Source organism: Eumetopias jubatus, unplaced genomic scaffold (genome assembly GCF_037043125.1).
Source record: "Eumetopias jubatus isolate StellerSeaLion01/CBP00866 unplaced genomic scaffold, mEumJub1_p1.0 scaffold_7, whole genome shotgun sequence".
NCBI classification, from domain to species: Eukaryota; Metazoa; Chordata; class Mammalia; order Carnivora; family Otariidae; genus Eumetopias; species Eumetopias jubatus.
The window spans coordinates 97,614,073-97,734,201 of record NW_028274813.1 but is presented as its reverse complement, the minus strand read 5'-3'; the positions used below and the strand labels follow the sequence as shown (position 1 = coordinate 97,734,201).

General features: G+C 38.0%; 1 long non-coding RNA gene across 1 annotated transcript; it reads left to right on the top strand.

Moving 5' to 3' along the window:
- The first annotated feature begins 10,668 nt into the window (after positions 1-10,668).
- Positions 10,669-106,844, top strand: LOC114206495 (uncharacterized). Its single transcript, XR_003608630.2, has 5 exons — positions 10,669-11,295; positions 69,500-69,618; positions 82,198-82,321; positions 90,091-90,277; positions 106,054-106,844. It is a non-coding gene; the product is annotated as an uncharacterized LOC114206495 (long non-coding RNA).
- Positions 106,845-120,129: the final 13,285 nt, after the last annotated feature.

Here is a 120,129-nt window from a genome sequence, read left to right as displayed (position 1 = left end):
CTTCCAGTTGACACTTGAATAATGTGGAGTTTAGGGGTGCCAACTCCCACACAGTTAAAAATCCACCTATTACTTTTGACTCCCCCAAACCTTAACTACTAGGAGGCTACTGTTGACTGGAAGCCTCAATGATAACATAAACAGTAGATTAACACATATTTTGTACATTATAGGTATTATATACTGTACACTATAATAAAACAAACTAAAGAAAAGAAAATGCTTTTAAGAAAATTACAAGAGGGGCATCTGGGTGGCCCAGTCGTTAAGCGTCTGCCTTCGGCTCATGTCATGATCCCCGGGTCCTGGGATCGAGCCCCGCATCGGGCTCCCTGCTCAGCGGGAGGCCTGCTTCTCCCTCTCCAACTCCCCCTGCTTGTGTTCCCTCTCTCGCTGTGTCTCTCTCTGTCAAATAAATAAATAAAATCTTAAAAAAAAGAAAATTATAAGAGAAAATATGTACACAGTATTTATCCAAAAAAATCCACTTATAAGTGGACACCCACAGTTCAAACCCATGTTGTTCAAGGGTCAACTGTAGTGGATCTGTTTAAATTGAGATCCAAATTGGTGCACCTGAGTGGCTTAGTTGGTTAAGCGTCCAACTCTTGATTTTGGCTTGGGTAATGATCGCAGGGTAATGATCTCACGATCTTGGTATCAAGCCCTGCCTTGGGCTCTGCACTCAGTGGGGAGTCTGCTTGAGATTCTGTCCCCCTCTGGCCCTTGCCCCATTCTCTCTCTCTCTCAAATAAATAAATCTTTGTTAAAAATGGGATCCAAATAAGATCCACACAGTGAATTGTTTAATATTGTTAAATCTCTTAATTTATGACTTTCCCCTCCTTCTCCTTCAATTGATTTGTTAAAACAAAACCATGTGCTTTGTCCTGTAAGATTTTACATAGCCTGGATTTTCTGATTTTGATCATGTCATTTAATATATTCCTTTATCACCTGTATTTTCTGTAACTTATTATTTAGATATGTAGGCTTGATCAAATTCTAGTTTTATCTTTGGCAAGAATATTTCATACAGGATGATGTGTGTGTGTGTGTGTGTGTGTGTGTGTGTGTGTGTGTGTGTGTATGCAGGAGGTAAGTAGTATCTGCTTGTCTCACTTGTCTTTTTGTGAAGTTAGCCATCATTAATGGGCATCTCCTAATTGCATTATTTCATTAGGGATTACAATATGATGTGTTATTTTTTTAAAGATTTTATTTATTTATTTCACAGAAAGAGACACAGAGAGAGAGGGAACACAAGCAGGAGGAGTGGCAGGCAGAGGGAGAAGCAGACTTCCCGCTGAGCAGGGATCCGGATGTGGGGCTCGATCCCAGGACCCTGGGATCATGACCTGAGCCAAAGGCAGACGCTTCAAGACTGAGCCGCCCTGGATATTCCACTTCTTGGAACTCAATCCCTCTCACAGTCCCTGGACATTTTATCACTAGCCAAGAGGATAAGATAAGACTTGGTGAGAGTATGATAAATGGAAGATTTTTCTTGTTAAACTCTATTGGTGGCTCACTGATAACTATGCAAAAGGTTATAAAAGGAAAGTCACCATATCCCAATTACCCCAAATTCCCTACTTGGCTGATTGGAAATATTTGGACTGGCTAAAATGTTCAAGTGACTTAAAACATCTTCCAAATAAATGCAATTGGTATACATTTTGGAATACTAAAAGTTTTCTTTAATTTTTGAATGTAATGCTTCTAATTCCAATTGATATATATCATATGATCTGCCTCTTTCCCAGACAGAATGTTTGAAAGCTCTTTCCTTTAGGAAGAAAATAAAATTATAATAGCAGTTTCCAGAGGGAATCCAATGGTGATGTCATTACTCATCTCCTTTATTTACTCAGTTCATGTGGTCAGGTTCTGTGGGATGAAGGTGCTATTGGTCAAAACTCAATAAATGAAGTTAGTTGCAATTCATGGGTGTATTAAAAAATTAACTCATCCTACAGAACAGTTAATATTCAGGGTTAACAGAACATTCACCTTCATATTATAGGGGATCTCAAGCATTAAATGCTTATAAGCAGAATTCAAAGTGGGTTTGAAACTGTACAGAATTTCCATGTTATGATCTCAGGATACTTAAAGCCTACCATGGCAAAATAGAAAACTGATGTAAATGCTTTCCTGTAGGCAGTTATGTTAATGTCCTTTCTTTTTGTTAATTTCTGTTCATTGTGGTAAGTTTTGTGATGATTACGATTGCCAAATAAAATACCGCATACCAGTTATATTTGAATCTCAGATATACAAGGAATAATTTTTAGCATAAGTATGTCCCAAATATTTCATGGAACATATTTATTCTAAAAATGATTTGTTCTTGATCTAAAATTCAGATTTAATTGGGCATCCTGCATTAAATCTGGCAACCCTGTGGATAAATAGAGCCTAATGGTGACTGATCTTTGAAAATTAAAAAGAAATATATGTTGTATGACGTACAGCAACACTTCTAAAACTTTAATGTGCATACAAATTACCTCAGCTACCTGTCAGAAAGCAGATCTCGATTCTGCAGATCTGGAATAGAACCTGAGATTCTGCATTTCTAACAACCTTCTGCTTTGTGTTGATGCTGCTATTTCATGAACCATCATTTGTGCAAGGCTATAATGAACATCTTTTTTTGTTGGTTGTTTTTGTTTTGTTGGCCCAGCATCTGAACTCTCTTACCTTAGAGAATTCAGTGATATGTGAACCTTGGAAGAAAGTGTAAAGTGAAGCCCCATTCTCACGATCTAGAAACTGACAGAAGTTGTCAAATACTTTATTACCCGCCTTTGCAGCCTAGATTCAGGTACATAACCTGCCCTTGGCCAATCAGAAGCACCTGCATAGCCTTGAGTAGAGAACTGGAAACACAGATAGCAGTTAGTTCCCTTGCAACAGTGCAGTTGTGGCCAAATTAAGTTCCCAGGGCAGCGGTGGTGGTGGAAGAAAGGGGCAGAGTCCCGTATGTTTAGCAGCATCCGTGATAGCAGTCTTCTCACTATGTTTGTTTCTGCAGCATGATTTTGGGTACTGTTCTTGGCTGCACAGCTCTGAACTTGGTTCTAAACCCTCATAATGATTCTGTGAGTTGGCCACTTTCTTTGCTACTAAATCAGTCAGAATTGATTTTCATTGCTTGAATCTAAGAACCCTGAGGAAGCCAAAGGGTCTGCCAGAAGATAGCTGGCTTGCACAGCCCATCAACTGCAGTATGTGTATGATATTCCACTTAGGTCACCACTCAGGATGATCTCTGCTGCACAGGGTGAAGACAATTCTGCAAGAGGTACAACCTCCATTTGGTGGAAGGGTGTCTATTTCCTGGCATCATCTCTATGCCTCCTCCGGTGATGAGGTTTCTGACAATGACTAGTCTTGCCTTAGTAGAACTAGATTTATATGCTAACCCTGTCATTAACTAGTTATGTGACTTTGAGCAAATCTTTTAGCCTCTGTGAGCTCATTTTCTTGGCTGTTGAAGGGAGTTACAAAAAATGAGTTAAGACTACATGTTTATTATTGCATTTTTTCACATTATAATTGGTTTTTTACAACTTTATGGAGGTATACTTTATATATTAGCAAATGCATCCCTTTTTGAGTGTGTACAATTCAATGATTTTTAGTAAATTTATTGAGTTGTGTAGTCATTACTGTATCCAGTTTTTAAAGCATTTTCATAACCCCAGTAAGATCCTTCATGATGATTTACAATTAATCCCCATTCCCACCACCAAGCTATCTTCTGTCTTTATAGATTTGCCTTTCCTGGATATTTCATATAAATAGAATCACACATTCATAATTATTTGTTACACTAGTTTTTTTCCTTCTATATGGTGAGTTTCCAAAAGGCCTTTGTGCAGTGGGACTATTTATCTTTATTGAAGTGTTAATAGCACAGTGCTTTGTACATAGTACAAGTACTCAAGATAAAATAAAAAAAACACTGATAATTTCTTACGAAGTTGTTGTGAGAATTAAAGAGCTTCTTAGGTTCTTGCTACTCAAAATGTTGTCCTCAGACCAGGAACAGCAGCATCACCCAGAAGCTAGTTAGCAATGTGATCTTGGGTCTCATCTCAGACTTTGAACCTGCATTTTCATAAGATCCTCAGGTGATTTATATTCTCATTGAGGTTTGAGAAACAATGCTCTGCACTGTAAGTTCTACGAGGGCAGAGATTATGTGTGGCACACAGTAGGTACTCAGTACTATTTGTTGTATGAATAAATGGTGATTCACATGAAAACATTTTGTAAACTGTTCAAGGCCTATATACACAAGATTGCCAAAGAATCAAAGTGTGGAATTTTGGCTTAACTAAAATCTGTTAGAGAAACAGTTTGGACTGATATTTTATAATGCCAGTTTATATACTGAAGCAAATATATTTATTTTTCTTACATTTAAATGACAATTCCATGAGGAGACCCAATTTTAGGTTAAAAAAAATAATAGTTCCTTAACTGAAATGGACTTTATAGTGAGTGTATTAGCATGACAGTTAATTATAAAACTTCTTACTTCTAAAGGTTGACGAAGAAAATTTATTGCAGTTCCATTTTCTATGAGATAAAACCTTGATCAACAGCTAAGAAGCCAATGTCAGACTTTAAGAGACAGGATTGGTAGATGTTATATAGTTAGCATCAACCTTTAACAAGGAAAACCTATCTAGTTTCCCACTTAGAGTCTGGCTCTAAATGCTTTAATTTATTCATTTAATCATTCTTCAAATCATCAAACATTTATCAAATTTGTCACTATTTGACAAGTTCTGTGCCAGGGCTTTCTGATGGATTACCAGGTACAATATTCTTGAGGAGTTCCATACCAATACAATGATGAGAGCATTTTAACTACATAAGCTAACAAAAGATTTTTCATGCTTTATGAATTCATGAATGTTAAAGTCTTAAAATGCTATAAAAATTAAGCCACATTAGTTATATATTTAACAAATGTATTGGAAAAGATAAAATTATATTTTCTTGGGAAATCAGGCTATATGGTTAACACTTACAAAACAGGAGTGGTTTTTATTGAGGGTTGCTCTAAGGAATATAACAAGGATGTCCTGGTTATTTTCCATTTGCTCCTCCAGACTCATTTTTCATCCTATTTGCCTTGCTCTATACTGAAGGCTGACCTCTACAGACTTTATCTGTCATCCAAGCCCTATAGCTTCTGGTTGAGTTTGGCCAATGGGAGGTACCAACAGAAGTTTGGAGATTGGGGGAAAAGAGGACAAGTGTTTATTTCCCAGTCCCCTCCTGGGCCACATTGGCAGTGGCTGCATTTCTCTATTTATAGTCACAGTGTTTGTCAGACATCCCCTTCTAAACTATAGCACTTAAAAGTTCCTTTCCCCTGCTCCTTCAGGCTTAAGTCTTCTCACTGTTACCAGTTAGGTGTTTTACCATTGTTAGTGGGTTCCCTTAACCCTTCCCACATCTCTGTTAATCATCCTTTTATTAAGCTCTTTTTACCCTCTTCGGTGTGCCACGAAGAGGCAATCAATCAGCCAGTATCTAAGGACTGCCTGCTGGGCTGGCACTGTTAAGACATATAATACATGATCCTGCTCCAGAGAGACTTACAGTCCAGTGAAGGAGATAAAACCAACACATGTGAAGCAATTAGGAATCGCTACACATTGGTATCTAATGAGAGACATTTGGTTTTTTGCCACTCAGCATTCACTCTTTTGATAACCATACCCTGTTTTCCTCTATTACTCTCAGTCAACATCTTTTAGGGAGACTGGACTCCACTCTTAACAACATGAGTAATCATTCTTCTGGTCACATGTCCTAATCAAAGCCAATAAAATATAAGGAGATTATTGCTAGCACTTCTGGGAAAAAGGCATGTACTCTTCCACTGAGATTCCTAACAGTAAGGATTATGTGAACTGGAGCTGCCAGGAGCCACCATATGGAGCCTGAAAATGAAGCCAACACAGAAGACAGAGCCAAGAGATGAAATGAAATAGAATTCTAATGACATTGCTTAAGCCCTTGGATCAAGCTATGCCTTAAGCTAAATATATCACTAGTTCCTTAGCTATGTGAGCCGATAGCCAATATATTTTTTTGTATAAGTCTTTTTTGTGTTTTTTATTTTGTCACCTGCAACTAAAATAGCTCTAACAATTCACAAATTGGTATCAGAACTGGGGATTAGTAAGTGAAAGATCTTAAAATATTGAATCAGTTGATTCAGATGAGGCCTCATCTATATTGGGTTGGGAATTCAATAGCAAAGTAGTACATTAAAGTGGCACCTGTTGTATATTAGAATCCAAAACATGTGCCTATCAAGTATGAAATGTAAAAAATGTCACTAAAAGGTAAGATACTAGAGTACACCAACTATTACATGTTGGCCTGTTGGCTTTCAGTTAGGTCCTATAAGAAAGACTCAAGTTTAGGATTGAACTTGATTTATCTAAGCCTGAGAGGGAAAAATACTTTGTTATAAGTGACCATTTTTGCTAAAGGCTCAATCAAATATGACAGAAATTTCAATAATCTGGAGCCATTAGTGTGGGAAAAGCCCCAGGAGAATTTTAATGCCAATGAAGGCAAGAAAGGGAAAAGACTGGCACTTGGGAGAGGTCTGAACACACCCAGGCTTCTCTCTAGCAATTCCTGCCTGCTTAGAAAGGTAATAATTATCCCATTCTACTCCCTCCAGCACCAGTATGCCCATGTCCCCCCTTGCAAAACTAGTAGCTATTATTTCTTTTTTTTTTCATTTTATTTTTTCAGTAGCTATTGTTTCAAATCATTCTCAGGCAGAAACCAAAATGGAGGCCACTAAGTAAGGAGTATAACAAGGCGTATTATGGAAAGATAAAAATACCCGTATTGGAATCTAGATGCAAAGACTGCAGCTTAACATAACATCTAGCTTTGGAGGTTTTCTTCCCCATGAAATTGGCCAAATGCAAATAGACTGGAAGCTTGGTAAGAAGTAACGAAATTGTGGCACCTGGCGGGTCCCTCTGCAGAGCATGGGACTCTTGGTCTCAGGGTCATGAGTTCAAGACCCACATTGGGCGTAGAGCCTACTTAAAAAAAAAAAAAAGTAAAGTAAATTGTATGGTGAGAAAAATCCTAAGTCTGGAGAATAAAGGCTAGTTATTAGGGTTAGCACTAAGTGTTGTAACACATAGTGCAGAAGTTTGATTGGCTTAACACTACCGATGTTTATTTTTCACTTTTGCAAAGTCCAATATTGGTATTCCTGATTAGAAAGTGGCCTTCTACAAGGTCATTCAGCTACCCAGACTCCTTCTATCTCATGGTTCTCTTAGAACTATTCTCTAGGGTCTTAGAGTCCTCTCAGTGCAGCTAGAGGAAGAAAAAGAAACCATAGAAGACATACCTAGTTCTTAACCACATTGGCAAGAAGGGATTCATGTCACTTCCACTCATATTCCAAAGGAGATAATTAATTGTACGACTTTGTAAAGATTAAAAGGAGAAGCTAGAAAATGTAGTCCCTGCCTATGCAGCTACTTCCTAGCAACAATTCTACATAACAGAAGAGGATCACAGCTATTTGGTAGTAAAAGCTAATTATCTCTGTAATAGCAAGTTTGTTTGTTTTTTTTTTTTTTCAATTGCCACTATATCAGGAAAGAGAATGTTGAAGAGGTGTGGTCCCTAGAAGGATTATACTCCCCACTGTCCATTAAAGATATGGCATGGGGGAACAATGGATGAGAGATTCTCCAATAGTTGAACATATGGCAGCCAGATGTGTTGATCAAAGAACTTTCTCCTCTCTCATGGTAGGAAGGCCTTGGTGTTTCTGTCTAGCATGATATATGCTATGAATTAAAGACCACTATGTGTTTGCCATTAGTCATTTTTCCAAATACGAGTTTTTGTTGCAGTTCTTCTTTTCTTTTTCTGTCATTATGTATTAAGTATTTTGTAGCTAATTTTTTTTTTTTGGTAGCTAATTTTATCTTGTAGCCTTAGGTTACTAGACCTTGAGGAACTACATTGTTGTATAATAGAGAAACATGCTTATTACCCTGCTGTCCTGGACTTGGGAGTTATCTTCAGTAACTACATGAGAATTTGGATCATCTCTCTTTGGGGAGGAAGTGAGCATATTTTTTGTGGTAAATAATATTACTGCATTGAATAGGAATAAACATTTTGAAGGCATATGTAGTGGAAGAATGTTTGAGAAGAATCAACAGAAGAACAGGGGTGTGTGGTATGTCTGCTGTTCTCATTCATTACCCAGGACATATCTACCCTTCCTCTGTTAACCATACTCCTATTTTCCTAAAATCACTTTCTTGTGCCATTCATGTGTTACTGATAGACTCAACTTTTGAGATGGGCTTGTCAATCAGTGCAAGCCAATCTGAGCATCTCTTTCTCTGGCAACAGTGATTGGTTTAGGAATAGGTTCTTCACCTTTGCTGGTAGTGAGGATAGTATGAGCTTAGACTTGCTGGTTGTTCCTTTGTGGGGCTTGAGAATGAAGCCAACAGCAGAGGAAAGAGCTAACGTGTCAGGGAGAATCCAAATCTTGACGACATAATTTGAACTCTTCAGCCAAGCCACGTCTAACAAAACTATCTTGAACTATTCAGTTATGTGAGCCAATAAATTCCCTTTTCTATTTAAGCCAGTTTGAGTTGGATTTTATGTCACTTGCAACCATACATCCTTACTGAATCAATACTAAGTTGTGTGAGGGTAGATCCATAAACAAATATACATAAGAATAAGTGAACATGAATATACTTGAAAGACAGACCTAACTAGAACTAAAGTAGACTGAAACATGGTTCACAGGTTAAGAGGGAACTAGATTGGGGCAAGACCTTGACAATCAGTCAAAAGAATTTAAATTTAATGGAATAGAAAATATAGCCATGAAACTATCAAAGCATGAAGAGATATACAAAAAGTGAAGATTTAGAATGATTATTCTGACAGGTTAGACCTGAGCAGAGGAATAAGGAAGTCAGAAGACCATCTCTGTTTTCCTGCTCATTGCATAGCACTCATGTTAGCCTCCTTTCTTCCCACTAATTCAAGCTCCCCAAACACTCTGGCCTGAGAGCCTTTGTACTTGTTCTTTTCTCTGCCTGGAAAGTTCCTTCCCCCAGACATTTGCTTGGCTTTCTCCCTCATTTCATTCAGACCGCTGTTTTGAACATAGCTTCATCAAAGAGGACTTTCTAGATCAATTTACCTAAAGTAGTAAAAAAAACCACACTGCTCTCACCTGTATCTTTGTCCTTCTACTCTGTTTTGTCCTCATGGCATTCATCACTACATGACATTATATTGTATATCTGTTTGTGCATGTATTGTCTGAACTATAATGAGATTCCATGAGTGCAGGGACTTCTTTTATTCACTGATGTATCTCTGGGAAGTACAACAGAGAATGGCACATAGAAAGCCCCCAATTAAAGCTTGTTTGAAGATGAATGAATGAGTGAAATACAGTAAATAAGGCGAAAAAACAAAAAAACAATCACAAGAGGGATGAGTTAGTCACTTAAATTCCTAGCACATTCCTATCATTTCGGCCATAAACTCTGCTTAAGGCTCCCACTTCTGCTCCGTCTCCCCAAAGGAAAAACAATTTAGGGAAGTTCGCTACTGCTAAAGCAAGGACCTGAGATACTTTCCTGGATGATTCTGGTGAGAATGTTATTTTCTCCCGCGGTACCCCCGTTAACAAGAGTTATCTCCGATCCCAGATTTGGCAGGGCTTTCTCCATCTTAGCTCCAAGTAGAGCTCTGAGAGAAAAACGAGGTGGTGGTGGCTGAAAGACTCAAATGTTCCAAATTCTCTCTCTTCCCGGAGATCAGCAGCCAGGTGAATTTCAGAATGATGACAACTTGGAGGGGCAAAAGTCACGTGCCAGGTGGTTGGGGCACCAGGGGTAATCTCCGTTGATCCTTCCTTACCACCCAGCTTTCTACCGGGGCCTGTACAGAAACAAGCACGCCAACACGTCAGGGCGGAGTGGTGCTTTCACCAAGTTTCCTTCCCATGCGGCTGCTCCCCGACCTCTCTTCTCCCCACCCACCCCCCGCAACCTGCAGGCTCAGCCTCCGATTTCCGCCCATCCCGGCTGGAGGGAGCCGGGAATCCAATTACTTTTCCCAAGGGAGCTCAATCCACTCATCAGGCCGCGAAGAGGGGAGCGGGGATCGAGCAGCCGCAGAGGCCGCCCCTCCCCCTGCCTGCCCGGGCCTCCGGGCCCCGGCAGCCCCGGGCGGGGCGAGGCGAGCCGTGGAGGGGCGCGCGGTGCCGCCGCGGGGACTATTTGTCCTTCCGCGCGCCGCGCTACGGCCCCGGCGCCGACGTCGACCGGGCTGAATGGCAGGAGATTAGCCAAGGGCTTCCCCCGCCGCGCGCCCCCGGCCCAATCGGCGCCGCGCGGGCGGTGCTCGAGGGCCGCGCACACGCACATTCCAGGATCCACGCCTCACGCGAACAGACCCCGCGCACGCTCCCTGTCCCACCCCGCCCTGTCGGCCGCACGCGCGCCTCTCCTCGGGGCCTTCTCCAGGGCCAAGCCTGGACCCTGTCTCCTGGGCCACAGATGCGGCTCTCTAAAGTGAAAGTGAAATGAGGAAAGAAGGCCAAGTGGTCTGTAGGGGAAGGGCAATTAGCATCCGCGTCAAGGTTTACACTCCTGCTCCACCGTCCAGGCTTGTCTAACAGATGGAGTGAAGCGACTGAGACTCGCTGAGGAGGAAGAAAGAGGACATCCCTCCTGATTCGTTAGAGAGTGGGTGGAGAACTCTTGCAGTATCCTTGAGTGTTCTCTAGTAAAAGGATCTTAAACTGGTGGATTTCTCTCTGGGTTTTCTGCTGTGGTCAGAGCACTGGACACATCCTTTCTCCATCGGGAAGGAAAAAAAAAAACCCTCGCTCCTACACACACTGTCAGACTTACGAGGCCACAACTGACATACGTGCTTGAAGGAGAAAGTGCGCTATTGTGTCTTGTTTTTCCTTTTGAATTCCGTCCTCCTGAGACACTGGCTGACCCTTAGGCCCATGGCCGTCCTGAATGTGATTGACATGCGTGATTAGGCTAGTGAGAGAGAACCAGGGAAATTGCTATCAAAACAATTACATACAGGGACATCAGAACAATGGCTTGAGAGACCCCAGGGACTTAGAGACCATCCTAGCTCTGCCACGGATGCCCTCTGGGACTGTGGCCAAGTCAGATCATCTCTTTGTGTCTTCGTTTCCTCCTGGTAAGTTGAAACTATTCTTACTGCTGCCTGTCTCAAAGTTATGTTATAAAAAATAAACTTAGATAACAGGTGAAAACACTGAAGGTTTTGTTTTGCGGGGAAGGTGGTGGTGGTGGTGGTTGAAAGGCATTCTCTGGACAGAAGATTCTGTAAAAGGAAGCCATTTGACCTTCAGCCTACAAAGTGGTCATTTCAATTAAATTTAATACACATGTGTGGAGACTAACTCGGTGGCTGCAGAGTTCTATGCTGGGTGCTCAGTGGTCTTCATAAGATTTATAATCTAGTAAAGCCATGCTAATTCCTGCATTCTCAGACCTTCTCCCATGTCTGTGCCAGTTCCCATCCCTAAGTCTTGGCCATTTTCATTCTCCACTTGTGTTCAAGGGCCACAAACCATTGCTAGCTATAGGTACAGAATGATGCTGCAGTTGGGGCTCCCCATTTGAGTCTAAGCTGTGGCTTGGGGGTTCACACGTATCTGGGTATGTCTGTTGAACTGATGGGGCAAGGCCCCAAAAGCCTGTTTCCTGGAGTGACTGAAGAGCTTCCTGGGACAGAATATGTCCTCAGTGAAGAAGGAGCCAAACACAGTGAGCCGTAGCTGGAAAAGACTGAATCTTGAAAAAATGGAGAAGTCCTTCTGCATCCAGTCTGGTGTCTCCTGGCCCTCATCTGCGTCCAGTAGATGTGGGGAAGGGATGGGAGAGGGGGAAGAAGATGGAGGGCGGCTATAGGGGAAAGCTAAAATATGTTTCAAACTTTCAAATCCCACTCTTCACATTCGAACACATGCTCTCACCTTTATAAGAAAAGATCAAGCTATCGACAAAAGTGCAAGCAACAGAAAACTTGACTTGTGGTGGCTTTTGAAAGAGAAGGAATTTATTATCTCATAAAATAAGAAGTTTGAAGGAAAGTCGTTCCTATATTGGTTAATTGAGTAACTCAAGGATGTTGTTGAGGACCCAAGGGGAGTTCTTCTTTCTGCTCTGCCATCCTCAGATGACACTCTCTCCTGCCATCTCCCTTCAAGGCTGCACCCTAGCTTCTGCATTTTTGGTGTCGGATGCAGTAAGGGCATTGTCCAAAGAAGAAGGATATTGTCTCCCACCTCTTCCTGTCTTTCTCTGTCTCACAGTAAAGGAAGGATAATCCTAGTTTCTAGAGGCCTCTGGCAGAACTGAGTCACATACACATCCTAAACTAACTGCTTGTAGAAAGTGTGATGCCAAACATAATTTACCCCTCATGCTGGGGAGAGAGAGAAGTCACTTTCTGTGAGCACGTGGGAGGATATAATTGGAGCAACATCAAATTTTGCCGTGGAAAAAAATAAGGAAAAGTGGCTGTGGTTTAGGTCTCAGCAGGTTCCCTCAACTTTCCTTTTCTCTACTTCAAAATGTTTCTGTATCTACTCTCCTCCATAACGTCTAAATTTTTCTGTCTTTCTTCATATTCTTTTTTTACTATCTCAATGGAGAAGTAACCCAGCTCCATTTCAGGATCTGGTGCTCCATCTGTTTACCTCCCTAAAACCTTGCTCTTGTCCTAGCCCCTCACAGTGGTCCCTAAGCCACATGCAGTTACCTGCAGGCTGTTCCATCCAGCATTCTACTAGTGAGAATTAGAGATCCGAAGCTCCTTTTGTTGTGCCAGGAGGATCCAGATTGAAAGATGCAAGAATTTGTTCAGATCCTATCCAGTGGGGCTGGGGCAGGGGTGAGAGGTAGGGACCAAGGACAACCTTCATCCTTTTCTATACCTAGGGCTTCTCTGCCTCAGCAATATGGGAGTGCCACATGGTATCCTCAGCAACTTGATTTCACAGACTGCTTCCATTTTACCCTCTCCCTCTCCACGAATACCAGTCTCCTGAAGTTTGGATCCCACTCTATTTTTCTGAGTTACAACCTGGTGGAACACTGATACTGGCTTGGCTTGAATCTGAAACTTGTTCCATTTCTTCCCTATACTCATATTCATTCATTTTTTTTTCTTTACTTAACAAATGTTAAATGCTGACTCTTTCAAGGACTGCACTCTGTGCTAGGGAGACATTGACAAATAAATTGGAATTCTCTGCCTTCAATGAGTTTACATTCTGGTGGAGGATCTTTGTTTCACCACAAGGTATGGCATGAAATTCAAGGCCTTCTCACAGGAACCGTAAAAGCAAGGCCCAGTTGTTAACTCTCTGCAACATAATGTTTTAATTCTTCACAAACAACTACCACTATTAGTGGAAATTATTTTGATCTTTACACAGCTCATAACGTATCTTTTCACAGAGGCTATTGTTTCAGATAATTACACTTTCCAACAAGATAAACACCATGTAGGGCAATGCACTTGTGGTACAGTACATTTTATTAATAACATGTCTTGTCAGCTCAGCGGGCCAGGCTATGGATGGATGGTTACAGCAAAAAATGGAGCCTGTATCTGATACAAGTTTATGTATCGTCAGAGTTGTTACCCTATCTCTGCTCACAGTCAGGAGCCTGCCAGATCTTATTCAACAGAATGGTTTGTAAATGCATTGGTGGCAGATAAAAATATTTACTATTAATCTGCCTTCCTTTGGCTATACCCACCTGAGGATATATAGTAAAATAAAATTTTAATTTTTTAACATTTTCAAAATTCACCTAGGTTGATTATTCCCACTTTCATTTTTAGTAGAAAGCAGGTTCTCCAAAGGATTGCTATACTATATTGAAATAGAAAACTGCTTGTGTATTTTCAACTAATAGCACTTATACTTCACATGGTGTCATGGACCCTCAGTGTCTAATATATCTTGACAGAGTCTGAAGTAGAAGTAAACCAATTCAGACTGCAGGTCCTAAAATACAAGTCAGAGAAGGTAGATGTAGCAGAAGTGAAATGAGAGCATTTAAATGAAATATGAACTCTAGTCAATTTGAATGAATTCCCTTAGCACCTCAGTCCAGAAAAGAACGTGTAAGGGTTTTAATCTTTACTTGACTCATGATGAAGTGCATGACCCTAAGTGAGTCAGTTAATTAATCTCAGTGTCTTGGTGTTCCCATTTTTACAACAGGGTTAATAAGACAGGTAGTGCACCTGTACTTGGAATTTGAGAGAAAAGAGAATTACACTCTTTCTGAAATGTAGCTGATAATTATCAGTCAGTTATCAATGGGAATTTATTGCGCCCTGCACTTAGCCATCATTATAGGCAGAGAGCCTAGCAAGCCTTAAACATAAATAAAATGCTGAAGATATTTTCGTTGCATGAATGAATGAGAAAATCAATCAGTGAGCCACCTACAAAGTGTCAGGTCCTTGGCTATGGAAGATCCAAGATGCATCCCTACCTTTAAGAAAATTTCTCGTGAAATAAGCCATATATAGAATGAATTAAGGTATGAAATGCCAAATAAATGTCCATCATCCTCAAACTAGAATTCTCAGATTCTCAGCTTCATTATGGCTTCTGCCCTAAAATTGACTGGCTTGAGAATATGCCTATGCTTTTTTTGTGTAAAGGTAGTAGAATATGTTTAATAAAAACTTAAATATAGAAGTATGTTTCATTAGAATATTCTGCAGGTAAGTGGAATTGAAATATAAATTCAAGGGGGAAAATATATAAAACTGTTAAAGATTAAGAACTTATTCATAAAATTCTTTTTATATTTTTATTGAGGTATAACATCCATACAGTAAAATGCACAAACCATCACTTAAATCGAGATATAGGTGATCCTACTTCCCACTATGACCTTTCTTAATCTCCTTCCCCATCCCAGAGATAACCAGTATTCTGACTTCTTATGTCATAGAATACTTTAACCTGTTCTGAAAGTTGTATAAATTGAATTATTCAGTATGCTTTCCTTTGTGCCAGGCTTCTTTTGTTCAACATTATGTCTATATGATGCATCCGTTGTTGCATACACCAGAGTCCATTCTTTTTAATTATTGCAAAATAGCTATTCTCAAAGTGTGATCTGAGAATCCTTGGGGGGTGGTGCCTGAGAATTTTTCAGGGAGGTCCATGAGTCAAATTATTTTCATAATAATTTAGGATTTTATTTATTTGCCTTTTTCAGTGCATTGATGCTTTAATTCATGATGCAAAAGCAATGATGGTTAAAACTGCTGGCACCTTAGTATGTGTTTTTTTTCCTTGGATCCATACTTTTTGTGTCCTTTCTGAAATATCTTTGTCTACCTTGAGGGCACAAATATTTTCTGATGTTCTTTTCCAAAAGTTTTATAATTTTAGGTTTTACATGTAGGACTATGACCCAATTCAAGTTAATTTATGCATATGGTGTGACTTTAGGATCAATAGTCCTTTTCTTTTTTCTCAATACAGATGTCCAGTGTCTAATTGCTACAGCAGTACTTATCACAAAAATGACTCTTTCTTCATTGATCACATTGGCACTTTTGTCAAGTTGACTGTTTATGGGTCTGCTTCTAGACTTTGTATTCAATTTCAATGATCTATATATATATCCTTTAATAATACCACAGTTTGAGGAGATTTGTTACATTAATATTGAATCCTCTGATCCATGAACATGGTATATTTCTCTATTTAGGAATTCTTTAATTTCTTTCAACTATCTTTTATAGTTTCTAATGTAAAGATCTTTTGTTAGATTTATTCATAATTATTTTTTTTGTGCTGTTGTAAACAGAGTGGATTTTTGAATTGCATTTACAATAGTTTGCTGTTAGTATAAAAAGATATATGTTTAATGCTTGCTTTAAACAGGTTCTTATATATGAACCCTGTATCCTGTGACCTTGCTAAGTTTACTTATAGTAATTGTTTTCTAGATTCATTAGGATTTTTACATTAATACTCAAGTAATTTGCATATAGGGACAATATTACTTCTTCCTTTTTGATCTTAATGACATTTATTTTCTTTTTCCTCTTACAGTGACTGGACTTTTGTACAATGTTGAATATACATAGTAATAATGGCATGTTTGCTTTGTTGCCATTGTAGGGGAAAACAATTCAGTCTTTTATTGCTAATTATGCTATAAGTGTTTTGTAGCTGCCTTTATTCATTTGAGGAAGTTCCCTACTATTTCTGGTTTGCTAAAAGTTTTTATCAGGAATGAATGTTGAATTGTGTCAAATGCATTTTCTGTATCTATTGAAATCATATTGGTTTTCTTTTTTAGTGAATTACATTGTTATAGTGGATTACATTGATTGGTTTTAAATTCTTAAACTAATCTTGCATTTCTGGATAAATCCTACTGAGTCCTGAAGTGTTATTCTTTTTATGTATGGTCCATTTGATTTGCTAGTGTTTTATTACGGATTTTGCCTCTATCTCCATGAAGGATATTGGTCTGTAATTTTTTTTTATATCATCTTTGTTAGGTTTTGATATTCAGCTTATGTTGGTGTTTTAGTTTCCTAAGGCTGCTGTGACAAAATACCATGGACTGGGCTTAAACAACAGAATTTATTTTCTCACAGTTCTGGAGGCTTGAATTTCAAGATAAAGTAATTGACAGGTTTGATTTCTCCTGAGGCCTCTCTCCTTGGCTTGTAGATGGCAGTCTTCTCACTATGTCTTCACATGGCCTTTCTCTGTGCAACCACATGCCCCTGGTGTCTCCTCCTCCTCTTATAGGGATGCTAGTCATATTAGATTAAGACCCTACACTAACAGTATTGTTCTAATTTAATCACCATAATAAAGACCTTACTTCCAAATGTGGTTAACATATGAGTTTTTTTGGGGGGAGGGGGGGGACACAATTCAACCCATAACTGTTGACCTTATAAAATGAGTTGGATAGTGTTCTTTTCTCCACTCTTTTCTGAAAATCATTTGTGTAACTTCAGTGTTTTCACCAGTGAAACTATCTGACCCTGGAGTTTTCTTTGGGGGAAGGTTTTTTTTAATAAGAGTTCAATTTGTTTATTGGATGTAGGTCTATTTAGATTTTTTGCTTTTCCTTATGCCTACTTTAGTACATGGTACATTTCAAGAAATTAGTCTTTTTCATCTATGTTGTTGAATTTGTTGTCATAATACTGTTTATAATGTTGTGTTATTATTCTTCTAATGTCTGTAGGATCTGTGTTGACAGCCAGTTTGTTTTAAGCCCTTGTTTTAAACAGTCATACCCATTTTAAAGAACTCAAGAGGAAGAGAATTCAAAAGTTGTTTGGTTATTCTGGATGCTTGGCTTTACCATGTAAAGCTTAAAATTAGCTTGTCAATTTCTACAAAAAGACTGGGGTTTTGATTTGTTTGGGGAAAATTGCCACTAAGAAAATTAAATCTCTAGACCCATGAACATGGTATATTTCTCTTATCTCTCTGTTTATTTACATCTTTTTAAATTTCTCTCATGAATATATCACGGTTTTCAGGATACAAATCTTGCACAAATTTTGTTGGATTTGTTCCTAAGTATTTTCTATTTTTTGAAAGTTTATTATTTACATTTCAATTTCCAGTTGTTAATTGCAGATATTTTTATATTGATATTATATCCTGTGATTTTGTTAAATCCACTTTTTAATTCTAGCAACTTTTTTTGTATTTATTTCTCATATATATAGTTATGTCATCTGTGAATAAAGACAGTTTTATTTCTTTCTGTTCAATCTATGTGCTTTTTATATCCTTTTCTTGTCTTATTGCATTGGCTAGATTCTTGAGTACAATGTTGAGTAGAAGCAATAAAAGCAAACATTCTTGCCTTGTTTTCAGTCTTGGAAGGGAAAACATTCAGTTTCTTATATTTAGTTATGATATTAGAAATAGGTGTTTCATAGTCTTTTATTAGATTGGAGAAGCTTCCTTCCATTCATAGGTTGCTGAGACTAGTACATGTCTTCTTAATATTATAAGTGATGAAATGGGAAGTACACATGAAGTACTTCTGCTGCATATAGGAGTATGATGATTGTCTCAAGAAAAAGTACCTGTTCAACTGAATTGTGAACTAACCTGGTTGGTCAGTAAAAACATCATTTTTACTTGAAAAAAACAAGGACAAACTATGATTACTCAGACTAAAGTATTTGGCAGATATTTTGTTAAAAAAAAAATGGAGTGAGCCTGTTACTTCAAGGCAAACAACTGACTATATTTGTTGACATTGATAAAATTTGCATTTTCGAGCAAAAATAGAATTTTGGAAAATTTATATTCACTATCCTGGGCTTAACATCTTCCCAGTACTTCACAACTTTTCTGTTGAGATTGGTGGTGAAATTAACAAATGTGATTTTTCTGACATACAATGAAGTGTCAGTATTTGGAAGATCTGCATATATTAGTGAACCAGTATTTCAAGAAACTACCACTTATCAATTTTGATATAGTGTTAAAGAAGACAATTCAGAATTTTCCAAGAGGACTATTAAAATAATCTTTCTCTTTTCCATTATATATTTTTATAAGGCCAGATTTTCTTCAGACTTTAACAAAAGAACACATTGTGACAGATTGAAATAGAAGCAGATATTAAAATTCAGTTGTCTTCTATTAAGCCTGATAAAATATTTGGAATAATTAAAAATAAGGCTACTACTTCTTACTAATATTTTTATTTGGAAGATATAGTCATACATAAAAATATGTACCTTAACATGTAATGGATTTATTACTGTTATTTTTTAATTTGGTAAGATATACATAACACAATTTACCATTTTAACTATTTTTAGGTGTATAGGCAAGTGACCTTAAGTACATTCACATTGTTATGCAGTTGTCACCACCAGTCTTCTCTAGAACATTTTCTGTTTCCAAACCGTAACTCTTTATGCATTAAACAATAACTCTCTGTTTGCCTTTCTTCCTAGCCCTTGGCAATCACCATTTTCTTTTCTGTCACTATGAATTTAATTACTCTAGGTAACTCCTATAAGTGAAATCATACAATAGTTTTGTGTATGTGTGTCTGGCTGCTTTCACTTGACATAACTTCTTCAAGGTTTATCCATGTCATTGTTATTTTAAAAATAGTTTAATAAACATTTAAAAAATGTCTCAGTCTTAATTTTTAATATGACACGTGTTGATAGAAATGCCCAAATAGATTTTAAAAAGTCATTGGTGTCCTCAATAAGTTTTAGGAGTATAAGGGGGTCCTGAGACCAAAGAGTTGGAGAATCATTGTTACATAATATCCCAGTGTATGTATGTAGGTATGTACCATAATTTGCTTAGCCTTTCTACTGCTGAGGAACAGTTGGTTTTTCTTGTTTTTGGTTATTATGGATAAAGTTGCTATGAGTACTTTTGTATATGTCTTTTAGGGGACCTCTATAGTACTTTCCATCTGATGTCTAGGAGTGTTATGGCTGAATGTTTGTGCCTTTTAAAAATGAATAGTGGTGGATATCAAATCTTTATTGTATTTATGTCCATTGGATACATTTCAAAGAATATTGTGTAATAGATTTATTTTAAATGCTACAATTTATAATATACAGGATATTTATTGTTTGCATTTACTTAAACTTATGATGAAAAATTATAGATATCAACTTAAACATGTGAGGCATGTATCACTTAAATACATTATTTTAGGAGGTATACAAGGAAAGAGTTTTGAAGATTAATAGAGAGTAGACCCTTCAAGAGTTCAGAAAAGTAAGATGATTGAGGATTGTGCAGGTCTCTTTTTCTCTCCATCTCTCCTCCCCTCTTTTGGGGAGGAGAGATGGAGAGAAACTTAACCAATTTATTACTTAACCAATCATTTGACAAATATTTACTGAACAAGTATTACATGCCAGATACTCTGCTATACATTGGGAATATAGCTATGAACATGACAGACAAGATTTGACTCACAGTTTAGTGAAGAAAACAGTAAACCTAAAAACAAGGAATTGAAATAACTATAAATGATGTTAAATCTCACAAAGGAAACAAGTGTTATGATAGGGTATAGTGGTAGCACTGGCTGTTATGTAGGATGGTTATCGTGGCTTCATGTTGGAGAAGCTGACTGTGTCTAAGAGCCAAGAGGAGAGCATTCCAGGCAGAGAGGCTCATACTGAGAGCATTAACAAGGCTTTGAAGAAGGAGAAGCTTGGACTATTCCAAAACTGAAACCAGGCCACTGCAAGAGGATTATAGTCAGACTTTGAATCTTTTTGAAAAAGAAGTTACATAGTCAACCATTGAAGGTATCTGTACACAAAATCTATAGTCAATGCAAACTCTATAATAAGGTGATAATAAAATTTAGAAAACATGCTAATGTTCATGAGAAGTAGTAGAAGTGAACAAGCCTCTACTTTCCCCTGAAACCAGGAGCCAGGGAGGGAAGGCTCAGGAAAGAAAACCATAGGAACACAATTTGTATCAGCACTAGTACTGCTGTCATCCTGGCAGGAGTATCAGCCCATTGAAGGAAAGATTGTGTCTTATTAATTTTTGTATCTCCAGTTCCTAGCCCTGTGCTTGGTCTGAAGAAGATGCTTAATCTATGTATGTCTTTTTTTTTTTTTAAGATTTTATTTATTTATTTTAGAGAGGGGAGAGGGGCAGAGGGAGAGAGAGAATCTCAAACAGGCTCCATGCCCAGTACAGAGCCTGATGCTGGGCTGAACCTCATGACCCGAGACCATGACCAGAACCAAAATCAAGACCCAGAAGCTTGACTGACTGAGCCACCCAGATGCCCCTTAATCTATGCGTGTTTTAAGAGAGGGAGAAACAGGAACTAACATTTATGCAGTACCAATCTCTGTGCTGGAGCCAATTAAACAAAGTCAAAAGACAGAATACTGGGGCAGGGGGTGGGGAAGGCAACATGCACAATAGACAATAGGTTGATAGGCTTAATAGACTTTATTTTTTTTTAAAGATTTTATTTATTTATTTGACAGAGAGAGAGACAGCGAGAGAGGGAACACAAGCAGGGGGAGTGAGAGAGGGAGAAGCAGGCTTTCCACTGAGGAGGGAGCCCAACGCGGGGCTCTATCCCAGGACCCTGGGGTCATGACCTGAGCCGAAGGCAGATGCTTAACCAACTGAACCACCCAGGTGCCCCAGGCTTAATAGACTTTAAAAATTAGCATATTGTTTAAGGTCATCTGTTCTGGAGAAAGGAGAAAGATACAGAATGAATGAATGAATGAATGAGTGAATGAATGAATGATGGATCTGAGATGTCTGTATAGCTCATTCCTAACTTGGTACCCCTAAAGCTGACCTTCAGATGTTCCCCCACCATGTTTTTTCTTTCGCTGGTCTCACACTGAGGGTGCAGATATAAAGAGAGGAAGAGACATATCCCTTTCACACTGTCCAGCTTCAGAGGGAATGACAAAAGCCTGAGTAACCTGTTAACTGAATGAAGGCTCCCTGATGTGCATACTATCTTTTTAAAAAAACTTTGTCAGAACTTGTACTAACATATGTGTACTGTGTGTATTTATTACCAATAACCATAGTTTTATTCATTACATAATATACCCCTTTTAATTTTGAGGAGGAAACAAGCTAATTTTTGCACTACATGATTTTTTCTATTTTAACCAAGCTAATTTCTGAAAAATTCATTTGTTCAACAAATATCAGGGACCTATTATGTGACACTAGTCCAAGGACAGCATATAGAGCAGGAATGAATAAAACAAAGTCTGTGACTTCATGGAGTTTTTGTTCTACATGAGAGTGAGGGTAGGACAGAGAGTAAACAGATAAAGAAATAAGTTACATAACATGATGTCAGGTAGTGATAAATAGTATGAAGAAACTAGAGCAAGGAAAAGAGTTCAATTAATGTATGCTTAATGTTGAGAGAAGCAAGCTAGGGCAAATGATGTTAGATAGAGCTCAGATCGAGCCAAGAACATCACAACCATGAGGACCCCAACCCAATCTATTCTCACAGTTCCCAGGTGGATTTTCCTTTACTTAATGTTCAGATGAAATTGAGTTTGTCAGAGCAAGACCTGGAATTCAAATGGTAACAAAGATGGTATAAATATCTGAAAATAAAAATATTTCAAATGTCATCAGTTCCCACCTGTGCTGTCCAATTTGCTAACAAACCAATAGCTGAAGTAAAAGGCAGAAAGTACAGTTCCAAGTGGTTTAGTATAACAATGTGATGGTTGGTTTGAAGGAATAGAAGATATTAGTGCAATCAATAAGATTTGAAAAAAGCAGCCCTTAGAGGTCTAGAGCTGGTATTACTGTTAAACTGGTTTTGTTTATACTGATACCCTTAAAAAATTTCTAGCCAAGATCACCCATGACAAACTAATACCACAGCCAATGGTTCAGTCTCTCTCCTAAGCTTACTGTGTATTTATTCCAAAATTCTTTCTCTTCCTCTCCCCTCTGTTCCCCTCTTTCTTTTTCCTTCTTTCTATTCTTTCTAGACTTCACGTAATCCTATCCAGAGCCATGGCTTAGTAAACCATCTAGATGCTGATGACTCTAATTTATATGTTCAACTTTGTTTTCTCTCCTGAGTTTTAGGCTAGTATATTGAACTGCTTACTCAGTATCTTTACTTGTATGTCTAATAGTTATTTCAAATTAAATCTGGTTAAAATAGAAAACTTGATTTCCATCTGCCTTCCCCACTTCCCAAATATGGACCTCCCTAAATCTTTTCCATATCAATAAATTATGCCTCTATCTTTATCCTATTGCTTGATACAAGTATCTAGATTTGTCTGATGTTTCATCATGATTGGATTAAGTCACACTTATCCAACCAGAAAATCACATAGTGATATTATGCCCGTTTTAGGGCATCCTATCTAAAGTACATGATGTCAGGGGTGCTTGAGTAGCTCAGTTGGGTAACCATCTGACTCTTGATTTTGGCTCAGGTCATGATCTCTGGGTTGTGACATCGAGTCCCGCATCAGGCTCTGTGCTGGGCATGGAACCTGCTTAAGATTCTCTCTCTCCCTCTCTCACGGCCCCTCCCCCCTTTCTCTCCCTCTCTAAGTAAAATAAAAAAAGAAAGTACATGATGTCCATAATATCACTTTATTAGTGATATTAATTTTGATCACTTGGCCAAAGTTGTTAATCCTTTTTAAAAAAATGTATACTTGAATATCTGTGTCTTTCTTATTTATAATATCATCATGGCCTGACAAAATGGTAGCACCACAGCAGGCTTCATTATTGCTGCCTCATGTTCCAGCCCCTCACAACTACCAGCTAAAATGTAAGCACCACAGGGGCAAGGATTATTGCCTGTTTTATTCACTGATACAAAATATTCGAAGCACATGGTACAGTGCCTAGCACATATTTACTGAATGAATGAATAAAAAGATAATTCTGATTGGTAGGATGTTGAGCAACACAGAATTTATTATAATAAAGTCCTTTATGACAGAACATTATTACAGCAATGTTAATTCAGCATACCATGGTTATAGGATATGAGAACAGGACAGAAAATAAATGAGGATAATTTTAACCCCCCATTTTAGGTCAGATATTTAACCAAAATTATCAGTAGCAAAATTGACTGATTTAGGATGCCTTGCAAATTATCCTTATCACTCTCTAGAGGTGATACTAATAGAATTGAAATGGCTAAAAAGTGGGGAAAAGAAGAGGTATGAAAGGAAGAGAATGAATGTTGCATGGATACATCTAGATTTTCCTCACCAACCCTCAGCTGGATTATACACAGGTTTCACTTTGCATGGTTCTGACATGCATGATATCCAGTTACCATGGTTTAAATAATCCAGTCCTATAACATCACAGTTCACATTTCAGTTACCTGATTCAGTTCAGTTCAGTAATTGCATAAAGTATAAACTTTGTTGCTGGGTCTTTAGTCCATAAATCACCACACAAATAACACATGCACATTGTGATCAGTGACCAATTGAATCCCTTCTTTCAAAGTCTATCAGTGATTGATCACTCTGCATCTGTTACTCATTTTATACACACACAGCAAAAGTGTGTAGTTGTGTTGCAATCTTGTCTCTCAGTGATAAATTCACATGACATTTTATAAAAGTGGATAATCAAAAGAGGGAATTGGCCAACAGTACAGCAAATAACCCCAAAATGACACTGTTGGAAGTGAAATTCACATTGAACATAAATAGAATTATAGACAAAATAGCTGATGGTGGGAATGTTGGCACTGCCACCATTTGAAAGACTCTGGATGTACAGCCAGAAGAACTTCGTGAAGGAGAAATTACCAACATAAAGAAAGAAAGTGGTTGTGACAAAAAGGGTGAAGATATCCCAGAAGTAACACAGGCAAAAAAACCACACACACACACACACACACACACACACACACACGCACACACAAAAACCCTCCACATTAACAGAATTTTTGGAGATATTTCACAACACAAATGTCAAAGGATAAAATGTTGGAAGCGAATCCAAACTTAGGAAAGAGTATAACAATTCACTAGGGCAAACAGAAGAACCTTATCCCCTATTTTAACTTATACAGTGAGAAGAAAGCAAGCAGTGTTTAGGTTACTCTTGATGCATTTAAAACAGAGAAATAAAACACTTCAGGTCTCAATATTTCTGATGCCTTAAATTTCAATATACTAAGTAAATAATAGCTTTATTCTTTTTTTTCAGTCCTCTATATATGTGATAAGAGATTTTACTATTTTGACAAAAATTTTAAAGTTCATGAAACAATCATAAGTTTTTCATTTATTATTAAGATCACTTTGCACACTTTCATCTTGCATGCTCATTTTTAAAAATGATTTTATTTATTTATTTGAGAGGAAGAGTGAGCAAGATAGAGAGCAGGGAGCAGGGGGAGAGGGAGAGGGAGAGGAAGAAGCAGGCTAAGCAGGGAGGCTTAGGTTCGATCCCAGAACCCTGTGATCATGACCTGAGCTGAGGGCAGATACTTAACTGACTGAGCCACCCAGGTGCCCCTTGCATGCTCATTTTTGAGCTTCTGATGAACATTGCCTTTTTTCGCATTCAAGGTAAAGTGCAAGTTAAATGCTCAGAAATGAAAAACAGAAAGTCCTTACCATAGTTGATCTGAAGAAAATAAAGAACCACTGGCTGGAAATGATAAGCTGTAGATGTTAGCCTCCTCCTTGGATCACTCCCAAGTCTGTATCTCTACCTTGTGTTTCCAAGTGATGTCTGGGCATTCTACCAGCAAGCACCTCACATACAACACACCCAAAACTGAACTTCCTCCTAATCCTGCCACCTCCCAAAAAGCCCTAAGCACCTTGATTTTTATACCAGAGTATCAATTGGGATTAGTGGCTAGTAACAGAGACCTGAAATAAACTTAAACAAGGTGAACATTTATTTTTCTGTCAAAATAAAACTCCAGAATTAGGCAACCCAGGGCTAACATGGTCACTCACTGATTTCAGGAATCCATCTTTTTGTTCTACAATCCTTAGCATGAAGTGTCTGTCTTCAAGTTACCTCATGGTCACAAACTAGCTGCTCATGTCTCAACCATCATATTCCAGGAAGAGAGAAGGAAGGTAAAGAAAAAAATTTGGTCACCCTGCTGAGTCAATGTACTTTAGACATATTGGATATTCCACCCAAAGATGTCTGGTTATGTCTTATGTCATTTTGTCTTATTAGACATAGTAGAGACAGGAAAATATAGTTTTCATGTGGTTTTTAGCTGGTTATGTTGCCATCTTTAATACTGTATAGGTCAATTACATAAGAAAATGGGTAGAGTGGATATTAGGTAAGCAAGTGGTAGTCTTTATCAGACATCATTAATGATTCTACCATTCACCTATTCATCAAGCCAGAGAACTAGGGATTATCTGAGACTCTTGTCTCCCTCACTGCCCATATCCAAGTTAGTTTATTATACTTCCTAAATTTCTTTCAAATTTGAAACTCTGCTTTTTTAACTCCATTGCCTAGGGGCACCTGGGTGGCTCAGTCGGTTAAGCATTTGCCTTCAGCTCAGGTCATGATCTCAGGGTCCTGGGATTGAGCCCCACATCAGGCTCCCTGCTCAGTGGGGAGCCTGCTTCTCCCTCTCCCCCTGCTCATGTGCTCTCTCTCTCTCACTCACTCACTCTTTCTCTCAAATAAAATCTTAAAAGTAAGAAGACCTCCATTGCCTAAAATAGTGCATGATGCATTCTATTTATATTATATTTTCTGGAATGCTGATTTAATAGTTGCTTTTCAGACAATGGGGGAAGTTATTGCAGTGAACTTTAAATTGGGGTCTTCAAATAATATTCAAAGAGTATTCGTATTGTATTATAAAGTAAAATTCCTGGAATTCTTTAAGTCACAAAGTGATTTTTTTTCCCAAAGGACAGTTTGGTTGTTTATTTATTTATCTATTTTTAAGATTTTATGTATTTGAGAGAGACAGAGTGAGCAAGAGAGAGAGCATGAGCAGGGGGGAGGAGCAGAAGGAGAAGGAGAAGCAGACTCCCTGCTGAGCAGGGAGCCCGACAATATAGGTCTCCATCCCAGCCCCCTGGGAATCATGACCTGAGCTGAAGGCAGACAGACGCTTAACCGACTGAGCCACCCAGGCGCCCCACAAAGTAATTCCTTATTCTCTAACACAGTGGGATTTGAATTCATTATTCAACTTCAGTAGTATGAAATGCACACAAATGCACTCCCTTTTCTAGTATTTAGCTTTTCTCAATTGTATAACTTTGTTAGTTGCTTCTGTCTCTTGCACTCTGTCCTCTGAGAGACCCTCTGTGAGATGTTCCTCAGCATGCCCATGAGCATGCATCCCCCCACACCCCCCCAACACCCAGTAATGGCCTCAAAAATCTTACTCCCTTAGCAAGTCAAAATGTCAAATATCTCAGTGGCAGGTATGAAAAACAGTAAGCCTGTCCCTGCTGAGCCACCTGCTGAATATTCCATATGCTCGGTACTAATTTTAGGAGAAAGAAAGGAAAGTTTAAAAATGTATTCTCTTCTCACTGCTCCACAGGAACTACCTTTCCTTTTCTTCTCAAGCAGCTGCCGCAGAAGCTTACATGAATGCCAATAAAATGCAAGTGGTACTAGAAACAAGGCTTAATTTAAAAGAATTCACCAGATGACTTAAACAAATAAACCTATTGGTTAAGCTTATTGTTCTGGAAAGAATAAACAGTGGGACTGGCCTTGAATTGATGGAATTCACTAGAATAGAGCAGGGCTGACAAATTGGGATAAAATATTTGGCAGTTGTTTTTATCCTGGGACAGATGACCAACTTACTTTAAATTCATTTCCTGCAGCTGGTGAGTGGGTGGCCAGGTCTGTATCCTACTTGTAGCCAAGTAACATTTCTTGACTTTGACACGTTTCCCCCACTTGATTAGACATTTGACAAAACAATGTACATCACAGATCATTTTCAAAATATTATTGCTTCTTCAAATCCTGACATTCTGGTATAAATGAAGAGCTCTGCAGGCTCTAAACATGCTCAGAAAATGGGTGGTTTTTGACAAGCTGTAAAATTGACTCTTTGCCTATAGTCTCCAGGATGGAGCTTTATTAGTGGTCATTTTACAAATGCTATTTTGTCTTTATCTTTACATTTTTCCTTTGTAGCTCTAAATATTCCATTTGCTCAAATAATTTAACATAGCAGCATGGGGATGGGACAGTTGGAACAAATAATTTACAGAGATAATTATTGTGATTTCTTCTTACATTTGAAGTCATAATTTCATTAAGTTGGTTTTTCAAATTGAAATTTCATACAGAGTTGAAGTCATTTCAACGTGAATATGATTCTATGTAGTAAATTGGATCTGCAGAAATTCAAATATTCAGAAGTTATGAAACAAGGAATCAATTAGATATACAAAGGCTAATGACTCACTTGAGAAATATTTCAGGCCTCTGGTGCTATGTATTAGTAACTGCCCCCACCCCCAACTCCCATTTCCTTTTGCTGTGGAGGCCCTTGTGACTGCTGTGTTTATTTACTGCTCCCTTTTCTTTTTTTTTTATCTGTGCCTCTGTGATGTTTCCTCATCCTCTCCTAACATTTCTATTTATTCATTCTAAAAGTCAGAAGTTTCCACAGCGAGCTAACAGATCAGTTAAGAATTTTTATCCTTCAGCCTTTGTGCTAAATATAAATGTAACCCTTGGCATTTTATATTTCAATTTTGGGGCTTATTTTGGAGAATTTTCATTTTGTCAGAATTTTATTTGGAACTTAATTTTTTCTCTAGTCTTAAATCTGATTTTCTGATTGCAGACAGAGGGCCGCCTTTTTTTTTTTTTTTTTAGATTTTATTTGTTCATTTGAGAGAGAGAGAGAGGGCATGAGCAGGGGAGAAGGGCAAAGGGAGAGGGATGGGGGCAGAGGGGGAGGGAGAAGCAGTCTCCTTGCTTCCATGCTGAGCAGGGAGCCCAGTGAGAGTCTGGATCCCAGGACTCTGAGACACTGACCTGAGCTGAAGGCGGATGATTAACCATTAACCAACTGAGCCATCCAGGCACCCCTGACAGAGGGTCTTCTTAAGGGACTGCTTTTCCCCATAAAGTATTTATTTTAGCAAGAGCAAATAAAGATTTAAATGAGGGGAACCTCTAATTGACTTTCAACTGAGAGTCACAATTCTGTAAAGCAGAGGAGTCAGCTCACTCTGCTACTTTTACCTCACTTATTGTTACGTGGTCTTGGGCAGGTTATTTAACATCTCTCGACCTCAATTCTCTTATCTGTGAAATGTGGATAATAATAGTGCCTGCTTCTATGATGGTTGTAGGGATTAAAAGAGTTAGTATATACAAAGTGCTATGACCCATACCTGGCACATAGCAAATGTTCAAAACATTTTTGGCTAGTGTTATTTTATCCTTGTTCCCTCTATATCCTTTCTACTTTTTTTCTATCCTTTCTACTTTTCTTTCTCCTTCCCCTATCCCCTTGAGTAAATAAGCTACTTCCAAGCATGCGGGAGATTAAGAAGTATGATCTGGAGCTGTAGTTACAGTCTAGTCCTTATTATAAAGCAAAATGTTTAAATCCCAGAGAAAAGAAACTCCCACCAAGACGACTATGTTGCACAACTCCAGGGGGCGCCATCCACCTTTGTAGTCAGAGTGACTATAAGCTATCCTTGAGATTGTGCAGTGGACAATCCATGCAGCCATACGTGGTAGCTCTGAAGCCTACCATTCAGTCACTTTAACTTTTTTCTTTTCCTTACTCCTTTCATGTTTTTTCTTCATATTTATGTAAATATGTATACTCACCAGATAACATACACACATTAAAGCTTTACACATTGCTTCCCCTATACAAGTCTCTTTTTTTCCTTTCTGAAGGTGTTGGCATTCAACCGGGAGTTCTGTGTTTGTGAGCATGTAAGCTTATATTCATACCTATGTGTTAATAGTGATAGAAAAATATAAGTAGGAAAATAAAGAATAAATTACATTTACCAGGTTTTAAAATGCTCATAATTTATAAACAGGGTTGCTTTTTCTTACTTTTATGAGTTGATTACAACTGGATCAAAGCAAAGTTTTTGAATAGAACCAAAACCTGAAATTAATTGAGCACTAAGTGATAGGGACTGATAGATTTCCTGCCACTAAATAAAAAGCATCAACAAGCTGGGCTAAGCCTGACTGACCAACTCTTTCAGTGATGTTGACATCCACTTTCCACTGTGTGTCTGTAGACACTGCCAGTGATTTGAATCAATATAACATTTTTTATTATTGTAAATAAAATGCCTCATTTAGTTAGTTCTTTGGTTGATATGAGGAAAAAATGTTCTCTGATGAACTACTTCAAGAAATATCCTTTGAATTTTGAATACTCTGACAGCTTTTTTTCAATACAATTTATGACCAGTCATAGAGCTGCATACAGGTGGTATTGGATTTCTGTGCATTCCTTCCCGCCATTGAAGCATCACAGATGTTTCTTTATTCATAAAGAGTGAATCCCACTGCCATTCATGCACAAAGACCGAAGGCGCCCAAAGGACTGTGTAGCTCGAGGGAGTAGAAAAAGCAAAAAGCCTTGTTAATCTACAAATCTGATAATTCACCCTCAAATAATTGAAAGTTGGAGGTATTTGCATTAGAAAGGTGTGAATCAGGAATGCTGAAGTTCAACACATTCTGTGCTAAAAATTGAAACAGGACTCAGATGGACTGCCGCATGTTTTATGATGTGCTTTTTTTTCAGTCTTTGGTAGAGAATTTCCCTACTTAGAGAGAAATTGCAACTGAAAATGAGTTAAAACTGTAACTTTACCTCTTGAGATGAATATTCTCCAGCAATGATCTCTTCCTTCTCAAAATTACCATTCAGTTCCCTTCAATAGTCTTCTATTGAGCATTATACTATGCTATTTCTGAGAATTCAAAGACAAATAAAACATGGTCCCTGTTCTGAAGTAATTTCCTCTCAATTCAGAGAATTCAAAGAAAATCAAGGAAACAAGGTATGGGTGGAGGAAGTATGGAGTAGGGTGTGGAAGGGGGGGCATTTGAGTCTTATTCTTTATAGCACTCCTTTTATTAATCACTGACAAATTTGCCTTCCCATACTTTTTTTTTTGCCAACTCTTAGTATTACCAAGCTTTCCTGTTTTTGTTTATAATAAGATATTCATCTAATAAATATGTATGGTAAAACTCTTATTGTACAAGTAACTTTTGGGGAATTGTCAGTGACACAAAATACTTGTCCTCCAGTAGCTCACAATCTATCAGTTAAGAAGACTGTCACAAAGCACCTGTCTCCAAAATTAGTCAAATGATGGCATTATAGATAGCTTATGATTGGAACACCATGAAGTCAGGGTTTAGCATAGCAAATCAGGTTCTTGGTAAGGATTACATTACCAGTAAGCAACAGAATTGAGATTTGAGATCAGGTCTGTTTCCATGACCAGTGTTTGTTTGTTTTTTACTTTAAAATTACCACACACAATATCATAAATATCAGGGTTTATCACAGAAATATGCAACATTAAAGTTGTTTTCAGCATTTCATGTGGAATTTCTAATTATAATTTTAACCAATTGAGTGTTCTTCAGAGCCTTTGTCATATTCTGATTTGCATATGACTAGAGAAAAACTTATTGATTCTTTGCAGTGCAGTAGAAAGAACATGAATCCTGAAGTATATTATTACTTAGGTTCTCTGAGCTTCAGTTTTCTCATCTATATAAACCTTGCCGTGTTGTGGTAGAGATGAAATTAAATAGTTAATGCAAGGTCTATAGGATAGCATTTGTCACTGATTAGCCACTCCAGAAAGATGAGTTGTCTTCCCTTGAGTTAAGAGAAAATATGTCTTTAAGCCAATCTAAGAAGATACATATTAGAGTTGGCAAGGACTGAGGGAGTATCTTGTTTACTTCTCTTATTGCCCAGAGTTGAGTGTGGAAAACCAGTGATCAACTCTGATAGGTTCTTCTCAAGGCCCTATAGATAGATATATGCAGAATCAGTTTATCATGTTTTTATATCCTCTCTATGCCTAGAGAAGGGACACCCTACCTCCATGGGCACACTGGAGAACTGGGCCTGGATTTGTGGGACTATTGTCAACCTTTTATAGGTTCAATAATAAGATTGTGGGAAAATAATTTGTGTTTCTTTAATCATTAATGATGTTAAACAACTTTTTTATTTATTGTTTCCAGCTTTATTGAGATATAATTGACAATATAGCATTGTGGAAGTTTAAGATGTACAACATAGTGATTTCATATATGTATGTATTACAAGGTGATTAACACCATAAGATTAGTTAACACATCTATCACCTCATAAAGTTACAGTTTGTTTTGTGGTGAGACCTTTAAAAATCTACTCTCTTAGAAACTTTCAAATATGCAATCCAGTATTGTTAACTATAATCATCACGCTGTATGTTACATCCCCAGAATTTATTCATCTTATAACTGGAAGTTTGTACCCTTAACCTTTACCCATTCTCTGCCCCCACTACCTGTCCCTTGCTGCCCCTTGAAACCACTAATCCATTCTCTGTTTCTGTGAGTTTGGTTTTTTAAGATTCCACATATAACTGAGATCATACAGTATTTGTCATTTTCTGTCTGACTTCACCTAGCATAGTTCTCTCAAGTTTCATCCATGTTGCTTTAAATGGTAGGATTTTCTTCTTTCTTATGGCTGAATAATATTCCAAAATTCATATGGAACCACAAAAGACCTTGAATAGCCAAAGCAACTTTGAGAAAGAACAAAGCTTGAGGCATCACACTTCCTGATTTCAAACTATACTACAAAGCTATAGTAATCAAAACAGTATGGTACTGGGGCCGCCAGGGTGGCTCAGTTGGTTAAGTGTCTGACTCTTGATTTTGGCTCAGGTTATGATCTCAGTGTTGTGAGATCGAGCCCCATATTGGGCTTCACACTGGGTATGGAGCCTGCTTGAGATTCTCTTTCCCTCTGCCCCGCCCCTACCCCTGCTCTCACACACACTCTCTCTCTAAAAAACAAAGACAAAAAAAAAAACAACCCCAAAACAAAACAAAAACCAGTTTGGTACTGGTATGATAACAGAAAATAGACCACTGGAACAGAATCAAGAGTCAGAAATAAACCCATATATGGTCAACTGATATTTGACAAGAGAGTGAAGAATACTCAATGGCAAAAAGAGTCTCTTAATAAATGGTCCTGAGGAGACTGGATATTCACATGCAGAAGAATGAAACTGGACCCTATCTTAGACCATTGACAAAAAATAAGTTGAAATGGATTAAAGACTTAACTGTAAGACCAGAAACCAAAAAACTCCTGGATCAAAACAAAGGAAAGAAGCTCCTTTACATAAGTCTTGGCAATGATTTATGGATATGACACCCAGTGCACAAAAAACAAAAACAAAAATTAAAAAGTGGAACTACTCAAACTAATAAGAAGCTTCTGTTGAAAAACTTACAGGTTTTTTGACCATATTTCTTTTTCTGTGACATGCCTGTTCTTTGTCTTTTACTTAGTAATTTGCAGGAACTCTTGATAAATTATTTGAATTATTTAATCCTTTGTCCCATAATTTTATCTTTTCTTCAGAAGATCTCTTGTTTTATCTTTTAGTTAAGGTTATCTTTTCCATACCCATGTTCTAAATTTTTATGTAGCCCAATCTGCCAAATATGACATGCCCTGAGAAGCTCTCTGTAAGTTTTCTTCTCCCATGTCCTAGCATCATTGGTTGAAAACAGTATCTTTTCTCTGCTGAATTGCCTTTGTCCTTTGTAAAATATCAGTCATCCGTATATGTATGTATGGCTCTATTTCTGGACTCTATTCTGTTGCAATATTTCTTTGTCATCTTTACTCCAGTACCACACTGTATTGACTCCAAATAGTGTATTGAAATCAGGTAGCATTAGGTCTCCAAATTTGTTCTTTTTCAAAATTGTTTTGGTTATTGTAGGCCCTTTCCATTGCCATATAAATTTTATGATTAGCCTTCCAAATTCTAAAAAAGACAGACAGGAAGAAAGAGAAAGAAAAGAAAGAAAAGGAGAAGAAAGACAGAAAGGAAGGAAGGAAGGAAGGAAAAGAAAGAAAAAATAAGAGAAAAAAAAAGCCTACTGAGGTTTGACTCTGTAGCTCAAATTGGTGAGAATTGCCATCTTCACAATATTGAACCTTCTGAAGCACAATATTGAACCTTTTGAACCTTTCCCTCCCTTCCCCTATGATCCTGTTTTGTTTCTTAAATTCCACATCTGAGTGAAATCCCTATGATAATTGTCTTTCTCTGATTGACTTATTTCATTGATTTGGATTTTCTTTAGTTAATAGCAGCAGTGTTTTGGAGTTGCCAGTGTACAAATCTCTCATATCTTTTGTCAGATTTATTCCTATATGTCTCATATTTTTAGTGCTATTATAAATATTATTTTAATATTTTTATTTCCAATTGTTCATTTACTAGCATATAGAAATACAATTGATTTTTTATATATTAATTTTGTATCCTGCAAGTTTGCTAAACTCACAAATCCACTCACTAGTTTTAGTAGCTTTTTTTGTGTGTGTGTGGATTCCTTAGGGTTTTTCTTCTTTTTTTAATTTAAATTCAATTAATTAACATATAATGTATTATTGGTTTTAGAGGTAGGGTTAAGTGATTCATCAGTCTTATATAATGCCCAGGGTTCATTACATCACATGCCCTCAATGTCTATCACCCAGTTACCCCATCCCCCCACCCCCCTCCCCTCCAGCAACCCTGTTTGTTTTCTATGATTAAGAGTCTCTTATGGTTTGTCTCCCTCTCTGATTTCATCTTGTTTTATTTTTCCCTCCCTTCCCCTATGATCCTGTTTTGTTTCTTAAATTCCACATGAGTGAAATCATATGATAATTGTCTTTCTCTGATTTACTTATTTCACTTAGCATAATACCCTCTAGTTCCATCCATGTCATTGCAAATGGCAAGATTTAATTTTTTTTTTTGATGGCTGAGTAGTATTCCATTGTGTATATATACCATGTCTTCTTTATCCGTTCATCTGTCGATGGATGTCTGGGCTCTTTCCATAGTTTGGCTATTGTGGACATTGTTGCTATAAATATTGGGGTGCAGGTGCCCTTCAGATCACTACATTTGGGGTAAGTCCCTAGTAGTTCAATTGCTGGGTTGTGGGATAGCTCTATTTTTAACTTTTGAGGAACCTCCATACTGTTTTCCACAGTGGCTGCACTAGTTTGCATTCCCACCAACAGTGTAAGAGGGTTCCCCTTTCTCTGCATCCTTGCCAACACCTGTCGTTTCCTGTGTTGTTAATTTTAGCTATTCTGACTGGTGTGAGGTCGTACCTCATTGTGGTTTGATTTTTATTTCCCTGATGCCGAGTGATGTTGAGCATTTTTTCATGTGTCTGTTGGCCATTTGTATGTCTTCTTTGGAGAAATGTCTGTTCATGTCTTCTGCCCATTTCTTGATGGGATTATTTGTTCTTTGGGTGTTGAGTTGGATAAGTTCTTTATAGATTTTGGATACTAGCCCTTTATCTGATATGCCATTTGCCAATATCTTCTCCCGTTCTGTTGGTTGTCTTTTGTTTTTGTGGACTGTTTCCTTTGCTGTGCAAAAGCTTTTCATCTTGATGAAGTCCCAGTAGTTCGTTTTTGCCATTGTTTCCCTTGCCGTTGGTGATGTTTCTAGGAAGAAGTTGCTGTGGCTGAGGTCACAGAGGTTGCTGCCTGTGTTCTCCTCTAGGATTTTGATGGATTCCTGTCTCACATTTAGGTCTTTCATCCATTTTGAGTCTACTTTTGTGTATGGTGTAAGGAAATGCTCCAGTTTCATTCTTGTGCATGTGGCTGTCCAATTTTCTCAACACCATTTGTTGAAGAGACTGTCTTTTTTCTATCGGATATTCTTTCCTACTTTGTCAAAGATTAGTTGACCATAAAGTTGAGGGTCCATTTCTGGGTTCTGTATTTTGTTCCCTTGATCTATGTGTCTGTTTTTGTGCCAGTACCATCCTTTCTTGATGATTACAGCTTTGTAATAGAACTTGAAGTCTGGGATTGTGATGCCACCAACTTTGCTTTTTTTTCATCATTACTTTGGCTATTCAGGGTCTTTTCTGGTTCCACACAAATTTTAGGATTGTTTGTCCAGGTCTATGAAAAATACTGATGGTATTTTGATAGGGATTGCATTGAATGTGTAGATTGTGTTGGGCAGCATAGACATTTTAACAATATTTGTTCTTCCAATCCATGAGCATGGAATGTTTTTCCATTTCTTTGTGTCTTTCTTAATTTCTTTCCTAAGTGTTCTGTAGTTTTCAGGGTACAGATCCTTTTCCTCTTTGGTTAGGTTTATTCCTAGGTATCTTATGTTTTTTGGAGCAATTGTAAATGGGATTGACTCCTTGATTTCTCTTGCTTCTGCTGAGTGGGGAGCCCAACACGGGGCTTGATCCCAGGACCCTGAGATCATGACCTGAGCCTGAATTAAGAGTTTGTTGCTTAAGCAACTGAGCCACCCAGGCACCCTGCTGAAAGTTTTTTTTAATCAAGAATGCATGTTGGATGTTTTCCAAAGGCATTGTCTGTATTTGTTGAAATGATCATATGGTTTTCTTTTTAAATTTGTGTTAATATGGTGAATTATATAAATTGATTTTCAACTGTAAAACAACCTTGCATTCCTGGGATAAACTGAACTTGGTCATGATGTTTTATCCTTTTTATATATTGTTGGAGTTGATTGGCTCAATTTTGTATAGAATTTTACATCTATGTTTAGGAGGGATATTGATTTGTGGGTGTTTTTTTTTTTCATAATGTCTTTTTCTGGTGGGATTCATAGAATGAGTTGAAAAGTTTTCCTCTTCATCAATTTTTTGGGAAGAGTTTGTGTAGGATTAGAATTATTTTTTCCCTAAATGCTTGGTAAAATTCACCAGTAAATCCATTTGGATTTGGAGTTTTCTTTGTGGGATGGATTTAGCCCAAAATTCTTTTTTTTTTTTTTTTTTGAGGAGAGAGAGTAAATGGGGAGAGGCAGAGGGAGAGGGAGAATCTCAAGCAGGCTCCATGCCCAGCACAAAGCCAATGTGGGGCTCAATTTCATGATCCCAAGATCATGACCTGAGCCAAAATCAAGAGTCTAACATCATTCTCAATGATAAAAAACTGAGAAACTTCCAAGGTCAGGAACAAGACAAGGATGTCTGCTTTCACTTCTTTCATTCAACATAGTACTAGAAGTCCTAGCCACACCAATCAGACAAGAAAAAGAAATAAAGTCATCCATATTGGTAAAGAAGTTAAACTGTCAATATTTGCAGACAACATGAACTATACACAGAAAATCCTAAATATTCCACCAAAAAAAATACTAGAAGTAATAAACAAATTCAGTAAAATGGCAAGATACAAAATTCATACCCAGAGATCAGTAGCATTTCTATACACTAACAATGAAATTTCAGAAAGAGAAGTTAAAAAACAACACCATTTACAATTGCAGCAAAAAGAGTAAAATACCTAGGAATAAACTTAACCAAAGAGGTAAAAGACCTGTACTCCAAAAACTATAAAACACTGATGAAAGAAATTGAAGAGGACATAAACAAATGGAAAGATATTCCATGCTCATGATTGGAAGAATTAATATTATTAAAATGTCCATATACCCAAAGCAGTCTACAGATTCAATGCAATTTCTATAAAAATATCAATGGCATTTTTCACAAAAATAGAACAAATAACACTAAAATTTCTGTTGGACCACAGAAGACCCTGAATAACCAAAGCAATCTAGAGAAAGAAGAACAAAGCTGGTGGTATCACAATTCCAGATTTCAAGATATACTACAAAGCTGTAGTAATCAAAACAATATGGTACGGGCACAAAAATAGACATGTACATCAATAGAACAAGATAGAAACCCCAGAAATAAGCCCACATTTATATAGTCAAATAATCTATGACAAAGGAGTCAAGAATATACAATGGTTAAAAGTCTTTTCAATAAATCGTGCTGGGAAAACTGGACAGATACACATAAAAGAATGAAACTGGACTACTTTTAACATCATAACACAAAAATAAACTCAAAATGGATTAAAAACCTAAATGTGAGACCTGAAACTATAAAAATCTTAGAAGAGAACACAGGCAGTAATTTCTCTGATATTAGCCATAGCAACATTTTTCTAGGTATGTCTCCTAAGGCAAGGGAAACAAAAGCAAAAACAAACTTTTGCAACTACATCAAAGTAAAAAGCCTTTGCACAGTGAAGGAAATCATCAACCAAACAAAAGACAACCTACTGAAAGATATTTGGAAGTGATATATTCAATAAGGAATTAGAATCCAAAATATATAAAGAACTCATATAACTCAACACCAAAAAACAATCCAATTAATAAATGAGCAGAGGTCCTGAAAGAAAAATGAGCAGAGGACCTGAATAGACATTTTTCCAAAGAAGACGTACAGATGGCCAACAGACACATGAAAAGACGGTCAACATCAGTACTCATCAGGGAAATCCAAATCAAAACCATGATGAGATATCACCTAATGCCTGTAGAATGACTAAAATTAGGAAAACAAGAATGTAAATTGATGCAGCCACTGTGGAAAACAGCATGGAGATTCCTCAAAAAATTAAAAATAGAAATACCATATGGTCCAGTAGTTCCACTATTGAGTATTTACTCAGGGAAAAATGAAAGCACTAACAAAAAAATGTATGTATCCCTATGCTTATTGCAGCATTATTTACAGTAGCTGCAACTACTGTAGCATGGAAACAACCTAAGTGTCCATTAGAGACAATTGAATGAGGAAAATGCAGTATATATATATGTACACACACGCACACACACACACACACACACACACACACACACAATGGAGTATTACACAGCCACAGAAAAGGTTGAGATCGTGCCATTTGAGACAACATGGATGGACCTAGAGGGTATTATGCTAGGAGAAATAAGTCAGACTGAAAAAGACAAATACCATATCATTCCACTCATAAATGGAATCGAAAAAAAAGAAGAATAAACAAAAAGCAGAATCAGAACAATAAATACAGAGAACAAAATGATGGTCGCCAGAGGAGGGGAGGGTGGGTGGTTGGGCAAAAGGGGTGAAGGGGTGAGAGAGATACAGGCCTCCAGTTATGGATTAAGTAAGTCACGGGAATAAAAAGCAAAACATAAGGAATTCAGTCAATGATATTGTAATAGCGATGTAATGGAATACATGGTAGCTATATTTGTGGTGAACATGGCATAATGTATAAACTTGTCAAATCATTAAGTTGTACACGTGAAACTATTGTAACATTGTGTGTGACAACTATACTCAAATTAAAAAGTGTATATATGTATATATGTCTTATAGAAATCATGTAATTGTCTTGCTTTTTATCCAATCTGACGATTTCTGTCTTTTGATTGGGTGTGTTTAGATTATTTACATTTAATGTTATTTTAAGTTACAACTCTTTTTTTTTTAATACTATAGGTTTATAGTATACCTTTTAACTAACTTCTTTCACCTACCCTCAAGTGTTATTATACCACCTCATGTATAGTATAAAAGTCTTATATAATATAACTGCTGTTGTCACATTTTTATGTATATTATAAACCCCACAATACATTATTATTTTTATTTAAATTATTTCTTTTAAAGAGATTTACAGATTAAATTTTTATGTATTTATTCAAGGAGTTATGGTTTCCATTGTTCTGTATTGCTTGTGTAGATCTGTATTTCCATCTGGTATCATTTTTCTTCTGCCTTAAGGACCTTTAATATTTCTTTTATAGCATAGGTGTGCTCATGAGGAGTGGGAAGATATTCCATGCTCACTGAAAACATTCCTTATGGAATGTTTTCAGCTTTTGGATGTTTGAAAAGTCTATATATAGCCTTTGTTTTTCAAAGATATTTTTGTTGGGTATAGAATTAGATGTTGATAGTTTTTCCTTTTACTATTTTACCAGTGTTGCATCACTGTCTTTTCTATTGCATTGTGTCTGAAAAGAAACCTGCTGTTATCCTTGCCTGTGTTCCTTTCCACATAATTTGTCTTTTTCCCCTCCTTCTACTTTTTGTATTTTCTCCTTTTCACTGGTTTTGAGCGGTTTAATTATGATGTATCTTGATGTAATTTTTTCATGTTTCTTTTTTTTTTAAGGCTTCAGGAGTCTCTACAATTTTTAAAAAATATTTTATTATTTTTTTTTAAGTAGGCTCCACACACAACAGGGAGCTAGAACTCACCACCGTAAGATCAAGAGTCGCATGCTCTCTGACTGAGTCAGCCAGGCACCCCTCATGTTTCTTATATTGGGATTGGTTAAGCTTCTTTAATATTTGGGTTTATGATTTTCATCAGTTTTGAAATATTTTAGACTGTTTCTTCAGATATTTTTCTGTCACCTTCTCTTTTTTTAAAGGATTCTAATTACACATGTATTAGGCCCTTGATATTATCCTATAGGTCCCTTATACTCTGCTAATTTTTAAATTTATCTTTTTTTCTCCAAGTTTTTATTTAAATTCCATCTAGTTAACATATAGTGCCATATTAGTTTCAGGTGTAGAATTTAGTGATTCATCACTTACATATAACACCCAGTGCTCACCACAAGTGTCCTCCTTAATACCCATCACCTTTTTAACCCATCCACCCTCCCCCCACCCCCACCTCTCCTCCAGTAACCGTCAGTTTGTTCTCTATAGTTAACAGTCTGTTTCTGCCTCTCCCCCACCATGTTCATTTGTTTTGTTTCTTAAATTCCACATATGAGTGAACTCATATGGTATTTGTCTTTCTCTGACTCACTTATTTTGCTTAGCATAATACTCTCTAGCTCCATCCCTGTCATTGCAAATGACAAGATTTCATTTTTTTTTGTCTGAGTAATATTCCATTATATATATAATTACCACCACATCTTGTTTATCCATTCATCAGTTGATGAACATTGGGCTCTTTCCGTAATTTGGCTATTGTTGATAATGCTGCTGTAAACATCGGAGTGCATGCATCCCTTTGAATCAATATTTTTGTTGCCTTTGGGTAGATACCTACTAGTGCAATTGCTAGATGGTAGAGTAGTTCTATTTTTAACTTTTTGAGGAAACTTCATACTGTTTTCCAGAGTGGCTGCACCCCCTTGCATTCCCACCAACAGTGTAAGAGGGTTCCCCTTTCTCTGCATCCTTGCCAACACCTGTCGTTTCCTGTGTTGTTAATTTTAGCCATTCTGACTGGTGTGAGGTGATATCTCATTGTAGTTTCGATTTGTATTTCCCTGATGCTGAGTGATGTTGAGCATATTTTCATCTATCTGTTATCCATCTGTATGTCTTCTTTGGAAAAATGTCTGTTCATGTCTTCTGCCCATTTTTTGGGTGTGGAGTTGTATCAGTTCTTTATAGATTTTGGATAGTAACCCTTTATCAGATATGTCATTTGCAAACATCTCCCATTCTGTAGGTTGCCTTTTAGTTTTGTTGATTGTGTCCTTTGCTGTGCAGAAGCTCTTTATTTTGATGAAGTCCCGATAGTTTATTTTTACTTTTGTTTCCCTTGCTAAAATTATCTTTTTATGTTTAGTTCTGGGTAGTTTCCATTGCTATAACTTCAGGTTCACTAATTTTTTTCTTCTATAATTTCAAATCTGCTGTTAATACCACTTAGTGTATTTTTCATTTCATGTATTATAGTTTTCATCTCTAAAAGTTTTAGTGGGTCTTTTTAATATCATCCATGTCTTTACTGAATATTGAACATGTGGCATATGGTTTTAATGCCTTCCTCTCTCTCAGTTCTAGGTTGGTTGTGATTGGTTGAATTTTCTCATTGTTAAGAAATGACTAGATGAAAAAGCAAATGAAAAGATTCTAGACAAAAGGAAGATTCATAGAGACTGGGAAGAGAATCAGCAAGAAATTATAGAGAAGGTGGGCAGAGAGGAGACCAAAGTAATAGGTAGACATTGCCATGATAAACTAAAAGGTCCAAACTCTACTCTGAAGAATTTTAAATATGTAATCACATAATGAGGTCTTTTTTTAAGAAAAGTGTTTTTTTAAATAAAAATTTTATTTTTAAGTAATCTCTACACCCAGTGTGGGCCTTGAATTTACAATTCTGAGGTTAAGGGTCACATGCTCTATGAACAGAGCCAGGCACCCCTAAAGAAAAGTATTTCTGATCACATTGAGAGAATGGATTGGATGAGGGTAAGACTGGAGTTTGGGAGATTGTTGGAAGATTATTGCAGAAATTCAGTTCAGCAGTAATAAGGCCTGAACTAAAGCCATGACTGTGGGAACAGTGATGAGAGGAAAGATTTGAGAAATTTTGAAAAGGTAAACTCCTGTGGAGAGAGAGGAAAGAATCAAAAGTGTTTGAATTGGGTGATTTGATATGGTAATTCATTCACAAATTTTTGAAAAAGAGGAAGAACAAGTTTTAGGAAAATTTGGTGAACTGCAGAAAGTAAATGCAAAAAGTCAAGACATTTTTAAATACGTGTTGAGGAGGGGCTTGCCATACCAGATAGCAAAATATTACATTATGAAGCTGCAACAATTAAGTCACCATGATCCTCTACCAAAAAAGACTTGAATTTGAAATTCGTATATGATAAAGATACCACAAACAATACTGAAGAGCAAAAAACAAACTGGGTAGAAAACATTTCAAAATATATAGCAGAAAAAGGTAACTATAATGTATCAACAATAACTTCAGATAAATAAGAAAAGGATTAAAAAAATAGGAAAATAGGGTGTGCCTGTGTGATGCAGTTGGTTAAGCATCCGATTTTTGGTTTTGACTCACGTCATGATCTCAGGGTCCTGAGATTGAGCCCTATGTCCAGCTCTGTGCTCAGTGAGGAGTCTGCTTGAGATTCTCTCTCCCCCTCCCTTTGCCCCCTCCTGCTCATGCTCTCTCTCTCTCTCTCTCTCTCTCTCAAATAAATAAATATTTTAAAAAAAAGAAAAATAAGTAAAGGATTTAAAGGGGCAATTTACAGATAAGATGAAAATGGCCAATGAATGTAAGAAATTGTTAAACCACTGGCTAAGAGGTTATGTCTAAAATTGAAATAAGATATAATTTTACCATCCCAGTGTACAAAAAGGCAAAAATATTTAAGGTATCAAATGCTAGCTTGAGAATAGGAAAACATTACATATTATAAATTAGTGCAATCTTTTGGAAAGCAACTTAGCACATATTTTTTGACCTTGAGTCTGTTATAGGACCTTATTCCTCAGAAATATTTGCACTACAAAACAAAAATATACTTCCAAGGATAGTCATTTCAGTGGTGCTTATAATAGTGAAAAATTGAGATCATTTAACTAGGGGTTTCATAAATTGTTACATCCATACAGTGGAATACTATTCATATATTTTTTTTAAAAAATGAAGCAGATCTATATGTACAAAGAATAAAAAGACATTTACAATATGTTGTTGGGTGAAAAGATCAAGTTTCAGAAAAAAATGGAAGGTATGATGACATTTTAAAAAATAAACATTTTAAAATTTTTTTTAAAGAATTTATTTCTTTGAGAGAGAGCGTGCAAGAGAGCACAAGCAGGGGGAGTGGCAGAGGGAGAGGGTGAAGCAGGCTCCCCACTGAGCAGGGAGCCTGATGTGGGGCTCAATCCCAGGACCCTGGGCTCATGATCTGAGCCCTTGGGCAGAAGCTTAACCGACTGAACCACCCAGATGCCTCCAAAATAACCATTTATTAAATGTATATACTGGTGACTGGGCCGTTAACTAGAGATCCAGCAAAGAACAATGTAGACAAAGTCCCTGCAATTGTGGAGTTAAAAATAATCGTTGATAGTGATTACCATGGGGAATTATAAAGCGGCAGTTGAGGGTGTGGTGGGGAGAATGTTTACTTTTTACATATTTGGATGTTAAATTTTTGTCAGAAAGCTACTTTTGCTTTTGTAACTTCTAAGTTTTAAGAGAAGAGTTATACAATTTTAAATTATATTTTCAAATATTTAAAACGAATTAATGTTTTTAAGAGTGTGAAGAAATGGGTGCTCTTATACTCTTCTGGGGAGAGCATGTATTTGCTTAAATATTTTGGAAAGTAATTTGGCAATATGTATTATATATATAATATATATATAAATATATATATATATATATAAAACCTTAGAATATTTGCTTTGATACAAAAATTCCACTACTTATAATTTCTCTTAAGGAAAAATTAAAAAGCATCTGTTCATTGCAGCTTTCTTTATAATAGTGTAAAATTAGCAATAACATAAATATCCTTCAACATGGGATTTCTTAATTAAATCATGGTACATACATAAAATTTTAAATGGCTATTGGCATCATATTAGTTGCCATCCTAATGGTCATCACTTTCCTCTTCTCCCTTGTTAACAGGATTGCCATTTTATTTCAGATATTGAGGTAATATGCTCAGGGAAGGTGGGTGTAGTCTGAGGAGTGAATTGTGAAGACAGTGGTGATCCTATCCCTATGTATTTGGTTTAGAGGTCAACAAATGAGCTGTTTCTGGTCAATGAGACACTGAGGTTGTTCCTCTTGGAGCTTTTGGGAAGGTTTTTCATTCTGATAAAAATACATACAAGAGGAGAAAACCCTGCCCATTTGTTCTTATCTTTGGATATTTCATGTGAGAATGTAAGAATGTGGTGCTTGGAGCTCTGTAGCTATCTTTTGACTCTGAGGGAAAGCTGTGAGAATCATAGAAATGCCAACCCAAGGCTTTGCATTGTTGAGATAGCTTTAAAACTATCTAATTTAAGACCTTTTAATTGTTTAATTTCCTTTTAGTTGGGCATCCTGTTATTCACAAATGAAATTACTCTGCTTGATTAAGCTTTATAGATAGTGAAAAGAGCTCCAGCTCTGGAGTTAAACTGCTCGAGTTCAAATCTTGGGTAGCTCTTACTAGGGCTATGCCACTATTAGACCATGGACTATTTACTTGTCAAAGCCTTAGTTTTCTCAACTGTAAAATAAGGATAATAATATAACTTCTATCTATAAGGTTGTAGTGTGAAGGCTAAATATATGTAAAGAGTTTACCATAGTACCCTCAGTAAAATCTCAACGAATATTGGCCATTGATATTTAAAGTAACAATATTAATTTATACTGATATGAAAGAATGTACATTATATATGTACTGATATGAAAGAATGTACATTAATATTATAATATATATTATAATATTAGTGTACATTATATTAAGGACCATTATGTATGGTAGTTACCATTTTGTGAAAATAAATATATAATCCTAGAAAAAGACTGGCGGTATATACTAATTAATATTTTTTTTCTTTTTTTCAATTTTATTTCATTTTATTATGTTATGTTAGTCACCATACAATACATCATTAGTTTTTGATGTAGTGTTCCACGATTCACTGTTTTCGTATAACACCCGCTGCTCCATGCAGTATGTGCCCTTCTTAATACCACTCACCGGGCTAACCCGTCCCCCCATCCCCCATCCCTCTAAAGCCCTCATTTGTTTCTCAGAGTCCACAGTCTCTCATGGTTCGTCTCTCCCTCCGATTTCCCCCCCCTTCATTTTTCCCTTCCTTCTCCTGATGTCCTCCATGCTATTCCTTATGTTCCACAAATAAGTGAAACCATATGATAATTGACTTTCTCTGCTTGACTTATTTCACTTAGTATAATCTCCTCCAGTCCCATCCATGTTGATGTAAAAGTTGGGTATTCATCCTTTCTGATGGCTGAGTAATATTCCATTGTATATATGGACCACATCTTCTTTATCCATTCATCTGCTGAAGGGCATCTTGGCTCTTTCCACAGTTTGGCTACTGTGGACATTGCTGCTATGAACATTGTGGTGCATATGGCCCTTCTTTTCACTACATCTGTGTCTTTGGGGTAAATACCCAGTAATGCAAATGCTGGTCATAGAGTAGTTCTATTTTTAATTTTTTGAGGAACTTCCACACTGTTTTCCAAAGTGGCTGTACCAACTTGCATTCCCACCAACAGTGTAAGAGGGTTCCCGTTTCTCCACAACCTTTCCAACATTTGTTGTTTCTTGCCTTGTCAATTTTTATCATTCTAACTGGTATAAGGTGGTATCTCAATGTGGTTTTGATTTGAATTTCCCTGATGGCTAATGATGATGAACATTTTTTCATGTGTCTGTTAGCCATTTGTAGGTCTTCTTTGGAGAAGTGTCTGTTCATGTATTCTGCCCATTTTTTGACTTATTTGTTTTTTGGGTGTTGAATTTGATAAGTTCTTTATAAATCTTGGAAATCAGTGCTTTGTCTGTAGTGTCATTTGCAAATATCTTCTCCCATTCTGTGGGCTGCCTCTTTGTTTTGTTAACTGTTTCCTTTCCTGTGCAGAAGCTTTTTATCTTGATGAAGTCCCAAAAGTTCATTTTTGCTTTTGTTTCTCTAACCTTTGGAGATGTATCTTGAAAGAAGTTGCTGTGGCCGATGTCAGAGAGGTTACTGCCTATGTTCTCCTCTAGGATTTTGATGGATTCCATCTCACATTGAGGTCTTCCATCCATTTTGAGTTTATCTTTGCGTATGGTGTTAGAGAATGTTCGAGTTTCATTCTTCTGTATATAGCTGTCCAATTTTCCCAGCACCATTTATTGAAGAGACTGCCTTTTTTCCATTGCATATTTTTTCCTGCTTTGTCAAAAATTATCTTACCATAGAGTTGAGGGTCCATATCTGGGCTCTCTATTCTGTTCCATTGGTCTAAATGTCTGTTTTTGTGCCAATACCATGCTGTCTTGGTGATCACTGCTTTGTAATATAACTTGAAGTCAGGCAACGTGAGGCCCCAGCTTTGTTTTTCTTTTTCAACATTTCCTTGGCGATTTGGTGTCTTTTCTGATTCCATACAAATTTTAGGATTGTTTGTTCTAGCACTTTGAAAAAAGTCATTGGAATTTTGATCAGGATGGTGTTGAAGGTATAGATTGCTCTGGGTAGCATAGACATTTTAACAATGTTTATTCTTCCAATCCATGAGCATGGAATATTTTTCCATCTTTTTGTGTCTTCTTCAATTTCTTTCATGAGTGTTCTGTAGTTCCTAGAGTATAGATCCTTTACCTCTTTGGGTAGGTTTATTCCGAGGTATCTTATGGTTTTTGGTGCTATTGCAAATGGAATCATTTCTCTAATTTCTCTTTCTACAGTTGCATTGTTAGTGTATAAGAAAGCAACTGATTTCTGTGCATTGATTTTGTATCCTGCCACATTACTGAATTGCTGTATGAGTTTTAGTAATTTCGGGGTGAAGTCTTTTGGATTTTCCACATAAAGTATCATGTCACCTGTGAAGAGAGAGTTTGATGTCTTTTTTGCCAGTTTGAATACCTTTTATTTCTTTTCGTTGTCTGATTGCTGTTGCTAGGACTTCTAGTACTATGTTGAACAATAGTGGTGAGAGTGGGCATCCTTGTCATGTTCCTGATCTTAAGGGAAAGGCTCTCATCTTTTCCCCATTGAGGATGATATTTGCTGTGGGATTTTCATAGATGGCTTTTATGAACTTGAGGAATGTTCCCTCTATCCCTATACTCTGAAGAGTTTTAGTCAGGAAAGGATGCTGTATTTTGTCAAATGCTTTTTCTGCATCAATTGAGAGGACCATATGGTTCTTCTCTCTCCTGTCATTACGTGTTCTATCACATTGATTGATTTGCAAATGTTGAACCACCCTTGCATCCCGGGGATAAATCCCATGGTCATGGTGGATGATCGTTTTAATGTATTTTTGGATCCTATTAGCTAGGATTTTGTTGAGAATTTTGGAAGCCATATTCATCAAGGATATCGGTCTGAAATTCTCCTTTTTGATGGGGTCTTTGCCTGGTTTGGGAATTAAGGTAATGCTGGCCTCATAGAATGAGTCTGGAAGCTTTCCTTCTGTTTCTATTTTTTGAAACAGCTTCAGGAGAATAGGTATTATTTCTTATTTGAATGTTTGGTAGATTTCCCCAGGGAATCCATTAGGCCCTGGACTCTTGTTTTTTGGGAGGTTTTTGATCACTGCTTCAATCTCTTTACTGGTTATTGGCCCATCCAGGTTGTCAATTTCTTCCTGTTTCAGTCTTGGCAGTGTATAGGTTTCCAAGAAGGCATCCATTTCTTCCAGATTGCTCAATTTATTGGCATATAGTTGTTGATAATAATTTCTAATAATTGTTTCTATTTCCTTGGTATTAGTCATGATCTCTCCTCTTTCATTCATAATTTTATTAATTTGGGTCCTTTCTCTTTTCTTTTGGATAAGTCCGACCAGTGGCTTATCGATCTTATTAATTCTTTCAAAGAACCAGCTTCTAGTTTCATTGATCTGATCTACTGTGTTTCTGGTTTATAATTCATTGATCTCTGTTCTAATCTTAATTATTTCTCTTCTCATGTGTTGCTTAGGCATCGTTTGTTGCTTTTTCTCTAGTTCTTTAAGGTGTAAAGTTAATTGGTGAATTCAAGATTTTTCTATTTTTTTGAGTGAGGCTTGAATGGCTATGTATTTCCCCCTTAGGACCGCCTTTGCAGTATCCCATAGGTTTTGGACTGATGTGTTTTTGTTCTCATTGGTTTCCATGAATTGTTTAAGTTCTTTGATTTCCTGGTTGACCCAAACATTATTGAGTGGAGTGGTCTTTAGCTTCCAAGTGTTTGAATTTCTTCCAAATTTTTTCTTGTGATCAAGTTCCAGTTTCACAGTATTGTGGTCTGAAAATATGCAGGGAATAATCTCAGTCTTTTGGTATCGGTTGAGACCTGATTGTGACCCAGTATGTGGTCTATTCTGGAGAAAGTTCCGTGTGCATTTGAGAAGAATGAGTGTTCTGTTTTTTTTAAGGTGGAATGGTCTGTATTTATCTATGAAGTCCATCTAGTTCAATGTGTCCTGCAAAGCTCTTGTTTCTTTGTTGATCTTCTGCTTAGATGATCTGTCTATTGCTGAGAGTAGAGTATTGAGGTCTCCTACTATTAATGTATTATTATCAATGTGATTCTTTATTTTGGTTAACAGTTGGCTTGTGTAGTTGGCTGCTCCCATGTTGGGGGCACAGATATTTACAATTGTTAGATCTTCTTGTTGCGTAGACCTTTTAAGCATGATATAGTGTCCCTCTGCATCTCTTACTACAGTCTTTAGCTTAAAATCTAATTTGTCTGATATAAGAATTGCTACCCCAGCTTTCTTTTGAGGTCTGTTGGCATGAAAAAATGGTTCTCTATCCCCTCACTTTCAGTCTGGATGTATCTTTAGGTTCAAAATGAGTCTCTTGTAGACAGCATATGGGTGGCTCCTGTCTTTTTATCCAATCTGCAACCCTGTGCCATTTTATGGGAGCATTTAGGCCGTTCACATTGAGAGTGATTATTGAAAGATATGAATATATTTTCATCATGTTGCCTGTGAAGACCTTGTTTTTATAGATTGTCTCTGTAAATTTCTTTTTTTTTAAAGATTTTATTTTTTTATTTTTTTTATTTTTATTTTTATTTATTCGAGAGAGAGAGAGAAAGAAAGATAGAGAGCACGAGAGGGAAGAGGGTCAGAGGGAGAAGCAGACACCCTGCTGAGCAGGGAGCCCGATGTGGGACTCGATCCCGGGACTCCAGGATCATGACCCGAGCCGAAGGCAGTCACTCAACCAACTGAGCCACCCAGGCGCCCTAAAGATTTTATTTATTTATTTGAGAAAGAGAATGAGAGACAGAGAGTACAAGAGGGAAGAGGGTCAGAGGGAGAAGCAGACTCCCTACTGAGCAGGGAGCCCGATGTGGGACTCGATCCTGGGACTCCAGGATCATGACCTGAGCTGAAGGCAGTCGCTTAACCAACTGAGCCACCCATGTCTCTGTAAATTTCTGTTCTATATTACTCTTGGGGTCTTTCTCCTTTTGTAAAATCCCCCTTAATATTTCTTGCAGGGCCGGCTTAGTGGTCACATATTCTTTCAGTTTCTGCTTGTCTTGGAATCTCTGCATCTCTCCATCCATTCTAAATGACAGCCTTGCTGGACAAAGTATTCTTGGCTGCATGTTCTTCTCGTTTAGTACCCTGAATATGTCTTGCTAGCCCTTACTGGCTTGCCAGGTCTCTGTGGATAGGTCTGACGTTATTCTGATGTTCCTTCCTCTGTACATAAGGAATCTCTTTCCCCTAACTGCCCTTAAGATGGTTTTCTTGGTTCTCGGATTTGCGAGTTTTACTATTACATGCCGAGGCATTGGCCTGTTTTCCTTGATCTTGGGAGTGGTCCTCTCTGCCTCTAGGACATGAATGTTTGTTTCATTCCCCAGATTAGGGAAGTTCTCAGCCACAATTTGCTCAAATATATCTTCTAGTTCTCTCTCTCTCTCTCCACCCCCTCAGGGATCCCAATAATTCTGACATTAGAACGTTCCATGGTGTCACTTATTTCTCTGATTCTATTTTCATAGATTTTGAATTATTTTTCCCTGGTCTCCTCTTTTTCCTTCTTGTCTACTAATTGGTCTTCTAGATCACTAATTTGTTCTTCTGCCTCGCTTACCCTAGCTGTTAAATTATCTAGATTAGATTGGATCTCATTGATAGCATTTTTAAGTTCTGCCAGTTCAGCTTTCATTTCTGTCTTTAGAGACTCTATGTTGCCATTAATCAATTTCTCCATTCTAGCTATTGTCTTCACAGTTGCTACCCTGAATTCCATCCCCAACATCTTGGTTATATCTGTATCCATTTGTAAATCTGTGGCAGAAGTCACAGTCTCTGAGTCTTTCCTATTTTGGGGGTTCCTCCTCCTAGTCATTCTGTTGAGGGGTGGTTTAGGGAATGTACAGAATCCAAATTATTGACCACAACCCATGCAAGATGCACCTGTTTTATAGGGACCTTAGGGTTGCTGGCCTCTTGTTCTCCCAGCCTGTCTTCTGGTGTAGGGGCCTGCTGGGCTGTTACTCAGGCAACCGTGTTTGGGCAGAGTTGCCCTGCCCCCTGTGGCAGAGAACGGGCTCAGTGAAAACTGTTTTTTTGGGGCTTTTGTTCTCTGGTGGCTTTCCCCGTCTCTCCTGAGAGTCAGAGCAGAAGAGATCATTTCCAACCCTCTGCCTCAGAGCAGAGAGATTGCAGTCTGTTCTTCAGTGAGCTCTCCAGGCCACACTATCTCCGTTTCTGTCTGTGCGGCTATAAACTGCAGCATTCTGGGTTGTGTGCCCCTCAGCAGCACTCCCAGTCCTTGCCTTCAGGTTGGGGCACATCTCTGCCCTTTGTGCTTCTAAAACCGCCAGCTGCCCCCACTTCACACATGCGGCCCCACTGCTCTGGGTTCCAGTCCAAGGGGCTGCCCTAAAGTCCTTTCCCCATCACTACTGGCCTGCAAGTCTGTGCTCTGTCCCTAGTGTGGGAGGTTATCATTCACCAACAGTGTAGGATTCCCATGGCTCCCTCCCCCTGCTGTTTATCTTCTGATATCTGCCTGTGGAATCACAGCTCCCTGCTTCATACCTCAAAACCAACCTCCTGCGTTTCTGCTTGTAGAGATCCAGATCTATCTTCTTACATCTCAGGCTGATTTTGTGGGTGTTCAGAGTGGTCTGGTAGATATCCAGCTCAATTCAGGGACGAGTTGGAATAGGGTCCCCTACTCCTCTGCCTTCTTTTTTCCCTCCTCAGTAGATGTATTTTCAAGAAAATAGCAAAATAGAACTTATAAGACCTTTGAGAAATCCCAGAGAAAATGACCTTGTAGTTATAGACTTGTAATAATGCTTGGATGATAACTTTGATGAATTGTGGGAGGTTGATTGTAGAGTAGCATGATTGAGAAATTCCTGGGGGCCACAGTCTTAGCCACCCTCCACTTTTGTGGGGTTTACATCCAGGAAATCACCAGGTTCTCACAGTGAAGAGCCCGGAAAAAAAATCCCAATATGTTAATAATAATTATTATCTTTGGGTATTAGAATTACTGGCAATTTTAATTCTTTCCTTTATATTTTCCTAAATGCTCTAGAATTGTTTTAATGATTATACATTCTTTCCTGTATTTTATTAAAATCTAGTTAAATTTAGTAGGTGGTAGGAAAAAGCAAAAAGAGTGGCAGACCTGCAGAGGATATTTAGAGGAAGGAGTGAGAAATAAGAATGAGTACTGTTACAGAAGCCAAGGGAGGAACTGATTTCAAGAAGGGAGTAGCCAACATTACATTATTGAATGCTTCTGAGGAGTGGCCAGTTAGTTGAACACTGAAAAGCGTTCATGGAATTTCACATTATCAGGTCCCCTTAGAGAAAGTCATGTCAACCAAGAAATCAGTGTATTGTATGTGCGAGAAGTGTATCAGTGTATGAGAAGGAAATGCTGAATTAAGAAGTGGGTTGACAAGTGAGTAAGTGGAGAGGGTAAATGTATATTAATCTTTCCATAAGCTTGGCTGTGAAGACGAGAGATAGGGGAGTGTTTTGGAAAAAAGCCAACAGAGACTTAAGCTACAAAACATAAGAGTCACTAGGGCAAGGACCCTAGGGAGGCAGAAGACAATGGTATCCAAGTGTACTCGTATGGGGAAAAAATTTTCTCCAAATGAGAATTTTCACACTTCACCCAGTGGTGAGGTTTTCTACTCTCTTGCTTGTGTATTTTGATGAAGAAAACTTAATCATTTTAATAATGAAACATAAATCTTTCCCATTATTGTCAGTGATTTTATGTCCTATAGAAATAATTTCTGACTTCAAGTTCAGAAAGATGTTCTCCTATATTCTAAATATGTTTAAGTTTGCATTTAATATTTAAGTCCATAATCCATCTGGAATTGATTTTGTTTGGTATAAGGTGGAGATTCAATGTAATTTAAAAAATTTGCATAGCCAGTTATCCCAGCCTGATTATCTTTATCTGTTGGTATTTATTGTCATGGTACATGAGTCATGTAAATTATATATAGGAGCCAGCTCATACTGATTTGTGAAAACTGATGGTTAGCATCTCTCCCCAATTCTGAATTCAGTGAAGTCACACTGGCAGCTTGAAATTAGCTAAGACTATAGTACTTACACCATGGAAATAAGCAAACAACTACAAATCAAAGCTGTTTATAGACTGGAGAGCTGATTTATTTGTGATGAATTGCTTTTTAAAAATGATTCTATGGGCACCTGGGTGGCTCAGTCAGTTAAGCATCTGCCTTCCGCTTGGGTCATGATCCCAGGGTCCTGGGAAGAAGCCCCAGGTTGGGCTCACTGCTCATCTGGGAGTCTGCTTCTCCCTCCCCCTCTGCCCTCACCTCCTGCTCTTGCTCTCTCTTTTTCTCTCAAATAAATAAATAAAATCTTTAAAAAATGATTCTAGAGGTATCTCGGTGGCTCAGTCAGTTAGGTGTCTGCCTTTGGCTCAGGTGATGAGCTTCGGGTCCTGGGATCAAGCCCCATGTCAGGCTCCACACTCAGCAGGGAGTCTGCTTCTCCCTCTCCTTCTTCCTCTATGCTCTCTCTCTTTCTCTCTCAAATAAATAAAATCCTTAAAAAAAATGATTCTAGGTTTACATTGCTAATATTTATTTTTTAAATTTATTTAAAGATTTTATTTTTAAGCAATTTCTACACTCAAACCCACAACCCTAAGATCAGGAATTGCATGCTCTACCAACTGAGCCAGCCAGGCACCCCTGGATTACTAATACTTTATTTATGATTGTTGCATCTATATGAGTGAGACTGACCTGAAACTTTCTTCCTCATAATACCTTTGCTTGAATTTGCATCAAAATTATGCTATAATATTAAGTTGGGGAGTGCTTACTTTCTCTGTATTCTCTGGAAAAGTTTGATTAAAACTGAAATTAGCTCTTCCCAGTAGAACTTGCTGATGTGTGTGTGTGTATGTGTGTGTGTGTGTGTGTGTGTGTGTGTGTGCTATCTCTGAAAAGATTTAAGATACTCAAGATATTTAATTTCTGTATTGGTTGTAAGATCATTTGGAGTTTTCTATTTGTGTTTCATTTTTTCTATTTTTTTCCTTGAGTTTGATTTCTAAGAACTTGTCCTCTTTGCTCAAACTTATTGGCATAAATATTTTCTTAATATTCTTATGTTTTTAATTTATGTGTAGTTATATTCCCTTATATTTATAGTTTTTTAACTTGTGTCTCCCTTTTTTCTGATCAATCTTGCCAGAGGTTTGACAATTTTGTTAGTGTTTTCAAAAGCAATCTTTTCCTTTATTGATGCTCTTTTGTGTATATTTGTTTTCTATTTCATTAATTTATATTATTTTCTCACTTTGAATATTTTATTCTCTTGCCCTTTTTATAATGTTTCAATGTTTTCAACTAATATCATTAATTTTCAGCTTTTCTTTTTTCTAAGATGGCTGTATATTTCCTTTAGTACTACAAGTTTTGATGTGTACTTTTTTTTTTTAAGATTTTATTTATTTCTTTGACAGAGAGACACAGCCAAAGAGGGAACACAAGCAGGGCGAGTGGGAGAGGGAGAAGCAGGGTTCTCACGGAGCAGGGAGCCCAATGCAGGGCTTGATCACAGGGCCCTGGGATCATGACCTGAGCTGAAGGCAGACACTTAACGACTGAGCCACCCAGGCGCCCTGATGTTTACTGTTTTTGTTACCATTTAGTTCCATTTTTTCTTTCATCATAGTTTTCCTTATTCCATGAATAATTTAGAAATGCATCTTGAAATTTTTTAATGTAGATTTTTAAGAATATATTTTTTGTTAATAGTTTATGAATACTAGCTTTGTAGTCAGGATGTGTTCTGTATGATACTGATTCATCAGAATTTGTTAAGACTTGCTTTATCTCCTAATACACAATTTTCATAAATACTTCATATGTATTTAAAGGGTTATATTTTTGCAGATGTTGGATACAATGTTTTTTACATGTCTATTAAATCAAACGTTCAAATATTCTTTATCTTTACTAATTTTTTTATCTGTTTACTCTATCAGTTATTAAGAGAGTTTATTAAAATCTCTCACTTTGATGGTGGATTTGCCAATTTCTCCTTGTGATTTTGTCAATTTTTGCTTTCTATATTTTGAAGCTAAGTTATTTTGTACAAGTTTTTCCAATATTTTATTTTGAGGAGAGACTCTTATATAGAGTAGTTCAACAAACATCCATACATCTTTTATTTAGATTCACAAACTGTTACCATTTTGTCACATTTTGCTTTCTCTATTTTTATATGAGTATGTATGAATTTATACTTTTTTAAATTCAAACTCATAACATGAAATTAACCATTTTAGAGTGTACAATTCAATGGCATTTAGTACAGGCACAACGTTGTGTAACTACCACCTTTATCTAATTCCAAAACGTTTTCATCACCCCAAAAGAAAACCCCATGCCCATTGAGCAGTCATTCCCCATTTCTCTATCCTTGTAGCTTTGGAACCACCAATCTGCTTTCTGTCTCTATGAATTTACCATTATAGGTATTTCATAAAAATGGGATCATGCACTATATGACATTTTGTGTCTGGCTTCTTCCATTAGCATAATATTTTGAAGTTCAGCAGTATTGTAGCGTGTATCAGTACTTCATTCATTTTTATGGCTGAGTAATATATATACCATATTTTGTTTATCCATTCATCTGTTGATGGACATTTGGACTGTTTCCACCTTTTGACTATTATGAATAATGCTGTAATGAATATTGGCATCAGCATACAAGTATCTGTTTGAGTCCCTGTTTTTAATTCTTTTGGATTTATACATAAGACTGGAACTGATGAGTCATATGGTAATTAAATGTTTAACTTTTTAGGAACTGCTGAACTATTTCCACAGTGGCTGTACCATTTTACATTCCCACTAGCAATATATAAGAATTCCAATTTCTCTTCCTCCTCATCGATACTTGTTATTTTCTGTTTTTGTTTTATTGTTATAGTTATTCTAGTGGGTGTGCAGTGGTATCTCATTGTGGTTTTGATTTGCATTTCCCTAGTGACTAATGATGTAGAGCACTTTTTCATGTGCTTGTTTACCATTTGTATATTCTTTTTCTTTCTTTCTTTCTTTATATTTTAAAAATATTTTATTCATTTATTTGACAGAGAGAGAGAGACAGCAAGAGAGGGAACACAAGCAGGGGGAGTGGGAGAGAGAGAAGCAGGCTTCCTGCTGATCAGGGAGCCCAATGTGGGGCTCGATTCCAAGACCCTAGGATCATGACCTGAGCTGAAGGCAGACACTTAAAGACTGAGCCACCCAGGAGCCCCTTGTATATTCTTTTTAACAGAAATTTCTATTCAAGTCCTTTGTGCACTTTTAAATTAGTTTTTTTCTTTTTGTTTTTGAGTTATAAGAGTTCTTTATATATTTGAGACACTGTATTCTTATCAGATATAATTTGAAAATACTTTTCCATCCTGAGGTTGTCTTTTTACTTACTTAATAATGTTCTTTGATGTACAAAAGTTTTTAATTTTGATGAAGTCAAGTTTATCTATTTTTTCTTCTGTTGCTCATACTTTTAATGGCACATCTAAGAATCCATTGTCTGAGTACATGAAGATTTACCTCTTTGTTTTCTTCTAAGAGCTTTATAGTTTTAGTTCTTACATTTAGGTCTTTGATCCATTTTGAGTTAATTTTTCTATGTGCTGTAAGGGAGAAGTCCAATTTCATTCTTTTATATATAGATATCCATTTGTCCCAGTAACCATTCATTGAAAAGACTGTTCGTTCTCCATTGAATAGTGTTGATACTCTTGTTGAAAATCAGTTGGCCACAGATATATAGGTTTATTTCTGGATTCTTAATTTCATTCTGTTGCTCTATCAGTCTATTCTCATGCCAGTACAACCTTGCTTTGATTACTGTAGCTTTGTAGTAAGTTTCTAACCAGAAAGAATGAGGCCTCCATCTTTGTTCTTTTTCAAGATTGTTTTGGCTATTCAGAGTCCCTTGTAGTTCCACATGAATTTGAGGATTGGCTTTCTGTTTTTGCAAAAAAAGGCCTTTGGGATTTCAACGAATCTGTAGACCGCTCTGGGTAGTATTGTCATATAACAATGTTGTTTTTCAATTCTTGAACACACAGTATCTTTCCATTTATTTAGCTCTTTAATTTCTTTTCAGCAATTTTTTATACTTAACAGTGTACAAGTCTTTCATCTCCTTGGTTAAGTGTATTCTGAGCTATTTTTGGTTTTTTGGATGCTATTGTAAATGGAATTTGCTTAGTTTCCTTAATTTCCTTTTTGGATTATTTACTGCCGTTATATAGCAATATAACTGATTTTTAAGTGTTAATCTTATACCCTGTAACTTGTTGAATTAGTTTATTAGCTGTATTATTTATTTTTTTAAGATTTATTTATTTGAGAGAGAGAGAGTGGGAGGGAAGAAGGGAGGGAGTGGGGAGGGAAGGAAAGAGGAAGAGAGACTCCTAAGCAGACTCCGAGCTGAGCATGGAGCCCCACACAGGGCTCAACCCCACAACCCTGAGATTACAACCTGAACCGAAACCAGGAGTGTGGGACAGATTGTTTTCTAGTTTACTCACTGAGGATATGGCTTTTTGGGATTTCTTGCTATATGCAAAGTCCAATATAATATCCTGCTTTCCTTGGGCTTACATTGCCTCTTGTTTGCCATGCTCAATGCCTTTTAAAACTGTAGGCCACCAAAAATTGACATATACCCAAGACAACAGCTGGCTTCAGATCTCTTATATCTCTTTGGATTTATGATCCTCTTCTTCTTGTTCTTTATTTTGGCTTCTGAGGATCTCTCTTACATTCTTGATAAATCAATAAATCAATCATGGGTGTAAAAAATTGTTTTAAATTTAAGTAGCATTTTTAAGGTGTTTTGCACTGGGCATTTAAAAAGAAACTTGGTAGGTAGTCTGCCAAGAGCTAGAATATTATGTTATTTCTGAATAAAGATAACTCCTAACATATTTAGCTTAACCTTTCCCCTACTCTTAAATTGTCATGCTAATTTTCTTTTTTATTTCTTCATTAGTTTTTTTATTAAGTGTAATATTGAAGTGAACAACTTTCCTCTTTATTTGTTGCTTTATTAATATTTTGATTATATCCTTGGGTTATTTTTGAGTAGGATTTCTGGGTCAAAAGAAAAATGACCATTGATTTGAAGGAAGTTTAGGAAGTAGTATCTGTAACAGTTGAATGTAGGAGGTAAGACAGAGGAAGGAAACCAGTATGAGTTTTTGATTTAAGTAACTGGGTAGATGATGATGTCATTAACTAAGATTGGGAATACAGGTTAAGGTGGGTGTGTGCGTGGGGAATGATAACAAGTTCAGTTTGGACATGTTGTATCTGAGGTGATTATAGGTCATATAGGTAGAGAAATTTTCAGTAGGCAGTTGCATATACAGGGCAGAGGCTCAGGAGAGGGTTTCGAACTATACATACAGGATTGGGGTTCACAAAATTGGGGGTACCAGAACCCTAGGGTCCATCAAATATATTTTCAGAGGTTTATGTGTTTGCTAAGTAGATTTTTATAGTAATGCTTATATTCATGCTTTCATTTAAACAATAATCTGGATCATCTGGATGAACACTTTATTAATAGTATTGCCAACTTACTTCAGTGTCTGCATTTGTATTTATGTTTATAATCTTGCTTGTGCCAAGTATCACAGAGCTTGGCTTACTATGTACATGATGCAATCAGGTCAAGTGAAGATGAAATGGTATCATTGTGTGCTCACTCATGTGAATGAAGGTTTCATAGTGTGAATAGAGAACAGTGGTGGGAGAACTGAATCATCTCATGGTACACAGTTCTATTTAAATTAAAAAGAACTGGGGCACCTGGGTGGCTCAGTTGGTTAACCATCTGACTCTTGGTTTTGGCTCAGGTCATAATCTTGGGGTCTTGGGATCAAGCCCCACGTCAGGCTCTGGGCTCAGCACAGAGTCTGCTTGTCTCTCTCCCTTTTCTCCTCCCCCTGCTTGCACTCTCTTTCTCTCCCTCTCTCTCATTCTCTCTCTCTCTCTCAAGTAAATAAATAAAAATCTTTTTAAAAAAGTTAAAAAGAACCTATGTTATTAGCAGCCAGCCCCTTATTCACATTCTGAGTTGGCAATTTAGTTAGTTTCAAGAAAAAAATATAACCATCCACATAAATTGATGTTTATTTCATCTTAGGAGTGTTTTAGATTTTTAGCTTTATTTGAATTTATTTTATAAAGATTTGGTTGTAAGCTTGTTAAGAGCTATAAGCATAAGGAATTCATACTTATATATTTAAGTAAGTAAATAATATTCTAATAAAATTACTTTTGGTTAACATTGAAAACTTAAGAGAAATATTTTTTACATTATACAAATTTGTGTGTCCGAGCTGGGCATGGATATAAATGGGACTTGTCCAAATAAATTACAAAATGAGAAAGAAAGGGTCAGAGAACAGAATGTTAGGAAGCATCAGTAATTAAGGAATGAATGAAGGGAAAGATAAAAACTTACAAACCCAGTGTTAAGATGGGAATAAGGCGGTCAAAAGAGAAGCGAGTTCTCAAAAGGAGGAAATTGAAATGTCCTTGAACGCATAGATGGTCTTTGCCCAAACACTTTCATTTGAATGATAGTGTCAAAAGTCTTCTATTTGAAGTTGAAGGAGTAAGGTGAGAATGTAGGAACAGTTTAAGAGCAGTTTCTTAAAATGTGCTTGGTTAAGATGAAAAGGAAAGAAAGAATGGTTCTAGAACGGGACATAACATCATTAGAAATGCAAGTCCTTGAGCATATTTATGTGCTAAAAAGGAGTGAATGGAGAAAGGATTCCCATATATGTCAGAAGAAATAATTAACAAAATAGAATCTCAGAAAAGATGGGACTCAATGTGATACAGGTAACAAATGGCAAGATTTCCCCTTGAAGAGTAATGATAATGTTCCTTTGAGATGAAATAGGAGAAAGTTTAAAAGTGGATACTGGAGTCATGCTTGGTAGCTTTAAGTTTTCTCTAAAGTAGAGACCAAAGTGATGGAGAGGTAGTTGTATAAGATTCATGAAAACAGTTGTGAAGATTTGTAATAGCTATTATGAGAAATGGGTAGGGAATTTTCCAACAACGTTGACAATGTTGTTGAGATCTGGGTTCTAGTTTTGGCTGTGATCACTACTAGCTCTGTGAATTAAGTAATTTAACAAATGTCTGTTCAGGTCCTCTGCCCATGTTTTAATCAGATTATTTGGGTTTTGGGGGTATTGAGTTGTATCAGTATCAATCCCTTATTGGATATATCATTTCCAAGTATCTTCTCCCATTCAGTAGGCTGCCTTTTTGTCTTGTTGATGGTTTCCTTTGCTGTTCAAAGCTTTTTAGTTTGATATAGTTTCATTTGTTTATTTTTGCTTTGTTACCCTTGCCTGAGGAGACATATCCAAAAATATATTACTAACACCAATGTCAAAGAGCTTACTGCTTAGGTTTTCTTTCAGGAGTTTCATTGTTTTAGGTCTTATATTTACGTTTTTAAGACATTTTGAGTTTATTTTTGTGTATCATGTAAGAAAATGGTGCAGTTTCATTCTTTTGCATGCAGCTGTCCAGTTTTCCCAACACGGACTAGGTAATTTCTAAAGAGCTTTTAAGTTCCCAAATCATTTAATTTAGAAGTCAGGCGCTAAATCCTTTCTAATAAGAAATCTAACACAATAAATATTTCCCCCCTTTTAAGAGTTACTTTGGAAGTTAAAACCCGGCCTTTTTAGACTACATTTAGTTTGAAAATCTACATGGAAAATTAAAGAACCAGTTAAAATAGAAAGGGAAAAGGAATGAAGACTTATTTTTTTTTCTCCTTTTCAAACACACCAACCATCCACGTAAGGAAACAACACTCACAGAAAGATACAGGAATTAGAATAAGAAAAAAAGGTAAAATAAATTATGTCTTTTTGTCTTCTAGCTCCTAGGAATTTGTAGTGAATTCCAGCTATGTGTTAAGTTATTGTGAAATTCCAATGAGGAATTGAGGAAAATGAGACGGCCTGGAGGAATTTCTTGTAACAGAATCCACTCTAAAGGTCTAACTGCTATGCATCTTTAAGGAGGGAGTGGCTCCAAATAAACAGAAGCTTGATAATGATTGAAAATGTAAATTTAGTGGGTCCCCTCGCTGCGCTCTCAAGAATTTAGTTCATAATTAAACTTTTGAAAATTTAAATTTAATTTACAATTTGCAGTATAAATCAACCAAAGTGACTTCCTAAATATCATAACTGGCCTTGTAAAAAGAGTTAAGACCACATTCAACAACCATAGTATACCTCTTTATTTTTCCTGTGAGAAAGTTCTTTACATAAAAAAAGACCAAAGGAATCTGACTTGTGCCTGAAATGCAAGAAAACCCAGGGCTACACGATTCAGTGAGCTGCTTGGCCTGGATACTCACGAGCTGTTTTATGGAGCTGTGTGGACCTACTCTACTCCCTGCATACAGCTCTCAGCTAATAATGCCAGTGAAGAGGGGACCTCCAGCAGAAGGAAGAGTTCCAGTCCTGCCAACTATTACACTATTTATCTGTTTATACTTCTGCATCTCTCACAGAATGTGAATTCCTGGAGGGCAGAGAAATTGTCTAATTCATCTTTTTATCCCTAGAGCCTCTAACAGTAACTTGCACATAGCAACTTCCTAATATCTGCTTGTAGGATAAGTATATGATGTAAATTTGTGATTCAGTGTCCCAAATAATAAAAAGCAGAGTGTATAATAATTTCTAAGCATTCTTAAGGTATGGGCAATAACTTCTTTTCAGTTATGCTAACATAAAAAGAAATGGTACCTGACATCTTTGAAAATTAAGGAAATATATATATATCCGAATACATGTATGAGCATATGTTGTTTTGATTATTTCCACACATCTCTGGCAGGCAAACTTTTCTAAAGCACAATCTTTATTTTGTTATTCCCCTGATTAAGGACCCATGATGACTTCTAGCTGCATAATGTATTGGTTTGGAGCCTTAGGACAATCTAATAAAAAGCAGAGTTTTCCATTAAGTTCAAGATTTCATCAGCATTGTGTAATGGAAATTATATAGAATTATGTTATGTGGGCATAATTATTAATCAGTACTTATTTGAATGCAAGGGAAAGAAATTCAGTTCAATTTAGTTTAAGCAAAAGAAAAGAAAGAAGGAAAGAAAGAGAAGAGAGAAAGGTAGATAAAGAGAACATATTTCTTTGAGTTAATAGGAAGTCCAGGAGATTGCACCTGCCTGTAGGCATGGCTGGTTCCAGAGGTTCAAATAATGTTGTCAGGACTTTGTCTCTCTAATCCTCTCTCAGGATCATTTATTTCTTCTTGGCTTTGTTGTTCAGTAGGATTTCTCCTCTCTGAAGGCAGTGTAGCCTATAGTTGCCTTATGTTCAATTCCTTCAAGTTTAGCAGTTTCCAAAGTAGGGGAAATCATCCCAGTTAAGTCCAGGGGAACAGTTCTGGGAAGGACTCTACTTGGCCTAAACTGGGTCAGGTACCCATTTCTCAATTAATTACTGTGGTGAAAGAACAGGATATTTTGACTGGCTAAATCTGGATCACATGTCCCAGCCTTGTGGCCAAGGGAAAGTGGAGTCCCATTATGGCCCCATTCAAGTGGAGTCCCATATACCCCATTCAAGATCACTTGGAATGGGGTAGGGCAGTCCTCCAAAGCAAAATATGTGACTATTATCAGAAGGGAAATGTATGGACAAAAGTAGCTTAAAAGTCTACTACGCCAGGGCTGAGATGGAGCTTGTATATGCAGGCCTGGAGAACCAGCTTGGCATCCATCCAGATTGCTCAGGGGTCCATTCTCAATGACTGGTGTACGTGCTGTACCATTGTTAACTATGTTGAATATCATCCCTGCATGACAGCATCTCCCCACTTATGAGTTAAAAATAACATATGTAATGCAATATGAGCACTGTTGAACACGTAAAAACAACATTTATTTTTATGGAACAAAAATTATTTTATACTTAAATAAAATTTTTTGATGGGTATTTTCAGAGCTTGGTGAGATTTGGAACAAACAAAGGGAATTGGGGAAACTATGGCCCTTTTTTTTTCTTAAAGAAGAAATAAATAGCATGTATATATAGTCCCCCACAAAGTGTTTATATCATATTATCACTCTCCTCAATATCTAAAAGTGGTTTGGCTTTCCGATAATAAAACTGAATACTGTCAGTAGTGAGCTTAGGTACACATGCACCAAAGGAAAGCTAAGTCCCAAGTCCCTAAGATGCCCTTCAAAAGCAGTCATCCATTTAATTTGATCTATTAAACAAACTTAGCAGTTGGGATGCCCACACAGTGAGAAAGGCTGCTTAGAGATGGAATTTTGGCTTTAATTGGTATCTTCTGTCCTTTATTAGACAGCCATAAGCTTCCAATTATACACATCATCTTCATTTCAAATTATGGATTTATAAAACCTTATGAATTTTCATTCCTAGCAACAGATTTAGGAATAAACACAAGCTTCTGTCATGAACAAATATGAGGGGTTTTCTTCTCTCTTTCTTCTTCTTCTTCTTCTCCTTTTTTTTTTTTTTTTTGTGCCACATCCCAAAGGTCATTGATAATTGACCAAACACCCACTGTGTATCCAGAGATATGTCAGGTACTTGGAGCTATTAAAAGGAAACTTGGAAAATAATCCGACCTTGAAGAATTTAGGTAATATGTCTCAGGAGAAAAAAGTAACATACTTAGAACAATAAGGTCACAATTAAATGGCAGCTTTGCTGTTTCCACTAATGGTATAATAACTTCCCCTCCATTTCAGTCTGTTGAAATTTTACCCATTCTTCAGAGTCTGTTTCCAGAACTTTCCTTCATTTAGCTTTACTTGATTACTTGAATATAAGGTAGGACCAAGATTCCTCTGAACCACCTAGCCTAACACTTGACACTTAAAATATCTTCAGTAGCTCTTTATCACAGACAGGATCAGTCCAGCCTCTGTAGCCTGGTGAGAAGCCCCTGACAAACTCTTGCCTTATCTCCCCTTGCACATCTATTTGCACATTATTTTGAAAGCAAACCAAATCCTGGTACCAAATCCAAAGCTGGTTTAGTAAACAAAACAAAACAAAATTTACCAAATGCTGTGTATTTCCACATGTAGTCTGCATAGACCAGTCTTTTCTTTCCCTTTCCCCCAATTTAGCCCTTGATAAACTCCCGCTCATCCATTAACCTGGCTCAGACATCACTCTCTCAATGAGGTCTCCTCTCTTTCAATCCTGTTGATTGTGCTGTCTCTGTCTTTTGTACTTGTTTTTTTATGATTCTGGATGGTGATGATTTGCTTTCAACGTCTGCCTGTATTCTCCTTCTAATGGGCAGCACCCATCTCTTACTTAGTCTGGAATCCTGAGTGCCTAGTAAGAGTTCCTGGCACACAGCAGGTCCTCCATAAAATTTTACTGAAATGAGCTGGGTTGCACTGAACTAAGTAGGAGTGTAGAGAAGACTTGAAGTAGCTGAAGATCCTAACTGAACCCCAGGTTTTTATGTCCATGTTGAAAAGGAACAAATTCTTAGAGAAAGGGGAAATGACAGGAGCAGAGCCCCAGAGGTGAGAATGAACCAGGCGAAAGCTGGGGAGTGTGGATGGTCATATCTGGCTAGAGTAGAGGCCGTAGAGCGGAAAGTATTGGGAAATAAGGTCAGAAAGCCCGGAAAGGCCATGTTGTGGAAGACTTTGAATGTGAAACAAAGGAGGTGAAACATGAGGCAATAAGTACTACAATTCAAGAAAAGAAAAATTTAGAAATATCCCAAGTATCTGTGTAGAAAATGAGCTTTATCCCTCCTACAATCCTCCCTTTTGAAACCTACATTGTTACTGTTAGTATGTCACTGGTCCCAACTGGCCTGAAGTCATCTGAGCATAATAGTCTGATGGTTTGAAGCAGAGTGTGATGTGTTGGGAGTCAGAAGCTCTGGAGTTGAATTTCCGCTCTGGCAGTAATTTGTTACCTGATATGGTGAAATCACTTCACCTCTCTAATCCCATGTTCTCATCTGTAAAATGAAGGCAGAAGGTGGATGACATAATTCATGAGGTCCCTTTGATCTCTAGGAGTCTATATGTAGCCAAATAACTAATTCTTCCCAACTTATTAATCTATCTTTGCCCCTTGGTTTTGTTTGCTTATTTACCTGTTTACTGGGTTTCAGAGTTGCTTTATTAGACGGCTCTGTCAGTCCCACGGTCTGTTCTGCGGAGACCAGCCTCTGTGGTCTTCACTATTATGTCACATCTAGAAAACCCTACCCAACCTTACACCCCCTCCTTAAAAACCCAGCTCCAGCCCAACATCTTTCTTAAAGCTTTTCCTCATCTCTCCAGGTCTCTGATATTTATTCCTTGCTTTTGGTGTTTAAAGATCTTTTGTCTTGAGTTATTCTTTATTTGTTTCATATTGACTTCTCTCTTTCCAGTCATTTGGTAAGCTTGTTAAAATAAGGAACGGTTACATGCAATATCTGTTCATCTCCCTTACCCCCACTCAACCCCAGTACAAAACTAGGCACAAAATAGACATTTAGTAAGGTTCTTGAATATTGAATGAATGATGTACAGGAAATATTCCTAAAAATAGAAAAACCAAGCCTTGAAAAGGACATCGATAGGGCTTGGAATTGAAATAATGTAGCATATCAATGATTTTGTAGATGACATTTTGTACCTCGAAAAAGACAGCTTTAAGATAGGGTGATCTGTGAAGTTTCTGGTCTGTGGGCTTGTCTTGAATTAAAGAGTGGGTGGTACTAGGTCCTAGATATTCCAGCCAACTCAAGGGAAAGAGAATACAGAGAACTGTTTACTGAGTGACTTTGCTGTTGGACATGTCCCAAGTGTAGCTTGAGAACATCGGGCAGAGTTACCACCCCGCTGCCACCAACCTCTGCCAACTTGGATAAGAAGCAGTGAAGTTGACCTGCCTTTTGGCTCTGGAACAAGGCGAGGGAGCACACCAGCAGGCATGGGAAGGAAGAAGTTGTGAAATGAAAGATGAAAAAGAGATCACTATGAGCCTCTTTCCTCTTTTCCCCTATTACCCTGAGTCTCTCTCCTGCCTCCCCGATACCTGTAAAGTGGTATAAACCAGAATCTTGCACTTTCCACCAGCTGGGGCATGGGGCCCAGAGGGTCTAGCTTTGGGAAAGAGAAGGCAGTGAGGATCAGTTTTGTTTCCTAAAGTGGTCCTACGATAAAAGGTTTGAAAATCACTACTCTACTCAGGTAATCAGCCTTTAAACAAACTCATCCTTAAGAAACTCAAAGCAAAATATAAGAGGGACGTTTACTGTTTGAAGTAGTTGAGTTCTAGATCTGACAGCGTGGGAGCTCTCTTGATTGTAAATTAGCTCAAAGAAATAAAACGTGTGAGGTTAGGAACTCCAAATCCTGCTTTTGCTCTCAAATTGCCTCAGGCTGCCTCTCAAAGAAAAGTCCAGAACTGTGGATTCATTGTATGCCCCCCACCCCTTCTGACAATGCCCCAAAGCTGTTAGTGTTTCTACCAGCAGAAAGGGCATTGCATTGATTTGTGTTACTGTGTGTGGAAAATGTAGGAATAACTCCCATGTGTCATCAGCCATTTAGTCAGCACTCAATTCCTTAGCAGGGGAAATGGTAAGATTTATTAGGGAAAGTATCCGTCATACCATATAAATAGATGCACAGTTAAGGCAGATGCAGCGGGCGGGGTGTATATTTCTGTGTGACTGATCATAAGGAACTTATTATCAAGAACTCTTTGGAAAAATCTGTCATTTGGGAAGATGGCAAACATAAGGATACACTTATATTTTTATGCAAAATATTCCTCAAAAGAGTAATTTTGGCTCTAAATGCATTGTTGAGCTAGAAATAATTTTAATTCAAGATGTTTTTTGCTTTAATATTTTACTTTTGAGAAAACAAATGCAAGAGCTAAAAGCAGCCATATAGTAGAAAAAGGTACACAAAGTTGGTCTCTTTTCGACTGCTGACCCCAGTCCTCAGCCTCCTTCCCCTTTAGAGATCATCAGTGTCCGTTTATTTTGTGTCATTCAGAAATATTCAACACAAGCTGATCCCCCTTTTACACAAATGGTAGTCTACATGTCACATTCTTCCACAGCTTACTTTTTTCCTTAACAGTATGCCTTGGAAATCATTCCTTATCAGTCTGTACATATGGTCAGGCTCATTGTTTTTAACAGATTTGACTGATGTTGACATCTTGCCATAATGGCTTTAGGGTTTTTTGTTTTAACAACACTGATACATTTTAACCACAGCCCCCACTGCCCAGTTCTGTTGCTCTCTGCCCAAAGGTAATCAGTATCCCAAAATTAGCATGTATCCTTCCTGCCTGGTTGTTATATATTTAGTACATACCTATTTAGTATTTCATTGTGTGACTCTGGCACCACAGTTTATCCACAATCGTGTTTTTAAACACTCAGTTTGTTTTTCACGTTTTTGCTGTTAAATATAATGCCACAATAAACATTCTCTTTCATGTCTCTCTGGGGACATGTATGTGAATTTTTTAGGCTATATATCCACAAGGAGAATTCTAAGTCATAGAGTATGTGCATACCAACCTCATTTGATATTGTAACATTATTCTCCAGTGTGGTTTTTAACAATGCACATTTACACCAACATGTTTTAAAGTTCGTTTGTTCTTTCTTACTTGCTTGCTTGCTTGCTTTTCTTGCTTTCTTCCTCTCTCTTTCTTTCTTTTTTCCTCTTTCTTTTTTTTCTTTCTTTCTTTCTTTCTTTCCTTCCTTCCTTCCTTCCTTCCTTCCTTCCTTCCTTCCTTCCTTCCTTTCTTTCTTTCCTTCCTTCCTTCCTTCCTTCCTTCCTTCCTTCCTTCCTTCCTTCCTTCTCTTCTTTCCCTTCTTTCCTTCTTCCTTTCTTCCTTTTCTTGCTTTCATCCTCTCTGTCTTTCTTTCTCCCTATGCAAGTTCTATGTAAATAATCCTATGGTCTGCAAATAAGAAAATTTTTCTTTCTTTCCTCCTCCTCCCCTCCTCCCCCTCGTCTTCTCCTCCTCCTCCTCCTCTTTCTTTTTAAGTATCACATTGGCTAGGACTCACTACAAGAAGTTATGAGGGGCCCCTGGGTGGCTCAGTTGTTAAGCTTCTACCTTCGGCTCAGGTCATGATCCCAGGGTCCTGGGATCGAGCCCACATCGGGCTCCCTGCTCAGCCAGAAGCCTGCTTCTCCCTCTGGCCCTCCCCTGCTTTCTCTCTCTGTCAAATAAATAAATAAAAATCTTTAAAAAAAAGAGAGAGAAGCTGTGATAACAGGTACTCTTGACTTGTTTCTGACTCTAAAGAACACATGCATAATGTTTTACCACTAAGTATCATGTTTTCTAGAGGTTTCTGATAGATACATGTGGAAGAGACTGCTGGGTGCCCTCCCTCCCCCCAAGAATAGGTTCTCTCCTTTTTTCTAAGTAGAATCTTTAATATTTTTAGGGGTGAGAGGAGCAAAGAGAGAGGGAAAGAAACTTCAGCAGGCTCCAAGGCTCAGTCTCACGACCCTGAGATCATGACCTGAGCTGAAATCAAGAGTCGGACACTTAACTGACTGAGGCACCCAGGCACCCCAGAATTTTTAAATTCTATCTGAGGACATGTCTGCCAAGAAAATGCCTGCATTTCCCAGCCATCTTCGACTACGTGAGGGCACATAACTTAGTTTCTGCCATGGGGATGTAAGTGGAAGTCATACGTGCAAATTTCAGTGTATCCTAAAGGGGAAACATAACCACTTTCCCCTTTTCTACTTCCTGCAGCCTGGAATGCAGATGTGATGACTGGAGGTGGAGCAATATATTGGACTTGAAGTAATCTTAGGAATAAAGATCACACAAAACATAATATGATAGAAGGAACTTGCCTCTGGGCTACCTAACTAGTCTTTTATATGAGAGAGAAGTAAAATTCTATATAGTTTTGGAGTTTTCTGCCACTAATAGCCAAGCCCAAGCCTACAACACTCTTTATCAGGATGATGAGGTTGTAGTCCATTCTCAGTTTGCCAGTAGTTTTTCTTTTTTCCATAAATTACACTTATTTATTTGAGAGAGAGAATGTGAGTGTGGGGAGGGGCAGATGGAGAGAGAGAGAGAATCCCAAGCTGACTCCATGCTGAGTCCGAGCCTGACTGGGGAGGGGGGTGGGGCTCGATCTCATGAGCCTGAGATCGTGACCTGAGCAGAAACCAAGAATCAGACGTTTAACTTACTGAGCCACCCAGGTACCCCCATAAATTGTACTTTTATAAATTTCTCATTTGTACTAATGAGGTGAATTACATTGACAGATTTTTAGTCATCCTTGGGATTCTGTCCTGATATGCTTTTAGAGGTTACAGATGTACAAAGATTTTATTTCTTACTTTTCCTAAGGTTTTCAAATGAAAAATTATAAACGAGAAAAGTGGGCCTGCACAGTGAACACCCATACATCAACCACTCAGAGTCTATAATTAACATCTTATTATATTTGCTTTGTACCTTGTCTATTATGATGTGTTTTAAATGCATTACTTAATTCAGTTAGGTAATATTTTAAAATATTTATGCATGTGTTCAAAAGTAAGAATAACTAAATACTTTCTTTTTTCATATTGTCTTTGTGCAGTTTGGGTATCAAAAGTATACTTATAAAATGAAGCAAAGATCTCTTCTATCTCTTCATTGAAAAAGACTGTCTAATACAGGAAATAAATTTTGAAGATTTGGTTAAACTCACCTATGGAGGTAAGTACTTGGTTAGCATGGTGCTTTTTTTAATGGGTACAGTTTTGTTTTTTTTATTGAAGTATAGTTGACATAAACTGTTATATTAGTTTCAGGTGATATAGTGAGTGATTCAACAAATTTATATGTTATGCTATGCTCACCCCATGTAGCTACTGTCTGTTATCATACAACACTATTATAATACCAGTGACTATATTCTGAATGTTGTACCTTATATCCTGGTGACTTATTCATTCCATAACTGGAAACCTATACCTCCCAATGCCCCTCATTCATTTTGCCCATCCTCCTACCTCTGCTCCCCTCTGGCAACCATCAGTTTGTTCTCTTTGTATTGTATTCATTGTATTCTCTTTGTATATGGGTCTGTTTCTGCTTTTGTATGTTTATTCCTTTGTTTTGTTTTTTTATATTCCACATATAAGTGAAATCGTATCTGTCTTACTTCACTTAGTATATTCCCCTCTAGGTCCTTCCATGTTGTTGCAAATGGCATGATTTCATTCTTGTTTACAGCTGAGTAACATTCCATTGTATATATATGCCCCATCTTCTTTATTTACTTGTCTGTCAGTGGATACTTGGCTTGCTTCCATATCTTGGCTATTGTAAATGATGCTTCCGGGAGCATAGGGATGCATATATCTTTTTGAATTAATATTTTCATTTTCCTTGGATAAATACCCAGTAGTAGAATTACTGGATCATATGATATTTTTATTTTTAATGTCTTGAGGAACCCCCATACTGTTTTCCACAGTGGTTGCACCAATTTGCATTCCCACCAACAGTGCAGGAGGTTTCCTTTTTCTCCATGTCCTCACTAATACTTGTTGTTTCTTGTATTTTGGATTTCAGCCATTCTGACAGGTATGAAGTGATATCTCATTGTGGCTTTGATTTGCATTTCTCTGGTAATGAGTGATGTCAAGCATCTTTTCATTTATCTGTTGACCGTCTTTGTGTCTTCTTTGGAGAAATGTCTATTCAGGGTCCTCTGCTCACTTTTAATTAGATTGTTTTTTTGGTGTTGAGTTGTATAAGTTCATATATTTTGGATATTAACTCTTTATCATATATCATTTGCAAATATCTTCTCCCATTTAGCAGGTTGCTCTTTTGTTTTGCTGATGGTTTCCTTTGCTGTGCAAAAGCTTTTTATTTTGGAATAATTCCAATAGTTAATTTTTGCTTTTGTTTCTCTTGCCTGAGGAGACATACTTAATGGGTACAACTTTTTAAAATTACAGATTCAATTTATTTAATGGGTATAAATAAATATGAAGATTGCCATTTCTTTTTCAAGTCAATTTTACTGATTTTTTATATCTCTAAAGAACTGTCCATTTCATTAAATTGTCAAATTTATTTGTGTAATGATATTCATTGTATTTTCTAGGGCCTTTAAAAACTTTGACTATTTGTAGTCATATCCCTTTTCCCCCACTTTTTCACTTTTTCTGTCAATCGATTTTGCCAGGTTTGCCTATTTTATTAGTCTTCAGAAAGAACGGGCTTCTGGGTCTATTGATTCCTTCTTCTTTTTTTTTTAAATTTTTATTGTTATGTTAATCACCATACATTACATCATTAGTTTTTGATGTAGTGTTCCATGATTCATTGTTTGTGCATAATATAACACCCAGTGCTCTACGCAGAATGTGCCCTCTTTAATACCCATCACCAGGCTAACCCATCCCCCCACCCTCCTCCCCTCTAGAACCCTCAGTTTGTTTTTCAGAGTCCATAGTCTCTCATGGTTCGTCTCCCCCTCCGACTTACTCCCCTTTATTCTTCCCCTCCTGCTATCTTCTTCTTTTTTTTTTCTTAACATATATTGCATTATTTGTTTCAGAAGTACAGATCTGTGATTCAACAGTCTTGCACAATTCACAGCACTCGCCATAGCACATACCCTCCCCAATGTCTATCACCCAGCCACCCCATCCTTCCCACCCCCCACCGCTCCAGCAACCCTCAGTTTGTTTCCTGAGATTAAGAATTCCTCATATCAGTGAGGTCATATGATACATGTCTTTCTCTGATTGACTTATTTCACTCGGCATAACACCCTCCAGTTCCATCCACATCATTGCAAATGGCAAGATCTCATTCCTTTTGATGGCTGCATAATATTCCATTGTGTATATATACCACCTCTTCTTTATCCATTCATCTGTCGATGGACATCTTGGCTCTTTCCACAGTTTGGCTATTGTGGACATTGCTGCTATAAACATCGGGGTGCACGTACCCCTTCGGATCCCTACATTTGTATCTTTGTGGTAAATACCCAGTAGTGCAATTGCTGGATCGTATGGTAGCTCTATTTTCAACTGTTTGAGGAACCTCCATACTGTTTTCCAGAGTGGTTGCACCAGCTTGCATTCCCACCAACAGTGTAGGAGGGTTCCCCTTTCTCCCCAACCCCGCCAATTTGTCTAATTTTAGCCATTCTGACTGGTGTGAGGTGGTATCTCATTGAGGTTTTGATTTGGATTTCCCTGACGCCAAGCGATGTTGAGTACTTTTTTATGTGTCTGTTGGCCATTTGGATGTCTTCTTTGGAAAAATGTCTGTTCATATCTTCTGCCCATTTCTTGATTGGATTATTTGTTCTTTGGGTGTTGAGTTGGATAAGTTCTTTATAGATTTTGGATACTAGCCCTTTATCTGATATGTCATTTGCAAATATCTTCTCCCATTCTGTCGGTTGTCTTTTGGTTTTGTGGACTGTTTCTTTTGCTGTGCAAAAGCTTTTTATCTTGATGAAATCCCAGTAGTTCATTTTTGCCCTTGCTTACCTTGCCTTTGGTGATGTTTCTAGGAAGAAGTTGCTGCGGCTGAGGTCACAGAGGTTGCTGCCTGTGTTCTCCTTTAGGATTTTGATGGACTCCTGTCTCATGTTTAGGTCTTTCAACTATTTGGAGTCTACTTTTGTGTGTGGTATAAGGAAATGGTCCAGTTTCATTCTTCTGCATGTGGCTGTCCAATTTTCTCAACACCATTTGTTGAAGAGACTGTCTTTTTGCCATTGGACATTCTTTCCTGCTTTGGGTCTATTGATTCCTTATTGATTTCTCACCTTTCATCTCTTTCTCTTCCTTTTGTTATTATTTCTTTTCTTTTGCATTCTCTGTTCTAATTAGCTTTTGAGGTATATGCTTCCTTCTCTTCTCTTATATGCATTTAAAGCTCTAAATTTCCTACTGAATATTGCTTAAATTGCATACCACACATTTTGGTACTAGTGTTTTCATTATCTGGGCATTTGGTAATTTTCATTAATTTCTCTCTCCTACTTAATAATTATTTAGAAGCTGCTTTTTTAACAGATTTTATTTATTCATTTGAGAGAGATGGAAAGAGAGAGTGAGAGAAAAGGAGCAAGGGGGAGGGGTTCAGAGAGAGGGAGAAGCAGACTCCCCGCTGAGCAGGGAGCCCAATGTGGGTCTCAATCCCAGGACCCTGAGATCATGACCTGAGCTGAAGGCAGATCTTAACCAACTGAGCCACCCAGGTGCCCTATATTTAGAAGCTTTTAACATGAATAGGACAGTGTAGCTATTATATTGATTTCTAATTTTATCTCATTGTTATCAGAGAACATGTTTTATATGATTTTGGGTCATTAGTATTCATTTGGAATTTGCTTTTTGACATATTACAGTAAGTTTTTATAAATGTTTCATGTGTGCTAGAAATAATGTGTATTTTGAATTTTGGGTGTAGGATTACTTATGTTGTTTATGTCTTCTACAACTATGATTTTTGATTTACACACACATATACCCCCCCCACACAAAAACACATTTGAGGTTCCAAATGACTATTTCTTCAATGTGAATTATTCTATTTATCCTTGTATCTTCATATAATAACCCTCCTTTTGACTGAAAGTTAAAAAATTGATATTGATATTATTATATTTGTTTAATTTTTATTAAATTTTTAGTACATGTTACCACTTACATAATGATCTCTCCATCATGTTTTAGGTGTGTCTCTTAATAAGCAGTACATGGTTGAATTTTTAAAAGTCCTTATGAGAATCTCTGTCTCTTAGTAGGCAAGGTCAATATATTAATATTTATATACTTTGATTATTGACCTGTTTGGACTTTTCTCTACCATTATGTTGTTTTCTATTTACCATTCTTTAATTTTGATTTTTTTCTTCTCTACTTTCTATTAGGTTGATCTAGTTTTTTTATTTTATTTTATTTTATTTATTTATTTACTAGAGAGGTTGAGAGAACATGGGAGAAGGGGCAGAGGGGGAGGGCAGGGGGAAACGGAGAGAATCTCAAGCCAACTCCACACTGAGTACAGAGCCCAATGGAGGGCTCATCTCATGACCTGAGCTAAAACCAAGAATCGGTCGCTTAACTGACGCCCCTAGGTTGATCTAGTTTTAAAAGTATTTTCCTCTTTACTCTCTACTAGAACTTTGCTATCTGCCTAGGGTTAGGATAAAAATTTAAAAGTCCCTTTTGAGAAATTAAAACCACAAGCTTCCCTACTGCTTTCCCAGGCTGAGTGGTTGGACTTTTCTACTCTTTTCATACTTTAAGGGTCTTCATTCAAGGACATTACTTGGGTCCCCAGAATCTGTGTTTCAGGAAGCTCAGGGAGATCCTTTATTCAGCTTCTAAGCTTGAACAGAGAGGGTGGCCAAGAGCCTGGGCTGGGCTCAGGGCCAGGTCTTTGCCCAAGATGGGGGATCAATATGACCGACAAAGACACCTGAAGAAAACCTTGAACAAGAACTATGTAGACCATCAAGTGAATCAGAGGGTCAACTCACACTGAAACCACTATGGGTTTTTTTTTCCTCTTTTTATTCTGAGACTTTTTTTTTTTTCCTTTTGAGCTCAGCTGTTTGTTAAAAAATTATTTTTTACTAAATTTTAACCAGCATTTCCCTGTAGGTACCAATCTGCTACACTCTAAGAAGCTGTGGGAGTTAATTAACTTATCTTACAGAATGTTTACAGGTTCCAAGTCTCACCTTCCACCTTAGATCTTTTAGTTTTTGTCTGTTTTCCTCAGCTTCTGCTTAGCCAACTTACAAGTAGATTATTTTTTTTTCCATCTTACTCCTTGGCATTGATGATTCATTTTTGAAGTTTTGAGTGACTGTTGTTCTGGCCTTTCCTCAAATCCCCTTGTCTCTCAGATTGAGGCAGGGAAGACCTCCCCTGTGCACAAGTTCCTGGATACCATACATCAACTGTCCAAGCAGGAAAGCTGAAGTTTCTGGGTGTGTGGCCTTTCCCCTGTCCTCCAGTAGCTTCTAAAATGACGGTCATGACAAATCTCAGCCTTCCTGGCTGCACATGGCCCTGGTTTGGTTGGAAACATACCCAGCTGGAAGCAGTTGACATGCCAAGACCTTCGAGCATTGGGCTTTCCAATACAACATGTTGGGGCCCTTATTTCCTGTCGCTTCCTTTTGGCTAGGTGGCTCCCTCCATTTACAGGCATTCCCTGGGCAGCTGTCTGAATTAACGTCTGAGCATGGCCAGCACTGGCCCAGTTGTGGTCCCTGGCATTGCCACTCATGAGCAAATTCCCCAGTGAGCCTACAGGGCTGCCTTGATTTCTTTTTTAGGTACGATTATCTTGAACAAAGCCAGCTTCCTAGGTGTGAGACCTATGCAGTTATACTGGCCCCTCACTCAGAGAAGTCAGTAACTGCATTAATACTCTGTTACTGATATCTTGACATTTTAAAATAACTTTGAATAAAATTTAAAAATTTTGAATTTGCACTAAGCTCCACAAACTATGTACCCTCTCCTTAGGAGAAACAGAGAACGTCACTGACTCTTGGAGAAGTAGGTGGGACTTATTGACTAACCCAACCTCTTAGGAGTCCTGGGCAACAACTATTAGGAGTAATTATTTAAAAATATCTTTTTAGATGTAGTGCCATATCCTGTAAAACTTAGGTTATGGGAAGCTTCCTTCTCCATAAAGTATCTTAGTGCTTCAGGAAAGGGAAGTGGGTTCAACTCTAGAATAGCCATCCAATAAAACTTTCATTACATTAACAATGATGTTAGTATTCTATATTCTTGCTGTCCAATATGGTGGCCACTAGCCACATGTGGCCACTGAAAACTTGAAATGTGGCTAGTATGAGGACCTGTATTTCTAAATTTTAATTAATTTTAATTATTTTAAATTTAAAGTTAAATAACCATATGGGGCTACTGGCTACCATACTGGACAGTGTGTAGCTATAGAACAAAGTAATTTCTGACCTTTGAGACTTTGGTTATATTTTGTACTGACTCTACATCAAGACTTAAAACTAGGCTTTCAGATTTAAGGCATATCTAGAACTAGTTAGGGGAACTCAAATCACAGTGTTTTTTCTTAAGTGTAGAGAAGATATCCTTTCTAACTATGGAAGCTAAGCCATGAGTCTCATTTCTGTAGCCTACAAGGGAAATATTACATGGACGAATGAATTGTCTAAAGACTGCCCCTTCCAGTTCTAAAGGATTATGGAATAAGGAAGACAGAGCAGAAGCAAGGTCAAAGGTCAGAGTCTTGGCTAGGAATGACACTGAGGAGGTGTAGTGGGAGGTGAGTTGATAGATGAGCTTGAGCTCCCTCCTAGGCTCACATGACCTGGTGTACAAGTGACCCAGCAAGTTCCATGTGTTTTGAGAGCACAGAAGTACTTTGGAGGACTCTGGTCAAAACAAAAAGGTAGCTGAATGTGAACTTTGAGAAGACCAGAACTAGAGATTTCAGAGATAGGTAGTACTTGATCTCAGAAAGCCACACCAGAGGGACATCTGGGTGGCTCAGTCATTACGCGTCTGCCTTTGGCTCAGGTCATGATCCCAGGGTCCTGGGATTGAGTCCCGCATCAGGCCCCGTGCTCAGTGGGAAGCCTGCTTCTCCCTCTGCCTGCCACTCCCCCTGCTTGTGCTCTCTCCTCTCTCTGACAAATAAATAAAATCTTAAAGAGAGAGAGAGAGAGAGAGAGAGAAAAGCTACACTAGAAAAACTATACTTTAGTGGTCACCAGTCCAAGGAACAGAAAATCCAACCACTCCACTATTCACCAGTGAAGATCCAGATGATCTCATCTCTGCTGCTATGGGTCATCTAAACCCTTATAGACCCCAATACACACAGATGCTATCCTGAAGGACACAAAGAGATGAAGAGAAAACTTGAAAGATTTACCATTTTACTTAAAGAAATGAAAGAGAATTCACATAAAGGGGTTATCTGAATTATTGAACTGAACTAAATTTAACTGAATGGGATAAATGTAGGGTTCTTTTTCCTGGTTCTCTGTGGATGAGCAGATGTATTACAAGGAAATAAAGAAGCTGCATTTTCTTTGCACATCTAAGGGCAAAGTGAATGAATTTGTGACCCTACTCCAAATATGTTTGCCTTCCTGCCAAGCCAGTTATGGGCAACAATATTTTTCACAAGCTTTAGCAGAGGTGGACGACGTGGCAGGAGGTGGAGTGGGGATGCTAACCTGCTGTTTTGAGCCTAGGAAGGAGCATTATGAGAGAATTGACCACTTTACTCATAGATAGATGTCCTTTCTTCAAAGGCACTAGCAACTTCACATGGGCAGTTCATTGGGGCTTATCCAGAAGGCAGTTTTTCTCTTATCACCTACCTGGACATGGAGGAGGTTGTAGATACTTCCATGTACTGGTCCAAAAGCTTTGAGAACAATGGGAGAGGCTCACTCTGTCAGATTATGGTGTCATTTGGACTGTGCAGTGCCTTAGTCATCTTCTTGTGCTGAATGAATCACATCTGGAATCAAGGAGGCAAGATCTACTTGGGCAATACCCTAATTACTTATCTGGATCTAACATCCCATCAGTCCCTTGCCATACTGTAGAACATGTAGTCCCTCTGTGGGCTACAGCCCCACCTGCAGGCCAATGCTGAAAAGTACATGTTCAAGAAAATGGAGGAATTTCTGGGTTGTATTCTGTACAGCCAAGACATCTGCATTGTGCTTCAAGTGTTCATGGTCCCACAGTAAGAGCCCACATGGTTCATTACATATATTTAGCAATTCCTGGGATTTATTACAAAATTCATTACACATTTCTTTTCCTTGGCTGTTGGAATAACATACTTTCAAAAGGGAAAGAGGCCTTTTTTCATCCTCAGAGGGAGATGCAGCTTTCCAATAAGCCTTGCTTAATTCCTCCAACCTTCCACTAGCCTACCTGACCCGGCCCAACCCATATGAATGTCTCCAACCATTCAAACTGGAAACATTAGACCCCAAGAGGACCCAACCCTCATGCCTCCACTTCCTTCCCTGGGAAATTGGCTATTGGAAAAATTCTATTGCTCATCCTTCTTGGGAACAAAGATCACTTGTCATAGAGACTAAAGTGGCTAAGATAAATGCAGAGACTCAGTTTGCATCAGTGTCATCTTTTTCAAGCACTTTGGGTTTACCATTTCATACCCAATCCTGGAAAGCATAGAACCATGAGTGAAGACTTATAGCACTAATCCTGGAAATCATCTGGCTGGGAATTCTGAGGACACCCAGCCCTAGCCATCAGGCACATATAGGGACCCACACAATTGGATTTGTATGATATCTAGGTGTAAGAAGAATAAAGTGGTTAAGAATGGGCTTTAAGTTTACATTCTGAGGTATTGTATTTTCTTAGTCCATTCAGGCTTCTATAACAAAATACCACAGAATGGGTATCTTTACACAACAACTTATTGCTCATAGTCCAGGAGTCTGGAAGTCTGGATCATGGCACCAGCCTGGTTACCTTCTGGTGAGGGCCCTCTTCCTGGTTCATAGCCAGCCCTTCTCGCTGTGTCCTCGCATGGTGGAAGGGGTTAGGGATGTCCCTGGAGCTCTTTTATAATGGCACTATTCCCATTCATGAGTGTTTTTAAGCACCTCCTAAAGGCCTCACCCACTAATACCATCAGTTTTGGGGGTTAGGATTTGACATATGAGTTTTGGGGGGACACATTCAGACCATAGCATAGGTGAATGGTAAAGCCAGTAGCTGCAGTGGAGGAAACTGTGGGAGAACAGGTTTGGGAGATAAAATCCAGTTCTATTTAAAAAAAATGTTCAAGGGTGCTTGGGTGGCTCAGTTGGTTCAGTGACTGCCTTCGGCTCAGGTCATGATCCCAGAGTCCTGGGATCAAGTCCCACATCAGGCTCCTGGTTCAGCGGGGAGCCTGCTTCTCCCCTGACCCTCTCCCCTCTCATGCTGTTGCTGTTTCTCTCTCTCGCTCGCTCAAATATATAAATAAATAAATAATAAAAAAATAAAAAAAATGTTCAACTTGAAATTCTAATTAGACATCTAATGGAAATGTCAAGTAGGTGGCATGATATGTTTGTTAAGTCTGGAGCTCAGGGGAAATATCAGGACTGAAGAATATATAGATCTGGGAATTATTGACAGGGAGAAGGAAATGAAAGCCATGGGACTAGATAAATCTCCTCCAAAATGAGTGAACATATTTAAAGAACAGAAGAGGTTTAGACAGAGTTAAAAATCAGGAATGAGCAGGAGGAGCCAGCAGACTAAGAAGAAGCCAAGCAGGAATGTAGAAGGAAGCCTGAGACAGTATTAGTATTACAAATTAGTAACTGTGATGATGTGAAATTGTCCTAGCTCTCTTCTGGTTGCTCCTTTCAATAGTAAAAGGAGAGATGGTCTCTTTCCACCAGCTCCACTAGCCCAGCTCCCACACACCCTGCCTTCAACGCAGAACTCCATCAGTTTACCCTGACAACCAAGCTGGAAGACCCAAAAATCTTTTGAAAGGTTCTGGATTCCCAGCAGTACCACAGCCAGCTCTGGTACTTTGACCATGAGAAGGGAAGCAAGTTAGAGAACCAAACACAGGAAATTCCCTCCCCCACACTCAGAACCCTGAACAGGTAAGTCTTTGTAGTCACCCACACTGGACAATGGAGTCTAGTAGAATGCAGAGTGGCAGAAGAGCAAGTCCTGGTTAAAATGTCCACTGCCATCAGGCAGCTACCTTAATTTTTCGTTTCTGCTTGCACACTCTATTTCTAACCTCCTCGTTTTCAGTGGTTTTCCCAGTTTGTCCTCATATTTAGACGCTTTGGCATTAAGTAGTTTTTAATTCAGCCTCTCTCTAAGTTGCTTCCTCTGGAATCTCTTCCTCTTCAGCTCCAGGGACCCTTAGACAAGTGACAGGGTCCCAGCTACCACATCCCCTCCCAGCTTTCCTGACCACCACTTGTTAGGGAGAGAGGTCCTCACACAAATGGGAAAACATATAGAAAGCATATAAGATAGATTTTGAAAGGATAAACTAATGTCACCCTAAGGTGTTTTTTACTAATCAGAGCAGAACAGCAACAACAGAGCTTTCTGAGCAAGATTTTGCTATCATCTAATCCTCTTTATCCACCTCTAGCATTCTCCCACCAAAAAAAAGCCTTCTAAAGGAACAACACACCCTTTGGGAAAATGAGTGAAAGTACAGATAAATTAGAGTTTGGAGACAATGAGGGTAAAGAAGGTCTCTTCCCCATGGAAGACCACACACATGTACACACACTTTGGTTCCCACACCTAACGACTATAGTTACTGTAGCTTACGGATGAACGAATAGCAAATTTGAATGTCTTTTTTTCTAATAGGAATTTTGCAGCAAAACATAAAGAGATATATTAATTTAAAAAGAAAACATGCATAATTGTACACAAGTATTTTAATTTGGTAAACAAGCTTTGTTCAGCCAAGCATTTGTGGAGAGGTTCTTGGGCTTTTATTTGCATTTAAGTAGCTAAGTAAACATACTTTTAACTAAATAGGAATCAGGGTGAATATTTATTTTCCTACATAATATGTGACTAAACAAATGAGGCTTTTTTTTTTTTTTTAAACACTCCTGGGGCACCTGGGTGGCTCAGTCAGTTAAGCATCTGCCTTTGGCTCAGGTCATGATCCCAGGGTCCTGGGATCGAGCCCGGCATCGGGTTCCCTGTTCAGTGGGGAGCCTGCTTCTCCCTCTCCATCTGCTCCTCCCCTCTGCTCCTGCTCTCTCGCTCTCTCTCAAATAAATAAATAAAATCTTAAAAACAAACAAACAAACAAAACCCAATCCTTACATTGAAAGCCAGACATCCAGTTTGTCATGTGCCATGACTGAAAATGCTTTCAGAACTTCTTGTTGAAGTACCTTCAGAGCTCTCTTTACACACAGGATGATGAACTGTCTCAGTTTGTCTGGTACTGAAGGGTTTCTCAGGATGTGGGACCTTGAGTTTTAAAACTGAGTAGCCTTAGGTCAACTTCCCTGGCTTACCTGGAACTGAGGGAGATTTCAGTCCTCAAACTGGGAGAGTGCCAGGCAAAAGGGGTCGAGTTTGGTCAACCTATTTGTAAACCACACACAAGAAAAGCCAGCTCATTGCTTTGTAGTTGTAACTCTGTTAACTCGATTTGATCCCCTCCTTATTTTTAAAGACTTGGCCCTAAATATCTTTTGGCTATTGAGAAAGATCAAATTTCTCACCCACAAACAAATATGTGGTAGCACTCAAAATAGTCTGAGTTAAGAAGGCACTTTTATAAGCCTTTTCTTCCTTCTTTCCTTCCTTCTTTCCATTACCTTTGTCTGTAAAAGTATGTGTATTAGTGGTGGACATGACATACTTTCTCTTTGACCATAGTTCAGTCAGGCTTCTCTGAGCCCTTTTCTCTATGAGGTCTCCACCTTGGTCCCCATCCTTATCCCAGTTTTAGCAAGAATGCTATCAAGTTCGTTTAGTAAGAATCCCCTTACCCTTGAATCTCCTCTTAATAATTTTCCAACCACTGACCCCTTCACTCTGCCTATTGGCTATAAATCCCCTGTTGTCTTTGCTGTAATCTCTCCCCTACTACAGTGCACTTATTGCAATTGTCCTGAATAAAGTCTTCCTTGCCATTTTATTTATTTATTTATTAAATATTTTTTATTTATTTATTTGACACACAGAGAGAGGGAACACAAGCAGAGGGAGTGGGAGAGGGAGAGCAGGGCTCCCGCTGAACAAGGAGCCCAATGTGGGGCTCGATCCCAGCACCCCGGGATCATGGCCTGAGCCGAAGGCAGACGCTTAATGACTGAGCCACCACCCAGGTGCCCCTATTTATTTAGTTATTTATTTATTATTATTTTTTAAAAGATTTTATTTATTTATTTGACAGAGACAGACACAGCGAGAGTGGGAACACAAGCAGGGGGAGTGGGAGAGGGAGAAGCAGGCTTCCCGCTGAGCAGGGAGCCTGACGCGGGGCTCGATCCCAGGACCCCGGGATCATGACCTGAGCCGAAGGCAGACGCTTAACGACTGAGTCACCCAGGCACCCCTATGTATTTTTATTTTTTAAGTAGGCTCCATGCCCAGTGGGGAGCCCAATACAGGGCTTGAACTCATGACCCTGAGATCAAGACGTGAGCCAAGATCAAGAGTCAGATGCTCAACTGACTGAGCTACCGAGGCACCCCTTGCTTACCATTTTAATAAGTGTCTGAATAATTCTTTTCTTTTACAGTTATGGTGCCATGACTTGGTACAGAATTAAATTCATCATTGGACCCCTGGAACCTCTCCTCCAGGACCTCAAGTGTACACATCTAAAGACTTTGTTTCACTCTTGACTGATTAGGGATCCAATGGTGAGTACAACTCCTGAACCATTGCTCTGGATGACAGACTGTTAAAGCATGGTAAGGGCAGATTTTGATTCTTAAGATTCTGAGTATACCCTCTGAGGCTAGGTTAGAGTCCCAGGATTCTTTGGTTGAAAAGTGCCTGTTTAAGCAAGCATCTTTCTGGATGGATGTCTTCTTGGATCTTTCTGAGTGGGAATTTACTCCCTGACCCTTGAAGTGGCAAATTCCTGACTCTTTTGGAGGCCTCTACTCTAAAAACTCTGTTAGAGTCCCAGGCAAATGGAGACTGGGTTAGAGTCCCAGGCTTCTTTGTTAGCAAGGTATCATGAGTGAAGAACAAGGGAGCTTCTCTATAGACTGAAACCCCCTTCTCATACCCCTGATGTCTATATGTCCCACCACCATGGCACTAGCTCTCTACTTCCTTTTTTGTTGGACTAATTTTACAAAGGATAATTGGGAACTTCAATGACTTCCCCAAACTGGTTTGTCTAAGATTTCTCTCAGCACTGTTTCCATTCCTCCTTCTTCTTTTTACCACCTCCAGTCCTCCATTCCTTTGAATCCATTGATAGGACTGGCTTCAAGCCCCTACCTCTTCCATCTCTCTGTCCACCCCTGCAAGACTTTCTCTTTCCCATTCTAGCCCCTCAATTTCTTCCAGTCACTTGAACTTTGAACTTTACGTCCCCCGTCTTCCACTGGGGGCTCTCAGGAGACCCAGGGACCACCCAAAGAAACTACGTGCAGGGCAAAACAAAATCTTAAAAGTTTCCTCCACAAATATTGATAAAAAGCATTAACTGTCAATTGAGCAGGTAACCTTAACTTGTTCCATCTGTCAGAAACACAATTTGGGATAAAAATATAAAGTGGATCAAAAACAAGAGCCAATTATTTTATATAAACCAGTGAGTTTTTTATTGCTATGTTTACCTGACTCATGGCTACAATTTTATTTTATTTTTTTAAGATTGTATTTATTTATTTGTCAGAGAGAGAGAGAGAGCACAAGCAGGGATAGTGGCAGGCAGAGGGAGAAGCAGGCTCCCTGCTGAGCAAGGAGCCTGATGCAGGGCTTGATCCCAGGACCCTGGGATCATGACCTGAGCCACAGGTAGATAATTAACCAACTGAGCCACCTAGGCATCCCTCATGGCTGCAGTGTTAGAATGAAAGCAGCTGAAAGCAGCAGGATCTCTATTTGCATCTGTCTATATGATTATATAGTTATGTTTGTATATGTATGTTATATATATGTGATATTTTTCTACGTCTAGATGGTATTACCAAAAAAATTTATAAAATCTTGTGAAGAAGTTTCATAAATTGGCTTAGAGATAAATAAGTGCTTATATAAATTAAATATTCCTAAATCTCTCAGAAATATAGAAATTAACCCAAATGCTTTTCAGGTTTATGTGGCTTGGGAAAATCTTTGGTAAATAAGACTAATTTAATACTGTTTAATAAGAACAGCTCTGTCTTCTGAGTTATCAGTATTAAGTATAATACAAGTATGCATTTGGTATTTAACCATTTTTAGATTTCTTTGCTTTTGTGATTTCTTTTTTTTTTTTTTTTTGATACTTGCCTAACATGCATGTACTGTACAAAATAGTTAACAGGGAAATAACTTGAGATGAGGGCTAGCTTTGTCTAATGTTATATTTGCCTAAAAACAATTTCCAAAATCTTTTTTGTAACTTCCAACCTTAGAGATATGCTATGTCAAATATTCATTAAATATTGAGATAATTTTTTAAAAGATTTTATTTATTTATTTGAGAGAGAGAGAGAGCATAAGCAGGCAGAGGGGCAGAGGGAGAGGGAGAAGCAGACTCCCCGCTGAGCATGGAGTCCAAAGCAGGGATCCATTCTAGGACCCTGAGGTCATGACCTGAGCCAAAGGCAGCCGCTTAACCAACTGAGCCACCCAGGCATCCCCAAGTCTTCTCACTTCTAAAACTGCTAACTTTTAAAAACTTTCACAGTCATGTTCTGTCCTCTATTTACTTTTGAATTCTTTTCTTGTAACTTTGGCTAAATAGGTAGCTAAGTATTGTTCATAGTAACCTGGGATTGTTTTTAGTCGAGTATTCAAACCTTTTGATCTTTTGGACAATTTTGTCCTCCCAGAATCAAATCCTAAATGAAATCTTGATCTTGAACTGAACTTGAGATTTCTCAGATGGCTCTTTCAAAATCTTAAAGGATTTTTTTCTTTTATTTTGAAAAAGAGAGATGCCAAGAAACAATTAGGTTTAGATATGTTCAGTTGCATGAAAAGTATTGTCAAATAAAAGATACTTTAACCTTCTCTAGGTTTTATTTGTATGGATAAAATATTACTAATACAAACATTTCAGAAATTGTATGAGGTTTGTCAATACCCTCACTGTCCGTGTTATGTTCTGGTATAATGTTACCAGTCATAATTCTAGTTATTATTTTTAAATGTTCTAAACCACAGAAATAACCAAATTCCCTTATCAACTGCATCATTTTTATGATGAATTCTCCTCAGATCTTTCGCCATTTAAAATCTTTTGTCATTAGTAGACAGTTTTTGTTTTACTCTGAGTCTTCTCTGAAAGCACTTGCAATTAGCTGTAGGCCAGGGTGCTTTATCTTTAACAAAAAGGAATGGAAAGAGACCCATGCAAAGGACTAGAACAGGTCTCAAGGATGTAGGCTTCTGATGTCAGTGCTTAAATTACTTTAAGACCATACTATTTGACTGAGAAAGGAGCCTAGAACTTTGGTGGAGAAACTGATGGGTTCATAAAACTGCTAACTCAAGACCAAGCAGAACAAGAATAAATTACATAAAACTGAATGAACTGATGAAGGGTGATTATGGTTTTTGTTTGGAAGATTGCTGCTGGATTTAAGGAATTCCTTTTCCTTTTCTTTTAAGTTATAGCTCACAACAATTTGGTAGATAATATTTTTTGTAAACAGAAATGAAACATTTATCTTTTCTCCCTGCCTGATTACTCCAGAATTCAGAAACTCTTACCTGAGTATTCTTATTTTCATGGTGATATAATTATTTGCATAAGTTCCAATAAGAATCTCTCCTCCTTGAACAGGACATAGTTGGAAACATTGGTTATATAACTGAGGCTGAGTGGAATGTCATATTTAAGACTGATGTGCATAGAATCAGTTATGATCAAATAGTTTCAAGGAACTAAGGCTGACTTTATGGAGATGATGCTTACAAAGCCCTTTTGGGAAAACTGGGCTGGTATGGCTTACAGGGTTCGCAGCTTTGTCGGTGAGTAAGGAAGGTTACTTCCTGGCAGGCCCAGGAAGCTTAGGATATTTTGGGGACCTAGAGCACGGAGAAATTCCCCCAAATCTATAGATCCTGCAAGTGAAATCTGGTGGCAAATTCTTGTCTTGGCTTCCTAGCCTTGAGAGACTATTAAAAGTCTAATTTGAGTTTCCTTATGAAAAGTTCCAGCAAAGCAAATTTTCAAAGGTCTATGTGGTCAGTTACTCTTCTTGCTACACTTATATAAATAATAGGCCGAATCTAATGTGACCAGACTCATTTTGTAAACAAGAATAATCTTACTTTGGTTAACTTTGGTGAAAAAAAGGGTGAGTGTAGAGAGAAATTTTATGTTACAATGAAAACTATAGCACAACTTTGTGGACTATCAGCTTCTAGTCCCAGTGATTGTCTTTGAGGTTTTGTTATATACTTACAGACTGGACTGAGTCCTGCCAACTTGCACATTTTGTTAGTCCCTCCCAAATACTCAGTTCTCCTAATTTTCTCCAGTATCTGGCTATACAACTGTCCAAAGGAATGTTTCCAATTTTTCTCCCACCTGCGTATCTTGGTGTCACTAAGAACTCAAACCTGACTGCCTGGATCCTTCCTGGGATCCTAGGTTGTCCTGCAAGCTGACACTGGATAATGGGTAACCTTTAAGCCTGGAGCTCCTGCTGTGGAGGCCATTCAGGAAGTTGATAGAAAGTGCCACTTCTTCCATGCTCTGCTCTGGGAAATAACCATGACCCTGATATTATACCATCACAAGACATTCAAACTGCAGCCTAAGAAATCTACCAGATCATCACCGTACCCTCATTTCACCGCCTAAAGATGCTTCGAGCCCAGCATCTAGAAATCTCAACTGGCTGCCCCCTGGACTCAGAAACTGGGTTTATAGTCTGCTTCAACCTTAATCTTTATTTTTCTTTTTATTTTCATAGAAATTTCCCACATTTAATGCCTGATTATTTGCACTCTCCAGTAAATATCCTCTACTCCCAAGTCCCAGTAGATGGTTCAGCTGGTCCTTATAACAAAAGGAGACTGAGCAAGAAATGGACTTAAATTGTTCAGAGGAAAGAAGAATGTCTCTCTTCCTTGATCAGGAGGAGGGACTGACAAAGACTTTCAGGCTTCAATCTTGGCCCTCTCCTTCTTTGGCATGCCTAGTCCAGTTTTAACAAGAATCCTGCTAAATAAGTTTATCAAGAATACCCCCAGCATTGATATCTAACCACCTCACCCCCCTCCCACCCCCCCATGTCTGGTCAAGTCCCTCATCCCTCACTGTTGATGTATAAGTCCATGACCAGCCTTTTGCAGGAATCCTCTTAGAAAAGAATCCCTGTGCTCTTGATGTCTCCTATTGGTAGTTTTCTATCCACTGACCCCCCCCAACTCTGCACTTTGTCTAATAAACGCCCGCTTGTCTTTGTTGTATTGGGAGTTGAATCTGATCTCTCTCCTATTGCAATAGAATCAGCTCCTATTGCAATAGTCTTGAATAAAGTCTCCTGGTAAAGGAGACTTGCCATTTTAACAAGTGTCAGAATAATTTTTTCTTTAACAGACACATTAGGAAAAGGGGGTTTCTTACTCAGTATATGAGCCACAAGAGACATTAAAATCAGCATCTCCTCTTTAAAGGTCATTTTGTGCTACCTCCCACAAGTTTTGGAATCCCTCAGACCTCAACTTGTAGCTCAGTACATCATCCCTTTCCCTGACTTTTGGCTGCTTAACACATTTCATGGTAATCACTAATTCATCACATGGAACTGAATAAGAACCATTTAATATGATTATCTTCTCCATTAAAGCTGTCATCATAATTAGAGCTGCATGAACTGTTTGCCAGGAATTATAACTTCTGCCAAGAAAAACTTGGGTGTCATTTTAGAAAAATTCTTAGGTGGGGGAGGAGGAGATCAGGACCATCTGTGTTGGGATCCAAAGCTGAATAATGAGAAATAAAGCCCCCTTCCCCTGCTATCTGCCAAACTCTGGCCAGCCCTCCAACTGGACCTTGCCAAAGACTTTAGAGTGAATCACCTTCCAAGGTAGTCCAAAGAGCACACCCTCTCAGAGAATGATAGCCTTGGAAAAGTCACCCTTTAAGAAGAGAAAAAAGACAGCAGCAAATAAAAATTAGGCCTTCATGCATAAGGCTCCCTAAAAGTTGTTCCAAATGGTTTTGTTTGCCACCCTACTGTTTCCAGGGCAACCACCTAAGCCAGGACAGAAGTAGAAGGAGACATGAGGCTAGAATGGGACCACCCACTGCAATTCTCATTTTATCCTGATGGCAAGAACCTTTATATCGACTCAAAGTGTTTGTCAGGCCTCTCGCTGTGAATCACTAGAATAACATTTTGCCCTGATGGAAGTGTGTCACAGGCTGCTGCTCCCACATCCCCCCATACTGAGGTGTTTTTAAATGGAACCAAATATCCCAGGGGAATTTTCTCTGCACTACTAGCATTGCTTTGTTGCACGTTTCTAGATTACACACTGTAAATTATAGATAAAATACATTATGCTAATTTCCTCCTGCATATCTTTTAGTTATTTTTAGGAGAAGTGTCTTTGAAATTCAGCCTTTCAGGTAAATGTTCAAAATGAAGAGAAAAATAAAACCAATGCAGAGGGATGCTCAAGACTGAGACTGTGGCCACATCACAGCCTGGCACTTTGTCATGAGCATAACTTGTGTCCAGCAAGGATTGTAGCTGCAGGATGTGGAAGAAGCCCCGCCGCACTGGGCATCATTAGATTTGGGTATGCCACCTGGTTCTGCAAGTTTCTGGATATGTGACTTTGGAGGACTTTTATTTCATTTCTCTAAGTCTGAGGAAAACTCATTTCTCTATGAAATGAGAAATGTTCATCAAGATCTCTAAGGTGCCTTCCACTTCTCACGCTGTATGACACTCTGTGGGAACTGGAGTAAAATGCCTTCAAATCATATAGAGCAGATTATATTGACCATCTTTAAAAAGAAAGAATACACTCAACCTGTGAGCATTAAAAAATTCAGTAGCACCAAAACACTCTGACCCACAATCTTCATGATTTCTTACTGCCCTGGGTGTTGATGATTTTTTACTTGCTGCACTGGACTGGATGTCTCTCATTTGCTCCTCTGATGGACTCTCCATTGTTCTCCACATGGAAGGTTGTGCTGTGATGGACTCTCCATTGTTCTCCACATGGAAGGTTGTGCTGTGATGGACTCTCCATTGTTCTCCACATAGAAGGTTGTGCTGTGAGGACTCTCCATTGTTCTCCACATGGAAGGTTGTGCTGTGATGGGCTCTCCATTGTTCTCCACATGGAAAGTTGTGCTGTGAGGACTCTCCATTGTTCTCCATATGGAAGGTTGTGCTGTGATGGACTCTCCGTTGTTCTCCACATGGAAGGTTGTGCTGTGAGGACTACAACACAGGCTCTTGTCCTCTGACTTGCAGGTGGATTCAGTGAATGGGCAGAAAGATGAAAGGAGGGCAGCGTGTGAGGTTGCCCCCTCCCTGCTCCCTGCCTGTGAGGTCGCCGTGAGCTAGTTTCATCCCTCAACCAAGGTCACAGCTCTTGGAAGGCATCCTCGCTACCTAACTCTTAGTCTGTTTGGGCTGCAGTAACAATATGCCAGAGACTAGGTGACTTATGAATGACAGAAATTTATTTCTTCCAGGTCTGGAGGCTGGAAATCTGAGATCAGTGTGCTGACAGATTTGGTGTCTGATGAGAATCCACTCCCTGGTTGTAGACTGCTGACTTCTTGCTGTACCCTCATGTGATGGAAAAAGGGCGAGAGAGCTCTCTGGGGTCTCTTTTATAAGGGCACCAATTCCATTCACAAGGACTCCACACTCATGACCTAATTACTTCCCAAATGCCCCACCTCTAATATCATCATATTGGGCATTAGAATTGCAACACTATGAATTTTGGGGAACCACAAACATTCAGTCTATAACAGACTCTTTCCTCTTGCTACTTCGGGTCTAGGGGCAGTGCATAAACCCTGTGGTTCTCTATGCTCTGTGCATATCTTTAAAAATTGGTCTTTATTCAAGTCTGAATGAACCATCTATTGCCATTCTGTATCTTGACTGATACACTCAGTTTTTTGAGATACAATATGGCAATATTGGAAAGGCCATGGTGCTTTTTATTTCAATATTTCAATTCACTTTGAATATGTATTTGCCCCTATAGTTGTGACTCTGAGAAAAGATGAGAATCTGTATTCAGTGCTGCTTACTTATGATGTACTTGACTTCTATATGTGCTTGTATTAGACAGGATTCAGAAACAGATAATAGGAGCCAGTCTAGTAGTTAAACAGAAAAGGATTGGAGGCAAGCAATCAGATGCTCACAATTAGAAGGGCTAGAGGAATAGGCTCTAGGCTGGGCTTCCAGGAATGACTTTCAGAAGACTACCACAGAGCTGACCTGTCTATCTCTTCAACATTCAGGAAGCTGGGTAATCAAGAAGCCCATGTTCCACCTGCCAGCTTCAAGATCTCACTACTTTTGCCAATTCAGGAATCAGAAAGTTGCAGCCTCAGTTGTTGGCGCCAAACTTTGTGTACCTGATTCGCACCATCAGGATGAAGGCCTGCCTTCCCTCCTATTTGACTCAGTTCTAAATTCACTTTTCACGTAAGTACATTTAATTGGTGGAGGCTCAGTCATATTCCTAGTTGCAAATGAGTATGGGAAATGTCAGTTTTAGCTTTCCAGCCTCTGTAGTATGGGAAGGCGTAGTAGAAGGAGATTGGGATGAATTCTGAGCAAGCCAATCTATTCTCCATCACAAGATGATTTCTGAAAGCATGTTTCAAATGCCACACTAAAAAAAAGGTGAACTTTGAAGATTAAAAAAAGAGAGAGACTAGAATGAAAATCTCTGCTTCAGGACTTACTGGCTGTATGACCTTGGGCAGGATACACTTAATACTCCTAGGGCTATTTTTCATCTGTGCAATAGGAGTAATAATGCCTACCTCCCAGAATTGCCATTCATTTATCGATCTCTATAAACAGATTTTTATTGATTGTTATATAATTATCAGGATTTTTTAGTTGGAGGTGACAAATCTAATTGATTGGTTCAGTCAAAAAAAAATTTTATCAAAGGATATTTGGTAGGTCACAGAATTGCCAAGAGGCATCAGAGCTAGCCTGGGACACAGCTACTGCCCCCACAACTCCCTCCTAGCACTGAGGCAAGTTCTGTTGCCAGCTCTGTTACCAGAAACTCACTAGCTTTGCCTCTGAAAGCCAAGTGGCAGCGCTGTCCCTCTCATTGGCAAAAATGGCTTCCACAAGGCATTTCTCCCTCACATTAGTCTCTTCTCAGAGGGTTTCACGAGAGTGTCTGGTGGGGCCTGGGTCACATGCTTGTGCCCAGCTACAAGGGAAGCTAGGGAAGCACGATTTCTGACTTTTAACTTGGGGAGGAAGGAAACTCCCTAACACAGGGAGAATGTTCATAAAGTGCTGGTCTCCAGAAAAATGTCCACCCCACCTCCTCAAGTGGCTAAGCAAAGGAGACTTAGCTTTTTCTCACTCTGCTTTCCTGGGCTCAAGTACCCTTCTCCCCACAAAGGAGGCATGCTGTTTCCTGAGAGCTGCAAATTTACCTTCTATCAGCCAAGCAGTCCCTGTGTAGAGAATGTGTCTCTTTCCCAATGATTCCATCAAAATCTGTGGCTGACTCTATTGATCTGACTTGGATTGCATAAACCTTCCTAAATCGTTCACTGAGCCAGAGAGATGGAATAAATTAACACTTCAGGTCTGGGTTACATGCCAGCTGAGCTGAGAAGTATAGGTTCAGCCCTTTTAGAACTGTTTGGCTCAAGCCTGGGGGAAGAAATGTTTTATGAAGGAAAATTGGGATGCCGGGCAGGCAAAAACAATAGTTTTCTGCTGTACTCTTCCTGATAGTTCAATATCCACAAACACACACTCTTCCTCTCATCATACAACATCATAAGTGTTCCCACTCATGATAGTGCAACTCTTCCATGTATACCCCAAAACTCCCTTCCTGAACTCTATGCCACTTATTGCACCCAGCTCTAGGGGCTCTCAGCAATGTGCATTTGATGGTTAATTTTATGTGTCAACTTGACTGGGCTGAGGAATCCCCAGATAGCTGGTAAAACCTTATTTCTAGATGTGTCTGTGGGTGTGTTTCTGGAAGAGATTAACATTTGAATCAGTAGACTGAGTAAAGAAGATCTCCCTTACCAATGCATGTGGGCATCAGCTAATACACTGAGGGCTTGAATAAAATAAAAAGGCAGAGGAAGAGTGAATTTGCTTTCTCTCTTTGAGCTGAGACATCCATCATCTCCTGTTCTTGGACATCAGTGCTCTTGATTCTTGGGCCTTTGAACTTGGATTGGGACTTATACCCTTGACTCCTCTGGTTCTCAGACCTTTGAATTTGGACTAGAACTACACCACTGGCTTTCCCAGGCCTCCAGTTTGCAGACAGCAGATCATGGTATTTCTCAGCCTCCATAGTCACATAAGCTAGTGCCTCATAATAAATCTCTTTCTATGTATCTCTATATATCCTACTGGTTCTGTTTCTCTGTAGAACCCTGACTAATGCTGTTCATTAATCTCAGGTTGGTCCAGAATATCTCCTGCATATTGGCAACTTTGCCAAATGACAAATTTAACCTAAGCTACAATGGTGCAAAGAGGTCAGGATATACCTTAATTAAAAAAAAAAAAAAAAAAAAGGCCCATGTAGAAAAGGGAAGAAGAATCAGCTTAGAATGGTCGCTGTCTAACAGCGTTGATCACATCCTGCTTTCCAGGAATAAAAACTCTCCCTGCTTCAGTGATGGAATGAAATCTGTGGGTAGCCAAAGTGGCTAACTCTGTCTTTCTCTTCTGGTAGAGGAGACAATGTGCAGTGTCCACTGTGGTCACATCTGAGAAGGACAATGGGGAGGACTCATCTGTGGGGGTTATAGAGAAGAGTTCAGGGGCCTGGAGACTGCCTTAGGTTGGTCATCATTTTTTCCAAGAATACAATTTATTTAGAAATCTAGTAGGCTCTCCATCTATATCCAACAGAGAGAATGTCCTCTCTCATAGCAACAGGCCTTAGATCTATGCCTTTATCTCTAGCCCTTACTTATAATGCCTCCGTTTGAACATTTCCTGTGGGCAATAACAAGCAGTAGCTTGAGTTAGAAAAGACAGAACCAATCTGTGCTCCCTCATCCCATGTATGTCAGTGGTTGGGTTCCAAAGTGGGATTAAATGGAGACTTTATCAGGCAATGAAGACCCAGAAAAAGGTGCTTAGTAGTGCTTTTCTTGGGTCCCTTGTTATTTCCTTTTAAGTTTTCAGTATCCTGGACTTTGCTTCCACTAACTTTATCTTGGGAGCGAGAATTCAGCTTTGCCAAATGAGCAAAGCTCAAGATTATCTGGATACTAACTCTCTTTGATCATAGGCCATAGATATAAGGGGCTTTCCTTAACAGTTCTGTTCTCTCTGCTTTCTGATGAGCCAGTAGTCTCTTACTTATAGTAACTCATCCCAGGCTGAAAAATATCCAAACTGATCTAACCAGATGACATTTTTCTACTGACTCTCCTAAATCTTCAGCCTGGGTAGACACATTGCCTGAGTCTCCAGATAAAATGTGCTCATGAAGCTAGCCATCTTCCCAGCCAGAGAAGGGGAAATCTACACTGAGTCCTGCCTCACCATGACCCTTCCAACTTCACATCACCATTCCAAATGTCAGTTGTAAGAGGTGCTTTCAGGAATCAATCTCTATTTGAATTTCTCCATAAACAAAAGAAACTCTAGCTATCTTAAGCCAAAATAAGAAATGTGCTCAAGAATGCGGGGTAGCACAAAGAGTTAAAAGAAAAACTAAGCAGCAGGGTGTGAAAAGAATAGGAATCACAATAGCTCTAAGTACCCAAGGGACAGGAACTAATGGTCAATCCTTTTTGTGACAGTATTGTTAGCATAAGTGATCATAGCTATTTTCTATCTCTTTGTTGTCCTACTTGAGATTTAATGTTTGGGAGACAGTCTGAATGGCATTCTTGGGTCATCCAACCACTCACTTCTTACTCAAGGGAGGGCAGGACATTTTGAATGAGTGCCTCACCAAGACTGTCAAGGGAATTGTTTCAAGGTGTTCTTACCAGAAAAAGATGGAATGCCCAACAGACAAAAGGCAAAGATTTTACTATTTGCTCACTAGGTGATAGGCTCTGTGCTATTCTCTCTGGATCCAAAGATAAATAATGATGTTGACTAACATTTATTAATCATTTAATCAATGCCAGGAACTTCCTATGCGTTATTTCAGGTATTCTTTATAATAAATACTGTAACATACATACTCTTATGTCTTAGGTCAGTCTTATGGGTTTAATTGTTCAGTTAATTCATATATTGAAGTTCTAACCCTAGCACCTCAGAATGTGACCTTATTTGCAAATAGGGTCATTGCAGATATAATTAGTAAGATGACGTCTTTAGAGTGGGCCTCAATCCAATACTGGTGTCTTTATAAAAAGAGGAAATTTGGACACAGAGATAAACACATGTGGAGATAAAGGCAGGGATTGAAGCAGTTGCATCTACAAGCCAAGGAACCCTAAAGATTGCCAGCAAACCACCAGAAGCTAGGGGAAGGGCATGGGCATTCTTCCTCACAGCCCTAAGAAGGAACCAACCCTATCAATACCTTGATCTTGAATTTCTAGCCTCCAGAACTGTGAAACAATAAATTTATCTCATTTCTGTCCCCCCAGTTCCTTGGTAATTTGTGACACCAGCCCTTGAAACTAATGTAGATGAGCGCCCTCGAAGCAGAGCCTGAGATAGAATTCTTATGTAGGAGCTCTATTGAAAGAGTACCTTTCTAAGTTTCTCCTGTTTTCCAAAATGACCACAGCATTATTTCTGGTCCCATATACTTTTCATATTTCTTCTCAAATTGCCACTACTCTATCAAGAAGTGGAGTCTTTGAACTTGAGGGTATCTTATGAGTATTTTAACTAATAGAATAAGGCAGAAACAACACTGGGTGACTTCCAGGTTTAGGTCATGAAAAGCAATTCAGCTATCATCTAGCTCTCTCTTTTTCAAGATTCTCTCCCTTAGAAGCCAACCACCATGCTATGAGAAAACTGAAATTAGCCCATTCAAAGAGACTACATAGAGAAGGACTGAGGTCCCTAGGGAATGGTTTATATATATCAACTGCCAGGCATGTGAGTGGTGAGACTTCAGATGATTCCAGTCCTCAACCTTCAAATCTCATAAATATTATGAAGCAGACAAAAATTACTCCCCAAAAGTTCCTGACTCACAGAATCCACAAGCATAATAAACACCAAGTTTTAGGGTAATTTATATTGTAGTCATAGCAACTGGAAGAGGTTTTAGTACCTAGGAGTTAGGGTATTGCCATAATGAAACCCTGAAAATATGGGACTTTGGGACAGTAGATGCAATGTGAATGGGCCCTGAAGAGACTGGTGGAGGAGTCAAACAGCCTTCAAGAGGACTCTCAGAGAGGGCTTAAAGAAAAATAAGGAAAATCTTACTGGAAATTGGAGAAAGAGGATCCTCATTATGTAGTGACAAAATGTTTTTTTAACACTGTAACCTGTGATAAAGTAGAAAATAGAAAATATACCTAATGGGCTGGGTAATCTAGCTAAGGAGATTTCTGGGAAGAATATTGAAGGTGCTACCTGGCTTCTTCTTAAAGGTGTCTCTAAAAAGGACTTCTACGAATCTTAAAGGTGTTATTGCTCAGAAACTTACTAGGAAGACCAACGAAAGAGAAGGGCTTATCTCAGAGACCTTTGGGTATAGATTTTATTTAGTGGAGTGGACTATAAATTGATTCATAAAAAAATCCACAAATATTTTAAAAGAATTAAATCAACTTGGACCGAAAGAAATAGAGATAATACAAAATGAAAAGAGATCTTTGGACCTCCAAATTTCCATGGGCAGAGCAGACTAAGAAAATTGCTCAGCTGCAAATGTGGACTATTTTCCATGGAAAATCAGAAGGTCAAAAATACAGAGGGTAGAGCCAAGAGCAATAGTGAACCATTTCCAGACAGTAGGACTGATCCTCTGATCAAAGAACTGACGATATATGTCCAGCTGGGTTTTAGTATTGCTACAGACCAGTGACTTTTGTGTTCTTCAGTGTTTCCCCTTTGTGAATGGCAGTGTCTATCACAGTTACTGTGCCTGTCCCATCATTGTACATTGGGAATGTGTGAGAGAGAGATTTTTGTCTCTTTACTTCATAGGTCTGCAGATCAAAAGGAACTATTCCCAGATAGCTATATTTGAGGAAACACATCCAAGGAAACTTATCTATACCTAGATCTAATCTAAATGACAATATTTTCCTTTCCCCTCTAAACACTATAAAGTGCTTGTCATATATGCTTAGAAAATATTTGGTAAATGATTACATGAATAAAAGAACATGTTATTCATTATACTGGAAAATAGACATTCTGGTTAGTAAAAATAACTATGGACTGGCATAAAGATAGATACATAGACTTAAGAATTTAGAAATAAACCCATACATTCTTGGACAACTGATTTTTAACAAGAACGCAACACAATTCAATGGGGGTATGAACTGTCTCTTCAAGAAATGGTACTTAGAGAACTAGGTATCCACATGCAAGAGAATGCAGTTGTACTCTTACCTCATACTGTACAAAAAAATTAACTCAAAATAGACCAAAGACCTAAATGTAAAAATTAAGACATAAAATTCTTAGAAGAAAACATAGGTGTAAGTATTTGTGACATTGGCTCAGACAATGGTTTTTTAGATATGACACCAAAAAGCATGAGCAACCAAAGCAAAAAGGAAAAATGGGAGTTCATCAAAATTAGAAACTTTTATGCTTCATAGGAAATTATCAAAAAAGTGAAAAGGCAACTCAAAGAATGGGAAAAAATATTTGCCGCAATTGGCCTTTCTCCACAACACATCCTTTACTATCCATTCTAAATTCTCCTAATGCTTAACTATTACCTCTACATGTTTCAGTGGCTAACCTGATGGTATGAACAAAATTCATATTCCTGACGGATCTGAGTCACACATTTGGCTTTGATTACTAACCCACGAAGGTGACAAAATATATGGGTAATATACTAAAATCTCTTAAGGGCTTATATTTTGAGATGAGGCAATGGTCGGCAATCTATGGCCTGTGGGCCAAACTCTGCCTACCATGTATTTTTGTAAATAAAGTTCTATTGGAAACAGCCACACTCACTCATTTACATATTCTCTTTGGGTGTTTTCATGCAATCACAACAGAGTTGTGTGGTAAACAGAGAGAGCCTGTTGTCTGCAAAGCCTAAGATACTTACTCTCCCATCCTCTAACAGAAAATATTTGCTGACCACTGCTCTAAGGCAATCCTTATCAATAGGAAGTGTCATGTAAAAGGGATGAACCCTCAGATGGATATCATCCCAAATGCTCTCTTTACTTTGCTCCTTGGTGTCTTCTTACTAATTCTGTACTTTGAGAGACCTCTCAGCCTTCAAAGGATTCAAGATCTGCTGGGAAAAATAATTGTGGCAAAGTCTGATAGTTCTCTAGTATCCATACTACTCTTTTTCAATAAAAGAACCCTTGAAATTTAGGTAATCACAGGGCTGAATAAAGTGCATTTCCCAGCTTTCACTGCAGCTAGGCATGGCCATTATGACTAAGTAATTGTCAATGAGATGTCACTTTCTGAGAATGTGGCAGATGTAAGGGTTATGCCCTTTGGGTTTGATTTTCTCCTTCTTGCTTGTAAGAATGCAGATACAATGACCAGCTATCCAGCAACCACCACGGACCATACCTATACAATCATACCCTAGTGTTGATAAAGAAGAAAACTAGAAGGAACCTAGTCCCTGTCAAATAGACATTTTATATGAGGGAATAACATCTTGAGTGTTAAAGCCACTGTGAAATTGGGTTTTCTCTCTCATGCTACACCACCTAATTTTTACAAATACAATGCCATAGACAGAATTATGGCTGTTTGAGAGCAGGGACCTTGTCTGCTTGAGTCATGGCTATATCTCCAGCATCTAGAATGATGCCTAGTATGTGGCAGATACTCAGTAAATATTTGTAAAGAAATATATGAATAAAATATTGTGATAAGGAAGAATAGAAAACCAACACAAATGAGAATTATTTCCCACATCTAGAGAATTACTGTTTTTCATTTGTGGTTAACTATAAATAACACAAAATTTACCATTTTAACCATTTTTTAAATTGGGGTAAAATACACATAATATAAAATTTATCATCTTAACTATTTTAAGTGTATAGTCCTGTGGTATTAAATACATCCACACTGTTATACAACCATTACCACCATCCATCCATCATCCATCTCCAAAACCTTTCTCATCTTCATGGGTAAAAACTCTGTACCCATTAAACAATAAGTCTCCATTCTCCTCTCCTTTTAGCATCTGGCTACAACCACTCTACTTTCTCTCTTTATGGATTTAACTAAGTACCTCATACAAGTGGAATCATGCAGTGTTTATCCTTTTGCAACTGGTTTGTTTTCTTAGCATAATGTTCTCAGATTCATCCATGTGGTAGCATATATTAGAATTTCCTAACTTTTTAAGGTTCAACAATATTCCATTGTATGTAATACCGCATTTTGTTTATCCATTTATCTTGAATGGATCCTTGGGTTGCTTCCACCTTTTAGCTACTGTGAGTAATGCTACTATGAACATGGATATAAGGAGAAGGTTCTTTAAATTTTCATATTCCTTAGGTTCTCTGATTTACTGAGTCAAAATCTTAGAGTTGGGAGAAGAGGAGTGGGGAGCAGTTTGGAAGATGTATTTTAAAATGTTTTCTACGTGATTTTGACACATTGTGTCAGAGGTACATAGTATAGTCCTTGGGTTGACAATTGGGAGCAACTGATCCCACACCATAAGCAACTAGTCTAGAAATATTAAAAAAAAACCTAGAATAATGAGGTTTTAAGATATGACTTCAGTGTATTGTTAAAAACCAAGGAGAATTTGGATTAGGCAGAAATGAGAAGGGAAGGCATTTCAGATTGAAGAAAAAACAAATTTAGAGATATAAGCATTATGATCTTACTTTTTTTAGGTGTTCTTAACTATGGAATCATAGCTCATTCAAAATCCAAATTGATTCATGGTATATTTTCATTCAAACATTATTGAAAACAAAAACAAAGTATTGTTTCACTAAATATATAATACATTTTGTTATATTGTGAAACTCTCATCAGAGCAACAATATTGTCAGCTTAACCTTCCCATACACAACTGTTATTTCTCTGGTATGAGGCTGGGACACCAGAAAAGAAAAACTGATGCAGAAATATGACCTCTTAAAGTTAAATTAATCTAAAATTGTCTTTTGACCATGAAGAAGTACTTTGCAATTTGTAGTATAACAAAATTATCTAAACTCTTTTTCCAGTAGCTGAGAGAAAGTCTGTGTGTTGAGATTTGATCCAGCATTGAAATGGAATTGTGAACATTTATCAGTTTGTGTTTTTTTGTTGTTGTTGTTGCAGCTTTAAGCTAGAGGAGGAACTTTGCCAGAAATCATATTTTTTCCCAAATTATTCCATCTACATCTAAATCAATATATTGGTCATATTCTGCCCCCTTTGGTTGAGTTACATTAAAACCAATTTATCCTTCAACCTTTTACCCTGCAAAGATATTAACTCAGCTATTTAGTTTATCCTCTAGATAAAATAGTATGTGTTTCTGATATATCTGTTTTTAAAATTTTCATTTTTATAAATTGCTTGGATATAACCAGGAAAATTTCTCCCATCATGTCTTTAAAGAATTTAATACATTTTACTAACCCATTTTCATTTTGTAAGTGAACCAGTGATACTATAATTTTATGCTTCTTTTCAAATGCAATTTAAGTTGTTATTTGATGAAGTGTGATGTTAACTGAAACTTATTACACAAAGAGAATGTGTTCCTCCTGTTGACTTCTTTTTTTGAAGATTGATTTATTTATTTGAGAGAAGGGGGGAGGGGCAGAGGGAAAGGGAGGGGGAGACAATCTCAAGCCGACTTGCTGCTGAGTGTGGAGCCTGACGCCAGGCTCCATCTCATGACCCTGAGATCATGACCTGAGCTGAAACCAAGAGTCAGATGTTTAACCAACTGAGCCACCCGAGGCACCTCTCCTGTTGACTTCATTAATTCATTAATTTATTCAACAAAAGAAATAACAAAACACTATGTGTCAGGAAATTTATTAGTAAGCAAAAAGTTTCTCCCATGTAGCTTATAGTTATGTGAGAGACAGATTTTGAAGAAAGACTCTCATAAGTAAAGGTAAAATTTCTATGCTTATAAGTAGCAAAGCTGAATCCATATTGTGCTTGGAAAGTAAACAATGAAGATCTGGTATGTTTGAGGACATGAAAGGCATTCTGAGCTGAGAATTAAAGGATAAGTAGGGTAGAAGCATAATATAATACTGGGTATACAGAGGTCAATAGGGTTTCAGGAGGAGGGAATGGCATGAAAAGAGGTTAAAGGTCAGCCTTTGGGGTTTGAACCCAGGGAGCAAATGCCAATGTGCATCAAGTTGTATTATGGCCTTTTGCTTTTTTATTCTGCGTGCAATGGTACATTCGCTTGGGTGGATATTAGCAAGAATCTTTCAGTTGCAAGTAATGGAAAACCCAGTCTAACTTGCCTTAAGCCAAAAAAAAAAAGTCATTGACTTACATAATGATGAAATTCAGAGTTCAGACCTCACCCAAGCAGTTTATTTTTAAGACTTTTTTATTCTTGAGACAGAGAGAGCGTGCACACGTGAGTGGGGGGAGGGGCAGAGGGAGAGAATCTCCAAGCAGACTCCCCACGGAGTGCAGAGAGCGTTGCAGGGTTTGATGCCACGACCCATGAGATCATGACCTGAGCCAAAACCAAGGGTGGGCCACTCAGCTGACCTAGCCACCCAGCTGCCCCACAAGCAGTTTTATGCATAGGCAGTTGATGTCTTCATGCCCCTGCTCTGGCTCTCTGGGATCCCTTGATTCTGCTCTCACCCTTGTGCTGGATCAGTCTTCACTCTAGTACCATCATGGTCACAAGGCCAGTCAATGCTGCTGACTGGATTTGCATAAATCACATGCTCATGTTGAACTAATTCCTTTGACTAGGGGAATGCAGTATTTTAAGTGGTTTAGGTATGGATTAAATGCCCTTCCCTAAAACAATCTCTGTGGCTAGGGAAAAGTATGCCAGTTAGGGCATCCATAATTCTGGAGCTGGAGATGGAAGTAATCCCAAATCACTTGGGGGAGGGGTGGTTTCCTAAGTGAAATTTAGGGTGTAATTACCCTGAGGAAAGTGGACATTTTCTGGACAGATATCACCGGTTATGCAGTATACTTTTGACCAAGAGCACAAACAAGGAAGACCAATTAGTAGGTTAGAATAGTAGTCTAGTATGATGATAACTTGCACAGAGGAAGTGGCAGCAAAGTAGGGAATAAGCAGAGAGATTCAAGACACATTTGGAAGGTAAAATAAATACAACCTGATGATTAAATGCACAGGGGGAAGTGAAGGAAAAGTTATTAATGATAATCCTCAGGTTTCTGGCTTACATATAAATTGCATAAGTGATGGTGACATTATACTGATACAGTGTATTAAAAGACCAGCTTTGAGGGACACAGTCTCAGTTTCAGATTAACTGTAGTTCCTTTTTTTTTTTTTTTAAAGATTTTATTTATTTATTTGACAGATAGAGACACAGCGAGAGAGGGAACACAAGCAGGGGGAATGGGAGAGGGAGAAGCAGGCTTCCCGCCGAGCAGGGAGCCCAATGTGGGGCTTGATCCCAGGACCCTGGGACCATGACCTGAGCCAAAGGCAGACGCTTAACTGACTGAGCCACCCAAGAAGGGACAGAACCTCATGAATTGAGGGACAGGTAGGTGACTAAAGGAAATGTGTATTTTGTGGGGACGGGGAGTGTGGAGAAGGGGGGACAGTTACCAAGCAGAAGGAGATGCCGAGCATACAAAAGCAAGAATTGTTCCTTCCACTTACAAGATATGAAAATTTGTTCAAATGTTTTGCCCCAGGGGAAAAAGAAAAGAGAAAGAATTTTTGTTACTTTTCATAGCTAAGATTTAGAAAGTAGTTCTGAACCTATGGACATCCATCCATATATACGTTTTAAATACTCTTCTCATTTGTTCATTAGACAAAAGTAACTGAGTCCCTACTGTATGCAGGACTTTGTTTTAGTTCCAATACAAGAAGTAAAATATAAATCAAAGTCGATGGCTCTCATGTTGTAGTTTAGTTTCAAGAAACAGAGGTTCTCAGTATAAACTCAGGTATATGGAGATGGGAGTGAGTGTTCATTTTTCTTAGAGCACATATAAATTTATAGACTGATAGAATCTCATGGCAATCCAAGAGGAGCTGTAATAAAACACAGTCTAATCCAGATTAGAATTGAGGGGTGGTTCTGGATCCAAAGGGTGATGCAGGGGTTTTTATATCTTCTCTCTAGTGCTCCACCATTTATGTGGTTCATATAGTGTTTACACATCTCTTTCCTTCAACTAAAAACAGTTATATATAAACATATACTTACGTATATATGTATACATATACTTCCAATTTAAATACCTGAGAAAAGACATATATTTGGCTCTATTAATCACTATTATGGCATTTGAGTAGTTTTTTGGTTGGGTTCCCACACAAGCTGACTTAGAGGCAAGGATTTGAGAGCTGATAGTTAACTTGGGAGGTTTCCTGGAAGCACTTTTATAGAAGAAGGGAATTGGAATAAGGAAGGGAAGGAAGCCAATACAGGATTCATTATTGAGCGGGTTACTGCTGTGGACAACTGAATTTCAGTCCCATGGGGGAACTCTGGGAGACAGTATAGAATATTTCTCAGACTTATCCTAATTTGGAGGTAAAGAAGTTGGATATTTGTCCTTCAACTCCTGTCTGTCATTTGCTGAGGGCCAATTCAAGGGACATTGACTTCCATGTACGTGCAACCTGCCCTATTTCCCTTAGGTAGAAAGTGACAGGTGCTTATAGCTGGTTGCTCTCAGCATTAAGTGGACCAGGAAGTGTGGAGGGGATATAGGCAGGGAACCAATGGCATCTGTTATAGGCAGAACCCTATTCTAGTCAGATCATAGGTTGATGGCCTTTGGGTCAGCATTGGCTAATCAGCATTGGCTCCTATAAGGATTGTATTAATGTGATGTTGAACTGTTTAGTAGGCTACTTTTTCAGGAGGGCTGTGGGCATGGCAAGAGCTATTGAGGTCTAGTACAAGGAGAAAGGAAATATGAAGATTACTTACAATAGCAGATAATTTATCTGTAAGTCTAAACACCTTAGCATCCATCCAAACATCAGAACTGGTAAAAAAAAAAAAGATGTAAATTAACTAATGTCATCAATAAGGTAACAACTATGTTCCTGGTAATATATACGTTGGAATAATTCTTAGTTATTTGTCAGTTTAGGCACACAAAAACTGTTTTTGAAGCTCTGTATTACAGTTATGCAAATATGTATTAGTAGGTCCTGATTCATATAATAGGAAAAAGTCAAGAAAATGTGCTCATTATTTCCTTCCTTCAAGATTTAATCCAAAAGTCTTTCAGCAGCTGAGGGCAGTGGTTGTGGTGGGATGGCAGATAGTGTTGGAGGCTGAGCATCATAAGGAGGGCATCCAAGTGAGGAGGTGTCAGTGGCAGCATGAAATAAGGTGTCAGCATGAATGTAATGAGGAGTGGTCACATGCAGAGGTGGCAGCAACAATGGGAAACTAGGTATATACAGGCATATTGAACAAATATGTAAGTATATTGAGGATAATGGTTGCTGGGATTGTCATTGGTGGAGAAGTTAAGTACAAATTAGAAAACTAGAATGAACACTTTTTGGATTGTCAATATTGGTAAACTCATGAGTTTGGATGGATAGATAGATAGATACATATTGTTGTTAATGTATGTATACATATATATGTATGTACATATATTCCCTGGCTATGCACTCTGTGAGAGCCTGAAAATAACAATATCCTGATAGCAATGAGCACATTTAGCATCCAGAACTTGGTTTCTAAATTCCATTCTTCATTAAAAGAAACAAGGCCGAGCTGAGGCAGGGAAAGTACAGGATGAGCCTGGAACATCTTGCTGTGTCAGAAAGTAAGGAAGTGTTCAAAGAATGATGAAGGTGTTAGAAGAACATAAAAGCCAGCTTCCAGAAGCTCCCACTGGCCAACTCTGGAACAGTTTGGTCATCAAAATAAGTAACAATAATATGGATTATAAAATTGAGTAAAATAGTAATTCATGAACTTGTGTTAATATAAATAAGTAATACATATAGAGAGGAGGATTTTCCTTATAATTAGTAAATATGGAGGGAATGATGGAATTTTAGAAAAACATGATTTAATAGCATCATAATACTAATGAGTTCAACAACAAAAAATCAACAGATGTTAAAACTAATGGGTAAAATCTGGGACGCCTAGGTGGCTCAGTCAGTTAAGCATCTGACTTTTGGTTTCAGCTCAGGTCATGCTCTCAGGGTCCTGGAATCGAGTCCCACATCAGGCTCTGCACTCAGTGCATAGTCTGCTGGAGGTTATCTCCCTCCCCCTCTCTTTTCCCCCCACCCCATTACTCCCCCTCTCTTCCTCCCCTTGCTCCCGCACATACTCTCTTTCTCTCTAAAATAAATAAATAAAATCTTAAAAAAAAGAAAACTAATGGGTAAAATCTGATGAAGACTGGCATAAAGAAAGTCAACAAAATATTTATTAGTTAGAAAGTGAAAAAGTATAATTTTACAGAGGAGAAGCTTGGCAGACACCACTATAATCAAATGTAACTAAAGACTCATAGAGTGGAATATCCTAAAACAAAAGAGGTCACTCCAAAAGCAATAATCTCTTTACCTCCAAGGGTCAAAATTCCAGCCATCCTTGTTTACTACCTTCTACATTCTCCCTCACTGTCTCTCCTCAAATGACCTTCTTGACCAAGAACTTGGTTCTTGGTTTTGACAAGTTTTTCAGAGTAAGAAAATTACTGATAAAAGTCTTAGGAATTGATGGCACTCTGTTTTGACAGAGCTTAGTCCCAGAATTTTAAATGGCTACAATTCATTGCAGCCTATCTCATGGAGAGGTGGAGTCTATTTCCCCACACTTGAATCTGGGCCAGCCTTGGGTCTTTGACCAATAGAATATGGTGAACTGACATTATGTGACTAGCTGAGGCCTCAGAAAGGTCTTGAAGCTTCTACTTTTGCCACCCTGGAATCCACCTGCCATATGATAAACCCCGAGCTAGCCTACTACAGAGGCCATGTGGAGACAAACTAAGGCACCCAGCCCCCAGCCTAAGTCAACTGAGAGACGTGTGAGTGAGATTATTCAGAACCATTCTGCCCCCTCAGCCAACTTGCCAACTGCCTACAAACACAGACATCAAACCATTCAACCATGGAGAACAGAGACAAGTCTTCCCCATTGAGAGCCCTTCCCAAAATACCAATTCATAGAATTAGGAACATAAATAAATTAATTAATTAAATCAACAAACTATAGCTTGTGGGTCAAATCTGGCTCACTGCCTCTTTTTGTAAATAAAGTTTTATTGGAACATAGCCACACCCATTTGTTTATGAATTGTTATGACTACTTTTGAGGTAAAATTGCAAACCTGAGTAGTTGTGACAGAGATTGTATGGCCTCCAAAGTCTAAAAATATCTACTATTTGGTCCTTTACAGGAAAAGTTTGCCAAGCTTTATTTTAAGCCATTAAATTTTAGGGTAGTTTGTTATGCAGCAGTAGATAACGCAAAAAATTTTTTTTTGTAGGAGAGTAGTCAAGTCCTTGCTTGAACTATAATTATTTTTTGTAATTTCAGGTATACATGTTTGAGACCTCTGAAGGTGTTTAACTTTATCTAGACCAACATATATTTTCATATGAATAACAATGTCATTCTCCTAAATAGAATATGTTTATAATGCTGGGCACAATATCCACTTTCTTGATACAAGGTACTTTTTGAATTTAATAACCAGATAAAATCCAATATGGCTCTTTTGTACCCTCAGAAAATGCTTCATTTAGAAATTACTCATGTTAAAGTGATTTTTAACTTGATGTCAGAAATGAGCCTTGGGTAGTATATGAAAGTCTTTCAAAGTATAATAATTTAATTCACTGCAGAAAGCAACCTCTAAGTATTATTGCTACATTTTCACAACTTTTGCCTGACAGTTGGCCCTTATCTTTTTTTTTTAAGGAAAAGTGAAATATTAGCCTGTCTTCAACCTTCAAAAAGATGAGCCACATTTTCTGACTTATACAAGGTATTTTAAAAAACTAATTTTAGGGATTGGCAGATCTACTGTGTAATCCTGGCTTGTTGAAAAGTATATGAATAGATTTCCACATGAGCTTGGGAAATATGAATAAATATAATGTGTAAAACACTGTCAAACTCAGATATTTATCTGTGTACTGCAGAAGTTTACTATTTTTCTCTGCCTAAATACATGGATAATCAGTTAATGCTAATTAAATGTTATTATTTCTGCAACAAATTATAAAATAAAAGTAAAGGAAGTGGGAAATATAGTGTATTTTTCCATGTAGCTGTGAAGAGATATGAAATCTGTAGCAGGGCATAAATGTACATGGTCAATTCTCCTAAGTCAGTTTTGAAGCATATACCATTATGAAAGAAGATGCTGGTTATACAATGTGAAACTGGGAGCCTGTATTGCCATCAGTATGAGTTACGATTCTGAAGGTCTAACTCTAGGTTAGCAATCAGACGTAAAGGACTTTCCTCCTAGATGTTTTAGATAGCCCAGTCAAATTTTAAGAAAAACCTCCATGATTCCTAACTTGATACCCACTTTTCCTGTATGCCCATTATTAATAACATATATCCAGTATTTGAAATTTATATTTAACAACATATTTTATTTTTATTGTCCTAGAACCAGAATTGTGGGATTTTAGGACTAGAAGAGACCTGACAGATTATCTGATCCACTTGTTTCATTTTGCATAAAAGGGAATTGTTTTTCTTTATGTACATATGTGTGTGTGTGTGTGTGTGTGTGTGTGTGTGTATAAACTCTGAAGGACCATCTTATATAATACCATTTTCACATATCTATTAAACTATCAGATTCTAAATTCTTTAAAGTGGAAAAGAAATAATGTGCATCAGTGTCAGCCAGGTTAATTCACTACTTTACAACAATTTAATGAAGAAGTTGAAACTGTTCTGGTTGTTTATCAATTATAAGAACTTGGGTGAGAGTCCTGAAAGGCCAGCAATAAAATTCAAAGAGTTCTATAAATGAAAATAAAGATTAAATTTGTCAGCAGCCTTGTGTTGTGGTGTGATTATTGTACCCCTGTTGAAATCATGACCCCCAATATCTCAGAATTTGACTGGATTGGGAGACAGGGTCTTTAATGAGGTAATTAAATTGAAAGGTCATTATGGTGGGCCTTGATCCAATATGACTGCTGTCCTTATAAAAAGAGGAGCTATCACACACAGAGACACACACAGGGGGAGGACCATGAGGAGACATTGAGAGAAGATGGCCATCTACAAACCAAGGAGAGAGCCCTCCAAGGAAAATCACCTTGTCAACACTGTATCTTGGACTTACAGCCTTCAGAATTGTGAGAAAATAAATTTCTGTTGTTTAAGCCACCCCAGTCAGTGGTTAGTTATGGCAGCTCTAGCAAACTAATATACCTTATAAATATTTGACATCCAGGGCTCAAGATAATAATACAGATGTCTGCCAAAAAGACATGACTGTCATCTTTATTATGGTCAAATACTATAGTTCTGTTGATGCAACATAAGATTTTGTAACCTGTATACAGTTCAGATATGGTGGCAGTGGCTTAGCCCAAAGTTCCATCCAAGAACCACATTTCCAACATCCAAAAATAATTGGAAAAAAATGTTTAAATTTTACTTCAGTCTCTTAGAACACACACAGAGTGACATGATATTCATAACACATGACAACACTTCCTTTAAAACCTCTTTCCTCATCTCAAAAGCCTCCCTTGCCATAACACAGCAGCAGATCCAAATTTCTTTCTTTTCTCTCTTTTATAAACTTCCCAAACTCTCTCTACTAGCCAGTGCTTATTGGCTTTTGACTTTCTGAGTGTCTCTGCTCACCTTTAGCATCTGCCTTTTTTCTTGTGCAACTCTCCAGCTCTTCCAATAGGTCAATCAAAACTTTCCTCTTACCCAATCTACCACTTACTTATAAAAGGAACTGACCTTGCCAAGAAAAAAACTTTCCTTGGCTGAAGAGGGAGGGGAGAGGCTGTGAACAGTCAGGCATCATTTTTTTTTTTCCTGTCAAAAATGCGTTAAATGTATTGGCAGCTGTTTCGCATTGTTGATGATATTAAGTTTACAGTAAACTAAAATGTTTCAATGTATACATGTTAAGTGAAATCACCCCTATCCTTTACTTAGGTAGGTTTTTGTTTTGTTTGTTGGGTTTTTTTTTTTAACATAAAATGCAAGACTTTTCATTTCTTTCTGATAAGTTTCACCTTTTGGCCCAGTATTCCACAGTTCCAGGATCTTTTGAATCTCTTTTTCTTTCCTCTAACACATTGGACATTTTTTTCTAGTTTTATGAATTTGATAGCCTGGGACCACCAGCTGAGAATGAGTCAGCAGTATAGTGTGACTGTTTTTATAAAGCTAACTGTGATAGTGAAATATATTAATAGGTCTGTGACATCCAAGAGCTAGGAAAGTATCCCTTTGCTAAACTTAGAATTGGTCACACCCTTAAAGTGTCAGGCCAAGTTTGGGCACTGGCATTTTAATGCACATGTGAATAGCAAGGAAGATTTGAGAGTAGTGTAGCAAGAATGAAATAAAAAATGAAATGAAATATGGTTAAAGTTAGAGAAGTCAGAGAAGAAAAATGTTTACACATTTGCGAAGAGTCTTTATAGAGAAGACATTCACTTATTGTTCTTCAGTTTCTTGGGGAGTTCAGGACAAAACAGGAGGATGTGGCCTTTGGAAAATGGGAAACAACATAAAAGTCTAATAATACAAGACTGTTTAAATAAATTATGGTACCTCCGTATAATAAAAACCATCATGAGACACTTGATGAAACTGAATTTTTTTAAATCATCTTGGAGTAAGGAAGGCTCTTCTAAGAATCAAAAAAAAAAAAATCTAAGTCATAAAGTAAAATATATGTATACATTAAAATTTTCTTTAAAAAGAAACAATAAATAATGGGCAAGGGCCTATCTTCTTTAATGTAAAGAAGAATGGGACAATTCAACAAAATAAAGATTAATCACCCATTAGAAAAATGTGCAATGAATTAAAAGAAAAAGTTTATATTAGAATAAATGCAAATGGCTAACAAAAATAAAAAAGTTCTACCTTAATAATGATTAAAGAAATGTATTTTATAATTAGAACTAGATATTTTTAAAATTTTGATTCCAGTATATTTAACATACAGTGTTGTATTGGTTTCAGTTGTACAATATAGTGATCTGATAATTCTGTACATTACTCAGTGCTCATCATGATTAGTTTACTCTTAATCCCCTTCACCTATTTTATCCATCCCCCACCCACCTCCCCTCTGGTAACCATCAGGTTGTTCTCTAGAGTTAAAAGTGTATTTTTTTTGTTTGTCTCTTTTTTCCTTTGTTCATTTGTTTGTTTCTTAAATTCCATAGATGAGTGAAATCATGTGGTATTTAATCTTTCTCTTGATTGATACAAAATCAATATATAGAAATGCATGGATTTCTGTATATTGATTTTGTATCCTGCAACTGTACTGAATTAATTTATCAGTTTCAATGGTTTTTTGGTGGAGTCTTTAGACTTATCTGTATATAGTATCATGTCATCTGCAGATATTGAAAGTTTTTTCTTCCTTTCCAATTTGGATGCCTTTTACTCCCCTTTTTTGTGTGATTACTGTGGCTAGGACTTCCAGTACTGTGTTGTTGAATAAAAATGGTGAGAGTGGACATCCTTGTCTTATTCCTGACTTTAGGGGAAAGCTGTTAGTTTTTCACCATTGAGTATGATGTTAGCTGTGTGTTTTTCATATATGGCCTTTAGTATGTTGAAGTATGTTTCCTCTATACCTACTTTTGTTGAGGGTTTTATCATGAATGGATGTTGTACTTTGTTGCATGCTTTTTATGCAGCTGTTAAAATGATCATATGGTTTATATCCTTTCCCTTGTTGATGCTGTGTAGTAAGTTAATTGATTTGCTAATATTGAACCACCCTTGCATCCTGGGAATAAATCTCACTTGATTGTGATGAATTCTTTCAATGTATTGTTGAATTTGGTTTGCTAATATTTTGTTGAGGATTAGTGCAGCTATTTTCATCAGAGATATTGGCCTATAGTTCTTTCTTTTTTTAGTGTTTTTATCTGGTTTTGGTGTCACGGTAGTACTGACCTCATAAAATGAATTTGGAAGCTTTCATTCCTCCTCTACTTTTTGGGATAGTCTGGGAAGAATAGGTTTTAACTCTTCTTTATATGTTTGGTACAATTCACCTATGAAGCCATCTCGTCCTGGACTTTGTTGGGAGATTTTTTTGATCCACTGATTCAATCATGGCTGGAAATTGGTTTCTTCAAAATTTCTATTTCTTCCTGTTTCAGGAATTTATTCATTTCTCCTAGGTTGTTCACTTTGTTGGCATATATTTTTTCATAATATTCTCTTATAATTCTTTGTATTTCTGTGGTGTCAGTTGTTATTTCTCCTCTTTCATTTCTGATTTTGTTTGAGTCCTCTTTCTTTTTTGATGGGTTTGGCTAAAGGTTTATCAGTTTTGTTGATCTTTTCAAAGAAACAGCTCCTAGTGTCATTGATGTGTTCTTTTTTTTTTTTTTTTAGTATTTATTTCTGCTCTAATCCTTATTATTTCCTTCCTTCTACTGGTTTTGGGTTTTTTTTTTTTTTTTGTTCTTCTTTTCTAGTTCCTTTAGGTTTAAGATTAGCTTGTTTATTTGAGATTTTGCTTGCTTCTTGAGGTAGACCTGTATTGTTACAAACTTCCCTTTTGCTGTGTCTCATGGATTTTGGACCGTTGTGTCTTCATTTTTGTTTGTCTCCATGGACTTTTTTAATTTCCTCTTGATTTCTTGGTGGACCCACTCATTGTTTAGTAGCATGTTATTTAACCTCCATGTATTTCTGTTCTTTCTAGATTTTTTCTTGTGGTTGATTTCTAGTTTCATAGTGTTGGGGTCAGAAAAGATGCATGGTATGACTTCAGTCTTTTTGAATTTGTGGAAACTGGTTTTGTGGCCTAACATATGATCTATTCTGGAGAATGTTCCATGTGTACTTGAAAAAATGTGTATTCTTCTGTTTTAGGATGTATGTTCTGGATATATCTCTTAGATCAATCTGGTTCAATGTGTCATTCAAAGCCACTGTTTTCTTGTTGATTTTTTGTTGGATGAGGTAAGTGTGGTGTTAAAGCCCCTTACTATTATTGTATTACTATGAATTACTTTTTATGTTTGTTGCTAGCTCCTTTATGTATTTGGGTGCTCCCTGTTGTTTACAATTGTTGTATCTTCCTGTTGGATGGTTCCCTTTATGACTGTATGGTGTCCTTTGACTCTTGTTATGGTCTTTGTTTTAAAGTCTGTTTTGTCTGATGAAAGTATTGTTACCCCGGCTTTCATTTCACTTCCATTTGCTTGATAGATGCTTTTCCATCCCTTCACTTTTAATATGCATGTGTCCTTCTTTAGGTCTGAAATCAGTCTCTTGTAGGCAGCATGTAGATGGGTCTTGCTTTTTTATATTTCCTGTCACCCTATGTCTTTGAATTAGAGCATTTAGTCCATTTACATTCAAAGTAGTTATGGATAGTTATATGCTTATCTGTGCTTATTGCTATTTTGTGAGTTGTTTTATGGTTGTTTTGTAGTTCTCCTCTGTTCCTTTCTTCTTTTGCTCTCTTCTCTCTTTGTTGACTTTCATTAGTGATATGCTTGGATTTCTTTCTCTTTATTTTTTGCATATATATTACTGGTTTTTATTTATGGTTACCATTAGGTTTATATTTAACGTCTTCTGCATATAGCTATCTATATTAAGTTGATTGTCACTTAAGTTTGAACCCATTCTAAAAGCACTAAATTTTTACTCTTTTCCCCCCACATTTTAGGTATATGGTGTCATACTTTATATCTTTTATTTTGTGAATTCCTTGACTGATTTTTGTAGATATATTTAATTTTACTACTTTGTGCTTCCTACTTTTCTTACTCCTAGTTATGATCTTTCCTTTTCACTCATGGAGTCCCCTTTAACATTTCTTCTAAGTCTGGTAATGGTGATGAATTCCTTTAACTTTTATTTGTCTGGAAAAGTCTATCTCTCCTTCTATTCTGAATGATCCTCTTCCTCTTCCTCTTCCTCTTCCTCTCCTTCTCCTCCTCCTCCTCCTCCTTCTCCCTCTTCCTCCTCCTTCTCCTCCTCCTCCTTCTCCTTCTTCTCCTTTTCCTCCTTCTCCCTCTCCTCCTCCTTCTCCTCCTTCTCCTCCTCCTCCTCCTCCTCCTCCTCCTCCTTCTCCCTCTTCCTCCTCCTTCTCCTCCTCCTCCTTCTCCTTCTCCTCCTCCTCCTCCTTCTCCCTCTTCCTCCTCCTTCTCCTTCTCCTCCTCCTCCTCCTTCTCCCTCTTCTCCTCCTTCTCCTTCTCCTCCTCCTCCATCTCCTCCTTCTCCTTCTCCTTCTCCTTCTCCTCCTTCTCCTTCTCCTCCTTCTTCTCCTTCGTGTCTTCATGTGGACCTCTCTGGGTTGATTTTCTTGTGAGCTCTCTGCCTTCTGGATCTGGGTTTCTGTTTCCTTCCCCAGATTTGGTTTTTTTTTTAGCTATTATTTGTTTGAATAAATTTTCTGCCCCATTTTCTCTCTCTTCTCCTTTCAGGATCCCTGTAATGTGAATGTTATTATACTTGATGGTGTTGCTGAATTCCCCTATTCTGTTTTCACTTTGTGTTATTCATTTTTCTCTCTCCTGTTTAGCTTGCTTGCTTTCCATTACTCTGTCATCCAGGTTGCCGATCCATTCTTCTGTTTCCTGTAGTCTATAGTTATTCCCTTTAGTATATTTTTAATTTCAGTTATTGAGTTCTTCATTTCTGATCTTGCTGAGGTCTTCCACTCTTTCTCAAGTACAGTGAGTATCTTTATTACCATTATTTTAAATACTCCATCAGGCATATTACTTATCTCCATTTCATTTAGTTCTCTTGTTATCATTTTGTCCTGTTCTTTCTTTTGGGACACATTCCTCTGTCTCCTCATTTTGTCTAACTCTCTATGTCTGTTTCTAAGTGTTAGGAAAGTCAGCTATGTCTCTTGCTCTTGGAAGTAGTGGCTTTCTGACATGTAGTACCCTGCAGTGCAGTGTCCCCTGTTCATTAGAATCTGGCACTTCAGGCAAGTCTCCTATATCTGTTGTGTGCATTCTCCTGTTGCAGCTGAGCCATGTTTGTTCTCAGTCATGTTTACAATGGTCCTGTTTGCCTGTTGCGGGCAGGGTTTGGTTCTGGTGTTGTTGATGGGCCAGTCTGGGGCTGCCTTGGGCTTGAGTTGAGTCAGACCACACTTTTACCAGAGTTGTGGTAGCAAGGAACTGTAGGGTGCTCTCCCTGTGTTGTCCCTTGAGAAGCTCTTTTTGGTGATCAGGTGTGCAGTCAGACCTGATGTCTATCTCTAGCCCATTGCTGGGGCCACAGTTGGACTGATACATATGGTTATCTTCCCCTCTCCCTGGGGCCGGAGTGACTTTGAAGTGGTGCTTGCCCTTGTCAGGGCTACCTGCACACTGTTGGGTTTGGGACACTGCTTTGGATTAGCTCCAGCCAAGGACATATGGGAGGGGTCAGGTCTTCAGGAAAATGTGGGGGCAGGATGCACAATGTAAGCAAAATCTGGGCAGGTTGGCTGTGGGGTTGGGGGAGCTGCAGCCTCCTGGTAAAACTCTTGCCAGAGTTGGCTGGGTTGAAGACGGTGGATCTGCAGAAGTGTGTAGGGTCAGGACACACTGTTAGCAAGCTAGGTAGAGAGTGTTGGTGCTGCATTGGTTCCTGTAGGTGTCCATATGTCTAGGCTGCATAACTGGGGAGAGAAATGGTGCCCACCAGTTCTTTTGTTTCTGGAGAAGTCTCCCTAAGTTCTTTGCCCCTCCAGCACACACTCTGAGATTAGTAAACAAGTCTCCCTCCCATATGACCCAGGCATTTTTCAAACTGCTGCTTCTATGCTGTATCTCCATGGGGCTGTTTGTTGTGCTATCTCTTTAAGTGCAGGAACCCAGTTTTCTCTTGCCCTGCCTGCTCTCCTAGAGCCTAGCCCACTGATTTTTAAAGTTCCAGATGTTAAACCCCACTGATGTAAAAACTTGTGAAGCCTGGCCCCTCTAGCCTTTAAAACCAAATGTTATTGGGATTCCTCTTCCCAGTGTAGGCCCCCTGTGCCTGGAGTGCCCAGTATGGGCTCATCTCCTCTCCCCATTCTGTACCTGTGGTGGCTCTCCTTCCCTAGGGTCCATTTGGCTCCAGACTACATTTCCACTCTTCCTACCCTTTTCCATGTGGCCTCTTCTCTACATTTAACTGTGAGAGTCTGTTCTGCCAGTCATTTTCTGGTTTATTTACATTGATATGGGTGTTATCCAATTGAATCTGTGAGATGAGGTGAGCCCAGGATCCTTCTACTCCACCATCTTCCTCAGATGTCAAGCTTCAAGAGAATTAGATATATTTTTAAAAATTTTGTCAAAATGGCAAAGTTGAAAAATTTTGACAATACCCAGAATTCTCAAGCATGTAAGTAAGCGGGCACTCTTACAACATTGGAGGTAGTATGAATTTGTACAACCTTCTTGGGAGTGTAATGTGGCAATGTTGGTAAAAAATTTTAAATATGCACATCTTTTGACCCAACCATTCCACTTCTAGAAATTTATTGTACAGATATTCTTGCTCAAGTACAGGAAGGTATAGACATAATTGCAATGTTGTTATAGGAAAAAAAAAACCCCAAAGTCCATCAATTAGAAACAACTTGAGTAAATTATGGCTCATATATAATATGAAATATTAGGCATCCTTTTTACATTCTTATGTATTCTTATGCATACAGACATAGTAAGATGTTTTAGATACATTATTAGATGAAAGGCAAATTTTAGAAAACATTATGTGTAGTGTGATCTCATTTGTGAAAAAAAATATATATATATAAAAATATGTATATAGCTATGTAGTAGGCTAGTAGTTAGGCTTTTATCCCCCCAGTAAGAGAATGGAGAATTGTCCTTTAGCAAAATTGACTGGTCTAAGAGAAACTTCTTGCAGTTAGATTTTGGGGTCCTATTTGTTCTACATAAAGAGCATAAAGAGGATAAGTGACTGGGACACTAAATGAAAAAAGACCCACAGGAAGGCATATTGTAGAATTTCAAATCCCCAGGCATAAAGAGATAATCTTTAAGGGGGAAAAAAAACACACAAACCAAACAGGTCACATAAAAAGTTTTAAGGATCAGAATGGCAGATATGTCAACAACAATCCTGGAAACTAAAAGAAACAGTGGAGCAAGGCCTTCAAAATTCTGAGGAAAAATTTTTTGCAATGTAGAATTCTATACCTGGTCGAGCTACCAATAAGGTGAGGATAATTTATAGTAAAGACATTTTCAGTCATCCACGAGCACCAAACATTTACCTTCCATACAGAGTTTTTCAGGAAGTTACTCAAATATGTGCTTCATCAGAGGCAATGAAACAAGAAATCAAAAGATTGGGGCTTAGGAAACAAGAGATCCAAGATAGGAGAGGCAAAAGGACTGTCCAGGATGGAAACAATTTAGGTTCAAGGTGAAAGCTTCCAGTTCAGATAGGAGCAGGATTATGGAGGACTCCAAAATGAATATAGTATCAAAAAAAAAAATAAAAGGAGCCGATGTATTTGGCTGACCTGATTTAGGTTTTATAGTTCTGTTGAAATGTTGGAATCATTTCCATAAAAACTAAGCAAATAGAGGGGGAAAATAGGCCATTACTGAATCTTGGAAAAATAAAAGTTGTAGTAGAAATGAAAAGTACTTGTATACTAAATAAATGACTGTAGTAGTGTTGATATCATTTATTTTCTGCAGCTTGATGTTTTAGAAGAACTTGTGGTAAAATATGCATAATATTATCATTTTAACCATTTTTTAAGTATGCACTTTAGTGGCATTAGGTACATTCACACTGGGATGCCGGCGTGGCTTGGTCAGTTAAGCGTCTGCCTTTGGCTCAAGTCATGATCCCAGGGTCCTGGGACTGAGTCCCACATCAGGCTCCTTGCTCAGCAGGGAGCCTGCTTCTCCCTCTCCCTGCTGCTCCCCCTGCTATGTGTGCTCTTTTTCTCTGACAAATAAAAAATAAAATCTTTTTAAAAAAGTACATTCACATTGTTGCTATCATTTTAAGTAATGCTTTAGTAAAAATTGTTGTAAAACTCCAAGAGGAAGAGAAATATGTGTATGTATTGAGGGAAGAGTTCATGAGTTCTTAGTCCTTCTCTTCCATTGTGGGACACATTTTCAATGTCTAAAATTTAAAACACAGAAATAATCATAAAGTTATATTATTTAAGAAGACTGAAAGGAAAGAACATACACAAAAATGGTAATCGTAGGGGCACCTGAGTGGCTCAGATGGTTAATCATCTCTCTTCAGCTCTTGATCCCAGGGTCCTGGGATCAAGCCTCACATCAGGCTCCCTGCTCAGCAGAGAGCCTGCTTCTCCCTCTCTCTCTGCTGCTCTCCCTGCTTGTGCTCTCTTGCTCTCTCTATCACATAAATAAATAAAATCTTTTTAAAAAATGTTAATGGTGGAAATTTTGGAATGGTGGGATTATGGATGAGTTGTACTTCTTTTTTATTTTATCTGGTTTTTTTTCAAGTTTTTTTTTACAATAAACACATATTACTTTTGAGATGAGAAAAAGAATCACCAAAATGTTATTACTTATATCAACAATTTGGATATGATTTTAATTTTGTAGTAGGAGGGGTTTAGTCAGCTATTAGAAAGCTCTTGACTCTCCAGGTAACTAAACACTTCCTTGACCTTTCCTTATGCAAGAGAGGATGAGAGTGCCCAGGAAAGGAAGGAGTTAAGAGGGAGAAGGGGAGCATATTAGAAAGGCAGCTGTTGAAAACCTCCAGGATGAGAGGGAGAGGAATCACAATAGAATGATGGAAACTTGCAAAATATAAAAACAAAATTAAGTCTCAGAAGCCCTGGAGCCTAAAAATGACCATGTTTGGCTTTCATTCAGGGGTACGGAATCTTGCAGAAAACTCATTAAGAGGGAGAAGAAATGGAGTTACTGGGCCACACACTGTTGTAAATTCAAGGCAAAAAAGAAAGGAATAGAGGGACAAAAGAAAAAAAAAACATGATTGGCAGTGGTGACTTTTATCTTTAAGAAGGTAAAGCAGAAAAACATGTCCTGTGTAGCCTAGCAAAACAACCAGTTTTTCCTGCTGGAACCCTGGCCCTTACATTTCTAAGACTTGGCAGGTTTCTGATCAATTGGCCAAATGTGTTGGGAATAAAGAACTTTCCTTTTTACTACTATGGCTGTAACCAGGCAGTTGTATCTGGATTATCCCATCATGGATTTTCGAATCTATTTTTCCATGAAAAAATTGCACAAATAAACTTTTAGATTTTCCCTTAGTTCAGTTCTGCTTGGATTTCCAGCCTCCTTTATCAGTCCTCTGAAATTCCATCTTCCCTCTACAATATTTGCAATCCTCTAAAAATGCTATAGCAGAGATTGTTAGTTGCCTATACCAAATATATTCTTTGCCTTCTTTTTCTTTGACAGAATTATTATTTTGTTGAGGTAATTTTGTGCCCAGCTTAGAAAGGATAAAATAAATGAAAGAAAACTTTATTTCCCAGAATCTCAAAGACCTACAACTTGACATCCTTGAATCACTAAATCAATGCCAGCAACTACTTACCTATAGATTTCCTAGAATGTGGGAAAAATAAATCCCAACTTTGTTTAAATCTCTGTTATTTTTATTTTTAGTTACATGTAGCCAAATGCAATCTTTCCCTTCTTTATTTTTTATATACTATTTTCTCTGCCTGCTGTGTTCTTCCCCTACCTGGATAGCAGATTAACTACTACACTATAAGATTCATCGAAAGGGACTGGTTCCTTGGAAAGCTTTCCATTACCTCTGCAAATTCAACTAGTTATGTATTTTTTTGTGCTCCCATAACATTTTGTATAAACTTCTCCTGGAGCACCTATAATAAACCTTTTTAATTATCTGTGTATTGATGTATTTCTGATACTTGACTTTGAACTTCTCCAGAGCAGGACTGAGTTGTTCCTACTTTTGCATCTGCTTGCTTGCACTGTCACATACCCATGCAGGGGCTCAATAAATATTGGCTAAATGAATGTTGAATAAACTAAGACTTATTTTTAAAGATTTTATTTATTTGAGAGAGAGAGAGAAAGCAAGAGACAGAGCACAAGCAGGGGAGAGGGGAACAGAGAGATGGGCACAGGGACAGGTTGAGCAGGGAGCCGATGCAGGTCTCCATCACAGGACCCTGGGATCATGACCTGAGCCAAAGGAAGACACTTAACCAATTGAGCCACCCAGGTACTCCAAACTCAGACTGTCTTAAGAACCCAAAGTACCTATTAATTTCTTGATTGTAAATTTGTTCTTCCAAATGCAAATTTTGCCTTCTATGTCACAGAGTTTAGCATCATCTAACATACTGAAATGAACCATGTGGGTGTTGACTAACTCAAGCTGTATAGTCATAGAAATAAACACCTTTAAAATCTGGATTAGGCAGGAAAGGAGGGAAACACACATTCAATGAGCACTTACTTTGTGCAAGGCTTTGCGTTCTGAGACTTCTCTTATTTACCAAAACAATTCTATAAGACAGGTATTAATTCCACTTAACAGAAAAAGAAACATAGAGTATATATATTAAGTAGTATGCCCAAGGTCACAGCTAATAAGAGACAGCCAGAATATGCTTTCAGACTTCAGGTCCAATAATTTTTCCACTCTGTCAAGCTGCCACTCATGTAAGAATGAGGATGTAAACTTTATTTTTTTTAAAAGATTTATTTATTTGAGAGAAAGAGAGAGAGAGAGACCACGAGCTGAGCACAGAGCCTGATGCAGGGCTTGATCTCACGAATCTGCGATCATGACCTGAACTGAAATCAAGAGCCAGAAGCTCAACCTACTGAACCACCCAGGCACCCTAAAGATGTAAACTTTAAAAGGTAGTCTAGTGTTGCATTATCCCTGCCTATAACCTTCCCCATTCCAATTCAACCAACACTTTGTGGTCAAACTCATCTACCTGAAACACAACTCTAATTATGACATTCCTCTGGACAAAAACGATTATGGTTCCCAATAGTTAATTAAGAAAAATGCCTAATCTGCCCTTCTTTCTGGCTATTTCATCCTGGCAACTGTGTCCCTGCCAGACTCTATCCTTTCGTTCAAACTAGTCTAAACTGAGGACAGACCTTTCTATAACACTGACATATTTTAATCTTATCTGCCATGGGAAATGTTACTCAAAGTTTGTGTTTACTACCAAGTTTCTTCTGATTTTATACAATTAGAGTGAATCTTCCTTTTTCTTTCTACTCCAACTATACCCTACTCATATCACTCTTGTTTCCATTTAATTTTACTTTGTAAACTGCTTATTTTGTCTCTCCAAACTAGATTATAAGCTCTTAGAAGGTAGGACCATGCATTTTCATTTTTGAGCCCCTCTTGGTAACTAGTATGGTAGCAAGTGCTCAATAAGTAAGTGAATGATAAAAAGTATAAATAATTGCACCTTACTCAGCACTCCTTTTTGTTCTCTATTCTATTTTCATTCACATATGTTGTTGCCTTAATTTGAACATAAGTGAAAATAGGCTTACAACTCCAGTATTATACTTAATTTGAACATAAGTGAAAGTAGGCTTACAACTCCAGTATTATACTTTCAAAATTTTAAATGTCATTTGACCCTTCTGTATTTCTCCTCATCTTCGTCAGTTTTCTATTGTGGTAGAAGAGCATTGAATAAAATCATGCATTCTAAATATATTAGTAGCTAAAAAAAAGTAAGGATCAGGTCATTATCCTGAAATAGAAAGCTTAAGATTTGTTTATCACTTTTCCCACTGTCAGCAATATGGTGTCTTCTAAAATGCTCAGCTC